The following is a 137,109-nucleotide window of genomic DNA, read 5'->3' as shown; positions in this document are numbered from 1 at the left end:
CAATTTTAGCATAACTAATAGTGGCAGCTGAGGGTGAAATAAATATTTTTTTTTCTCAGGGTCAAACACAAATTATTTTTTTCTCCAAAAACTGGAAACAAACTTTTTTTTCCAAAAAAATCTATAGCCTCCCCCCCCCCCCCCCCCCCCCCCCGAACCCCGAAAATCAAGTGGTTGCTGCCTAATGTATCGTTAGCCTGTCAACACGGAGGTTGTTAGTTCAACTAGTACGTGGAATGTGCCTACGACTCCAATATTAGTTAACCAGGATTGTCACAGGTCAGTGGTTCTCTCCAGGCAAACATTATGTATTTCCGTTAGTGGCAACTGATATACAAGATGTGGTATGATTGTCAATGAGACAACTCTCACACAGAGATTCTTAGATTTAAATAATATTTTCTAATTAAGACTTTTGAAGTCTTCCCGAAAACGAATCTCAAGATGAATTGAGGTGATATATATGTAAATGATAATTTTGATAATCATATACTAACACTAATATGCTTCACACTAGTCTATGAAGGACTATGGTTCTATCTACTACTTGTCAGTTGAAGGTCACGACCTTAATGAGCTTATATACATGTAGCTTGGATTTTATTTCGAAATTGAAGCATCATGTCTACAGATTCAACGTTTTGTTCAAAACCAAAAATACTTTTGTTTCATATATAATAAGTAATGTATTACAAAGTCGGAGAAAAATCTGGGCCGTGATCAATCAGTAGAATTCTTAGAAATAATTGAAAAGATTGACGATTGTAAGAAGGTAATTACAACGATAAGTAAGTTTGTGTCTCCAAGTGATGGAGGATTGCGACAGACATGCATCAAAACAGCAAATAACATATTGAATGTAATGTCTACTGTCCTGTCGAATGTCACTTCAGATAAATTACTAGTCTGGTCTGTTTTAGGAATTATGCTATAAACAATGCTAAGTCAAGATTACAATGTTGAATGCCAGACCAGTTAATCCTAACGCTTTCAGATCAAAAACTAATTCCACTTCACTAATGTTCAGTGTACAAAAGAGACCACGAGGCTGAAAACCAGATATACACTTACTATTAAAGGCGGATACTTTTCTAAAGTCGTGCATGGAAACGTTTTAAAACACATCAAATCTTAGCAAGGTTTCGATTAATACAAGAGCAACATATGTCTTTTAACACATTTAACTTCGAACATATCTTCCGGTTCTTACATGAACATTTTTAAAAGATAATGCGTTAACGTCGATAAGACAGCAACCAATCAATACAAGTTTACCAAAGCATTCATGTTAAATATAAATGTTTCGAAACAAGTTTTACATTGCATAGTTTGTAAATTTATGAATATTTTGTAAAACTGTACAAAAGAACATGATATGAGCTGAGATGAATAAAAGAGAATGTCAAAGAGACAACAACCCAACGACCCCCTAACAAAACAAAACAAATGACTTCGTTCAATAAACAGTCTTCAACTGTTTAGGCATATGCTTTTACGATGTGCAAAGCTCTAAATCGTTCCCAGATCTTCTTTCAGAACAAAACGCCGCAAATGACGAGTGAATTAAACAAAACATGATTAATTTCAATATAAGACAAAATATGACCACTGACGAATCGGGACAAACACAAGAACTAGTGGCTGTGTTAGGTTTTTTTTTCTAGTTGTCAATATAAAAATTTGAAGATGTTGTATAATTGTCAATTATACAACTCTTCACATCAGACCAGAGGACGTAGAAACAAGTGAATACAGGCCACCGTAGTGGTTCATCATACCTCTACAGTAGAATAAAATAAGGTACACATATAATATTTACATTTATAACCCAAGAACAAAACAAACATGAACAATACCGAATCAAAGAATGCTTTGAATTGTTAAAGTTTGTTAAGACATGGTATTGTGCAATGACCAGAACGAACCTCCAACGTGTATACGTCAGTGTGTCGGACATACATGAATTAACTACATCTATACGGCAATCATCCACAACTGACAAGTGGTCATATAATACTTTAAGCTATAAATTATTCCAGGTCTTTTAGCAACTGCGATCTATAAATAGGCCAGAAACATATTAAAAAATAATAAAATATAAGCAATAAAATCTAAAAAAAAATCCAACCGCTAAAATATATATGGTTATGGTACAAATATCTCTCCACTTTCTACATATACATGCAAATACCTGAAAACATATCAATAAATTGAGAATCTAGCTTATGATAACATTGCGTTTAATATGGTAATAAATGCAATTTCATGGCATACCTAACATTTTTTAAAGAACACTTACTATCTGGCGATCCAAGGCAAGTATCTTCCAACTTCAGCAATTTAAAATACATGTATAATCTCCTATAACAAAGTGATAAACCGTCCTTGTAAATAGAAATGAAGGCAGGTTATCGTATACAGATTTAAAGATTTGGTGAAGAAAAAAACTCATTTGTCAACTAGAGGGAGCGTGCAGTATCTGTGTCTTCCGGTTATTTTGTCGTTTTACATATAAATATCCTACCCTTTGATGAAACAGTGACCAACTTTACCTACAGCTAAAACTGTGCATGCGATATGTTAGTCTTACGTTGTATCGGACGAATAAATTATTTTCTTGTTTGCAAGCATGCATTTTTATTAGGACTATGACATTTTGCTCGCTATATTATCATACATTGTATAAGGGCTGGGATATTTTACTACTATGCTTTCGGTGATCTTTGATATGCTTAACTGATACATATTTTAAATAATAAGAAGTTACTCCAGCTATTAAATTAAAATGTCATGGTAGATGATGTTGTTTGTTATATGTACTTTAAATTTTAATACAACTGCATGACTGTTAGTTAGTATTCCTAAGTTCATAATGAATTATTTTCTTTGATTATATAATAATTCATAGTGGTTTATTTTAACAGTTATATAGTATTAAACATAATTTTATTCAGGTTTGAAACATAAAAATAAAATCTTTGTCTATTATATTTCGGCTGACATTACTGATAAAACCGCTCTTAAAAAATAAAAGATGGAAATAACACTTTTAAAAAAAAATTCGTGCGTCTGAAGCTCTTTTCTGAATTGACATTAATCAACCAAGAACGCTTATATCCACACATTTGAGGTGAGGAATGTAAAGATACATTAACACGTTAGGAGCTGTATGACCAACAGCCTGAAAAGGGACAGTTAACAGTATAGTCAAATTCATCTATGGTCAACTTCTCATAAAGTCATTTTCAAACTGGAAATCTTTAGAACAAGTACATGTATGTTATAAATCATGTCAGTATCGAAGCACTTACTACTGAGCTGACCATACCCTCGGGAAGTGCATTGCAACAGTATATCAGCAGTGGTAGTGTAATCTAATGATAGCAAATGAAAGTAGCTATTTATGATTTTATTGTTTTAAAGATAGTCATACAGCATTTCAAGTTAATTTCTGTCTCACTTTTTTCAAGATTGATGGGTCATCTTGCAGGACAACATCTGCTGATAATCCATAATTCTCAGATTCGATTTAATTATTGCACAGTCGGAATGATGTATCAGGGAACCAGAACTTGTCATTTTTGACTATAATTCTTCTTATAGACTTATTTCAAGTCCTCCAATTAACTGCTTTAATTATATCGCTACAACTCTTTCAATAAGTGTGGGTGCTGTCTAGATGTATCATGGCGGATTCAGGTCTATGTTTGTCTGCTTTATAAAATGTGTACTAGTATTGAATTGTTTTACGTTGTCATTTCGGAGCCTTTTATAGCCGACTATGCGATATGAGCTTTGCCGTATGGTGACCGACAGTTGTTAATTTCTGGGTCATTTTGGTCTCTTGTGGAGAGTTGTCTCATTGGCAATTATACCACATCTTCTTTTTTTTATATTAATAGTAGCATACCTAGGATTTTGCCTACAGATTATAAATACATGTTATTAGTACGTGTGTTTTATATGAAACATATTGCAAACAAAAATATAGGTGACGTATACTTATTGCATAAAGCTGAATGATACATGTATTAAATGTGTAAGCAGTTTAACAGTTTAAGCCTTAATAATGTATGTATAATTGATTGTTTCGCAGATTTTACCTTAAGCAACTAAAACCGATGCTCGGCAAAAGTAAAGAGAGTTAAATCTAGAAAATAGAATGATACAGTCATCAGTTGCTGTATTATGTAATAAAAATCCAATGAACTGCTTGACACATCTGTTAACAATATTGATTGTAGATTCTTTGGTGCAACAAAGAATATTCATTTCAGTATTTATGAACCTGTATTTTATTCTGATGGTTGTATTAAATTTACGATATGTTGAAAGATCCAAGGACATACGCGTACAGTGTGTAGCTCATCTAAACCACCAATGTCCGGCGCAAATAATGAATTTAACTTATAATTGAAAAATTTATTATTATAAATGTTTTGAGGTCGAAATCTTATGCTATTTGTAAATAGAACTTTTAAAAATGTACGAATAAAGATTAAGTGGTTTCTTGAAATAACGAAAACCTTGTAATATAACATATTTATAATTTAGATACTTAATATCATAAAGATTCTTTGCATTCAATATTTAACATGTTCTACTTCTATTAATATATGCAAGATTCAAAAATCGAATTGAACTTGCATAGAAAATATTACAATAGTTCCAATGCATGTTTGATACCATTTTAATTATCATATTCAGAACGACAAAATGATAATAACATAAGTCACATAAGTATGTACCAGACCAAATTTCTATGCCACATTTTCTTACAAGTATTTATAGATCACAGGTTTACAGAAACACATGCTAACTCTTACAGGCAAATTATACAAATCTTATTAATGTTCAGATATACCGGCTATGCGATAGCAGTCTTCTAAACCATGTATGGGGGGAGTCGGTTGTTGGTAATTGGTGTGTGAAAAACTACTATATGCGGAAGTCTGGTATTTATCATACCTTTGGTTGATCTTAAACCACTCCTGAGTATGTGCAAGAAAAGTTGCTCCATTAGAAACTTTTAGAACACTCTACTAGTGCATTCATGAAAATTGAAACGTATTATCAAGCTTCTTTTTATCCCAATCAGATATAAGAAAGGTTGTCAATGGAATCGTACTGTAAGGCCACTCGTTTACTATTTCACAAGGGAACGATCGCAAATGAAAATTTGTCTATGAATATTTCCTGTCATGTTAGATTTCAATTTAGAGAATCAAAATGAAAAATTCAAAAACATAACAATATACAATCTGACGATATAATGTTAAAATACGTTCGGACTACGTGATACACAAATGTATACCTTACCTCACCAGACGACATCAGTGCAGTTTATTTATCATATACTTGCATTGTGTAATCTATATGTGCATATGAAAAGAAACAACAATAAGAAATAATATTAAATTTATTACATTTTTATCTCGTCAAAAACAAGCTGGGCGTAACAAAATATTAGTTCTTTAGGTGCGTAAAGAGTAACAACAAAGCCATTGCTTTTGTACTTAAACATGTATACAATATTAACCTTAGAAAATAAGGTAAAATACTTGGGGCATATTTATGTAAAACGTTCGTCGAAGTCTCACTTCAAAGTACAAGTTTACAGGTCGTAGGATTTTTTTAAATATTTTTTAATTGTTTAATCTATTTTTGATGGATCTGAATACGTGTGTGGCAACTCAATTATCAAATTGCAAAAGAAAAGTAGGACATACTACTACTAGTCAATAATGCACTGCATTAATATTTAAGGTAATAAAAAGTAAAAAAGAAAAGCTTTTATATTTTTCTTGTTCAATGGTTGAATGAATGAATACGTATAAAAAGAAAAATCACAAATAATGTAACCTTACTTTTGTTTCTTCCCAGATTATATTACAAATCATATACATGAATCAATGATTTTGAAAGGGGAGAAGTGCAACTTAGGCAACGTCAGGAGTTGGACAAGTAAACAGTATAGGGATTGATAAAGTATGCAGCTCTGTTCCAGACCATATGCGTATTTGGACCATACGCGTATGGTCATGACCATATGGGTATATACTCATATGGTCCGACCGTACGCCTATGGTCGGGGTAATTGACACTCTGTAACAGTTTACTTTAAATACGTCTCAACTCTTCATATGGTATGACTGTTCATTAAAAAGACGCTATCATAGAGGTAATTTTATATTGTAACATAAATTAGATTTTTTCCTTTGATGTTTTTATGAAATAATTTGCTTAAAACGTGTGGTGAGGCAAAACCATGGTATATTATATGCAAATTAATGTTGTACCATACTTTGCTAATTAAATATGCAACTCAACTAGAGTATATATAGTACTTAATTTATATAATCGTAACAAAAAGATTAGCTAAAAAAAAATAGAAGTTTTAAATAGTTAATTTCATTTACTTGTCAAAACTATAATAAACACATTTTATACCAATGGTCATTGCCGATGGTCATTAACGATGGTTATTACCGATTTGTTATAACGAGTGAATGGCAATATGTCGACTTAAAAAAATATTTCAAAACATTCCTTAATGAACTGTTACACAAGAAGTCAATTGAAAGTAACACATTTTATTTTAGTTGTCTTGTAAATATGGTGTATTGCAGTCGTGTTACGATATTTGAGATCTAGAGCTTCTTAAAACATCGTAGATATATCGGAATGGCCCAAGACCTCGGTATCACTGTACGCAGCTGCAAAAAGGCTAACTTTTCTTTCGCAAACAAAAGATGTAAATGAAAAGGATCGTGCACAAGAAGGACTAGTAAATGCAAAAAAGGTATGATACCGTGCGGAAGTAACTGTCACCTCAAGCCTACATGCAAGAATGTAATAAGCGATGAAAACTAACTAGGGCATCAATATTTAATTTTTACGTAGTCTTTGAATTATAAGAATTAATACATTTCATGTAACCATCATTGCTTATTTAGATAGTTTTTGTATTGATACGTTTATAATGTAATTTGAAAAATATACCTATATGGTCGAAATACTCATATGGTCCGGCCCGTTAATAACCAAACGAGTATTATACTCATATGGTCCGACCATACGCGTACGGTCGGACCATACGCATATGGTCGGACCATATGAGTATACGCATATGGTCATGACCATACGCGTATGGTCCAAATACTCATATGGTCCGGAACAGCTCCATAAGGGAGTCCGCACTTGTCCCCCATTATTTTAATGCTTGGATATTCGAAATTAGGTCTGCTAGGTAAGTTCCTTTTATTAAATACTTATAAAAGAAATCTTGGGTTTATATGATTGAGAAAACAACTAAATAAATTTTTTTTTAGAAAACATTATTAAAATACATAAACACTATCCAAATATTATAGATACAAGGAGATGCAGTATGAGTGCTATCTATCCAATTCAAAACTTGTAAAACGTAAACATTGTAAAGTGGGGCCAAATATCAATCAATATCTAATATAAAGCTTTGAAGCATATCCTTGTCTAAGCATAATTTATGAATTAGTCGAACAAAATTTTGTTCAACACCCAATGGACAAAACTTTAAGTTATTTAACTATACCCGTTTTGTTTTGAAACTATCGCATACATTGTATGTACAGACTATTCATAAACTCTAAAAAGGTATAAAATATTTATAAAAAAAGTAAAAATACGCTTCAGCATGTGCTTTCATGTGTGTATATAAAAATAAGGAGTTTTCGTATGATTGATACTGACACAACTATCCATCAAAGTTCAAGTGAAGTGGATGTAATCAATTACAGGCAGCAAATACGGCCTTCAACAATGAGATGTGTGATTGTTGACTTATAAAGTCATTTCAGGATACTGCCATTCGACTGTTACTAATCTGTATCGAACTTTATAAGAGACAATGCTCTTAAAACAAATCAACGACATGCTGCGCAGATCCATTCATTATCTTTGGAGCGATTTAAATTGTCATTATGGTAGTAATCTCTTTTTCCATCGATTTAACGCTTGACATGTTAACAACTTTATCCGCTTTTTTTCATTCCTGTTCATAATCTCAGCAGTTGTAGGTCAAAATAAACATCAAGAATTGATTATTTTATTGTTTGTTTCAATTGTCATTACATGAATGAAATGATCGATAGTTATATTCATTATTTTTTCTTGTAATGTAAAGAATGTATTATTATATTTTTGTAGGATTTTTTTTATTGTTTAAACAATAAGAATACTGTGGTTTGATTTACGAAGGCATCTACCTACAACAACAAAGTCAGAAAAAATGAGCAACTACATGTCATTGTGATGTTTTACATAATGAACAAAACCCTAACTTTGTAGTAAGCTTTGAAAGGTCCCGGGACAGACAGTACCACTGTACAAAAAGCAATCAATATGCAGTCAATCATATTCAAGCAGCTAATATAACAAGTGAGTCTTAGGATTATCTGTTGTCTTGGATTCTATTGAACGTTAGTAACAGATTTGAGAGAAAGACCAAGAACCAAATAAATGCTATTAATATTGTGTTACAGAAGTGTTCCAATGAAACCACTCATAAATTTGCTATCCAAGAAGAAATAGATGATGTTTTTGTCTCTTTTGAAACTCATTTAATTTTTGTGTTTTAAATTTGCATTTTCCGTATCGTTGAACTTATTATGATATGTTCTCTATCTGTATTTGTTTAGTTGTCTTTGTTGGTTTTCTTTGTGAATAATCTTTTCTCTTTTGTTATGTTTGAGTATACTAACATTGTATATTTACAAAATATAACAGAAGGATTAGTTACAAGTAAGTCCAACTTTGATTGTTTTCTCCTAAAATATAATTAATCAATAAAATTTCAGCCATGCAAAAAACCAAATTTATGATTATTTAATTCTAATCAGATTTGTATTACATGTATAAGAGAAATATTAAGAAGCAATTAAGAATTAAAATGAAATCGTAGGAAGTACATTAAGAGAATTATAAAAATCGCTTGCAATGATTTGCCGTCTTAAAATCTATATATAGGATTATTGGTAATTTCATTGTTCGAACACCAAAATGAAAATAACGTTACTGGTGGATTTCTATTGTTTATTGCGTTGAAAACACACCACAGAAGTTTTGGTGTATGCTTTTGAAAATATTACACAGAATGCATTATATTCTGAAGCATGGAATTGGCTAAATTCACACGGTATGTACCCCGGAAGTAAAACAATAATTTACAATAGATACAATGCATCGGATATACAAGTAATCGCAGTTGTGGAAAGTTCGTCCATCGCCAATTGTATTATTGAATAAATCATATTCTCCCGAGCCTAAATATGTTTCGGTAGTTCTTTCTAAAATGTAAAAGAAAGGAATAGTTAAATTTGCATATAACCTTTCTATACATATACGATATATGTAATAAAATGGATAAGTATTCACCCTAAAGCTCTAAACATCCGGTGTTTTATGCAATAAACTGGTAATTAAAGCAAATCGTTCTGTTTTATGCCTTCTAAAGAGTCTGCGTTATGTAGAACATAATTATATTGGCAATGATACCTCCTTATTTTAAACATACTTTTATTAGGTCTGAGTGGAAAATGAGTCATTTCTTTTACTCTCTATTGATTCTCAGTTTATTATATCATTTATCAGCAAATACCTTTCAACATATTGATATGTTAAATTGGTTAAAACTTTTACTAAATTTGATCAGAATATTTTAAAGATTTATTATGGAAGTACATTTTGTATGATGATATTGGAGGGTTTTGATAAATGTAGTATTTGGCATCCAGCTTAATATATCAGTAATATAACTTGTAACGCTTACAAGTTTGTCCTTCAAATCTTTCTTTTTGTTCTTTTAGGCTTGTGATAAATGTTTTTGTTCTAATGTTTTTTGTTTTAATTCAACTAATGCGTTTGGTTAATTCAGAGACATATAAATACAAATTTAGTATACATGTCTCTGGTTAATTTTATGTTAGAAAACTGTCGATTCGCTGATTTGTATCGGCAGATTGATGTTTCATTTACATATACCCTTATTATCCTTTTATTTACAAGAAATTCATTAATCTTTTTGTATTAGACAATACGACATGTGTTCTTGTTTATAAAATTCAATGCAGTTTCAAGTGTTTTTTTTTTTAATTTTCAGCTTGTATTTTGTTACATATTTACTGTGTTCATGCCTTTTATGTGTGTGTATGTGATGTGTTGCTATTGCCAACGAGATCTGTATCGTATCTTACTGAAACCACAGAACGAGAACATAGACAACTTAAGGTTTCCACACAAACTTTCAAAAATGAACAAGGACCAACCGTATCAAAGCTTCAAAAGGTCCCGAAAGGACAAATTTTAAATATAATATAAAGAAAACTTAAAATTCAGCAGATTTGTGGGATTAACATATTTAAGAGTGTTCAACCCCTTTTAAGACGCATTTTATATGGTGCAGCACAACTGTTGAACATAATACCAAACGATAGAAAGTAGATGCAAAGAATTTAACAATCAGATAGACAGGAAGACAGGAAGCACGAGAAAAAACGAGGAAAACCCCCACAAAGTACCGATCTTAGTACTGTAGTTACAGATAGCTAGTTCACATACTATTTTTATAGCAAACCCAATAATGCGATATAATGTCAAGTTCATTTTTTACATTACATGTTTGACGTCTGTGGAGTATTCCCTTGAGTGTGTCTTATTGTAGTGTATTTGAGCATTCAGCTGTTAAAACATTTCTACCATTAACTGTTTTATTAAGTTTCACTGGTGTAAGATAATTGTTGTCCCTTTGGTATGTGCTGCCTCTTTTATCTACAAATTTCCCAAATGGATAAAACAAATAGATCTAGGTCGTATACGCTGTCAAATTATTTCTGCTTAACATTGTTCTATTTCATTCAATAGTTTTAAAACCTACATATAGATAAATGTGTTTTGAATATATTGATGATCATTAAGATTGTTTTATCGTCTAAAGGTGTTTGCTTTTCTTTTATGGTCAGTTAGTTCTTGTCGTATATTTCTTTGATAGAATTCCTTTATTTTTGGCACGATGTAATTTCTTAGTTTTGGATGTAGAACATTCATTCCAAAACTTCCAACATAACACAATTCAATTCTTATGTCAAGTTTTTAAGCATGCGCATTGATCGTTAATCATTCTATATTTAAACTCTTTTCTGTTTAACGCCACTTTCAACGACATTCAATATATATATATAGGCGGTCAGTTTGTATCTTGGTGGAGAAAGTATTTACAATATTGTGTTAATTGGTTCATTGTTTACAGATACTACCTCTTTAAGCTGGGGTCACACATTCACGATTTTTACTGCCGTCCTTGACAGGACCCTTCCCGATAAAAAATTGTCAAAAGTCTGATCAAGATCCTGTGAATCGTGAATGGAAATTCAAACTTTAAGTAAAATTTGTAAAACAAATAATTTAATCACGACAACAATCAGATATTGTTCAGGAAGCGTCGATATTTAACCGTTTCTAAGCGAATTTATCCCGATAATCCCGTTCTAAATCCGCTTCCAATCCAATGTGTATCTTTCGCAGGTAAATTTCGACCGAGTCTGTTACGACTGCGTCCCGATTCTACCGAATGTAATCCGACAGAGATCAGACAGTGACGAGACTGTGAACCGTCGCTGACGGAAGTTATCTGTTCGAAAACTGTCGGCATAATCGGGATCAGCAGATACTGTCGGGACGTAATCCTATCACGGTCCGCTCTATCACATAGCAAACGGCTTTGTCTGGTCTCAGTCGTATTGTATTCTGTAATTGTCGGGACTCTGACGTGGGTATTATTGACGAATTTCGTATTAATAACGGGACTGTTCTGGAACGGTTTCGGCAAAAAACGGTTTGCTATCTGGACTCAAACGGCAGAAAAACAGCAATGAAAAATTTCTCCAGATCATTCCCGTTCCACAGGACACCGTCCAGAATACACAGAACATTGTTAGGATTGATATCCGGTACAGGAGAATCTGTAACTACATAGGCACGATTGTAATCCGAATAAACTAAATCGTATCCCCGAATGTTACGGGACGCACCTAACTGTCGGGGTGCTTCGCCGAATTTTGCGGACCCTTCCCGACCCGTAGGAATCTGTTACGAACTTAAACGACTGCGATCAGACAATGATAGGACATTCCAGATAATTGAGGATAGTAATCCGACTTTTTCACCTTTTGTTCCGTATCGCTGTCTGATCTCGAACGGGAGCAATACTCGGCAATATGTGAACCCCGCATTACATGAATTGCGAAGATATGAGGATTCTTTAAGGAACAGCGGAGCAAGAACGACACACACAACGGATCAACTTAGTTCACGTATGGATTCTTGTCAACTTATCATGTTTTGAGTTTGTTTTTGTTGTTGTGAGAAGTACTCTATTGCAACCGTTTCGTTACTTTTTGAATGTGAATGTATACAGTGTGGTTGACACTTGAAAAAATGTCTTTTTAAAAAAAAATAATGTTTTTCCAAAAATATATTTTACATGAAATAATAATATAAAGATATATATTCTACTTTTATAATCCAGAATAATGTATTGTAAATCACAGATACTTACTTACTACCTACTAATATGAAATTCACGACAACTTTTCTATGGTGTATGGTCACATATGAGAGGAAATCATTACACTGATTTGAATGTTTATCAAAACAAGAAAATGTGGTACGATTGCAAAATTCCATCAGAGTTCAAATAACGTGGCTATTCTTTACAGACCAACTAACAATCAGATAGTTATTGAAATGGTTCTGTCTGTATCTGTATTGGTACGTGTAGATACCTATTAAGGATTTTATATACTGTGGAGAAGAGCGCCTTTGTTATGGGCGTTGTTCTTGTAGGGCGGTCTAAAATGCATCTACAGAACCTGCACGCACAACTTTATCTGGTAGTTGGTTTCAGACAATAGTTGTTTCCACGAAATTCAAGATCGAATGTTTATAATGTGGCTTGTTGCTGTTTGGTAATTTAAGCCCTTTGGTGTTACTGATTATTTGACATTCAATAATATTTTCAGTTTCACAGTTTGAATATATTTTGGCTATGACAGTTCTTTTAGGTTTTGCTTGAGTTACAAAATTGTCGGTGGGTAGAACAGGCACAAGACCCTCAACCACCTTGTAAATCATGATTAGACGGAGGCTGTGTACATTTCAAACTGGCGTCTCATGTTGGTTATGGACCCTGATTCTGGACTCCTATAGTTTTTCTTGATAAATTGTATACCTCTGTTTTCGATACGTTTCAACCTGTCTATATCCCCTTTCATTTATGGGTTCCAGATTGTTGCGCCATATTCCCTGGTCGATCTTACTAGGGATATGTATGCTTCTTTCCTACATGCCTCTGGTACGTTTCTCAAGTTCCTCATACGAAAGCACAAGGTGGCGTTGGCTTTCTTGTTGATGTTGTCTATGGATACTCCAATTCAAATCATTTGATATTTAGAGTCCTAAGTATGGGTTCATTTATACCTTTTGTATGATGTGCTTATCAATCGTATAGAATTTGTCTCTTTTTTTGTTTATGGAAAAGACATAGCACTTTTTGGCATTGAATGGCACCTCCAATTTGTTGGCCCAGATTTCTAGTTGTTCCAAATATGTTTGTAGATTTTGTTGGTCTTGGTCCTTTTTATTGTTCTGTACAATAGGCAATCGTCGACAAAAAGGGTTTCTGATGATTTTACGCTGACTGGCATGTCGTTTATTTTGCACAGGAACAGAATTGGTTCTTAAACATATACGGACACTCACCTTTACGAGGCATGAGATTAAACTTCCACATTCCGATCCAACTGTGTATTCATCACAGCCAAAAGGACACTTGTATTTAGCATGATTTTTTTTTTGCACGAGATGATTCCATGTAACAAAATACTCTAACCAAATTCAACCCCTGGAATTATGTTTGACATATTAAGTGTCCGAGGGCCAGACAATACTAGTAGTTTAAGTTCGGAAAACAGGTGTCTGCATTTTATTTTCATCACTGTCAGTTATTTTTCTTTAGATTGCAGTGAAATATTCAGTGCTGCATTTCATTTTATTAGGTATAAGTTGGAGAAATATTCTGTTTCCAATGGGGGAAATGTTAATGAATGAGCTCTATACAAAAGAAAAATGGTTCGAATGTTTTGTAGCTCATTAGAAGACAATTGTTGTCTAGATCATAACTGCTTTTATAGGTTCATGTATACCATATGAGCCTCTCACGAATTAATAACAGTATGGTACATTTTGTACCACCCTTATATATAAACTGTTGTATTTTTCTATGTGCGTTTTCCCCGTTTACAATTAAATTAACCTCATGTTACTAGCAATAAATGTTATTTGTATTCACACATTATTCATTCAAGGTTAAGTCGTCATAGTTTAAACCGCGACAAATTATAAATACCTAAAGAATTTATATATGTTCTGATATTTAGACATATTATCAATATCATTAGAATTTATATATCATCATCATATGTTTTAATATTTATCAGAAATTAGTTGCGATCCTTCTCCGTTAAATAAGGGCAACAGTAGTACACCGCTGTTCAAAACTCGTAAATCTATGGACAAAAAGACAAAATTGGGGTAACAAACTAAATCCGAGGGAAACGTATTAAATATAAGAGGAGAATAATGACATAACATTAAAATTTAACACACACAGAAACGGACTAAGCATTAGACAAAATCCGATGAGAATAACAAATATAACATCAAAACGATATACATGAATTTGGGATAGAAGAGTACCGTGACACGTCTTATAGTAATGTAAATTCACATAAGAGAAAATAGGGGAAAAGAAACAACTTCATTCGATGCCACTTGTTTTATTCATCTCTATACCAGGTGTTTTATAACATTGTTTTCCCATAGTATCGATAATCAGTAATAACGGATAAATAAAATAAATGTTATCCTCTTAGAATGGGTTTGCTACATTTGAAAGCACACGCAGTTCGTAAATAACGGACAAGAGTGTATACAAATATATGCAGTTCCCCATTATCAAACACACTAAAATGTCAACACAATTGCTTCGGTACCTTATCTTACGATCGAATGCTTCATTGGTTTGGAACGCCGATCGCATTATTGTTTATATCCGGACGGTAGCGGAAGAAGCCAGAGTGGCTGGAGAAAACCACATACCGTCGACAGGAAATTGATAAGCATAGGAAATTTAGAAAGGAGTCGAACGCACCTGTCCCGCTCCGGGTTCAAACTTTGAACTCACAACCTAATGGATGACAGGATTGTGATACAGTAGATGAACTGCTAAGACCAGTCGGCCACCGAGACTTATCTTGGTATATTGTAACAAAGTATGTTGTGGTGATTTGAAGAAAAACTTTCTTATGTATCTGTTAATTTCTATAGAATTAAAGCTATACCAGATACAACATGCCATGAAATACTAGATTGTATCTAAATCCAATTAATTAATAGTCACGCTAAAAAAGGGAGGAAAACAAGTGTCACGGTAATGGTAATTTGTATAAGATAAGAACTTAGGTACACATTATATAGATCATTATACTGCAGCACCCGTCGTCTTATCAATAATTAATAAGTCCAGAATCTTTATAAACTTTACTGAAACATTAAATATATAAATAGTAGATTACCATATGTGTTGATCAATATCGCCGCGGCTTATACATATCTAGTGAATCAATAGTTAAAATATGAAATACCTGAAAACTGGTAGCAGAAAAAACGTGTCGTACTGAACATGACATTTTTATCAATATCGAGAAATTGTCTGATATCATTTCGAAAATATGCAAGTGTATAGAACGGTTTAATTGTATTTTAACAGGTGTTTCTATTAGCTCAATACATTTGTAATTTAGCTGTGTCACACCTGAGAAATAATTTCTGGAATTATTGGAAAGCGTACTAAGACGACAATCCACTGTGAAAACGACATCGAATTACGAAAAGTAACATAAGACGTCTTGAGATTAATGACAACGTGTAATTTCCACTATCGCTTTTCATCGACCCACAATATCATTGTTAGTTGACAATAAAAATATTGGGAAAAGTTTGTGGTGTTGCCGCGCCGGAAGTTACTTATGTTGCAATTTTTAATGACACCTGTTACTCAAATAGCAATCTTCAAACGCATGCGTCAAATATTCTGAGGAATCAACCAGTGACTTTTACAAAAGTGTGACAGAACATCAAAACATGGCTGATGCAAACAAAAAGTCAACAAACTTTCTTAGGCAATTTAGAGATTTGAAAACTAGGGAATTTAATCAAATTACAGCCGCACAGTTTATGGATGTTTGGAACCATTATGATGATGATGGTAGGTCTTTTTTTTTTATATTAATTTAAAAATTAATCATTTTCAGCCAGTTTTAATTATTAGCTAAAGTCAATAAAGATGTCTCTGTTCACCTTGTAAATAAATATTGACATATTATATAGGTAACAGTTGGCGAGGACTAATACATATAATGATATGTTCTATGTCAGGGAAAAATCGCTTTTATAAAAAATAAATACAAATCATTACACATATTACACAAAATGAAATTTTGTTGCATGATTATTTTCTAAATAAGGAAATATAATCTGTTTAAAGGGTTATCGCTTCATCGCAACAAGATAAAATCCCCATTGTGAAGTAAAGCGTTATTTCTGTAACTTCTCATCGACCTGCATCATATCCCACTGTTAAGTATTTATGCCTGCAACTTTTCATCAATCTGCATGATGTAACGGTGTAAAATATAGCGTTTAAACTGCAAATATTCACATATAGCTATCTGCATCATATCCCAGATGTGGCATTAAAGTCATCCTCTAAACTATTCACCAACTGCAGAATACCCCGGTGTGAAATACATTTATCCCTGCAACTTTTTAACAAACTGCAGAAGTTTAGCTAGCTATTAAACCAGGTTCAATTCACCATTTTCTACCGTGAAGAACATGGCTGTTCCAAGTCAGGAATATGACTGTTGTTATCTATTCAGTTAAAGTTTTCACTTTATCCAGCTGTATAATTTTTATGTGTGAAATATAGAGTTAACCTTGCAACTAATCATCCAACTGTATAATGCCCTCAGGGCTGGTCTGAAATATAAAGTCATTCCTGCGAAGATTCAACCAAATGCAAACCACTCCCAATTTGAAGTTACATGTATTCCTACAAATATATAGAGTTATTTTTCAACTATTTATCAAATTGTGCAACGATGATTCACTTTCGTTATCAAACAATGGTAGATTTATTTGTAAAAGTCTTTATGTGGGATGATTGCCAATGAGGCAACTCTCCATAAGAGACCAAAATGACACAGAAATAAACAAATATATGTTACCGTACGGCCTTCAACAATGAGCAAAGCCCATACCGCATAGTCAACTACAAAAGGCCCCTAAATGACAATGTAAAACAATTCAAAACTATAAGCAGATTATAATGCATTGGTTTAATCTTTAAATATTTTTTTATAGTTGAACTTGATATTTATCAGAAATAACGATGACTTTTATTCTTTTTTTCATAAAGCCCTTACAACAGGGGTTAAGCTGTTTGATGTTAATGCAATGATTTATTAAAGCTTATGGAATATTATGATGTTTCTAAAGCTAAAGAAAATACATAGATAACGCAGTATGTAAAACAACAGATATTAGATCATATTGCAAATTATGTTATGAAACTTTTTCTGCATTTGTTATAAATTAATATGCGCTACATGCGTATATATAGGTAATAAAATTAAAACTCCCCTATAAATACGTTGCTGTTTTACGGAAAATTTATATTTGTGATGGGGACGTGAAGATATTTGATTCTTGTGTAAACAAGCATCAAAATGAAGACACGGAGATTACACATATTCAGTAAGGTATCATCATTCTGCTTATCCAGGAATATTTAACAATCATGATATTTTCCCTGTAATATAACTACTTGAACACCACATAATATAAAGAAAACCTACCACGTAATATAATTACATCTTGAACACCAAACAAAGGAAACCTAACCTGTAATATTACACCATGAGCACTATACAAAAAAAACTGCTATATAACATTACATCTTGAGCACCATACAAAGGAAACTTCTTTGTAATATTACATCTTGAGCACCATACAAAGGAAACTTCTTTGTAATATTACATCTTGAACACCATACAAATGAAACTTCTTTGTAATATTACATCTTGAACACCATACAAAGGAAACTTCTTTGTAATATTACATCTTGAACACCATACAAAGGAAACTTCTTTGTAATATTACATCCTGAACACCATACAAAGGAAACTTAACGTGCAATATAACATCTTGAACACCATACAAAGAAACTTACTGTGCAATATTACATCTTGAACACCATACAAAGGAAACTTAACATGTAACATTACATCTTGAACACCATACAAAGAAAACTTACCGTGCAATATTACATCTTGGAAACCATACAAAGAAACTTACCGTGCAATATTACATCTTGAACACCATACAAAGAAACTTACCGTGCAATATTACATCTTGAACACCATACAAAGGAAACTTAACATGCAATATTACACCTTGAACACCATACAGAGGAAACTAAACATGCAATATTACATCTTGAACACCATACAAAGAAAACTTACCGTGCAATATTACATCTTGGAAACCATACAAAGGAAACTTAACATTCAATATTACATCTTGAACACCATACAAAGGAAAATTACAGTGCAATATTACATCTTGAACACCATACAAAGGAAATCTACTATGTAATATTACATCTTGAACACCATACAAAGGAAACCTATACTCTGAATCTTGTATAATTGACATGCATTTGTATTACTGTATAGATTTTGTTTTTAAACTGTCATGGCTATTTTCTGACTCATTTGATAACTGTTTTACCGCAATGCATTCAAAATCTACCCAGCAGCTTGCAGGATTTTCCTGAATTTTATGTTACCTTTGTGTGAATTATCAATAGGACATGACATCACGTTTCATATAAAATTTCTTTTATTTTCCTTGACTATTCTTTTGAAATATTTGAAATGATATAATATTGTTTTTTGAAAGCTATATTTTCATACACTTTTATCAATGACTTAGTCGTACAGCTACTTTGTAAATTGATCTACAAAGTTGATTGTTCTACTTGAGTTGACTTGAAAACAAATAAATATTATAAACGTGTATTTTCTGATATATAACTATGATAACATATTGATTTTAAAGTTTACAAACTCCGTTATGAATTGTAAAATATTAATCAATTTGTTGTAACTATTTAATCCCATCAAAAAGTTATTAATTTTAAAACAGGTAAATGCTTTAATAAAATTTCTAAATATTTAACAAGCAATTCCATTAACATTTATTTAGTTTAGCTTACGATGAAATGAACATGGGTTCTGTGAAAGCATATCGATAAAGAGCGTAAAGGGTGAAAATCCTACATATATAGTTTTAGTATTCTAATACTTTTGATCTACTAGTATGTTTAACCCAAATGTTAAATATGCCCATGAATAGAAAAAATGGGATTTCTGAATAAGACAGAGATTTTTTGTCTGACAAGAACAAGGGAGAGATGATTTGCTGATGTTACATATTTGTCACAAATCTAACCAGTTTGGACGTTTTGTGCTTTTATTACCAGCTGGTTGGCTTGCATTTCCCGTGAATTAAAAAAATGATTGGTTTGATAAAAAGTAAGGTTTTTTATTTAAAGTCAATTGCTTTAATTGCATCATTATTTCTGGTAGGTTTGTGAATTTGACTCTAATATGTGTTAAGCTGCTGTCAAATATAAAGCAGCATTTATTAAAAAAATATTTTTTGGATCGCTGCTTGATTGTGTTAAAGAGGCACAAACATTTGAGACAATTGTAGTTTACTGATGTTTAATTATAATAAATCTAAATCAGAGTAACACACACAATTTAAGGGAATCATGTTAAATCTAAAAGGGGTCAATCGTCATGCGAAGCAAGTCAAAATGTCACAATGGGGAATTAGAGTAAAATTTTCGACAAAGACGTTTTAAGATATGTAAGACGGCGAAAACTCGCTATTGATGAAAGACACTTACACATAGTATCAATGAACCAACTCGTGTTGATTCCATCATCATCAACTCGTAAAGAAACAGTACACGTTAAAAAAGACTTCTAAATAAATACTGGTTCAACTAATTTAATAGGAGATTTGCCTATGACAGTTTCTATTGAGCTTTTGATGCGTAAACCACTCTTATGCATAAGTCCAGGTTTATGAAAGAAAAATAGATAGGACGGAGATACTCCTTTTACAAACTTCTTACACATTTTTCATTTGAAGAACTCAAATATCACACAACAGAATCAAATCAAAGACAACAGCACTTCTGAAAGGGTTGCTTGTTTGATGTAAGAGAAACGTAAATATTGTTAATACCTGAAAAGAAAAGTCGATTTTGTAGCAAAAAGTTAATCAATTTTGATATTAAGGAAAATTCTAAGATCAAAAGAGATAATGGAATACCAGATTAAAACTCATTAATGATTAAGATAGTTATCTGGTTTATTTATATCCGGTTAATTTCTTCTACCATTGACCTTCGCCAGTAAGACGTTATGGAGAAACTTTGTTTTAACCAAGCATAAAACAATGCGTGCAGTAAACTACAAATGTAGAACCGGTAACGTATTTCAATGGTTGTATAGTATTTCATGACCAAACCCCTTTCCAGTCACGTTTATTGGTTACGTTATCTCATCGTCAACTGAAGCCTTCAACACGAAGCAAAAGTTCACATTTGAGTGCGACAGTGAATGACACCAATTGTAATGGTTATATTCAATAAATAGAAATCAGGAACATCCGACCAAGATCAATTTAAAAACAACAGGTAAGGAAAACGAACAATAGGAAAACGGTAATATCGTTTTCTTCATTTTTTTTTTATCACCGTTCCATCAACTGTCCTTCGAATAACTAAAAAAGAATGTATCGTACTACCAATCATTCGACGATATTTTGTATCTCCAAAACAAAGATATACATTAATATAAAACACAAACTATTCGAGATAAAACATCGTATATCGAATGCAAAGTCAGTGTTTTCACTTAACATATCGCACGATTCTCCATGTTTTCACAAATGTACAAATCGACTATCATGTTGCATAATAATCTTGCATTTAAAAAAGACATAATGTTTTGCTCATTCGACGGAATCAAATTACAATTTACTGTATTTCATAAAGGGTAAACGTGATTCACCTGATGCTTTGAATCATTTTAATCAATATATTAATAGCTGTTCAGTGTAGAAATACAGCGATATGTTCTATGAATTATGATTTTAGTATCAGAATACAAGATTTTAATGAAATATTTATGACTTGAGAGACAATTCATCTAAATGAGAAAGACAAAGCGTGTATAGACTGATTTTGAAAATTTTTTTAATGCTTTTAGGCACACAAATTCAATAAAGGCAACAGTAGTTTACCTGTGTTTAATAACAATATCTTTGTTCTGTACATTTTTTTATAAGCAATATATAAAAGATCACGCGAGAAATAGTGAGTACACTGTTACATTTTCAATCATTTCAGTACATTTCTTTCTAAAAAAACAATATTTTTAATAGATTTTACGAAAATCTTTTAGAATGTATTTGAAATAAGAGTAAACTGCAATGAAATATGTACTTAATAGGGCCCGTCATATTCTTATCAGTAAATTCTGCTGAAAAGTAGATTTACAAGTCTAGTTTTCAAAAAGTAAAACATTTAGAAATCAAATAAATATTTCATAAATACCCAATGAATAAAGGCAACAGTAGTATACCACTGTTCGAAATTCATAAATCGATTGAGAAAAAATAAATCCGGGTTACAAACTAAAACTGCTGGAAACACATCAAATATATGAGAACTACGACATAACAGAAACACAACATTAAAATGTAACACACACAGAAACGAACTATAATATAACAATGGCCTTTTACTGACTTGGTACAGGACAATTTAATAAGAAAAAAACACAACAAATGATGGGTTGAACCTGGTTTTGTGGCAAGCCAAACCTCCAGCTTTTATGGCAATGTTAAATATAACATTAAAATGTAGAATTACATGACAGGACTACAATTTAAATAAATGGGAGAATATGAAGGACAAAAAAAACAGACAAATGATAGCTAACAAAAGGTTATAAAATTTAATACGCCAGCCGCTCGTTTTGTCCACTCAAGACTAACAAGTGTCGCTCTGATGAGAAAAATTCAAAAGCAAACAAAAAAGTACAAAGTTGAAGAGCATTGAGTATCAAAAGTTCCAAAAACTTTCTGTCTGGGATAAGAACACCTGTCTAGGATAAGATCAATACAGTTCGGAAAATTTCGTCGTCTTTTCAAATTGACAACATAAATAAAAAATTAAACCCAAAGTTGTTTAGCCGACAAGAAGGAAGACGAACGAAGTTACTATCCGGTTTTATAGAAAATGTCCAGTATAAACAAATTTAGCTGCTATGATTATTAGGTTATTTTAAATCTTATGTTTTTCTAAATATTTCATGTTTTGGACTTCCTCCCCGGTTTGGCATCGATAACATCCCGTAAAGGTTATTCAAAAATACCAGTCGGTCTCACCATAGGCTTATGATTTTTTTTTTAAAGTCTGTCTTTATTAAAGAATAACCTGTGTTTAATTCTATAGACATACTTAATAAAAACATGAATTAGGAATATACATATGACGAAAACAACGCTAATGTACAATACCTGTTTTTGAAACTGTAAAACCAGGTTCAATCTACTATTTTCTATTTTAGAAAATGCCTGTGCCAAATCAAGAATATGACAGTTATTGTCCATTCGTTTGATGTATTTTATCTTTTTATCTTTGATTTTGCCATTTTATTAGGGACTTTCCGTTTTGAAATTTTCCTCGGAGTTCAGTATTGTTAATGAAAGCTAGTAAATGTAGGTAGTAAACATCAGCTATCTATCAAGAAGAAGCGATTTGAGAGTGGTTCTGAAATTTCGTTCTTAACATCATCTGAAAAATCTGAACCAGATAATGTTAAGAGTATGTGTTGTTCTCGTACATATTTTCCTGTTGTAAATTTAGTACTATTAGACATTTATCATTAAGGTTACATGTGCAATAGTACTGTTCGGAAGTTTTTCAGACGATTCAGAATTTCAAGTACAAGTCAGTAGCAACTACTGAACATGTCTTAATTGACTGTTATCGAACTGTTTGAACAGTGCTAAATTTATCGCAGAGGATAAGTCTGACAATTGATTGACAGATTTACCTGGACGAAATGATTTATTTTCCAGTCATTTAAATGCAAGTCAGATCAAAATATGACATCCCTTTTTAGCGATTATTGATGATTATTTAACCTCATAAAACCTAACTTGATTATAATATAGAAAAGTAGTTGCATGGAATGCGCTTGAGCTAGATACTGACGAATTATATATGCGCTATATATACATAGCAATGACAAAGGAGTAGGTCAAGTATGACCCCTTTTTGGCCCCAAAATATAGCAGTTTTACAAAATTGTTAAATTGTAATCTTTCAGTTATTTACTGGAAAGAAGGATGATTTTTCTACATAAATGTGGGCTGCTTTTGACAATACAAAGCACATGTATTGAGTACTAGCACCATTAAGTCATGCTTAATTACTGAAATCTTCATAATTCTAGCATTTTAGTTAAATTTTAGACGGTTTTCGTGTAAAACGAAAGTGGCCGCATTCGTGTTCATCCTTAATATTGAAATGTAAGTTGTATTTTATGATAATACTTAACATATATAAAGGTTGAGGATGAACACGGATGCGACCACTTTCATTCTTGGCAAAAAACATCTGAAAAGTTACATTTTTCGGCATATTTGATAGATTTTTCATATTTGAGCTTGAATCGGGTCGTTTTTAATGACTTTATAAGTTAAAATCTTTCATATAAACTAATTGATTCAAATGAAATAGAAACTTAAGTATTTAAAAAGTGGTCAAAATCCTTCGTCAGATGAACCTGAAATTTGAGGCCGAAATCGGTCCTTACCGGACCTACTCCTTTAGATCCGAACGATCTTTCTACAAAAAAGTTAAAAAACAAAAATAAATATTATCGAGGTAAATTCAAAAGGGAAAGTCCCTGATCATAAGGTTATATCAAATGCTCAGACACATTAAACATTAAACAAATGAATACCAACTGTCATATTACTGACTTGGTACAGATATTTGTAGAAAATGTTGGATTGAATCTACATCAACTGGGAAGCACATTTATATAAAAAAACAATGGCTCATCGATATATTCATTGAGTGCAGAGTATCTTTCCTTCAAATCTAAATACTTTATATATATATATATATAAATGATATAGACTAGTTTTGAACACAAATACAACAAAGGCTACTATACAATTTGTATATTTCAGGAAATGGTTACATAGAAGGAAAAGAACTTGATGGGTTCCTCGTAGAACTTGTTACAAGTATTAACAATGAAGATGTCGGTCCTGAGGTAGGAAATCATCATCAACATCTTCATCATCATCATTATTAATATTGTCGTCATCTCCATTTTCGTCGTCGTCATCATCATAATTATATCATCATCATTATCATCATTGCTGTAAATCTTAATTATGGCACCCTCAACGGAGCTTGGGTGACATATTATTCTGAATTTGTTTTTTCCTTTTTATTAATCTTTCACAATTTTTTCGCTCGTTCTCGAAATATATTAAGCGAACGTGTATAAAACTCTACTATCATGAGGACCCCCATGTAAAGTTGTGTAACTTGCTATAGAATGGTTCATGATTCTTTTGTAAGAGTCAACTGGATGAACTTTATGAAAATGTAACCTGGTATGGCTAGATAATAATTAAGTATTTATAAATTCCAAAAAGGGCGCCATTGCCATGGAAACTGGGCGACAGTTTAACATTGGCCCTAAGGGAAAACACACTAAAGCTGCGTTTTCTTAAAGAATGTAATACTAAACACATAGAAACTTTATGGGTACAGAGCATGTAATAATTCAAAGCGGCATCTGTCTTTGGAGTTTAAAAAATGAAAAACTACAAACATTTAAAAATGCACCAAACTTTATGAAACTTCACAGAAATTTTTACTGGCATGCGCAGAGTTGTTGTATGATTTTGGAATTTTTAATATGGCCGCCGTTACCATGGAAAACAGCTAAAGTGTCAAAAATTTTGAAATTTTTAATGTCAATATATATCTGTAGATGCACTCTTTGACTTTGGAATTTTCAAAAAAGCTGCTGCTTTCCTGGTAATGGGGGAGGGTGCCATCTGTTATTGCTAGTAATTAAAAATCTATTTATTTTTTGTGTTTGTTGTTTTTCTGTTGGTATTGTGATTGGTAAGCAAGCTACATGTTTACATATTGGTTAATGCATACTTTTTTTTATATAGATCAGACCGTTGGGTTTCCCGTTTGAATGGTTTTACACTAGTTATTTTGGGGTCCTTTATAGCTTGTTGTTCGGTGTGAGCCAAGGCTCTGTGTTGAAGGCCGTACATTGACCTATAATGGTTTACTTTTATAAATTGTTATTTGGATAGAGAGTGTTGTCATTGGCACTCACACCACATTTTCTTATATCTATAAAAAAAATAATCAGACAAACGTATTGTTTGATATTTGGTATTCAAGACCTTGCAGGTTTAAAATGTCTCTAGTATCGGAGCAGAAAGTTGATGAAAAGGGATATGTCAAAGAACGTCTCGAGTATTCATCGGATGATACCAATACCTTGTTGATAAATATTCCGTATCATCTTCACAGATATACAATTTGGTCTTGAAGAATAGATGCATGGTTCTTATGTTATTTATCTTCTTATGAACGTGTTATACTTTTCTTTTATTTGTCTTTTCAAATTATACCTTTACTGTTAGTCTATTTTTGGCGATGTCCATTTGACGTAGCTCGGTACTTGTACATCCTGTAATTGTATTATCATGCAAGGACATTTTTGTATTCACGTCTTTCAGTATTGCTAATTTGATTTGTCTATATGCCCTTTTGTTTATCTTTGCTGACAGACTTGCTGTTTTTAAATGTTGATTAAGCTTATAACACAATTTTGACTGTTGTACCTTATTTTGTTTCCTATTAAGTCCTTGTTTTGCTAACACACCATTGTCAATCTTATCGAATTTATGCGAATGTCATACAAGTGAGACATTTAGTTTATTTTAAAATCCGGTTTAATCCTTCCTTTTTTACATAAGAAAACGCATGTACCAAGTCAGGAATATGACAGTTGTTATCCATTCGTTTGATAGGTTTGGACTTTTAATATTTACATTTGCTTAGGGACTTTCCGTATAGAATTTTCCTTGGAGTGCGGTTTATTTGTTATTTAAATTTATTAGCACCTTACAATGCCAAATCAATCCAAAAATGTATGCACATTTGCAACTAGATATGATCATGTCATCTTTTTAATGGGCTTTAGTGTCCTTTCATGTACTCTGTGCAAGCCAAAGCGATCATATACAATCAAAATCCAATTGTCATATCGTGATGGTGATGACAAGAAATGTATAATGAAAACAACACAATCAAAATAGTTTGCGAGAATCTGCACTAATTAGTGATAATATCTGAACTTTTACCACAAAACAATATTATAGTATAGTAGATCTTTTATAGAGTTGTGTGAAGTGTTATCAAAATAGCTGCGATGCTTCTACATACAATAGATACAAACTAGTTCTTGAATCCATATTTTATAGTATTAGTGACATGTGATTTAATATCATGATTTATTTATTGACTAAACAACACAAACACAAACAATCGTAATTTGGAGCCACATACATCAATAAAAAATAAATGTGGAGTATACGTAAATGCGTTAGAGACAAAATAACACAAAGACCCGGAAATTCATCTGGAAGTAACTGGTTATTGAACAATGTTTTATAGGCGCAAACAATATTTTAAAACCGTTCCACAAAAAAACTAAATCTTTCTGTAAAGTACGTCCGAGATTGTGGTATTGCTATAGACCTAAACCCGTTCTATCAATCTTGACACTTTAAGGAATCCAAGTACTACTTTTTTCGTAGAGAGCTAATTGCCTAGTTGTGAAATAGCGGTTTAAGCAATACTGATAAGTCAATCGATACTGTCAAAGAACTTTTCTCAAAAGTCATTCTAATTATGGACACCAATAAGTGTGCTTGTTGCTATATTGTACAATAATTACTAAGGCTGTTTATTAAAGGTTAACGACACAGCTCAAATTTCAACTTCAATATGGTTCTTCTGGGGATAGTTAGTTAGTTATTAGCTCCAGGAAAATTGGAATGGGATTTATGTTTTATTTTAAAAAAGGATGAACAATAAAAAAATATAAAATTCCTATTGAAATAAAATGTATTTATGTTATGTTGGTTCTGCAATCTGAGTAATTATTCTGGTTCTTCAGTAAAATGATTGACGTTTATATGACATGTGCAATAATAGTTTTGTGTGCTTGCTTTTAATGGTTTTCGATAGACTCTTAAAAAAAAAGAACGGCTTCTGTGGTTAGATTGATAGTATGGCGGAAACTAGCTTGTTGGTATTTAAATATTAGAAGATGTGGTTGTATTAAGCATGACAAAAATCTCTACAATAGACCAAATGACGCCGTTAGGCATCAGCAACGAACAAAATAATACCACATAGCAAGCTACAAAAGTCCCCGAAGTGACAAATAAAATCCAATTAAAAGGGCCTGGTTAATGAATCTTACAAACTAAATTCCCTGAGTGTAAAATATGAAATTGTGGGTATATTCTGCTTCATCCATATAGAACGATCAAATATGACAGATCGAAAATTCAATTGTTCATTATCGTCCTTTGAATCCATTCGACTTTCATTGTTCAGGAACTATGTTATAATAGTTAGTAGTCATATTTATAGTCATTACTCCACTAACAGGTTCTTGTAAGCATATAACATATTTTTTGTAACATTGCCCTTGATTATATAGTAATTATTGCCAATAAGGAAAAAAGGGTTAGTTCAGAACGTTTTAACGCTTGTTTATACAATGATAGCAGATATGTCTACTTCATGGTACCTCTGTTAAATTATTCTCTACTTTTCTAGACCCACACCAACTGAGAGCTTGAGAAATGATATACTGCCTATTCACGCAGACCGTAATTATATTAGTATTGACTTGTAAGAGCTACTCAGTGTTGTTTGGTTGATGTTGCATTGCTTTAAAATAAACAACATATTCTTTTACTGGTATCTAAATTTAAACAACAATAACATTTCAAAACACTGGCGAATTGATATTTTAGTTTTGTGGAAATATGATCGTTTACTAATGTAGAAACATTATATTTATAAATGTAGAAATATGATCCGAACATAACATACTATTTCAATATGTTGGACAAAATGCTCCGTAAATGTTAAAATTGCTTTTGTTTTAATTCGCATATTTTGAAATTGGAAATACAATTATGAAAACGAATAATTTATAATGTGTTCTGCAATTGAAGCCTTCCTTTTTAGAAACCAATTATCATGACTTTTTTTTCAAATTATGATTTTAGAATCAGTCAAAGAACCTTTTTATGGATCATACCGTCGTCATACGAGTGTCAAACGTTACTTAGAGATCTACTGCGGGATTAATATATAACCAAAAGGAAATACATATGTCTCCTTTGGTGACATTTAATTGTCGTACGTGAAATCCTCGTGACAACGTTCAGGATTAAAGTACATTTCCTTTTAACATTTTTTTTAACAAGCCTAGAAATCAACAGCTGAAAAGAGAACCAAAATTGTTAGTTAAAACTGTAACTTGCAAATGTGTTCCACTATATAAGAATTAATAAGCATTTTTTTTTAGGTATATTGAATTTAATCGATTTTATATTGAAACAAAGGTGAAATTGGCTATTTTGTAAGCGAAACGTGTGATGGATACTGAATAATTGATGTATGAGAATTAATCTTCCTCGTGCATGAACAGTCTTATTGCAAGATTTTTTAATAATTATCAATAATTTATAATTCTTAAGTACTAGTTGGTAAATTTATATGCATTTCTTTTGAGGGAATTAGCTACGGGATGCATATATAAGGCAAAAGTAGTTTATCGCTGTGCAAAAGTCATCAATTGATTGAGAGAAAACGAATCCGGGTAACAAACTTAAACCGAGGGAAACAACTATAAGAGTAAAATAATGAAAAAACAGACACACTGAAGTGCAACATAAAACATACGAAGAAAAACCATTCATAAATAGAACTGTTAGATAACAACTACCTTATTCCTGACTTGGTACAGAATATTTCAAGAAAACAGTGGTAGATGGCTTCTTGACTTAGATACACCCGATTTGCTGATGCACAGTATCGTGTCCATATATTGTTAATTGCTTATTTTATACTTTAAGTACTGTTTAGTATGTATTTGATAAAATATGAGAATTGGAGTCAAATCGGTGAAGTGGATTTGAAAGCAAATACCAATTTCTGAATTAAAAGAAAAAAATTATACAGAAATACGACGAAAGGTCCTGCTAACCTCATCCTGACTTGGCCTAGTCATTTTATATGTAAAAAATGAAGGACTTAACCTTGTTTTATAGCTAGCGTTACTTCTCACTTGTACGACTGCCGCATTAAATTCCATTATACTGACAACGATGTGTGAACAAAACAATCGGAAATAATAGGTAAATGACAAAATAGGGAAACAAAAGTCAACATTGTGTTATAATTTCAATATAATACAAAAAAATATGCCAATAAAGAAACAGGAAAAGGTATACAGACAAAACACATAAGCAAACACGAAGGACAGGAATACAAATATTTACCATAGCACAATAACACATTAACGGGATGTTATAGTACTTCACCACGTCAAATAAATATGACCACAAATAGACAGTAGAGGTAATATTCACATAGACATGGATACTTTTTCAAGATGATAAACAGTGTTTACGGCCTTTTTTGTCAACTAAAAAATGCAATAATGCTCAAAACTTCAATCGCGACGAGCCTATCAAAGAGATAATTTAATGCATTAAAAAATTTGATAAAGGTATAAACAGCCAAGCTACCCGGTAAATAAAGGCTAAAAAATGATATGTCCAACACATACTTAATTAATCAGAGTTTGAAAGACACTACTGTATTACTATTTGAATATAATATGAGGTATACCATCTAGAGGGGTCCTAAAAAGGGGTACAATTCACTAAAAGTCAACTTTGTTTGATGAAAATGGAATCAAAGATTCTTAAATCTTTCACCTTTAAATATTGAACTAAAATGTTATCAAAGGTACTAATATGTTATAAATCATATTACTACCGTAGCATTTAAAGATGATCAAGGAGATACCAGAGGGACATTCAAATACATATATCGAAAATAATCTGACAACGTCACGGAAAAAAAAAAGAAAATGAACCACAGACAAATAATGGTAAGCCAGACACAACATACAAATGTTAAAAACTAAAAACTAAACAACTCAAATTTCCCAAAAAACTGGGGGGATCTTATGTGCTCCCACATGTCGCACTAGTCAACTTGACTGTGGAGTATCTGTCCACCAACAACGGAATATATCCAGGGCTATTCATTACGTTTATGAATTTTGTTTGCCCAGATAGTTTTTTTCTGGATTCAACTCTATCAGGAACTTCCAGCCAAGTTTCGAAAAACAAAGGATTTGGTCTGAGTGTGAAGATTCTTTATGAATTTATCCAGTGAGAATTTAAGAAAAGATGTACAAAAATAAATCATCAATTTGAAACGAAATGTTATTATTTTTTTGATAATAAAAATATATAGAAGAACGAATTCTACATAATTCAATTAAGTAAGTAGCATTTTCTCTATTTGTCATTTTTGTGTCGCCTGACCTGTTACTAATTCATCATTTTAACACTTATTTGCTTTGGCGTAATATATAAAAAAAAACTAATTCCCAAGTGATTTTTCAATTCCCCTTATTCGGATAATATAATTGAATAATCAGAGTTATCTTTAGAATTAAAATGTTTATTCTATTGTAAACACCGAGAAATGAAATTTTTATTGCATGCTGATTTGTAATTTCACAGATTACAGATTTACCATTTTTTTTTCAGGTGAAATCCAATATTTTCGATTGATTTTTACCTAGCATTTGTTAATGAAATCTGTTGCATTGCTTCATTGTCATACATGAAATGATGCTTTGAACTGAATGACATGATTTAAACAATCAAATTCCTTAGAATATTTGACAAGGAAGACAGGCAACTGTTTTTTTTGTGAGACATTTCGTGGTAAAATATGAAGATTTTAACAAAAAAAAGTATTTTTTTTATAACAAAAAAGCTAAATTTTATCAAGATAAAAACAAATAAAAAACAAATCAAGAAATTTCAGTCAAGACCGATCAATAATGGAAAAAAAATAAGATATGTTTGATGAATATATATCATTGGAATGAATTTTATATGATTTTTATATAAAAAAAACCCAATTTGTATTATTTATTGATAATAGCTACAGCCTACTTCTTACCTGTTAGATATGATTGTTTGTAAGTTCAAGAAGCTTTTGCTTTACCGTAGCTGTTATAGCAAAACCTTTCGAAATTTTGGTCCCCAACGCTATTCAACTTCGTACTTTATTTGAGTCTTTTGTAGACGAAACGCGTGTCTGGCGTAAATACAAAATTAATCCTAGTATCTATGATGAGATTATTTGAACATTTCAAATACTATATAAGTAGTTGCTTAGAAAATGTTTTTCATTTGCTCATTAGCACCGACACAAAAAAACTGAATCAATAAGACATGGCTATTAACTTAAGGTAGTCGTGAAAATGAATGAATAGTTTCAGACAACTTTGACACAATGTTTTCCTTACAAATGAAAATACTGAATAGGTGTAAGCAAAATGTATACGAATGACAACAGCCTGTCTTCCTGTTAATTATACATGACTTTCAGAGGCTACGTTAACGTATAGCCGTTCAATTAACTCATCTAGAATTTATAAGATAAAATAGGCTTATGTAGAAAAGAAGGAACAGACAGAAGTTAATCAGCACATTAATGTGAATTTATCAGCCAATACTATATACTAAGCTGTAACGCTGATTAATAGTTTTTCTAATGGAATACAAATAAGGCATATATTGGTCCAAGTTAAATTTGCTGGATATGCATTATATGGTAAATAAATCAACTCAGCACACTATTCCTTTAAAGAACTTTAACCGTAAAATACCCCAAAGTTGTTTTTCTTAAACTCCAACAATAGATGATACCGATACGGATAAAATTCAGCTTTAATGGAAACTTGTACATCTACAATATTTTCTTTTGTAGTCGTAGTAAATAATAGAATCCTAGTTTTCAATATTTCAGCATACTATCATTGTCATCAAATAATGTCATGTTTGGCTTCTTTATTTGCCTCTACAAACTCAAAACATATTCCGATAGAATTTAGTTTTTATTTATTAAAATCTCCATAAGGGAGTTCTCTGAAAAGTTTGTAATTACCTTCTATTAATATGAAAGCACTGTTAATCACGTTACTACAATTCCTTTCGAATGTTCAATACGATTTTCAACAACTCGCACCAATATTTGCAGTAATAATGTTGTTGCCAAAGAAAAAACATTCTTACAAATCAATTTGAGAATGATATGTCGGGCCTCTGTTAAAATGAAGCCGTTCGGTCTTATGTCTTATGACAATATTAACGCATTACTCATATTTTGAGCTTCAAATTTTCATTTACAAAATTCAATGTCGTATGTTTTCATTTTACTTTTTTTATAAGATTTTATTCTATGTCAGCTAAAACGTCAATTCAATAGAGAAACAAACTAACGTGCTGATGTGAACATTAGATACATCAAACATTTTTTTTTCAAATGGCAACCGCCTTTCAAAATGTTTTTGAAACAGTTATTTAACGTTGTCCTTTCTCAGATCTATATATGTTGTTTCTCATGTCTATGTCGTTTTATGAACTTGTTGATACAGTCTACACTTGTTTATGGTTTACTGTTGTCAATTTGACGTGGTTTGTTCTTCTTGATTAGTACCCCCATAAATTTACAAAAAAACACAATGACAAGTTTGGTAGAACAATAACGTATGCCATATTTAACGGGTAGTAATTGACGTGTGTAACTTCCTCAATCTCCGAATGCCATAAAGACATTATGATGGCAATTATAAAGAAAAGGAAGTAAAGCAAACCGCCTTTCATAGCTACCGTTCGACAATATCCTTGAAACTGAAGTTTTTCATGAAGTGTTTCTTATTGATTTACAATAGAAGATCGATTAATCTTTTCATATTCAAGTAGCTATGTAAAAGGTTTAATCCGACTTTCTTTGATGGTTTTATGTTAGACTATATTAGCCGAATGGCAACGACGACTTTAACATCGTTTACATTAAAACACCTTTCATTTGATATAGCTCGTCGCCTGTCTGATTAACCCATTTAAATTCAAAGAGAGAAATTGATTTTAACTGTAAAGCACAATGACTTTTCTATTTCAGAAATGGCGTACTTTTGTTTCTACAAAATGATTGAAGGTCTAAAAAAGATAAATATGATCAGTAGGACAAGCAATAAAAAAGGTCAATAACTTATAAACCTGTGGTCACTACTAATACATGTTAACCGCAATTCTGATATTAAGAACACAATAATTATATGAAATACGGAATTGGATTTTGATGACAGATCTTTAGAAGACTGTTGAATTCTTTTCACTAAATATCTTGATTCGGGTTGATATTGAACTTGATATATTTCACGAACACTTATTTGGCACAACGTTTTGGAATTTTGGATCCTCAGTGCTCTTCAACTTCGTACTTGTTTGGCTTTATAAATATTTTGATATGAGCGTCAATGATAAGTCTTATGTAGACGAAACACGCGTCTGGCGTACTAAATTATAATCCTGGTACCTTTGATAACTATATTCATACATAAAACTCATATGAATACTAGCTACTTAATAAGACATAGAAAAGTTGATATAATACATATAAAAGAGATAAATAAGTACACACTTGGGAACACATAGGATACATTTTTGAATAGAAATGAGGAGCAGTATGTAATTTCAATAAATATTTATAACGGGGCATAGGCCATATTGTAGAGATCTACAAATATACATGAAATAATATATCATTGTCTTTAAAAAAAAACCACATTGCCATTATCTTACTTCTTGATCTTATAGCATTCAATATCTATTACAATCTACAATCAACACGTTTAACGCTGGGGCCTGTTTATCGAAACTGTCCTAAGATCGGTCCTAAGAATTTCTTAGGACAGAAGTTAGGATAAACTTAGGACCGACTTACGACACGTCTCAGCATGCACATCGAAGCTATCTTAGGAATATCTTAGCTAGGATGTTTTAACTGATGTCCTAAGTATATAGCGGAAAAGAAAATACAAACCGAATATGAAAAAAAATAAAAATTATGATATCATATTTTATCAATAATTTTATTTCAAATAAGTTTAATTTGAACTAATAACTAATATGTAGTTTTAAATTAAAGGTAATAAATATTTTTTGTAAAATAATTGTACATTTAAACTGAAACAAAACGACACAAAAATAAAATAAAAAATTCGCGATGTGGTTCTATAAAAAGTTGATTCTAACAAGGTAGCCATTATGCGGAGTGTTCGTAATTGTAGTATTTTAAAATTCGTCTCTTCTTTTGTTTTACGGATACCATTATGTTATGGAATATCCCTTAGATAACCCAGAATATCTTTCAACTCCCTTTGTCACAATCTGTTTTAATCGTCGATGCGACACAACAGAAATAAAACTGTTTTGTTTTTATTTGTTTGATTTTACTATCTGTTAGTATACTATCGTAATGCAATGTTTTTAGGTATGATTTTGATTATCCGGTAGTGTTCATATTTTGAGTATCGACGACGTTATGTTTAATAGTTCATGTATTTTATGATACATTTGATTAACAGAAAACCTTTTGTATTATTCAGTCTTGTTTCAATTCGCCTTTTAAATCATATTAAAATAGAAGTATCTTTCTTGCATGTTTGGCAATCAGCTTAAGTTTTTACGCAACAGTAAATTTATTAATAATCAAAGGTTGGTAGCAATTTGTTCTTTCAAAATACATGCTTTCGGGGTCATATTCTAAAATTAAACAAGAATTGAATATAACTTATTAAGGAGTATTAATCAATTGTTTATGACAAAGTCTGAAACATTTGGTTTATTAGAATATTTTATCATGATATATTTTTTTATATTATCAAGTAAATTTTAGTTTTAGTTATTGCAGTAGGATTTTCATTGTAATTATGACATTATATAAGTGTGAAACATATATCAATTTAACAAAAATTTAAATACATATTAGTTTTTCATATAATTATTCAAATTTCTACTGACTTTTAAATAAATGTTTATATTTTAATGATGGAAAAAGTATTTCAAATTCTCATTCTAAGATTTGTGGAATAGTCAATTATTTAACAAGTATGTAATTTGGATGTTGAACGATTTTAAATGAGTTTATCTATATTAATAAATAAATGCATACTAATTTTGAATATATTTTCAGGACTTTATTGACTGTCAAATATTGCTTTTATCTATTTATAAAATTAAAACAACTCTTTATAAAGTAAATGCGTCCGTAGCGCTTATCTGTATCAACAAAATCGTGAACGCTCGAAGCCGAATGTGCCAAGGCAAAGGATACAAAAGCACCGAAACAGCTGATGAGTTGTATAACAAAGAATACATAGAAATAATAGTCCATTTAAGGTCAATATTGCCTGATGAAGGTAAAGGTAGCAATACACAGTTAGAAATTTAGTTTCGCATTAAATATGGAAGTTTTTGTACAATAATATTGATTTTTAGATAATTGAAGTACAATATAGCCTTCTTAGTGGGTTTATATGAACATTTAGATTGATTTTAACATGTTTTATAGGCCATTTCTATGATTGACAGTCCGTATTTTCCTATCCGTACCGTTCATAGGTCCATAAATTATTGTAGTGTTTATCAACAAAGATTTTGCTCTCAATCTTTTCAATTCAATTTTATGGAATAACGAGCAGGAAAGCATATGATTTTTTTTGGACCACTTGATAGATATAAACCTATGGATTCAGGAAAGGTATCACTGTAATTCATTGAAATTTTCCTTTAGATCAAATTTTGGAGACTTTTGTGACATGTCCACCCCCTGTTTTGCTATATTTTGTATCTAAGAAATGCAGATTGTTGCCATGGTTACACCCAAAAGGGATTATATTTCACCCTTATGACCATTAGAAATCAAATCTATGGAAGATTTTCTTTCTACAAGTATATACATGCATAACCGACATATAAAGCCTTCTTTGTTAGACAGGAGGGGAAAGAGGGTGTTTAAAAATTATGAGTGTCAATTTTAAGTTTTTTTCCTAACTGTGTATTGCTACCAAAACCCTAGATTCCTAATATTTTACAACTATATGAACAGACATTTCAGACATTTCAGACATTTTGGACGAGTTTATATAAAAATATGATCAAATGCATTTTTTGCATTAATACTTTATGAATTGTATGCATCTGACGCGTTCTCAATTTAGATGTATTTATGTCGTTCAAACGTTAATATTAAAAGCTAAGATGTTTAACTTCTTGATTGATTCAGGATCATTATGACCTAAAATTGGTCATAGAATATGCCAATCTTTATATCGCATCATGTCGAGAACAGATTTCTTCAAGTGCAAGTCAGCGAAGAATTACAATTGAAATGTCTTCATTAATTTAATCACCGCTTGTTTTCGCGTTGTTCCTAATTGATTACTCCTGAGCATGTTACGGTAGATCATCTTATAATGTTATCAACCTCTAGTGGTGTGATGATAATTTCAAATAAATTTATTGCATGTAATTGCTAACTGAGGTAGGAATAATTTGTCTTTGATGTGCTCTATGAAATGGAAAGAATTTGATATTTGATATTTTTTTCATAATCTAATCAAGCAACATGTGGACATATTTTTCGCACTAGACACACTTTGCTTATTTAAAAAAAGAGCACAACACTAAGAAAACCATTTGGTTTGCCTTTTGAACAATGAAGATACCTGTACATTAGAGTTAAATGTAAGAATACGTTGTTAGCAGTTGTTGAAATGATCACATTTTATGAAAAGAGAAATCATAGATAGAAATGAAAAATCTAACAAATAATAACCTCCCTTACGGCGAAGTTCATGGTTTACTATGATAAGCTTGCGAATCATTTTGATCAAACTGAATTATTTGGTACACAAATTCTCCCAGACATACATGATCTTCTTCTTCCTATGAATACAAATGTCATAGAACAATTCCCCGACCCCAAATTTAAGCAGCTATGTTCAAAACCAAAACAACACAAACAAAATTTAACGAAATCATAGGTAAAAAATTTCGGTTAAAAATTTAAATATTTTAGAAATAGGATTTGAACCTAGTAGATATAATTTTTTTAAGGACATTGCACACTCTTTCTTATTATTATACCTTAAAAGTTGGAACTTACAATTCAAGATGTTTACATACACTTAACGTATCTTAGTCAGTATTACTCATGAGTAAGAATAATCAAATTGTATCGACAACAAAATAATAATAGACAATGACAGGTGTTACCCCTAATAGAATATCCATCATTTCCGACCGAGAATGTGAAATTTATTTTTGTATACGCGATTCTATGTGGTCTTTTATAACAACTAATTCATTTTAATAAGTGCTGGTTACGAGTTTTCTTTCGTCGTGTCAAATTGCCATTTCAACTGAAATAAAGAAGTTTGATATCGTGTTTAGTAACATATATAGGTTAATCTAGATCCATAGCTTGAAATAAAAGAATCAATCATTGATGTTTCCATTACCATCGACAGTTGTAGTTTATTCAATCTGATATATGAACACAGAAGACAGAATGAAATACATACGTTATAAATAATAAATAAAGGAAATGATGAAATCTTCCCTTTGTTTGAAATGGTGTCATTTTTTTAGCTGTCTACTTTCAATAAAGTCAAAGATAAAACACAATTTCTTTTTTCGAAACCACGTCCGTTATAATAAAAAATAATAGGTACAGAGACTTCAAGAAGGCCTCATCGCTCAACCGATGTTCAATGTTTCCTGTTAACAGTTGTACATGCCTATTACAGTTTTCAAGATAACAGCCCCATCGTAAAACTTACTAATGTCTTTATTCTTACATCCTGCTATCGATTTTTGGTGCAATACATTAACTTATAATTTTACTGCAGTAAAATCACAAGCTTTGAAAAGGAGTGCAATTCCGTACCTTACAAATATTGATGTGTAATTATGTATGCAAAGTGTTGTCAAGATACTCCTGTCTGTATGTATGGTTTGGCTTAACCTTGATATATAAATATGTAAGAACAAAAAAGAAGATGTTGTATGATTGCTAATGAGACTCATCTCCACAAGAGACCAAATTACACAGAAATTAACATATAGAGGTGGTCACCGTACGGCCTTTAATATTGAGCCAAAGCCCATCCTGTATAGTCAGCTACAAAAGACCACGAAACGACTAATGAAATATCAGAATAATTTCGAATCAAAGAGTCTCAGCTTTGAACAAAGCTTGTCCGGCCCCGTAATCTTTTTCATTTTTTTTTCAGTTTTAGAATTGCTTTAAATATTTTTTTATAAGAAATGAGTTGACCTAGAAAGCAGATTAATTGCTAACGCAGACGAGAAAGTCTTCTACTTGCAGAATTATTAAGTAATCCTATATATCTATTGAAACTTGATAGATATTGTTAATAAATCTTATATAGTTTTTTTGAGTTTGTTCAATACTACATTATCAAATACGGATTTTTTGTGCTATTTAAATTTGCTGTTACTAAATATTAGAATTTATTATAAATTAAGGAATGTATCTCCCTCATGCTAAGCTCTGATTCCTTTTACGGATTTGGCTATACTTTTTGGACCTTTTGGATTATAGCTCGTCATCATTTATATAAGCTTTGGATTTCAAATATTTTGGCCAAGAGCATCACTGAAGAGACATGTATTGTCGAAATGCTTATCTGGTGCAAAAAAAATTTGGTACCGTTAATTTTATTATCGAATTTAGATTGGCATGTTTACACATTTATAGATCTCGTAATGATAAAATATACGTTAACATATTTCTTTTAAGGTGAAAACAAATTTCTCGATCAAGCTTCAATTTAAGTAAAAGTCCGCTTACAGTTGTGAACTATTCAATCCTTTCAGCGTGCGATCCGAAATATCACTTTATACAGTTGAAATATCAAAACCGTTAAAGAAAAAAGAAAAACTCCGAGGAAAATTGTAAACGAAAAAGTCCCTAATTATATATAAACAAATGGCAAAACCAAAAGTCCAAAAGTCCAAACACATCGGTACAAATGGATAACAACCGTCATTATACTGACTTGGTACGTGAATTTTCTTATGTAGGAAATGGTGGATTAAACATAGTTTCATTGCTCACTAAACCTCACACTTCCAATTTAATTCTCTTATATTGACAACGATCTGTGAACAATACAAACATACATATGACGGTATCATTTCAAAAATAGGGGTACCGGATTCAATATTGTATTATTAATCAATATTAATCAAATGTATATGTATAAAAAGACAAAAACGTTATACTGTATAACCAAAGCATATTGCAAAATCAAAAGACACTTACAATCATAAATATTAAACAATCATTTACCTAGACGAATTCTAAGAAAAACGTTATTAAGATAATAAAAAAACGTCAGTACCTAGAATCTAACTTCAAGACCATAGTTTTTTGTGTAGGAATTCAGGTGTGGCAAACGAAAGAAATCAATATCAACGCTGTTAAATAGAACAAAATAACTGCCGCTGTATATTATTTCAGGTGTCAGTGTCGCACAGTTCGTTGATAAAATGTAATTAGCTCTGTTCCTTAGACATACGTTACCAGTACTGTTCTATAGATATAAAGTGCCCAGCACTGTTCCGAAGTTATCATGTAGCCAGCGCTAATCCTTAGATATACTAAAACCAACGTTTTTTCTTATATAATACAAAACACGCTAATCATAGATATACCGTAGTATTTTATCAACATTTTGAATCAGGAATGTTTTCTTTTCCAAACAGAAATCGTGTAAATATGCGCTCTTGAAATCAATATAGAGGTATTTTCTTATAAATAGTTATCAATCACCTTTAAGTCTAAGCTTTTTTATTGACATTTTCTTATAAAGCAATAAAAACTTAGTATACTTCTGTCAATGTAAAGGTTTCCCCACAAATATAGTAACTTTGAATGATATCTCCACCGCTCGCAGGTTGCTAATTATACCTCGAACGCAATAATTGACCGCTTTGTCTTAGACATTGTGAGTGTTATGTACTAAAAATCAGATTAGAGCTGTCACTTGGGTTTTCTAAATCCTCTCTTATTGTTTAAACTAATTACTCAATCCTCTTTGGTGTGTAAGAAAGCATTACCACAACGACCATGTTTACTCATTGTCACCATTATAAAACTTTCACACATCGTGGAAGGGTATATAGAAACGAAAATTTCTCTACCTTAGTCAACAAATCTGTTATAACTTCTCTTCTGTACTGAATTTTTTAAGCTTAAGGTTTTTTTTACAAATTTTATTGAAGACTTAACACAATAACAACAAAAAATAGATAAATGTGATTTTTCGAAGAATTCTATATCTATTTATTTGCACGTTTGAGTTACAAATTATTTTAATAAAATAAAAGCGTTAAACAATTTATATACTTTGAAAAAAAGACTAGTTTGTTAAAAACTGATAGTAAAATATTTCTAGAGAAGAACTGTGTGTAAACTGGACAGTTGACTATTAAAATCTAAAATGTATGTAAGATTTTTAATTCATCAAACCAATTTACACATCAATAAACTCAGATTAACAATGTGTTTAATCGTAATAATCTATCAATTTTAACTTTCTAAGAACCACAGGATGGAAATCATATCTATCGCAGTTGTGCATCTCATAGTTGAATCGACATATACATAAAGTGAATAAATTAATCTAATCCTTGGATAGAAACTTCTTATTCTTTCCAAAGACTTCGAAGTTCGTTAACAGTCAATTCATTGTTATACCCTGGGGAACTTAACCTACACTAGCATTGGCATCGACTCATTGGTTGTAAATAAACTGAACATACATGCTAGGACCAAAATTGTGTAGGCATGAAGCGCGTGTCGTCTACAACAGACACTTCCAAATATTTTGTACTGTATCATAAAAGTGTCATCGGACTTCTGCGTTTTCTGCAAAGGTTAGCATTATTATACATTTCGTGAAATAACCTGATCATGTCTTGCAACGACATGCCTATTATAGGTTTGATGATTAATCAAGCGTATCACTAGATGGAGAATGCAAAAACATATTATTACGTCGATAAAGCATCATTTACAATATATCCTTATGAATTAAATATTCTACACCAAATCATATATGTTTTCTTTTTCTCACACTAACCCTTATCATTGTCAAGCCATTATAACCTTACATAAGACTAATCATCTATTTTATTGTTGCATGCTAAAATATATTGACTAATTCGAATATTACCACACGTTCGTTGTAATGAAACCAAAATACGATTACGAAGTCAATTAATATTTTATGAATTTGATTAAATGCTTTAGATCATTACTCAATAAGAAAATAAAGTGTTTTTATTTTAGAACACATTGAAAAAGCGAGTTAATTGTAGATCGTATTGCATTTGATCACGCGATACTTCCGTCCATTGAAACGGAATGAAACGATAATTTCGTAACTTTTACGTATTCGAAATGTTACACCCTTTACTTGGTACAAGTATTGTTGAAGTATGATTTGGAAAGATCGGTTACTGGTACTGCGTACGAATTATCAAACAACTCAGCTGTACTGATATTTCGCAGTGACATATTTCTTAACCTTGAAACTAAAATTGAAAATTGACATAATTTAGATGAACTTGCACGAAACAGCTTTCTTTCAATTTAAGCAAGGTTTGAATCAACGTAGAAATTAAACTTGTTGGTTTTGTTAATTTAAATCCAATTATGGTGACGACATTAGATAAAGAAAATTAATCATTTAGGAAGTTAATTTGATTTCTTAATTACTGACAGCAGTGTTATATAAAGTGATGGATTCGTTTTCAGATCTTAACGATTAAATAATTATAAAAAAATCCAGAAATTCAAGTAGGAAAATACATTGTATACTACGGAGCATGAGCATGTATGTTATATACTGAAATCAAATCTTGCATTTCTGTTTACAATCCCTTGACAAATCATAGATATATGAGTACATTACAATAATAAGCTTTATTTCACATCGCTAATGGACCCAGTGCACAGAATTCATCTATCAAATATGACATATATGGTTATTATTTTTCAAATAATAGGACATATTCATTGATTTTTTCTAACAGCTTTTTAATTTAAATTTACGTCAAGAACATATGCATTTGTACATTTTCAATTGACCATAAACTTATTTATAAGGAGGAAATATGATATTTTTAGGGGAGGCGTGATTCCTGCTTCAAACTGTTTAAATGTATAAGCTTTGTCTCACAAATGTTGAAATGAAAGTGCCATTATAATATTCAACAATATAAAATGTGTTAGACAACTACAGTAAAGTAATTTAAAAAGGAGACTGATTTACTACCATGAAAATAATAAACAAAACAATTTGTACTTTCAACATTCCATGTTCAGACATGTTGGATAATGACAATACAAGTTGACAGTTTCAGCTTTATAAGGAGATAGAAATCTTCCAGAAATTAAGATGGAATAAAACTTAACAATTATTTAAGAAATATCTAAGTCACGAATCATTGTTTCATTTGATCTCCCAGCCCAGTAAAAACAGGAAACGAATTCTGTCAACATTATTTATGACGGCTGCAATATGAAGCAATCAAATTTTATGTTGTTTTTTTTTTAGTTGTTTTTCAGTAGTCAGGCTTTTACAATCCCTTTACATCACCACCTGACTATGGTGTTAAGAGGTTTGATATATATATATACAACAAAAAATTGACTACATTTTTTTCTTCTAATGTGAATATATATTATTTAAATATTAACATTATAATAAAAAGTGGAAAAGAAACAATCACACACACATACACACACTCTCGCACTTGCATTAACATAACATAAATCAACTTGTGTATTGCAAAGAAAAATGTTATCTTTGTAAAGATCTGCTCTTTATGAACTGTAAGTTTCATTTTTTATTTTATATGATTTGAATCAAAAGTAATGGTGACTAATCAGTAAAAATGTAATCTAATGGGGCCCAGAATTTTTGAAAATAAGGTGTGGTACCATTTTTCTTTGCTATATAATGTTCATTTTCCTGATATTTTCTTATTTTTTGCTAATAACCCTATAATACTTGGTTTCTTTTCATACAATTTACATTTGTATATATAGTTCTTTGCAATAATAATAATCAAATTCAACAGTAAACTCTCATTTTGAAGACCAAATCAAATTTTATGTTGAGTGATTCAGAAATACGATGATGATGTGTTTGTTCAAAACAGTTTGTAGTAATGGTTAAACTTTAATAATTGTACCAATTTTATTCAATTAAGTGAAATTTCAACGATAAAATGAAACAAAGCAACTACACGACTTTCTGTATTTGAATTACATATACTCTTTAGTGACACAAGTCGTTCAACTAGAAGTTGACACAAGTAAGTGTAATACCAACATCTGTATTAAGTTAGTGTATAATTTCTATACCATTAATGGGTATAACAGCTTAATTAGTTTTATAGATTTTCATTTATGATAAACCGCTGTAACTAGATAGGTAATTACACTTATATAGAAATACAATATTGTTTATTCTTTACTGATTAGATGACAATATCACTAGGGTTAGCGTTGAAAATCGGTTTATTTGACAGCTGTTGCGCTACTACTGAAATTGCATGGTGAATAATACATAAAATGAATAAGAGATATCAGACAACAATAAAATCAGACTGTATAACATACCATATCATCCCAAAACATCAGACTCGTTTGGCAAGATCCAGCATGTGAACAAAGGTCAGAAAATCTTAGAAAAAATATCCTGATAGATAGAGATTTTGGTGGGGAGTGGGGGTCGGGGTAGGGTGTGTGTGTGTGTACGTTTCATTGTTATGTTTTTCAAATGATGCTTATCCCTACAATGGGGAGAGAAAACGTTTACTCAAAACATTATAATACATTTATAGACTTTGACATGTCTTAAGCATTTTTTTCTCCCAAAATATCTAATGCTTCACAAAATCTCTACAATGTTCTTAAGTTGTCAAAAAACTGACGATAGAATAGATCCATTGGAAATTTTTAAAAAAAGTTGTCATTTATCCTATTTTTCATGTCTTATTATGTATCTTATAACTCATTTTCGGACATTTTTTTTGAGTTCTAAAGAGTATTCCGTTGTATCTGTATTCATAGTTAATACTTTAAAAAAAATATTTCTGTAAAAATATTAATATTACTTCACCATATATCAATCCGTATGTTAAAAAAATTGTTGATTTTGAAAAATCCTTTAAATTAAATGTTTTTACATAACTCAGTGTTTGCCAATTTTGAACTGTCATAGTTAAATGTTTGCCTGTGGGTTTCCAATAGTTATTATGGAAATGTTTTTGTGTGTGTGTGACTTTTGGCTTATTCCCATAGTTTTGCATTAGTAGTTACAATATCTGATCTTCAATCATTGTTTCTTGTTCCAATTAATTATAATGATATATGTTTAAATAAGTTATGTCTTCTAACTTATTGATATTCCTTGCATTGTTGTCACGTGGATATTAATCAAGTTTCTTAACGGAAAGCAATTGTTACTGTCACTATGGTTTTGTATTTGTATTCTGAAGAACAATGAAGATTATGTGGGAAGAAGCAAGAATAGAGTCAAGTACAAAGCTCGAAACAGTTACAAATATTGCAATAAATCATTTGATATGTAATGATCATATTGCAGAGAAAAATCTATAAACCTAATCATGCTGTTATACTTTTAAGGAGATTGGTAACAACATATATTGCATTGTATTCCATTTATCTATAGGCCATTACATATGCATATTCTAATCATTGCATTTTTGTGCCAGTCATGGAAGATAGAGAGGTACTGCAACGATAAGTTCTTGGTAGTAGGATAGTTTCCAGTGTCAACATACATGTAACACTAAAATCAATGTACATGTGTTGCAATTACTCAAAATAGACTATGAGATCAAGACCTATGACTATTGACAAAAGTATAAAAGACACTTTGCCTTGACTAACACTTCAAAATTCCGTGATAAAAGTTTTTTTCCAATTTTTGTTTCAACAATTAATATAATACAAATGGACTACCTGTCCTGAGTCAGGAATCTGATGTACAGTAGTTGTCGTTTATTTATGTAATGTATACGTGTTTCTAGTTTTTTTTATATAGATTAGAACATGAATTTTCCCATTTGAATGGTTTAACACTAGTAATTTTGGGGCCCCTTATAGCTTGTTATTCGACGTGAGCCAAGGCTTCGTGTCGAAGGCCGTACCTTGACCTATAATTTTTTTTACAAATTGTTACTTGAATGGAGAGTTGTCTCATTGGCACTCATACTACATCTTCCTAAATCTACCAGAATTTTTGTATATGATATACGTGAAATTGAATGGTTTCACTGATGAATATAATGCTGATATACGTTGCAGAACAATTAAAATTTAAGGGTAACAAAAAATAACGACATCGTCATTGCATAATGAAAGGTAAATGTAAATAGTAGAACAAGATCAGAATACTTCTGAAACGAAATATATCATTAAACTCCAATGATGAACTTAAGGTTTTGATCCGATTTAATTATAAAACAATTAATGAATGGTATTCGTTGTAATGCCCCACTTAAAAAGAAATAGGCGTTGTTTTTTCTGGTCGATCTGTCCATTCGTCTCTTAGTCAATCCGTTCGTACGTTTCGATTCATGTCCGAGTTATGGTGTAATGTAGTTTACAATTAAACTGGGTCAACTCGACTTTGAAGTCAATAAAACTGCTCGTTATCAAGTTATTTTTTTCAATAATCCAAATGATTATCCTGACCAAGATTACACCGTGCAACGTGATATAGTGGTCGGAACATATTGCTTAACTGACGCTTATACCAGGTCTTCAGTCACCTTTAAATTTACTGAACATTTTTTTGACAGTGGGAAACATTTGACAAAGGTTATAATAACTAAAATGGCAAAATTATGAACCCCAGAGATGTATCCCAAAAGTCCCTTATCAAATGGTAAAATAAAAGATCAATCACATCAGATGAATATAAAAGCAATGTGGCATATTTGACTGAGAACATGCATTTCCTTATGTAGAAAATGATGGATTAAACATGGTTCTTAACCTTCACTTCATATTGCATAAATGTTAGAGCTAGATAAACCTCTCATTTGTATGTTGTATATGTTTTATAGTTAGTTAACCTCTAAATGTAGTCGTTGAAAGTTTTATTTCTCTGATTTGTTTGTTGAATTTCTTCAGTCTAATTTAAAATCACATGATTTACACAACGCATTATGAATTTTCAGGTCTTATCACCCACTGCCTTAGAAGATGCAAAACAATTAGTACTCAATGCCTTTGATGAAAATTCGGATGGAAGAATAGATATTGCTGAGGTTAGTAACGTACTGAATGAATAAGGAGGTTTCATTTCTAATTGCCGTGATAAAATTAAATGCTGAATGTCGAATTCCTGAAAAAAGAATAAACCGTTCATTTGTGGATTTAGAAAAATCCAGGGTCCCGATAAGGGTAAATCCGAAATTCCCACAAAAAAAAAACATGTTTCGAAATAGTAGATGATATCATCAACGAGAAACAAACATGAAAACAACAATGATTATTATAAACCACACCGGCAGAATTTGTTCGGACTCGATGGTATCTAACATCCGGCACAATGACGGAACATTAATAGACAGAAGAAAGCTAGGTTTTTCCTTATTTTCTTATTTTTTTTTATGATATCGAAGAATATATATACATAAACACCTGGTTTCTATTGTGATATGCAATATTTTCTACAACCGTTCTATATTAACGGAGAAATAAGTTAAAATGCATGTCAAAATGAAGAATTGAGTGGACTTTGCCTCGAAATTGTTTGATTTCTCGTTTAATTCTTCAAATTGTACGGAAAGAAAGGTACGGGATGACAGATACTGACACGGAGATGTCAAAACTTGTTTTAATGAGCATCTCAATACTTGTATTTCCGAGTATGTAACAAAAGAAATGGGTCATGTCAAAATGGAACTGGCCGGTTTCGTGAATGTTCACCACCCGGTTTGGTCATAGATTTCACAATGCATAACCCAGTTTGGTCAAATAAAAAAAAATCATAATAGCATTGCATTATAATTGTTAATTTAACTTCAGTGTTAAAAAGGAGTTTTGTGACCGGGTCGTTGGAAAACAAATTCTTTCACAGGACAACGGCTTATTATTCATATGATTAGTCTCAGATTCAAATAAATAATAAGCAAACACTAGAATTCTTACTCTTATAGAACACAAATAATTTTAATTTTACTTTGCATTTAAAAAAAATTAACAGCAGAATAGATAGAAATGAAGGTTATAACGAAAATTGAGGTTAAAGCTCTTGTTTTCTATATGAATTATAGAAAATATGTTTAAACTTGAAATTAGAGTTAAACTGTACGGTCTTAAAAAATCGAAACACACAATTGATGTGTGATTTTCTCGTACAATAGGATGGACACCTTTATAAGTAATATAATCATTCTATGTTTCTAATTTCTATGATCGTTAAAAAAAAATCTTCTTAAAGATAAACGTTGACAAATGTATATATACATGCATAATCGACATGGAAATTACCGAATTAAAATATTGTAAGAAATCAGAAAACAGGCACATCCGCTAAATCGGATTATGTGAGTTATGATTATGTTATGAACACTCTCATTGATATTTTTAAACAAGCGACACTAAGTGATTCGAATGCATAGCGTTTTGAACTAGTTGTATAAAACTGCATATGTCAAAAGTTAGAATGTTTGACTGTAACACAGATATAACGATTTTTTTCCCTATTTGCCATATGTCCATTGCCCTTGCCCTTAACCTCATTTCTATATTATTTTTCCTTCGGCCGCAGACTTTCGTCATCAATTGAATTGCGATCATTTAAGCATTTGTGACATGTCAGTGCGTACACAAAAATAATATGTCTTTTTTTTATTGAAAAAAAAACAGCCAGTGAAGTTGTTTTCTATGTCCGATGCGGTTCGTGAAATTTGAAATTTTCAGTTGTTACACTGTTTTTTTTTTAAATTCAAGAACGGTGTAATTTTGTTTGGAATTCTTGATTGTTTTTAGCTTACTTGACCCAACAGGAAATGCTTTTTTTCATTACTTGGCACCGGTCGACCGTCGTTCATTATCTTTCAAAACAATTTTTTACATAAATGTTCACATCTAAAATTACCAGGCTGCATTTAACAAATTTTATTTAAAATCATATGTATTTTTTAATTGTAATAAGGGTATCTAGTTAAATAAAGTTTACTGTGACCCCGTTTGTCAAGAAATTAACAAATGGGGGCATGCAAGTGCATGATGTCAATTATTTATCTTCAAAATGTTGAGATCTACCATTTGTCCATTTACTATAAAATTCTCACATTAGTTCTTAAAGAATTGCCCTTAAATGACGAATTTGAAGGTTTTTTTTTTTTATCAATTTCTATCTTATATTTTCAAACTTATATATATAAAAGTCATATAGCAAAAATGGAAGATATACAGATAAATCGACTTCGCCGATATCCTAATAAAACTTATTGACCTTTAATTCAGAGTTTTTTTTCCATTTCATTGCGTTTTTACACGCCCGTCACAATTTTGACTGGACGTATTATTGTATACATCCGTCCGTCCGTCTGTCCGTCTGTCTTTCCTTCCATTCGTCCGTTCCTCCATCTATCAGTCAGTCCGTCCGTCCGTCCTTCCGTCTATCTATTCGTCTATCACATGTCGTACCGTACCTTGAGAACAGCTTATCTACTTTTCATGAAACTTAACAAAGTTATTTCTTGAAATGGTCAAACGATCTGTAAACCTTTTAGTGAAAATCAAATTAAATCTTTTTTGAGTTACAGAACTTTGTAAGTAAAACAGGAGTGTGGTTTTTTTAACATGTCGCGCCATATCTCAAAACGATTTATCATTATTGCATCAAACTTTACACTCTTCTTAGTAATATAAATCTTCTGCATACTTTTTGATGATGTTTAAAATTTTGTTTATTAATCGTTATTTTGGGTTTTTTTTGGTAAAAAAAGCGGGGTCACATATTGCAATGTATCTCAAAACCAATATAAAAAATATCATAATGTTAATGTTTAAAAAGTAATTAGAGATCAGTGTTTTGCTATTGAGTATTAATATTCCATTTAAAATTAGTTTGGAGATCAGTGAAATAACGGATACGCCTTTCATTAGGAAAATGTGTAGTACTATAATTACCTATGTAAATAAATGTAAACACGCCAAGTTTATTTTATAATAAATATATATTTAAATTCTTTCGAAAGACAATGTTCAGATCCGTGTTAACGTTGCTTTTCATAAACTTTTGGTTTTAAAAATAATAAAAAACCGGGTGATATATAGAGACGAAACCGGGTGATCGGTAGTAAACAACAATGACGAAACCGGTGTATTTTAATTTTACATGACCCATTTCTTTCGCTCCATACACAGAAATACAAGTATTGAGATGCTCCGTGTCAGTATCTATTCCGTATAATGTGATCAATTTAACGAGAAATTAAACAATTTCGAGGCAAGGTTCACGCAATTCGTCATTTTGACATGCATTTTTACTCATTTCTTCGTTAATGTAGAAACGGTTGTAGAAAATATTGCATATCACAAAAGAAAATAGTTGTACATTATTAATGATATACAACTTGTAAACTGTATATTTATGCATATTATACTGATAAACTGTATTGTTTAAAGTAAATAAAGAATTAGAATATGTATATATATTCGTCGATATCATAAAAAAAATAAGAAAATAAGAAGAAACCTAGATTTCTTCTGTCATTGTGCCGGATGTTAGATACCATCGAGTCCGAACAAATTTTGCCGATGTGGTTTAGACACAGTGATATTATGTTAATTTTGGTATCTGTTTCCCGATTTTATCGATCCTTTCATTTCCGAAAAAAAAACTCTTTAAATAGACAACCGTGTAAGATTTTACGAAATTTGACACAAATCTAGACACACAAATCATATAAGGTCAGTTTGATTATTTTGGAATGGATCATGAAAATAACAATAAGCTGAATTTCGGCAAATAAGAGACTTAAGATATCAATGGGAAACTCAAAGTCTTTAGTCGAAAACAAAATGTTATTATCATTGCAAAAAAAAAAAATGCAAGAGAAACTATTACACAAAATATAAAACTAAAAATAACTGATCAACACAAACCCCATCAACAACCAGAACTGAAGTACCCCAGAAGGGTAAGTAGGTTTTGCTCTACATGTTATATCCATCGTCTTTATTATTTAAGTACAAACTCTGTGATAAATCGTATTCGGTATTTCACATTCATTCAAGAAAAAGAGGGACTGCTTTATCGAAACAAAACCCAGTCATTATCAGTGAAAAATCAAGAAAACAAGTCAGTGAGAAGACAATAAATCAATGAATCACATTTCTATCATTATGTCATGGCGATTGATATTCGTGGTATATTTGGAAGTTGAAAAAAGGAAGACATTCTCGCCGATGTTGCACAGAAAGAGGATTAGGGGTCATAACACAACATTATTGGTACAGATTTGCAACTCGGCTATCCCAAATCATATATTGACTGGAAATACCGACCCATATGCAAATATATATTTCATGGCAAAATCATTGTCCAAGTCATGTATTATTCAGTTATCACATATACAATCTGTGACATCTAACTTAGATCTAAACAGGATTATTTCACTATTGTCAATAAAAAAAATAGTAGCTAAAGATGTTAACCAGATTGGATGATTCATATTAATTAGATATAAGGAGTGGTGCACAGTTTTTTTGCAGACATATAATCGAAAGCTGAAAACTAATGTCCATCCCACGCACCAATACTACATAAAAATATGTAAATATATGTATAATTGCACCTAAGGGAAAAGTTTGACAAGAAAAAGTTCAATCAATCCAGCGGTATGTCTGGACAAACCACCATTTAGAAAAAGTACCCCTTCGCATCTAGCTATTATGATTATGACGTATTTATCATGTTAAGCAGTTATTCAATCATTTAATTTTTTTCTTTGATATTGCACCAGTGCCATCTTGTGAATGAATGATAAGTTTTATAAAATGTCGCAGACTCTCAATGGAAACTCTGAGAATGTATAAATGTCTGCAGAACAAACTAATCCGTGATTCCCATTACTGTACTACAACTGAGAATACCTATCGTTGCATATAATTGGATTATCTGATCTTACAGGAAACAATAAAGTCACAAATCTAAAATAAAGGAAATGTGGTAGATTGTCAATAAGATAACTATCAACCAAAGCCCAGATGACATGATTTTTAGCTACTTTAGGTCACAGTAAGCTTTTATTCGGAGCATATGGCTTATCATTGATATGGTCATATTTATAAATTAACTGTTAACAAAAAGTTGGACTTTTGAAATACTAAGGCTTTTTTACCTCAGGAAAAGATAACCTTTACTGTTTTTGGTATAACTTTCAGGAATTTTGATCCTCAATGCTCTTCAACGACGTACTTTATTTGGCTTTTTATTTTTTTTTGGATTCGAACGTCACTGATGAGGCTTTTGTCGACGAAATGCGCGTCACTACACACGAGTAAAAGTGTGGAATGGCCTATATCTGTACTCGACCGTACTAATTTTTACTCGACAAGTCTGAATTGGTCTGAATTTTACTCGATATTACTTGACCCCAGTCTAAATCATACTCAACTGTACTAATCTGTTCTCGATACCCTTATCTTTGCACTTAAAAATAATCTTAACTATTACTCGACAAGTCTGAAACAGTCTTAACGCCATATAGCAACAAAGCTCTGAACAATACTCGACTAGTTTGAACCATACTTGACCAAATAACCTCTACCTTTTTTTTTATTTTAACTCTTAAAATAATTTTCTTTCTAACTGACATGACAGCAGCCACAATAACATAGTAATATATATGAAAACAGATTTAAACAGCCTCACATGATTCTCAGATTTGTCAAATAGAGATAATTAAATCAAATTATCTTGTAAAATATTTAATTATATAGATTTTAAAGTTTAAGAGTTTTGTTACAAACAGAGATCTTTTACCAACCACAACTATTATACTGATGGTATAAACTTGTTAAGATGCTTTTTGTTTGGCATGTTTTTCTTTCTTTTTCTTATAAATTCATTTTTCCTAAAGTAGAAATTCATACTGTTAAATATCAGACCCGTACTTTGACAACATTTGAGAAATCTACACTACGATTAATACTTGATATTTTAACTCTTAAATTTATCTGTAAACTGCTTTGTGTTTATCTTTGTGACAATGGTTTTGCTTTGCTTAAACATTTCATTTACTCTTTTATTTTTTATTACAGTTGGCTCAGATTTTACCTACAGAAGAAACTTTTTTGCTGCTATTTAGAAGAGACAATCCACTCGACTCAAGTGTTGAGTTTATGAAGGTAAACATTTACAATATCATTAACATTTAAAACTTGCTGTTTATTTTCAATTGCGAAATATATGATATAGAATATATTAAAAATACAACAAGAAATGGAAACTATTTTATTCATTTTAACTCTTTCCGTTATCATATATATTTTTAATTTGATAATAGCTCTTTTAAAATTGTAATCAACATTGTTGAATAGGTATTACAAATTTGATGACTTTTAGGTATTACATAATGTCCCATAGTGACAAATTTAAACATTCGTATTTGACTGGTACTTTTTTCTCTCCATATGTTCCAGATTCATACCGAAATAAAATATGTAACGATATATATAGCTCACACAACCTGGAGAATGTAACTGATATAGCATTCTGAAAACCAGTCACTCCATGCATTTGTGCAATCAAAAACAAGGGCGTATTTTATGTTTTTATCTCGGGTTTTAGAAGAAAAAAAAACGAGGTGTATAAAGATATAGGCCTTTTAATATTTTTTTATTACCATCCTTTACTATTACGAAACAGTAAAGACTAATTTTTTTCTCTTTTTTTCTGTTTAATTCCAATACAAGTTACAAAGAATTTGTGATTTGAGTCCAGATAAACACAAAGCAAGTAGAACACATGTATTTGGAATGACATAAACAGAGGTAGACAAGCCCTTAAAGTCACACATATTACGAGTAGAATTTTTGAATCAGAAATTAACCTAAGAAAATACTAGATTCTGTGTAGCGAGCACACATTTTGTGCTTAAAGTATTTACTTAACGCCCTTATGTATATATTGGTAGAGTATTACCTGCAATCAATATATCAACATCTTCTAAAAGGCTATTTATCAAAATATCGAATGAAGGAAAGGGAATATATAGGCCCATGGGTCATATGGACGATAGAAAATAGAAATAAACTAATGTCTTATTTACGTTTTTGTGATTGAGGTAAGCCTTCCAATTGCTATTAAAAGTAAAAAAAAATATTGCGACAACATTGGGAAAAAGTCAACTACGCAGTGATCAAGAAGATCAGAAGCACCTGGTATTCCCAAGAAACTCTTGTACTTGAAAGGAACAGAATAATAGATTCTTTTTGTGTTATATTTTTCGATATAGTTATTATAAGATCTTAAATTCTGATTTCCAGAACTGGCACATTACAAGACAGTACGGAACAATAGATCGACGTTTGATTCTAGATTATATAATTTTTCGACAAATAATCTTTTCGGTGGCAGAACAACCTGGTACCCGTTCGAAATAATTTAAATCATAAAATCGGCGTAATTTGAGTGGAATATTAATTGCTTTTCAATGATTTTATTGTATACAAAAGTATATAGCAGTTTATTTCCCTAAAATTTGATACTGATTGAAAGCTTGAATTTACTTCTTTACGTTGCTCTTACTTGACTTGGTATTAGAATGTCCTACCACTGTTACGTAGGTGTCGACAAAATATAAACTTCGGAGTTAACAGTCGGTAATGTCAAAATAGTCTATTGTTAAAAGTAAATGACGTGTCTAGACACAAGACCAAAAATGCCACATTTAGTTTTTTTTATCTAAAGCACTTATTCGAATATATAATCAAAAGCAGTTGAACAGTATGTCAGTCATAGTCATTAATCGAATTATAAATGGTTTTAAGATCTACTAATGCATTTTCTGAGAGAACACAGCACTTAAGTAGGACGTTTTTGTCCTAGACTACATCGACTGTGTATACGAGTTTTGTTGCATGCAGCAAAAAATGTCCTTTTAAAAACTAATTGACCATACATAAACAACTGTCAGACTCAATTAACAATCCCTGACTATTTTAAATGTTTCTTGTTTGACTTTTCCTGAAACAATTTTGTTCTAAATTTATTTTGTATATTCCAATTCATTGTCTAATAGGATTTGCTCGTGCGATGAAAATTAAGCTTTACAATTTATAAGAATATATTTTTCAACGTACACAGAATGCCAGACATCATTAGTATTATAAAAGTTATAGTGGCGAAGTGTGAATCTTTCCGAAATATCTAATTCAATTAAATTTAACGTTGCATGATAGCATAGACTGCACTGAAAGATATGAATCTTAATGACAGATTCTGGCGAAGTAAATTTACCGAAAGGTTTTAACTGATAATCAAGGAGCTTTTTATTTGATTACTTTGATTTTAGCTCTGTCTTTCAGTTCAAATTATAGAACACATGGCTGCAGAGTGATATAATTTACACGCATATTTTGTTTGTTTGGATCAACCATATTCGTTCGTGTTAACATTTTATTAAAATTCTCTTAATTTGTATAATGTTATTTCTTAGCGTCAATGACATAGGTGGTGTTGGGTTTGTGAAAAGAATCATTTCATGGCATTTTATTGAAAAATTATATTTTTAACTCTCATGCTTAACTTGTTTCACTATGACATGAACAGATCAAATTACATTCATCCATGATATACATTAAACTCACAGCATTCTAAAGTCAGGAGAATTATCAGACTTTCACATACATATTGAAGGTTCGGTATATCACGTTTGTTTATCTTAACTTTAAATTTTAACATTTTGTTTGTTTCCATCGCACGATTGAATTCAAGGAACCTTAGACTTTGTATCCCATGTATATTAAGTTCTTACAATTTGTCGACTAATAACCCCAGGTATACCCAATAAACAAATAATCACTTAAATGCCGATACATATGCTTAAATTGAAATATTGTTACAAACATATACTGCATTCGAAGCATATGGTCAATTTTTAATTTGTACGTGTACCAAGACTTGTGAATTGGTTTTTGTCTGAAAGATTACAGGCAAATGTACTGTTTATATGTCTTCAATTATACGAACGATATTATAACAAACAATATAAATTCGTTGATTTCGGAACGGGTAGAATTGACAGGGTGGTATACAAAGAACAGTTTGTTTCAAAACAAGTTGTTTGGAACAATAAAATCACAATATTTATTTTTGATACATTTATTAAATACATTCTCTTGGGATGAGAGCATTAAACTTATCCTTTTCAAGTCATTTCTGAAGGTGACCCTGTCGGATTTCATTTATTTAATCTAACACTTATACTTATTCCCTCCTTAGTGAAAACTGAAATTAAAGTTACATCTAGTTCTGTTTTATTCTGTAAGAAATGCATAACTGATATAATAGATATAAGAAGATCCAAGTCGCAATTTGAAAAAAAGTGAACAATAATAGGTCAAAGAACGGCCTTTAACACAGAGCATCGGCTCACATCGAATCGAACAGCAAGCTATAAAAGACCCTAAAATAATTAGTGTTAAACCATGCACTTAGGAAGAGCAACGGTATAATCTAAATTCAAAGCGAGAGACGAGAAACACTTATGAAGCACATCAACAAACGACAAACACTGAACATCAGTTTCCTGACCTAAGACAGGTACCAACAAATGCAGCGTGTTTAAACGTTTAATAGGCGCCAATATTTACCAAAACATGAAACAATAGTGTAACATCACAACATAGCCACACTATAACATATCAATAAGAATGTTCGATCTTTCGTTTCATTAAAAAATATCCAGTATAATCATAAAGTCTACAATTGAAAATAGTCTGTAGAGAATCTCTGATAGATGAATTTAGTTAAGTCGTTACTCATTTGCTTTTTCTCGAGAACATCAATTTATCTAAATGTCTAAAACATTTAAACCGGGTATACAATAACGATCGGTACATCTGCAACTGACAAATTTCCCAGAAGAACCACAAGTATTCACACCCTGTTTAAACTTATACATTGAGAACACATAAACAACTGATCACATTTTGTAGAAGATCCGTTATATAGATACATATGGAAGCGTTGATTTCTGACAAAAGAAACCATGGAGTTGGACATACAGAATTATTGAATGATTTAATTTGGGAAACACAATCTTGATATGTATACTAAATAGCTTCGAATTGAGTTGTTTATAGTAAAAGTTAAAATCATAATAATCTGTAGGTCAACAGTTGACGATTTTGTTATTTGATTAGAATAAGGAAAGCCTTATAATAGGCTTTGAAGCGTATTTGCTACTCTCTTAAAAGATGAAACAAGAATGAATGACGTTTATCATGAAATTTTAAAAATGCGATAGTAAGAACATCCGTCTGCGCATGTGAACAATATGAACAAGAAATTAAATATGAATGAAGTTTGTATTGACATATTGATTATGAAATAAAGATGATAAATATGCATGTTGCTGTATTGATATTAGCCGTAATGGGCTGTGAAATAATATGATTGTCCCAGTTAGTGTCTAGACAATGTTCAATGACCCAACAGGTATTTAAATGCTCAGTTCGGTGTCCGCTAGTACCAATCAACATGTTCTAATTGTAGTATACCCATAACAATTGGTTGTCAATATACTCAGCTAAAACGTTTTCCACAGAGTTTAACTTTTTGGTAAAACTAACGAGAATTTTACGATAAGATCTTCAACAAATCATACGTTATAATTAATTTTCTCATTAGTCAATATTCTCAACTGGAAATAGAAAGAAATCTATTTTTAGGTTATTGTCAATCATAACGTATTTCTGTCTGCCACAAAAATAAAGTAAAAAAAAGATCATTTCGTTATTCTCTCGTACCAATCAAAACGTTCTTATGTTGATGTTCCTGTCAAACTGGTTGTTAAAAGACTCAGCTTAAAACGTTTTTCGTAGAATTTAATTTTTTGGTAAAAGCAATGAGAATTTTAACATCAGAACTTAAACAAATCATACGATTTAATTAGTCGTTTCATTAGTCAATAATCTCATTTAGAAATTGAAAGATATCTATTTTTAGTTTATTTCCAATCATAAAGTATTTCTGTCTGCCACACAAATGAAGTAAAAATGATGATAATTAGTTTCAGTATCTTACATACATGACAATAAACATTTAATTACTGAAAGTTGGACTGATAGAAAATATTACTTCAATGCGAAACCTCGTTTTTAAAGTGTAACACAGAGAATGTCACTTCTAGAGTAGAAACTGCCTCTCGAGTGCACAAATATGTAGGAGAAGAGGTTATGCTTTCTACTGTATTTCTAAATCTGAAATTTGAAATTTGAAGTCTTTATATTTGTCATGCTTTTAAATCCGTTTGTTTATATTTGTATTTCCAGAAACGACAGAAAACATAGGACTTTTAATCAGAAATCGCCAACTAGTATTTTGATATCAATATTTTCCAATAAAACATGTAAAGGGAAAAAGATACATGAACAAATTGAAATATAACACTTACCGGCCATTTTTTTTATCTAAGTAACCATTTGCATACAAAATATTCACTCAGGATGATATCTCCTCGTTTTGCGTTTAAACACCTCAGTCAATATAATATGTGACGCGCGTGATTGTTAAACGACGGACATCATCAACAGGAGTTTGTGTTAACACCCAAAAGTACTGCACCAGGGCGACAAAAACGAAGAAATATATATACACGACAACATCGTTAATTGGTTAAATGTTACGATGAATTTACGTCTAAACGCACACGACCATGAATTTGCAAGGGGTATAAAACATTATTAACGTTAGAAGCTCACTATGTCAACGTGCCTAGTCTGTTTGCTTAAAGTCTATGTGCTTTTTAATTTTAATTTTCATTTCTATTTCATTTGTATTCTATTGTATTCTCAATGAATCTACGTGATAAGAACACCGGTTTTCTTTTTTGTATGTTTCCAATTGTCATCGATCATAGAAGTCTTGTGTATAAGAAATATAATTTCAATAGATATGATGCATAATTTGGTCATGTCTTATATGCCAGTTGTTATAATTCGTGTCTCTTAGTGTTGGCGTTTGTTTTTGTTACACTTTGGTGTTCCTGTTATTCCTGTATTTTCTTTTTATAGTTTGAATTTTGATTTATTACCCCGATTGTTTTCTCTCAATCTTTTCTTGTCTTTTGAACACCGGTTTACTATTGTTACCTTTATTTTTAACTATTTATTACTGATATCATTAACTTTTGAATTCTATATTATCTTTTGTATCATTGTAGGTATGGAAAGAGTATGATAAAGACAGGAGTGGATATATAGAAGCTGACGAGTTGAAGGTAATGAATGGTATACGTCAATTAAACCGAACAGAATCAAAAGTGAATTCTAGGAAAACAATAAAATCACAAAAAGTACTAAATTGGGATAAAGATCATTGATTAGAAATAAGTGCAATATGATATTTTTTTCAGAATTTATCCAAAATTGGCCAGTATATGTTAGTGATTATTAATGGAAAGTTACAAATTTATCTAAAAACAATAAGTTTTATATGTATAGAATACATGTTTACTGAGGTACGTAATTTGCCATAGATAATTGTTTTAAAAGCCTGGTGTTTATGTTAATGTAATTGCAATCTTTTCTTTCAGACATTTCTGTATGATCTTTTGAAAAGATGTAAACGACAAGCTGACGTCAGCGAAGAACAAATGATAACATATACAGATACTGTGGTAAGATAAGACGTCTTCTCTGAATTGAATACAAATTTCTCCCATGATGTAAGATATAGTGATAATAAATGACCAAAGGGATATAACAAGGTTTTATAAGAAAATATAACCATAAATTGATTTTGAATTGTTATAGCTCAGTTTTGTTTTAAGTTTTGGGTTTGTTATTATCATGAACGACTGCATTTATATTGACATGTATTTCATTCGTTCATTCCAGGTTTTTTCTAGTAACATTCGTGTTGACAAGACCACTTTCTTAATACTAAATTTGTTATTGAAACTGTAAACGAAAAACAATAGATGACACATTAATCTTTTCATTTAACATTCTGATATTAAAGAAAATTACTTTTTATCAATGTAATGTGAGTTTGACTACTGTTTTAATTACATATTTCAAAGCGACATTGAAATGGATTAAAATCAATAGTAAGAGCTTGTGCTGATCAACACTGTACAACATAAGTGTGACTTTTTCTGAATAACATACATTACATAAACGTATCGACATAACTTTGTTTTGTTTTCATTTGTGAATATGTCATAAAATTACAGGAATGTTTGGAAAGCCAGAGGCAAATATGCACCTTATTAAACAGACGTTTTTATTTGTAAAACAAAAAAATACTGACAAGATCAATAAAATCATTTAGATTTCATCAAAAGGACCGTAACAAACCAATTGCGAATGATCAAAAGTGAATACTTGAGACGCAATACCAGAATATAGATTGCACGTGTCTACAACATATAAAAAAAAGTATTTTTCTGTGTCTTCATATATCCTTCAGATATCTGTATGCTTTAACATACATGCAGCTATCAGTGACTCTTTTCTAACGATCTCTTTATACACTTTAACGTGATAATGACACATAAGATTTCAGGATAATACATGAAATACGATCATGAAGTAAGTAATAAATTCAAAAAAAACAAATGAATGAACATGTTTGCGGGTGCGAAATTTTCTCGCTGTATTGGTGGCCTTCGGCTGTTATCTGCTCTTTGGTAGGTTTGTTGTCTCTTTTTCACATTCCCCATTCCCATTCTCAGTTTTATTATATGCAATTTACCCAAAATCAGAAAAATAAGAAACAATAGCAATCGCAAAAGGTGAAAGTTGTATAAAATAAGGTACGTTGATTAAGTAAATGGGTCCACAAAAAGGAGATTATAGGAAAGATCTTGAATTGAAATATTGTCAATAAATATTAGGACATGAATCATATAAATGTACATACAAATAGTACTAATGATAATTTTTACCTCTTCTAGTTCAATTATCTTTTTGATTGATGGTTTTGCATGCAGGGATATTTAGTTATTATTTTTATTTCGGTAAACTCGTACAAAATCAATAAAGGATGAATACCTCTTTGTTGTATGAAAATTAAAATAATACTTTGGTACCATTAATTACACAAGTAAAAAATATTGAATCGCTCTTATGACGGTTGAGATTTCAATCAGGCTATAAAAAGTAAAATCACAAAAATACTGAACTCAGAGGAAAATCAATTTGGAAAGTCCATAATCACATGGCAAAATCAAAAAACAAAACGCATCAAAAACGAATGGACAAGAACTGTCATATTCCTGACTTGGTACAGGCATTTTCAAATGTAGAAAATGGTGGATTAAACCTGGTTCTATAGCGCTAACCCTCTCACTTAAATAACAGTCTCATCAAATTCCGTTACATTTACATGATGCGTTAAATAAACAGTCACAATCAATAAAATAGTCAAAATATGGGAACATCAGTCATCATCGTATAACAATTTAACAGGACACAACAACATCTACTATCTACGAACACATGGATTGATTTGAGTGTCTGACGTCAGAAAAATTATATACGTCACATAAATTTGTCGTTCAATGTGCATACAATAGTTATCAAAAGTACCTGGATTATAAACAATTTTAAATTTTACATAGGCAATGAGCGTTTGAACATTGTATTTCTATTTTCATTTCAGTTGAAACTTTTTGATAGAAACGGCGATGGTAAACTACAGTTTAGTGAATTAGCCAAGTAAGCAATTACTACTGTTAGACATAAACATCACAATTTCTTTTATTTTTTTCAGCTTCAACTTTTTGACAGAAATAAAGACGGCAAATTGCAGCTTAGCGAAATGGCGAAGTAAGCCAAAAGTTGTCGTTTTTGTCGCGTTTGTAGCATTTCTTTGTGCCTATTGTCATTTCTTGTTGCACGCATTAGTAAAAAAATTTCAATCTGAAACGACCAATTCGATCTCATCATCATCCGAATCATCTGATGTTAATTCTTTCTCAAATAGATTTATATACATACGGCTCAAGGTTATTTTAGTGCAGTAAACACTTTAGTTGCAATCGGCCCAGGTTTGACCCCGCAATTTGAAAATAACATCGACCTTAAAGTTTTTTGAAAAGGTTATTAAAAAGATGCGTCGCATTTTGAAATAAATAGATCTCGATTGACAGTTATCACAATCCCGAACAGTACCTAATTAGTTGAACAAGTTGATAATTGACAGAAAGGCCGAACACGATACTTACATATTTACTGTTCCGGTGTTCTACTTGTATATTTGATAAAAAAAAAAAAAAAGTAAAATAACAAAATAACTGAAATCGGAGGTAAACCAAAAGCGGAAAGTCCCAAACCAAATAGCAAAATCAACATCTCAAACTAACCAAACGAATGGACAACAACTTTCATATTTCTGACTTGATTAAATATGGTGTGATAGCTAGTTAAACCTTTCACTTGTAAGACAGTCGCATCAAATTGCATTATTTTGACAACGATGTGTGAAATAAATGAACAGATATAAAAGGCAAACATGTCAAAATAAGGAAAGAAAATGGTCGTTTCAGTATAAAATATATTTACTGATGACGCGTGTGTTGATAGTGCTGCTCATATTCTCGTACTGCTACGCGATATATTATTCTATGCATCTTGTTCTTGCTAGCATGATAGATGTAAATCTTTATACGTGTGTCCTCTTTGTATATGTTCTTTACTATTCTGATGTTCTTATACAATTTATACTCATATAAACATTCAAATAACCGATAGTTTATATAACTGTACAATAATATATGTTATACATACAAATATCGCCAATAACTAGTATTATATAGGAACGCTTGGTTTATGATATATAACCAATATAGAAGTTATTTTATACGATTATTTATGTATACATTTTCCCTATTTTTGAACTGTTCATATGTTTCGAGAGAAAAAATCTAGTAATTTTTCTATAAGAAAATAAATATAATTGAGAATCTTCGCCAAAATGTGCTCCATCTATTTGAAAAAATATGTGTCTGCTCTGTCTTTGGTAACTATGCCATTGCATAAATGTAATCACATGGGAGGTAACTCGAACAGTGCAGATTCTATCAACAGAAACATGGTATGCCAACGTAAATTAACAGTAAAAATATATCACAATCATTAATATTATGAAAATTATGGAATTAATAAACACTATTAAACATCTCATTCCTTGTTTTATAGATTTATATCGTAGGCTGATGTAAAAATGATGTCATGATGTCGCAAGTCGTGGTTTTAAATATAAAATTATGAAAAAAAAGTAAATTAAAAAAAATACTGAACTAAGAGGAAAATCTAATCAGAAAGTTCGTAATCAAATGGCAAAATAAAAAAACGAACAAAAAATGGTTTTTGATTCAACATTGGTGTGGGATTATTGTGTAGATTTGATAAAAAAACAAAAAATAAAAAAACATCACATAATTTTTTATAAAAATAAGTAAGATACAATTTAATTTGAATCGTGAGTATTACTCAAATGTACTCTAGATAAATCTCTCTTTTGTCCATCTTATAGATGAACATTGTTGTTAGTTATTTGTCTGTCTAGAATTTAATTTTAGTTTCCTTTTCTGTATAGTAAAGACATATGTTTTAAATGCAATAATACTATAACAGTGTAAACATACATCACATGCATACAAGCAGAACTGAAAGAGTACATTCTTTTACAGTTGTGGCCAATTATGTGTTGCCGGAACAAACATATACTTAAAAAAGAATTACATCAGTTGCGTTTATTTGGCAATGCTATTCGAAAATGTTAAACATAAATTGGACAAGTGAAAGTGTTTAACAAGAATTTGTTCATGGTACACAGGTGCCCATCTACACTATCATTTTCAATGAACCGTGAAATGGGGTGAAATCTCTACTTTGGCATTACAATTAGAATGATCATATTATAAGGCACATTTGTACTAAGTTTTAAGTTGATTGGACCTCAACTTGAACAGAAACTACCTCAACCAAAACATTTAACCTGAATCCGGACGAACAAACCCACAGACCAGAAAACATAATGCCCATAAATGGGGCATATAAACTAAAATTATGACATTAACTGAACGTTTTAGTTATTTTGAATTGGAGTGGAAATACAGTTATTTCTGTGTTGAATTCAAAGCTTTATTTCTTAAAAAGAGCCCGTGTTCAACCATAACATGTATCAAATGAGTTATAATAAACAAGACATGAAATCTTCCATAAAAAAAACGATAAATAAGATATTTATTTGTATAAGAGAAACGGGTAAAAAGACTGATGAGCATTGCATATTGCTTGGTATGAATACCCGTTATTTTATGTCAGTAAACATGTGAAACTCGCAAAGGCCTCAATTCTGTATCATGATTGGAGTTGATATTCAGTATAACGTTATTCTTTCTCATTATGAAATCTCCCATTATGTGCAAAACAAAAAATAGTTGACATGAAGAATGAAACAAACGTGAAAATGTTATATGTAAAGGTGTATTTTGACATTTATCCAAATTCTTGTTGAAGCCATAATTTGAAAATTCCTTGTTATTCTACTAAAAAATTGAGGCTCTATAATTTACAGTTAAAATCTAAACTAGCAGTAATACAAAAATATGGCATTATAACTATTTGTAAATCAAAATATTATTACCATAATTGTTTCATTTCGTTTTAGGTTACTGCCTGTAAAAGAAAATTTCCTTTGTCGTCCAGTTTTCAAGGTAATTTGATGCGACTACTTTCATTTAAGCTGTTCTTCATTCTGTGTTTATACTTAATCATTTATTACGAACGATATGTTTTTCTGTGTGAAATTTGTTCAGTTCGGGGAATATAAGCCCCCAAAAAATTTGACCTATATATACTGACATATAATCTTAAGCATAAAGTTAGGCAGTAGGTTTGAAGCAACAAAAACCAGTATTGAATGCAAAGAGACTAATAGATGTGATGTAATAAATGTTGGGAATCGTTAATTTTTTTCGTTCTCTGTTCGGCTATTTATAGACCAAACTTTGAAATTTATATTAAAGTATTTCGTATGGTAGACTTGTTTCTATAAAAAGACGATTACCAAAAATGAAATATATATATATACATGTCCTACAACTATTTTGACATTAGTACATGCTGTACGAAATTCTGTTTTTTTTAGAAAATTCTGTGTAAACTTGTGAACAAAAAGCCATTACGTCCCCATACACCTGTAAGTTTGTGTGTCGCTTACATGCTCAGATAATTCTGCGTTTTGGAATAGGTTTAAAATATAAAAGCTTATAACTATATATATATAGTTCACACCAATATTATTGCTTGCTTTCCGAGGGTTTATGATATTTAACAAACGTTTGGTTTTGGACGTAAGGGGTAACCTATGACGATAGTCTTTCAAATAGGATAACTTTTATTAGTACTTTCTTTTTAGGGGTTCAAAATTTAAACATTGATTGGTTTTCAAGATTAATGCTAACCCATGACGAGTGTCTTTGAATAGCATAACCTTTTTTGTTACCAAAATACTTTCGTCCGTATATTGTCCAGTTTTTTGTCATTAGGGTTACCTCTTGAAACATTTCAGTGATTACTATTGGTCAATAGAATAGAATGGATATTTGCAACACAAGATATGTTTTTTTAAACATGGGAATGGTCCAAAAACTTATTATTAGAGACAAAAGCTTGTGCTATCCTTATTATTAGACAATACATTATGTACTCTTGTGTTTTTTTACAAAATATTTTTTTCTCCGCTTTACAAAACGGTTTTATAGAACAGTTTTGATTATTTTGGATAATTTCTGTTAACTTTAGATAGTTTACGCGAGTTTCATGAGTCAATATGACACTGGGGTCTCCTTTTATACAAATATTTAGGATTTAAAAAAGTCTTTGTTGTTTACGTTATTTGAATATTTTGATGATTTACAAGTCTTTTTCTGATTAAACAAGGTTAGGACACAACAACTTCATTAAACTTAGTATAAATATCTACAATGCCAATTGAGATCTGCTATAATCTAAAATAAAATGAAAATTCCTTTACAAAAAACAAACTTTTTGTGACGTAGCAAAGACTATGTGTAACAACTATAATAATTGTTTAAGGTAACACGATACCGAATGACGTTACGCCACGAGTTATCGTTCCTGACGTTATCGAATAACGTTCACACATTCAAGCCAATGCATCAGGTTTTGCAATCACAAAGTGATAAAATTATAAAAAAAAATATTGGGTATTTATGTGACATTTTTAATGGTAACTTTTTCTGGATACTTGATGGAGTAAAGGAAAATAGATCCGAAACGGAAACGATTACTGTACGGAGTTTGACTAATGTCCTGACAACCTGACAATGTCCTGACAGAAATGAAAATGTTAAATACCTATTTTATTATTGAAGGATTAACTTGAAATTTGGAACCAAGTAAGATGAGAACTAATATTTAATATATAAAAGGAAAATAAATGAAAAAAATATTTATAAGAGTTAGAAAACTTGCCCTAACCAAATTGACTTTGAAACTTCTTATGTCCTGACAGCTATGAACCAGCGATTTTTCTTTTATTATTGACTGGATAGACTTCAAATTCAATACCATGGCAGATTAAAACAAAACTTTTAATACAATAATACAAGAAAAAAAGAAAAAATATTTATAAGAGTTAGAAAACTTGCCCTGACCAAATTGACTTTGAAACTTCTTATATCCTGACAGCTATGAACCAGCGATTTTTTTTTTATTATTAACAGGATAGACAAACACAATATAATGGCAGATTAAAAAAATTAATACAATAATACAAGAAAAAAACCGAAAACTTGACCTGACCATATCTACATCTTTCCCGTGACTAATGTTCCGACCGATGTAAATTGTTTATTACTTTTTTTCTTTGAAGGATCGACTTCAAATTTGATGTCAAGGAGGATTCTGACATAAAATATAGAAATATAAGAAAGGATCGTTTAAAAAATAATAATTAAAGAGTTAGAAAACTTGACCTTACCAATATCGACACTGCCCAGACTTATGGCCTGACCGATGAAGAAAATGTTAATAACTTTTTTATTATTGCTCATTGTTAATCTTTAAAAATGAATTACTTTACTTTTAAATATTCTGTTTCTTTTAAAATTAAGCATCTGAAAGATTTATCTACATATAATAGACTGAGTTTTATCATAAGTCTTTATTCTTGGTGTATGTTTGCATAAATACTTTTTCATAATGAACGCCGTATTCCCATGAACATTTGTTTTGAAAGTAGGAATCTAATCTATAGAAACTTAGGATAATGGGTAAAAAACACGAGGAATTGTTGGTACATCTATTTATTTGTGTTAAAATGGTCGTCAAAAACACCGCTCGGGCAAAATGGAAAAAGGAAATTTATCTGGATGAGAATACGGATAGAATTAGGCGATAATGCACAATACAAGCAGACTTTGCAACTCATACAAAAATAGTTTGTTTGTATGGAATGTTAAGAAAGTGGTTTACTTGGTTATTTTGCCGAATATCTTTCTCTATGTTCCTGTTTAAAAAGTCACTGAAATTCATTGTTCTGTTCAGAGTAAATCCGATATAGTTTCGGAAATATTTTGAAAATCCTATTGACCAAGTCTACACGGGATAGACAGCAACATCGGAATGAAGCCTGAAAAAGTTAACGTAGGCTGAGAAATACATGGGAACTTGATTCGGCAAAAGTAAGATTTTTTTTTTCTGGACAATCTGTGTTTTTGGCGACAAGTTGAAAACAGTTGTTTTTCTTTCAATTTTAGCATAGCATTACCTATAGTTGCAGCTGAGGGTGAAACAAACAATTTTTTTCTCAGGGTCAAAAACAAATTATTTTTTCTCTCCAAAAACTGGAAACAAACTTTTTCCCAAAAAAAATCCAAAGCCCCCCCCCCCCCCCCCCGAAAATCAAATGGTTGCTCCCTTATCGTCGAGAAAAGCCCGAGGAGTTTCACAGTATTAAAATGAGTTTTTAGAACAAGCATGCAACTTCCATGTAGATCTATATACATGTATAAAAGAACTGTATGCATTTCTTTTTGTGGATAAATGTACTATTTAAAATAAGATCATATATGTATATTGTAGTGCTAGTATAGAATGTATTAGCATGAGCTTTAGAAACACGATGGAAAGCGAGACTCGCCGAGCTTTCCACTTGTTTCGTAGCGAGTGCAGAAACCTTTTATAATTCTGACAATGTATATAGCACATAATTTTATATTTTGTTTATATCCTACAATTTACACCCCAAGGCCTAGGGTGAACAGGGATAACAATATGGTCACTTGGTCTTCTTCCGACTGGCAGTAAAATGCTTCCAAAGTAAGGCGTCCATTTGGCTGTGCGGGATGTATTATTTATTGTTAACTGCGTCTTGAACATGCATAAAATATTTGCCACTGGACGAAAAGTTACCAGCAATCAATCCTAAAATTCAAAATTGCCACTTGAAACTAACAGAGCACGCAACATCATATCGTTTCACCCGTGTAAATTCGACCGTCAATCCCACACTTCCACACTTGATAGTCTTTTTGCTTCAGGTTTAAATTGTGTACCTGTTTTTTAAAGGTGCGCATATCGTCTGGATTTTCTTTTTGTTTGTTTGTTCATGACAGGTTGCTTGATTAGGCATTTTGATAAATTATAAAGGCCCGTAGAGTACAGACTCCGGGTAACATCTCCTTCATGTGGAATTTCAAGCTTGAGCTTTTATGTTTCGCAGTTTGTTTTACTTATAAAGAATGCATATATGATCTCAAGATTTGTTTTATAAAATACTTTTCCACAAATGACAGACTGTTGAACTAATAGTGAAATTTTGCATACAGTTTGCAATGTTTGTCCGACTTGCTAAGCAAGCAACTCACACATTTACACCACGCATGTTAGTGGAATTTCTATGTGCATGACGAAATTAATCATATCAGTAGAATCTCATATCACTAGGAAATTTACGGAAACCTTACAGGGGAAACGAAAATAAAATAAACACCCTTCAGATCCCGACACATTTTGTGTTTTCCATTTCTCATATCTTTGAGGAGAATAACGTTACATTCTGTATTCAATAACGTCACACGTTTTCGGTCAAATTCTAAGGGGATCAATCAATTTTGAAGAAATTTATCTCAAAAACAAGGATGGTGACATATGATTTTCTATACATGTATGAATTCAGTTTGTAATTCTGAATATTATGTTAGTTTTTTGTTGTTGTCCGTATATTACAACATAGCCATCCATTGGAAAATCTAAAAAGATAAGCCGAAAAACAGGCATTTCCCTTATATACCTCAGTAAATTTGTCGCCAAAATCGACGTTTTCCAATGAAAATACCAAGAAAACAAAAATGGTGACCCCCATTTTTTATTACATATTTCGATGTAACTCGGTGCAAAGAACGCGTATCCAAAAAAGTTTAAAAATCGGGAGATATGCCATTCGGTATCGTGTTACCTTAATGTGTGAATTAAACCAATGGTATTTAGTAGTAAATTTTACTGAATATTATCCCTGGGTATTCAGTGGTAATTTAACAGGGAAACTTGATGAAATGCTGAACACCAAGTTTAATTGTTAAACAGCAATATGTGCAATAAAGAATCAATCAGAGTGTTAAACAAAAAAACAAAAATTCCTTTACATATATCAATAAATCTGAAAGCAATATTGCATTGTACATAACATAACTTAATATGTCTAGATAGATGCTTAACACTTATGTTAAAATCATTTTAGATGAATATTGTACAAATCTTTTTCTTCTTTTCATCTGATGAAAAGAGATTGCAGTTCTTTCTTAACGTATTGATTGTCTTTGTGCTAATGCTCTCTTTCCAATTTAAAATTATTTTTGCTACCAGCACCCTATCTGTTTTGTATATTAATAGAACAAAATGCAACGTTTGGATACAAATTGCTTTCTTGATATTTACGAAAGTAAAACAAATTAGAAACATTTGGGCAACGAACTGATTAGCTAGCCACTTTCAAAGTTAGATATGGACCGTTGTTTCAATAGCGCAACATATACGTGTAATATAGATGTCCGAGAAAAACATACAGATTTTAGTTTTTGATTTTATCTGTGTAAAAAATTTGAATAATTACAACTTTCAAATTTAGCTGACTTTGGGGAAGAAAATGGTGAGCTGCATGAACATGTGCTTAACCAACATTGTGTTGTTTACATTTTAACTACATTATATGTACATTTCTTTTATTTTTCACTGTTATGCACAGTAGTTAATCAACAATTGAGAAGGTTTCCTTTAAATTTCTAAACAAAATATCCTGTTTTGTCACATTGATTTAATAAATAAAAAAATGTCTTCATTTTCATTTTCATTTTAACATCTAATATCTCACTCACCATTGCGTCACATTTAAAGTATCAGAGGTGTGCCGATGATCAAGAATCGGAATTCCGTTTTAGATATACAAATTGTCATGAGGGAAGAAATGAATTGTTCGGTTTTGTATATGATGAATGTTCTTCGTATTTAAATATAAATGATTACAAAAAACAGGTCTATAGCAAGTTTAGACACAGACACATCGTATTTGAAAATCGATTCGTAAAAGTTTGCTAAACATTTGTGTAGTTAAGTGAACATGCAGGTCGAAAATAATAAAACTATGTATGTTTCCCTGTAAGTTAAAAGTGAGGGAGCAGTTTTACTGTTAATTTTTTTCTGACGAGGCATTAACATTAACTCACAAACTAAGGATTCATTTTAATCGCACGTTAAAATTGTCACAGAAATTTCAATCTAGATTGGCTCTGTAAATATTATTATCAAAATTTCAGTCCGTACTGTTGTGAACTCAAAATCCATAGGCGTATTGTTACTTAATTTGAACGATTCATACAAAATTTGGAAAAATCAAAACAAAGGTACAACATTTTTTTCCTTAAAAACAAAAACTTGTTAAAATGATGATCTATGGGTATTTTAACGGTAATTTTAGTATCGTTTGTACATACATTTGAACACATATTAACCAAATCAAACTTGTTCCCGCTATGAGACCGTCATTCGCCTACCGAACCTTTACCTTTGAGGAAGTGACTTCTAATCTTTATCCAAATATTCACCAACATGCTCATCTAACAAACGATGCTGTGATCTTTTCCCTCGATCTAGTTTTAAACAATCTTTAGCCGCCATCATTTCTTTAGCTAGTATCAAATCTAGTTTGGTACGGGAAATCACAGGCATATATATAGTCTTGTGACACAAAAACCTAAACTTTTTGCGACTTGGCTTAAAGACGATGTTATTTGATAAAATAAAAAAAAATAATAATTAGTACTCCTCTGTACGTAAAATAAGACGAAGCATCGCAGAAGTGTAGCATGTTCTCTGCTGTCTCACTGAGAAATTCTGCATAAGTTAGTATGTGTAGTCTCGGGCACTTTTTTTCAGTATTGACTGATCAGTCTTGATAGTGTTACCATTTGGTATAATACCAATTTATTTCGGATCTGTTAAAGATTAATGATTGACCTTTGTTTTTATTTTATCTGGCAGTTTGTGCATTGAGTATTTTTTGTTTAACTATCAGTCATATTTTTATATGTATGTATTTACCTGGAAAAAGCCTTTATAATCACACTTTTATATATTTTCCCGAGTTGCAATAATTGACCGCACGTTTTTTATTGTTGCACATCTATTAACTTTTCTATGCATGCATATTATCCCGCTAGTTCTCTTATTCAATAGAAGTTATTATGCTTCATGAGATAAATAAGGCGATACATATCAAAAGTACATTCAACAACATAAAAATCAAAAACGTTTAAATCGACGAAAAGGCAAACAACAATTCGTTCAATGGGATGATTTCTTGTTGTTTTATGCTATCTTAAGTGTTGTATATACTACAAAACGTTTTGTTTATTACATAATACGATATATGACTCGAATGAAATTTAAAACAGTATTGAAAAAAATACCAATCGCACTGAGGAAACTTCTGACTCGAAAAATATTGTGAATTCAATCGATGAAATTCTATCATTTTTTGACACTGTGGTTTTACATTTCTTGTTTGTTCGTTTTCAAAAATTTTGATAGTAGACCGATGCTTTGAAGCCTAGATTCTTAAAAATGTTTGATTTTGCGTGGTTTCTTCATATAAAGTCCTTTTGAGGCGTAAGACTAATTAGTTTCAAGTCAGAGGTAGTCAAATGACAACAAAATTACGAAATCCATGATATTAAGTTTGAAGAATGAAGTTACTTAATATCTATATTGTTTCATCTTTTTACCATACATGCAACCTCTAGTACCTAGACTAATTTTTTTTGTAAAACTGAAGTTTAGTAGCACACTAAATGTAATTTAATTGCAAGTAAGAACTGTTTTAAAATTGGCCTGCTGCGCAGAAGTACTGTCCTGTTATGTAAATATGTTTCATTCCTTTATTTGTCCTTTTTCATTGATACATATATCATACGTCAATATGTGCTTCATTTGTTTAGCACTGCGTAGCGGTGCGTTTACTCAAGCACACTGATACATGTTCGAAAGCACTTCTAAAATAATCTCTTTTTATATATATTGTGCACTATTATAACATGGATATCTTTTTTTCATGTGCAGATCTAAGTTTTGCTTTATGAAAGATCAACACAAATTTTCATTGTCTGTTCGAGCGGAAAGGAATTCACATTTTTTTAAAACATTCACACAACCATTTATATACCTTATAATCCATGACAAACGAGACGTTGTTATACAAATTGTATTAACCATGACAGACTACTATTAAAATATTGTTTCTTATTTTCAACAGAACGCCAATAGGTTAACGACCGATGACATAGATCGTGTGTTTTCTTTATATGATCGTGTAAGTATTGGTAATTGTCAGACCTCTTACTGTACATACTGTCATAATAGTAACATTGCTATAATATATTCTAATGCAATTTGGATGTAATAAATTTTTTCATTGGCTAAAAGTTGCCGTCAAATCCACAGTTGACCAGGCGTAAATTTTTATTTGACGGTCGCAAATCTCTGTTTTACTGTCTCCGCTACGCATCGTCAGTAAAACTGCATTTGCGACCGACAAATCTACAATTGACGGTGGCAACTCTTCAACTACTGTACTGTTATTCCGTAAATAAATGTATTTATTCTATATATTTCTCATATCCGTGGCTAAAAAAGGAAACGTCAAAATAGACAGTACACAAAACACAACATAGAAAACTAAAGACTGAGGAACACGAACCCGTTAAAAACTAGGGCTGATCTCCAGTAACCCGGAAGGACAAGCAGATCCCTCACCACATATGGCATCCGTAATTTACAATAGGTTTTATTACAGTGAGTTTTATACGTCGAAACATAAGTTGTTTTTAAATGTCCTTAATCAATAAGATGCTGTAAACATGTTTTGTAAATAAGACAGAAAAGTTGAGAGTTTGCTAAAAGAAAATGCCTGTTAGCTAAGTAAGTATGTCTGTTTTGATTTTGTTTTTGTCTTAGGCCTCTGCTCCATGGCATTTGTAAATTGACATCTCATAGTATTCCAACTGATATATTTGTGATATTAGCAGAACGTTTTGTATTATTGTTATATGTATCTACAATGTATCAAGTTTTATTGAAACAAAGATACAATTATCAAGCTGAAGATCTAAGCAATTACTGACTCTAATTGTATATTCGTTGTATATTAGAAAACAAAAACATTTTTGTTTTCTTATTTGACAGGAATATGACAGTTGTTATCCATTTGTTTGATAAGTCTGACCTTTTGATTTTCCAATTTACCTAGAGGATTTTTCCATTTAGAATTGTCCTCGAAGTCCGGTATTTTTATTATTTTATTTTGTGCATTGATATTACATCTTTGATCTAAACTTTATATCAAATGATGTTCTGCAGGATAATAATGGTAACATTGAAGACGAAGAACTGTGTGGGTTCCTGAAAGATCTTATGGAATTAGTAGAAGAAGTAGGTATTGTTTTGTACAAAACATTATATCTGTTGTAAACTAAAACAATATGTAAAGAACAAAACTGTAAGAGAGAACATGTGAAATAAACACTTAAAATATGTTCATGTCAAAAACCACAAATTATGCTAGGTGAGGTCGATAAGCTGGACTCAAAATAAAACTAAATTTAAAAAAATTAAAGTTTTTTCTTAGCAACAATATCTTCAACTTCATACACGTGACATGGTTAACAATTTGACCTTGCTTGATTTGCTGTTCTTTTAATGTCTTTTTTGGTTATTGTCCTCCCACATTTTATATACGATTATTTGTCTTTTGAAAGGAACTTGAACACCACATATTTTGTATCAATGTGAATGTTTTTGCTTATATATCAAGCTTTGTTTTTACACATAAGTACGCTTTTCATACTTTAAAAATAATATTTGGTGATAAGATATTGCCGTACCATGAAATTTGAAATGCTTACACATGATACGTGAATTCAGCTGGCATAAAGTTGAAAGGACCGTTATCAATAAATATACATATGAAAAAGGTCGTATTATGGTAGAAATTGTACATGCCATTAAAGCTGATAAAGTATATATTAGATCCTCTTTAAAAAAAGCTATTGCACCAGGGTTTCATTTTGAAAGCTAAGATTATCTCTTCGAAAATTTTCGGACGCTATCATACTATGATTGACCAAGAATATGTTTCAGTTTCGTAGCCACAATTTCAAACGTTAATTTGGCAAACTGAAACGGACTACATTCAACTAGTTGTATAAATCTGCTCACCTCCTCGAAGCACATGTGTCACCGTTCTTCATATGCTTGCGTTCCTATAGATTATCTGAAGTTATCTGAAATGTGTTGACTGGTTATTATTCTTTGTTTTTCTTTTTGGGCATTTGCTTTGACTTCTGGATATTATTTGTTCCCTTGGTTTTTTTTGTTGCTTATATTAAATTCTGAAATAACGGTGGTGTACATACCGCAAAGAGATTCAACATATATAAGTTGCTAATTAAAACTTTTTATAACCCATCTTTCATTAAAATAAAATATTTACAATTTCCGAAAGAGTTAACGATAACTATCAATAAAACAGTAGTATCACAACACCGATTATCAATTATGAAATCTATAGTCAGACCATAAATGTCTAATGAGCATATCCATATTGTCGGAGAATTTATCAGACAGTACATCTTAAGACCGAATATTATTTCATAGTGATAAAATGCGAAAATTTGTAATATAACTCATAATTATTGAGAGTAATCTACAGATGAATTTAGATTTGTTATACTAGTATATATAACGGGTACACAAGTGTTCATATTTTCATAATTGCAAATGATTATTTTATACAGAATCCAAAGGTATGGTATTAATTTATTTGTAATTAGATTCATGGTGACAGCTTTTTCTTCCTTAAAGCTACGACCTACCTAATTTAGTTGACTTGATGCAACCTGTTCATACACCAACTTGGTTTTTATGACTAAAGAAAGAAGGATTGGGAACTATGGATTTCTAAATTTTTGATTCAGTTTTTACTTCACTAGTTTTAGCTTAAAATGCAATCTGATACTTTTGTATGCAAAAAAAGGCAAATAGATAAAATGACTATGTTCCATTGCAAACGATGTAGCGTCGATAGAAGCACATGAACATAATTTCATTCAACAATAGTGTTGTCCTTTAATTATTTATAAACCTGTAGTAGATGTATAAAAGTGGAATTAATCTTATTTATAATGAGCTATGATAAATTGACATGTATATTAACGCTGATATATTTGAAATCTTCATAAGGTAAGCTTGAAACATAATGAATGCCAATAAAATGAAACGTAGAGCAAGACAAGCGAATTTTAACTGTGCGAATCAAAAGCTATATAACTCAGTTTATCAATGTTTTGATGAAAATAATTGTTCGAAATTGATGCAAACAGAATTTTATTATAGAACTCAGTCCCGAGTATATTCTCAAAATCATTTCTAAATGTGTGTACTATGTACATAATAAAATATATGAAATTAAACTATCTTTGCTTTCTTCATTTGTTAGGATTATGACGAAGAGGATCTACTTGAATGCAAAGAGATACTGCTGGAAAAATGTGATTTAAATCACGATGGTAAGATCAACAAAAAAGAATTGGCAATGGTTTTGATGTCATATAACCGGAACCCAACCTCTGACGAACCGGATCTCAATGAAGAGTCAGGATAAAGATATTATTTTTGTTTAATATGTTTGCTTATTGTTCTTTCTTTTATGTTTAAAAATATTTTTATTATTGTCAAATTGTTCAGGCTGGCAAGATGAATGTTACGATTTGAAACTCATGTTGATCAAAAGAAGAAATGAAAAGAAATACTATACTTAAAATACAATATAGTTATAGAATGAAGTATAATTTTTTTATGGTTATATATCAATCTGACCAGATTAAAAACAATGCTTTAATTAAACTTTTATTAGATTCTTTATATTGATAATATATTTTTTCAATAAACATTGGCGTGTTAAATCCAACTAAAAAGAAAAAGCCAGGTATTGAGGCATGCATATCAGAATTGCTTTAAAGATTGATTGGGACGATAAATTTTTAATCATCTGCATAATGCATACTATATTCGTGTATCTTTTTATGTTTATAACAATAATCATAATGACATTAAGAGAACAAAGAGGCTGGTCCTTGCTTATTGAATCATTGGATTCATTAAATCATCACACGTTTTGAATGATGGGAACTTGACACTGTGTATAAGTAAACAACATTACCTTGATTTTTTTTTTTTAGATTTTTTTATAATCAAAATTGGTATCTGTAGATTTATTAGTTTGGTTTTGACATATTACTAATTGGTGTTTTTTATGGCTACATATTTTTCGAGAAATTTCAATCATCCATCTGATTTGTAGGACGTACATTAATTGAAAAGCTAATTTTTACTTTTGTTGTTCTTATATGTAACTGCATTTTTTAATTGAAAATTTTATTCTCATGGTAAATTGATATATGTTCTATTCTTAATTGATATTTTTACTTAAAATGCAAAGAAAGACAAAATTATGTTGCTGTTTATGTATCAACAGCGACCCAAGAGAGATAACTCTACATTTACAAATTGATATTTAAAAGTACATTTATTTATAATATCATTACAGAACGTGTTGTACTATGTTGTTAGACTTTAAATTGGATTTTGAATTGTGCTTGCTTGTAATGTATGTATACCTTTAAAAATAATGCACTTTAATTCAACGAATGAAAAACGGTGCAGATTTGGAAGTTTTTTTTCGAAATGTGTTGTCAAATTTTAAATGATGCTCATGAAAATAAATCTTTTTGCAAGCTACCAAAATAGTGTTTAATTAGTGAAATAGTAATGCGAGATATACTAGTAAACAGATTGAACATTGCTTTACATACAAAATATCCCCAATAATGGTCACATACTACGTGTCAAAAGAAAGAAAAAAGACATATATATTAACTAGGTGTAATTATAAATGCCACATACACACACATTAAATACACTGTTGATAATCTAGGATTCTTTCAGGAGGGATAGGTCCACTATACTGTTTGGAAGATATTATCGTATTCCAATCATTAGCCTGGTACCTTTAATAACGAATCAACTTGGTTTACAGTGAGAAATATCCACAAGAAACCTTGAAAACAAAACTAAAAAACAGACTGAAACAAATAAATAAACAACTCTTTCAAATCTTGATCAACATTCGCTCTACAAATGTCGTCAGCTACAAAAATAGACCCCGTAGCAAAACATTGAGAGTTCTAATTCAAATCAGTTCAACTGAAGATAACTCACAAAAACTCAATAACAAACAATCTAAGACATCGATTTAACATTTTAAAAGAAAGAAGATTCCGTATGCTTGCCTCTGGGACAACTATCTGCCACAGATCAAAACATGTAGATATAAGCAATTAAAGGTCAACGTGTGGAATTCAACAATAAGAAAAAACATACAGCTTAAAAAGTTTTAAAGGATTTCGACATAAATACAGAAAAAAGAAATAGAATGCAGCTTAAGAGTCTTGGAAATCGAAAATACATAAACAATGTGCCAAATACTACTCAGGTACGTTTTGCCTTGGGTAGAAAAAAAGTGTTTCAATAATTCAACATTTAAAAGATAGTTGATAAACATCAATAAAACAAAACATCAATAAATAATCCGGAAAGTTCTTGCTCATAAGATAATTAAAGCGTCAGGATCAAATCACGAGCAGTTGGACCTTTTACTAAACCAGAAGTTTTAAGTTAGATCGATGACAAAATACATAATATAAACTACCTTTGTAATGCGACGATAAGTACATTCTGGCAAAATATTTTTGCAAAGTTTATACACACTTTCAAATAATATTTATCTATGATTGATTAAAATCTTTTTCAGCAACCAAATTTAAATGGTATTTCACGAATGAGCAACACGTCGAGTGTCGCATTAGAAGCAGTATCGTTTTCTTTTTTTGGTGCATCTGAGATTACCCCAGGTTTTTTGTGAGGTTATTATTGCTCAGTCTTTAGCTTTTTAATGATTGGTGGTGTACTGTTGTGTGCACCGTAGGCTCTTATATTTTAGCATTTTCTTTGTGAGTTTATTATTGACTTAAGATTTTGAATGTCCCTATGGTATCTTATGCTTCTTTTGAAATAGTTATCAAAGTTACCAGGATTATTATTTAGTACGCCAGACGCGTGTTTCGTCTACATTAGACTCATAAGTGACGCTCATATCAAAAAAGTAATATAGTCAAACAAATGAAAAGTTGAAGCGCATTGAAGATACAAAATTCCAAAAAGTTGAGCCAAATAAAGGCAACAGTAGTATACCGCTGTTCAAAACTCATAAATCCATGGACAAAAAACAAAATCGGGGTAACAAACTAAAACCGAGGGAAACGCATTAAATATAAGAGGATAACTACGACACAACACCGAAACCCAACACACACAGAAACGGATTAAGCAACAGACAAAACACCACGAGAATAACAAATATAACATTAAAACCAAATACATGAATTTGGGATAGACAAGTACCGTGCCACGTCTTATCTCAATATCTCAAAAAAAAGAGAAAACACAAACGACTCAACGTTAAAATGCAACACACACTGAAACGAACAATATTATAACAATGGCCATCTTGGTACAGGACACTTTTAAAGGGGAATAAAAGTGGTGGGTTGAACCTGGTTTTATGGCATGCCAAACCTCGCACTTAAATGGCAAAGTTAAATATAACATTGAAATGACAACATAATATTACAGGACTACAATACAAATAAAAAGGAGAACATATTAGACAAAGAAAAGCATGATTAATAGATAACAAAAGGCATCAAGTTTAAAATTCAATACGCCAAAAACGCGTCTTGTCCACACAAGACTTACCAGTGATTCCCAGATATAAAAGATCGAAAGTGAAAAAAGTACAAAGTTGTACAGCACTGAAGATCAAAAGTTGAAAAGGTTTTGCCAAATACGGCATTGTTTGTATGCCCGGGATAAGAACATTCTGATTATATAGAACAATTCATGCTATTGCAAACAGTAAATTTTATCAAATGAATATGAAAGAGATATACATAATGAAACTGAAGTATTAACTAATTACAGAAAACTAAACCCGAATACATAACGCCCAGATATAAAAGATCGAAAGTGAAAAAAGTACAAAGTTGTACAGCACTGAAGATCAAAAGTTGAAAAGGTTTTGCCAAATACGGCATTGTTTTTATGCCCGGGATAAGAACAAAATCGACTAAGGTAAAATGTCTGTTTGTATTAATTAGCTTTATTGTTTTGTCCTATTTTTTAAGACTTTATGTGACGTGATTCACTTTGATCCATCTTATGTACTCTTGTGGATAGCTGTAGACTTACATGTCTCATTGGCAATCATACTACATCTATGCATTTGTAATTGTAAGAAACGAAGAACTTAAAATATTGGCTATATCTTTGTTCTTAAACAAATAACAAAAACTATTATACAGGCGCAATGAAACAAATAACTTTTAGCAATAAACAAAACATATGAGTATAACAAATCAAATACAAATATTGACAGAGTAGGAAGAATATAAAAATTACAAGTCAGGAAGACAAACACATATTTTTGGAAAATTATAAACATGTGACCCTTCCAAATATGTCAATATTTTACTAAGTACATTAAATCTCCCAAATATGTCCATTTTGACAAAACGTGTCCACAAAATAAAATCTTGCCCTAATGTTACCTACCCCCTCCCCCTTTTCCAAAAAAAGGAAGGTATGCATCGTTTACGATTCTGCAAATATGTAAAGGCTTTGGTGTTCATTACCAACGGAACTTGTTTTTTAGTTCAGTGACGTCATATGAACACATTTTAAAAGGGGGAATAAAAACACGTGTAATGAGTAATGTGTGTACATCGACATGGTAAACGCTTTTGAATTAAATACTTTCTAACCATATGATATATGAAAAGAAATGATTGAAATTAAAATAGAAGAATGGAATAATAGTGATTTAAAACTATATTAATTTACTAACGATTTACTGCTGAAATATATTGTGATTCTTATTTCATACGATGATGAAATAGACATTTTGATCAAAATTTATATTTAACCTAAAATTTAACACATAAGTTTGAAGCATCATACAAAACAATGTTTCATCTTACATTTACAATTTTTAACATCTTATAGAGTTTGTTTCCGTTTATGTGAAATGACATGAGTATTTTATATATATTTGACAATCAAATGACGAAATTGATTACCGATTTGATATCACGCTCATTCAATTTCATTAGAATGTAAAATAGCACATTATGTTGACTTTGTTTACAATTCTGAACTCCCACAAAACCTAATGATTCTTCTACAAGTATTTCTATGTATTACATCACATTGACAATTTCAAGATAAATTCAAGATAAATTCGAAATAAAAACATTTTCGAGTTTTGATTTTCTGCATTAATAAGTATATAGATATATACAGAGAAACTCAAAGAAAATCTTTTTATGATTTTCTGAGAAATAATAATAACATATCATTACCAATGAAGAATATATGTTTGAATGTATGGTATTTGTTCAATGAACTTAAATCTTTGAACTCATTATTGGTAACACTAACAATTGGATTATAAACTTGGAATTTATAGTGTAATATGTAGAATGTCATTTCATGCTAATTAATTATTTAACCATTCATGCGTGTCATTTCGTTTGAGGAGTAGATAACTTTATGCCGTTTTGACTGCTTACTTTTCCTAAACATTCTGTCTGTACTGTGTATCCAGTCACATAGTCCTATTACACCGTAGTTTCCGATAAATCTGAAAAAACACATACATCTAATCTAATACTTTATTGTTTTTATACCAATCGTTTAAACTGGAGGTTTTGAAATAACACGAGCAACATGACGGGTGCCACATTGAGAGCAGCATCTAATCTAATACTTTAGTATTGTTTTTATACCAATCGTTTAAACTGGAGGTTTTGAAATAACACGAGCAACATGACGGGTGCCACATTGAGAGCAGGATCTACGTACCATTTCGCAACACCTGAAATCACTTTCCACTTTTGGTGTGATTCGTGTTTTGTGTATTATGACACATATTTGTCTATTGGGCTTTTTTAGCCTTAGTGTTGTCTGTTTGACGACATATGAGTTTGAATGTCCCGTGGTATCATTCGCCTCTCATTTATAAAAAAAAACCAGTTGGTACAAAAATGTAGTAAGTGCACAATATTTTTTTAAGTATACAAGTCCATATGTTAATACTTTATCAGACGGGTATGATTATAACTTACTTAAGATGATGGAAGTCATGAAATTCAGGAGAGGGTAAACACGGTAGATGATAACCACTATGATGTATTATAGTGACAGCAGTGGCTAAAATGTACCATGTCCATGTAGTTACCAGGTTACTACCACATAGGAAAGGCCCGGCCGCCACTGGTAATAGGTTGGAGAATATATACTCAAACGTGTGTGCGTACACTGCCTCTATTCCGATTGGTGATGTCCACTCATGATGAAGTTTGTGTATGTTTTTGTACAGCAAAGGCGTGTGAAGTAACCTAAAATGGTAAAAAATAAATTGACTGATTGCATAAATGTTAAGTGGTTCACGCCAAAACATAATTGACAAGAATAGAAGCGTCAATGATTGTAGACATAACGCGCGTCATAAGCCTGTCAACTGTCATGAGTTCGTTTACGCAAGTTTTTAACCCCAAAAAAATATAAATCGTTTTGTTATATTTGTGTTTGTTTGGTTTTTCGTGTATGTATGCGTGGTTCTTTTCATTAATATATATGTATATACGTCTTTTTTGTTATATTTTAAGGCATCAACATGTTTGAACTGCTTTATTAATGCTCATATTATGCATCTCGTATAATCATTTGTTCAAATCAATGTGTTTTGTTTTATCTTTGTGGAAATAAATGTTAAATTCTTCAGCAACTAACATTGTATTCGGTAATAATACGTAGTCGTTAAAGTTTTTTTGCCAATATAAAAGTTAATCAAACCTGTGTGTATAGTAGAACCCTACTTCTTCAATCAGTACACATAAGGCAATATGTGTAATGAGCGTTGATAAAAATGGCAATGTCAACGTTACGTCACATCCTCTCCAACGTTGCAAATAGTAATGCACTATGCTGAATGGTAAACCGATGACTATGTAATTAGTGTTCAACACGTTAATAAGTTTCTTCAACTTTTCCTTGCTGACCTGGAATTCAAAATAAATAAACAAACAATAATCAACACGAGACAAAAACAGGTGCACGTCATATTGAGTTAAGGAATAAACCAATTAAAAGTAACTTTAATGTTGTAACATGTGAACGTTATTTGAAGTCGGGGATTAATCATATTCAAAGGCCTTTTTGTAATAAAGCTACTCACGGGATTATTAATTTATATCTTAACGTTATTTGTAAGCTACCCATACTCCTTCTATACTATGGCGAACATAGTTGTAATATAAACAGTCAACCATGATGGCGTCGATGATGATTCTGTATAATAGTTATTTATTACCATCAATTGATGATGAACATATTGCTACCCCGATGTGATATGCGAAGGGATGTAGAGTCATGCAGGCAATAACGATATATCACTTGAACTGTAGAAATTATTATATTTCATATCTCTATAAAAAAAAATACTTTATTCCGCGTATATAAGAGCTACAGCTTGAAATTAGAAAAAGGTTTTGAATGTAATTCATATTACTTCGGATAATATGTATTTGCGTTTGGATTATGTGATTTTTTATAGTATGGTTTTACATACCGGTGTATTTGTGCCTGCCTGTACTTTGTATTTCATCATCCATTTTGGCTTTTGATATAGATCAGCGTATAGGAAAAATCCTCCAACTAATAGGAAAGACGTCCCAAAAACAATGTTCATACCTGAAATCAATATAAATAAAATAACGATAGATGTAAGAAGATTTGGTGTGAGTACCAATGATATAACTCTTCATCCAAGTCAAAATTTATATTATTGGTCAAACTTCGGACTTCAAAATGTAGCCTTGGCTTACACCGAACAGGAATCTAGAAAGGGCCCAAAACATTACTAGTGTAAAACCGTTACAACGGGAAACCAAGTTTGTTTTAGCTAACTATTTTAATATTTCCGCAGCGTTTTTCTGAATTTACCTTAAGCAGGATCTTTTTAAGTCAAATTTTGGAACCGAAACAGATAGTGTGCTTCATATTCCTAAAGATCTAATAAAAAACAAATCAATCTCAGAATATAAATAAAAAAGATGTGGTATGATCATCGTACGGCCTTCAACTACGAGCAAACACAATAACGGCTATGCCCGAAATAAAAAAATGTAAAACAATAAAAACTAGAAAACTGACAACATAATGTATGTACAAAATAATAGATTAAAACCAAATATGATAAGCAGCAACAACCGACAGCATATTATGAGCAATGATCAATAAATGAACAATCTTTGTCATTTCAAATTTAGCATTCAGTAATTTCTTTTTCCACCATTCACAAGTAATTCACTCTATCTGTTGACATAACATTACATACAGCCCAGGTTTAAAACCACATCTTCAATGCTTAACATGTTGGTTGCTAACCCATATCCCCAGTTAAGGTATATATTAACCACGTTTTACAAAAACTATTTTAAGTACTCTGTGGCCTTACGAATTAACGAGTCTATTGTTTGAATACTACTTAACAATTTAAAAGCACACACTTACAATGTCACATGTTTTGTTATTAAAACCATGCAGTCAAAAGTGTGTTTGGGTTTTGAACACTTACTTATATTATGTTAAGTCTTTATGTTCATATGTTGTGTATTGTGTACTGTGTCTTTTCCTTACTAATCATGGCGTTGTCGATTTATTTTTAACTGATGAATTTAAACGTCCCTTTTGGTATCTTTCGCCTCTATTTTATGCAGTTTTTGTAATTGTACAAGTGGTCAAACAAATGTTATAATAACAATAATGATTCTATTTTTGAAATGCAATTTTGTTATAAACAATTAGTGTGGCCCAAATTTGTCAAAATAAGTTTAAACAGTTGGCTTATGCATTATTCACTTGCAGGTGAAAAATTCGACCTCATGTGAATCCGTATTCATGTGGACTTCTATCTAACCCCCGAGACGATTCAGATATACGTTTTTGTATAAAATGTTAAACGTCAATTATGAGAGTTTTAGTCAAACTGGTGAATTAGAATGTGACAGTTAATGCCCCAATTTTTTTTTTTATTAATCTTCAAATAATGATAGATGAACAGTATTGGTATACAATTCTCGAAAAGCAACTAACAAAAAAACTAGTTGTCGCCCGTTTGCCAACAATACTAGTCTTTAATAACGTGGTAACAAATTTTGAAAACAAATAGCTGACTGTAAATTCTGTTACACATATATATAGGATTAGATGCTCTATCAAAAATATACATTTAACGTAATTAATATGTTGCCAATTCTTTTATGATATTAATGATATAAATAACATATTATCAATGATTATATATTAATATAGATATGTTTATAGATGCTAACTCACTTACTTTTATTATAAGCTGCTTTGTTTTCTCTTCAAAATGTATCCTATAAAATGTAAATTATATCTGTTTGAAAAAAAATAAACAATAACTAACCTACAATATTGATAAATGCTTCCGACTCCATTTTACGATAGTTGATATATTTAACTTACTGAACTGAAAATGCGACATGATAACCTTTATCAGTTAACGAAAGAAAACAATCACTGTGTACGAGGTAGAAGTCGAGAAAACAATTCACATGGATTTACACCAAACGAATAACTGGAAAATTATATGTTTAATCTGGTGTTACATCACAACCCGCAATATACACTTACATTTTGACAAACTACAAGTTATAAAAGTCTTAAAGAAAAGACATAAACCTTGTCTTTTGTTGCATAACAATCAAGAATGCAAATCCATATCACATAAGACTAACATGCAGCAATCTACTCTTCATTACACTTGGCGTAATAGTATCTTATATGAGCGACAATAATCTCAAATATCCATTCTATAATAAGAATGTACCATGCATATGTTCCGGACCATATGAGTATTTGGACCATACGCGTATGATCATGACCATATGCGTATACTCATATGGTCCGACCATACGCGTATGGTCCGACCGTACGCGTTTGGTCGGACCATATGAGTATAATACTCGTTTGGCTATTAACGGGCCGGACCATATGAGTATTTGGACCATATAGGTATTTTTTTCAAATTACATTATAAACGTATCAATACAAAAACTATCTCAAAAAGCAATGATGGTTACATGACAATGTATTAATTTTATAATTCAAAGACTACGTAAAAATTAAATATCGATGCCCTAGTCAGTTTTCATCGCTAATTTCATTCTTGCTTGATTTCCACACGGTATCATAGCTTTTTTGCATTTACTAGAGCTTGTTGTGCACGATCCTTTTCATTTACATCTTTTGTTTGCGGATGAAAAGTTAGCAGCTGCATACAGTTTTACCGAGGTCTTGGGCCATTCCGATATATCTACGATGTTTTAAGAAGCTCTAGATCTCAAATATTGTAACACGACTGCAATACACCATATTCACAAGACAACTTAAATAAAATGTGTTACTTTCAATTGACTTCTTGTTTAAGAGTTCATTAAGAATTTTTTTTTTAAATATTTTAAGTCGACATATTGCCATTCACTCGTTATAACAAATCGGTATTAACCATCGATACTGACCATCGACAATGACCATTGGTATAAAATGTGTTTATTATAGTTTTGGCAAGTTAATAAAATTACTTATTTGAAACTTCTATTCAAGTTTTTTTAGCTTATCTTTTTATTATGATTATACAGATAAATATAAAATTACCTATATGATAGCGTCTTTTTAATGAAAATTCATACCATATGAAGAGTTGAGACGTATTTAAACTAAACAATAACAGAGTGTTAATTACCCCGACCATACGCGTATAGTCCGACCGTACGCGTATGGTTGGACCATATGAGTATATACCCATATGGTCATGACCATACGCGTATGGTCCAAATACTCATATGGTCCGGAACACATACATCATGACCATCACCTTCGAGGACTTCAGACGAATGAAAAGGAGGACGGAATCCCTCCAGCTTACAAACAACAATGGAAGCTGAAATCTTCATGAAGAAGGGGTGTTCTTCAAAAGTGCCAAATTACTCGTATTAGAGTTTCCTTGGGGAGACCCTTAAAGATTTATCGGACTCAATATTTACCCGTCAAATATTCTATTTTTTTCTATGTTTCTTACAGTTTATATTAATGTATGAAATAAGCATTTATAAGACTTCTTTCGAACTGTAATTAAGTTAAACTATTGAACCTATGATACAAAATCATCACACATTTAGGTAAATAAGAATACGATGTATTTTTAAATTTGATGTCTCGTATTTACACTTTATTGGACATATTCTATATTTACAACGTTATCTATAACCTATGGAAGACTCGACTTTCAAACAATTCGAATTGTCTTCCTTTGAACAGAAAACAACAATAAAATGTGACATCGTTAGTGAGTTAAACAGTCAAGTCAATTTTCATTTTCAGATACAAAAGAACTATAAACAAAACAAAGATTATGCAGTATCAAAGAATGATTGAAGTCGTCTCCACTTTTAAGCTACAACACAGCTTCATTTTTTCAGACGATAAAGGTTTTAATGTTTGGATTTGCATTTCATACGATATGAAAAACAAACGCGTTGGTTTTCAATTTCATACCGTAAGTTTTGTACTTTTGTCAACCAATTAAAATGTTTGTTATAAAGTTTTTTTCTAAAAAATATCTAGTTTTGTTATAATAAAACATCCATGCAACTACGCATCCCACATTGCATGATAGGACCCGACACTCTTATAGTGTTTCGGCTGTTAGGCTTGGGATGGTCATTTTAAGATGCATTATTTGAAAACAATCAAATATGAAAATTATTCATTTTATTTTAATATATTGATATATCTATATTTTAATTCTTCTTCAATAGATTTAGTTAATATGACAGATCTGCCATTATCAGTGTCCAACTGTCAATTTTATGTTAAAGTCTTTAACTTTGATCTACTAAGCCTTTCTCTAATACATTTATGTTTGCTATACGCAACTATTGGTGCTGTATAGAATATTTATACACAATCTTCGTCGAAAGGTACCAGGATTATAATTTAGTACACCAGACCAAACTCCGTACAGTGACCGTTTACGTTCCAGATCAATTTTCCTTTACTCCGGTGTAGAGTAGTATGCGGACCCGTATGCAGATCGGAACTGGAACTGCCGGGGAGTTGACACTATACGCGAGTTTCGTCTGCATACGACTCATCAGTGACGCTCATATCTAAATATTTGTAAAGCCAAACAAGTAAACATTTGAAGAATATTGAGTAACCAAAATTCAAAAAAGTTGTAGCAAGTCAGTACGTTTCTTCAACAACGGAGAATATATTTTCCCTCCAAACTTAACAACAATCTGGAGTCTGTCCGAAAGGTTGAAAGATCGTACTTTGTTACAAAGATGTTGATTGGTAGACAAAAGTGGAAAACTTACGATATGAAATTGAAACCAAAGCGTTGGTTTTTCATACCGTATGAATTACGAAACAACGCGTTTAAAGTGTAAAACAACGCGTTGAAAGCAAAAACCAACGCGTTGAAAGTAAAAACCAACACGTTGATAAAAAAACCCAGCGCTTTAAAAGTAAAAACCAACGCATTTATAATAAAAAACCCACATTATAATAAAAACCAACGCGTTGAAAATTGCATACGGTATGTTCATACCACTAATGCCAAGAACGGCTATTCATAGATGTGTTACATAATATTTAGTTTTGTCAAAGATATGTGCTACACCCCCAGTTTCTGGTGGGGTTGGTATTGCTTAGTCTTTAGTTCACTTTGCTGTGTCTTATATACTATTATTTGTCTTTTTCCTTTTAAATCTTTGAGTTCGACTGTTCCTTTTGTATCGTTCGCACTTTTTTCTAGAATAGAAAAGTATGCATTTGAAGGCAGTTTTTAAAAATATAAGTTAGAAAATACCGCTTAATTCATCATTATTTACATATGGAATTGCCTGTATCAACAAAATGAAGAAGAAAAATAAAACGTTATATAATTTCATACCTTCGTAGCACTTTTATGAAATAACCTGCATCAGGAACGCAGGAAGCCGAATATTTGAAAAGCAAGTATGTATAAATACCGAAACAGTTGAACAGCTTTATGACAAAAAATACCATAAAGAAATAGGCAAATCCATCTAAGTTGGCTTTGGTTTGAGAGTGTTGAACCCTGAGTTTCTTAATTTATATACGTTTAATTTTCGGAAACTATGTTATAAATCATGGGATTACCATTGGTACTGATTTTTGAGCCGATGATACAATACTGGGGCTGATAGTCCACTAGCAGAGGTGCGAAGTCAGATATATGACAACTTTTTTTATTCTTTAACATGTTTAAGCTGTTGATCTTGTCATTTGTTCGTTTTGAATTTCCCTGGAGTTCGCTAATTTTGTTATTTACTTTTAATGCCTAAAATTGAAATGTGAACCTATTTACATACGATATTATCAAAATGTATTCTATGTTTTGGTTATTAAAACATAAACAATAAATAGAACACACTTTGGAAATATTGGTTAAAAATAACCAATAAAAGAATTAAATGCAAATGAAACAAATTGAATACTAGTACAAAGGTAAAATTGAAATTACTTCGTATATGTAAATATGTTCTTTGAAAAGGTCTATAGATCACCGCTTTTAACGTTAACAGTAACTTGATTCACTTTCTTGCATAATTAATCATGCTTAAAAATCATGAAAATGAAAGTAAACTTGACTTAATTGAAATCTATAAATTACATTTTGTTTTAGTTTTCACAACATAAATTTCATAAGTCCTGCCATTTTAACGAATTATGCTCATTGTAAAAAAACAGTAAAATGATTAATGATAACCGATTTATTTTGGTGGTCTTAAACTGTTTCAAAACAAGAAAAGAAAACAGAATAATAACAAAAATCAAGTCATAACTAATTATTCAATTTTCAAACAGAAAAATGTACAAAGTCTGAGAGATTGAAATTTCAATCGAAAATTATTAAACTGATTATTTCTGCTAATTACCTCAAATAAATATTCATAATATCAAAGCCATATAACTGTTTTGTTTTTTTATTTCTTCGGGTTTCACTGGTATCAATTTTTAGTAATTAGGATTGTTATTAGTGTTTTTATCCGTAGATTCCGTAATATCATTCCGCTATCGATCGGTTCGATGCCAGTCATTTCTTAAAAGGTGCCTACCTATTGTTAATATTATCCATCGGAGCGTATATTATTTAATTTTAAGAAGATATCATTATCAGGCCACACAAAAATACAAGTATATTAGCCATTGTATCTCTGTCCAATGTAGTTATCTTGTAATATGTATTGTGATAATTAGTTTTTAAAAGAATATAGATTTAATTATTATAATAATCCCGAGATATTAGACAATCTAAACATTTCCGCATATAGAAGAAAGTGAAACAAAACGTCTGATATGAAATGGAGTATGTTGGATATTTGTGGATTCCTATTTTGTACACTGCTTATATTTTTCTTATTGAAGGTGAGTTGAATTTATATTTTAGTGAAATGATCAAAGTTATATATCACTACCTGTTTGTGTTAATCAAGTTTAAGAAGAATACTTAAAAAACATTTCTGTAACAATTTTATGAAGCGAACATTTGAACGTTCATATACAGATGAGGGATTCTGTTTGCATTTTTACGACTGAAGCAAAACTCACCTATATTTGTTTCGGTGTTCGGTGGGTATTAAAATCGAACAATTGGTATCAAGAGATTTAAATCATTAAAAGAACATCAGTTTTATATTGCAAAGCTTTCATGTTTACACTATAGAACTAATCTAATTTACATGTTTCTGTTTGAAATTCAGTAATGAATTAGAATCTTTAAGTACAGAAAAATGTAAATACTTAGATACTATTTTGACAGATATAGAATAGTTTGAAATCATTTGCTTAACAAAATATGTTATAGTGATTACGAAGTAATACATTTCATTTAAATAACAATACGATTATCAAATACATTTTTATGATGCCCCAAAAAATGGCGAACTTTTCCCAGCCTTAATTGGTAGAAGAGGATAAACAAACTTCTCTTTACTTACATAAAACACCATTTTTGTTTAGATAAAGGCATTTAGGAAAATGCTTTTTAAAAATCACACAGTGATATTATCATTTTTATATAGAATTGTGATTTGTGAATCCTCGAAATTGGAAAATATCGAAATTTATATGATCGTTATATAAGAAATCTTTTTTAGTTTTGTTTCATGCAAACGGCTAATGATGACAATACTTAACCTTATTTCAAATGGAAATAAGATTATTGTACCGGTTCGATCGCGAGTATACTTTCCTTTTTTTTAATTTCAAAATAAATTCTGTTTTTTTTTATTCAATATTCGCTTTTTATGAAAAGAGTAGCCTTTTTGCTATATTGCGATGAATACATACTATCATTTTCTACAGCATTCGATTCTTACATTTGATAGATTTTTGAAAGAAAAAAAACTAGTTATTATTTTGAGTTTCAAACTACTTGTATTTGTAAAATCGTTATCTTATATATGTGACAGCAAAAGTAGATATTAATAAACAGGTACAAAACCCAGGTTCAATAAATTTCCCATAAGACTTGAAAAATAAGAAAAATGCATCGCATAGACACCAACTGAATGTAGTCCAAATCAGACAAACAAACATTAGAGTAAATGTGTGATGCAGAATTATGGCAAATTATCTTCATGAAATCATAAAATTTATTTTCTTTATGTTTCTTGTTCATGCCGTCTGAGGGTTCCGTGATAGTTAACTCAAATGGTGTTCGGATCTATCGCGACCGGGTAAAACTATTATTGAAACTGATATTAACTGTTTCCTCACTATGCAAAAAATAAACGAAAACTAAAAACAAATACCGAACTCTAAGGAAAATTCAAAACCGTGTATCAAAGGTTAAAATAAAAAACCTAAGTACAACAAACGGATGGATACAACCTGGCAGCTTTTATGAATACGACCATAGGCCAGATTGAAATAAAAGACTGCTGCGGGTTTTGTTTATAACTCAAGCACGGGAACATCGTATCAATTCGGAGATATATACCCCGTTTGCAGGTGCTACTGGAATGTTGCTACTTAAAAATGGAAAGTTTACAATTGGAAAGCTGAAATCATCTCTTTTGTCGTAAAGTTTTGTTTCAACCGACCCTCATTGTCAATTTCTAGATGAAAGTCTAGAATGAGATCGACTTAACTGTATCTGTTGTATCTTTTATCTCTAGTTCGATAGGATAGATGCGAACATAGTCACCAAATTTTAAATTATTTAGTGAAAGAACGTCATCTAATAGTAATTAGCGGAAAGTAGAGTTAAAGGATATTGCTGACTTCTTAATGTTCTTCCTAAGAAGTGCCAGCTGTATGAAGTTAGCCTCATAATAATAAATTAACAAGTCGGCAAGAGGGACACAATTGGTTTCGATTGTAATGCCGAGTCTGTTGAAAAACACGTCCTCCGAACGTAACAAATATGTAAAAAATTCAAGCATCTTCAGAGAAGATACATGTATCTGCGTTGGCCTTTTTTTTTGAAACAAAGCAATACCAACTCTTTCAATTTGTTTTTTAGAATGTGGAATACTTGGGTAAAGTTTAGAAAGTAAAAAGTTATAATACTATTGGAAGATGAAAGAGACTTGTTATATCAATCTGTTTCTCTAACTCTATGGAAATTGTACCCTTTCCGAACCCATTGTATAATTTTTTTTAACCAATTTGTGATTGGGGATGATCTCAGAAGATTTTTTGGATGAATTGAAGGGTCATAACCCCTATCAACCCACTGGATGAATCATAATATGAAACAGGTGTTGTGGAATGCGGAAGGCACCTGAAAAGGTTTTTGTAAAACAAAAAAAACGAAAATATATATAATCTTATCATTCTTACATATTTACGCGTAACTTATGAAAAATCAAATAACGATAGTCAAATTATAAATTTTAAAATCCTCGCAGAGGCTTAGAATTTACCATTGATTATTTAAGTATCTCGATTTGAAAAAAACAACCGAAAATCTACTTGTGACCAGGTGGAAAATGGCTCAGATAAATTGAATGCAGAACGTTCATATATTTTAATATTATAATATAGAATAGAACTTGTCCACATACTGGAATAAATGTAATATATTTATAAGGAAAATGTAATCTAAGGATTACAGAAGTTAGTCAGTTACAAATGCACTTGCCTAAATAGTATAAGTATTGGTAAAAGTGTTGAATCAGATAATAAAAGATTGTGGTTTAACACATTGATCGGTGTCCTTTTATGTCCAGTTCATACTTTAATCATATGATGTACAAAATTGAACGGAAAAAATAAAGAGAAATAATTAAATACTGTTCTAAACTGTGAAAATGCAAATAGGCAAATATGTGTATGAAAATGAATCTTACATTTAAACAATTACTTTACCTGTTCACGGCCGACACTCGGCTAACCGAGAGGTAGGTCTGTTAATCTATATTGAGTATGCGGCTATATCGGCGGTGGGTCTGTTAATCGGGTTGGCTAAAGTCTGTTAATCAGGTGTTATCGTGAAAATCAGTGCAATGTCAGCATGTTTCTTTGTATAACTTTTTAATTATATTTAAATCATAAAAACTATTCATGTCTGACAAAATGATTTGGAGTACTGAATCCAGTGGTGTAAGTAATTTTTTTCTAGCTTCAATAAACGATCTATAAAATGAAAAGGCGAGTTACTCATCAGTAAATTTATACACATTTTACACACACAAAATGTACACAAAAATGACAAGTTGGTTGAGTTTACTTGCAAGCAATCTTTTGAACATCGAAAAAAGACTGGCATTATGTTTGTTTACCATATTAACATCAATATGTGAAAAATATACACGAAAAACTGTATTTTGGTGACATAAATCAATTTTTGATAAAAATATGGTCTGTTAATGGGTCGGATGTATAAAACTCGGTCTGTTAATTGGTCTGTTAATGTATGACATTACAAGTATAATATAATTGCTATATGGGGTGTTATCTGAATAAAGAGATAGGCCCGCATATATCATGTGGATTCTGTTTCATTGATATGAATTGCACCAATTTGTCATTTATAGAGTTAACAAGTACATAAATCAGAGATTAACTTCGTAATGTTTTGATTTTTTTATCAAATGAACTGAAATATGTTTATAATGCAAACAAATATAGACAAACCTTTCAACATCAACCTTTCTCTACACCACCTTGAAGGTGACTCGATAGAAAAACAAGCACTTTTGCGAACTGCGAGTCGGCTAAATGACTTGCGATATCATAGGAATACATCATTACCCGAAAAATAAAATTAATATTATGCATTTCTTGTGATTTACCGGAATAAATATTTTTCTTATAGTTACGCATTAAATCAGCATCCAACACTAATATAAAAAAACCTTACTAATGTCTATTTCTTGTTTAGAACCACGGTTTAGAACTTGGTACAGACATTTCCTTAGGCGGCAGAAAATGATAATGATGGCTCGGTATAAAGGAAAATACATACCGGAAATAAACTCCTCATAGATAACAGGATTGAAATTTGATATTTGCCTTATATTTACGCCAGACACGCGTTTCGTCTACGAAAAACTCATCAGTGACGCTCGAAAAAAATGTTTAAAAGGCCAAAAACAAAGTTGAAAAGCATTGAGGAAATACAACTAATACCGGCGTCACACATCAGCGTATAGCTCCGGCGTGTTAAAAATCAGTTACGCTGCCAATATGCTTGGGCGTACTAGAAGCGTACCTAAGGCTAAACGTTTATCCGGCGTTCAAGAAACGTATGTTGGTGTATGTTGTATGTTTTTAATGCTGCATAAAAAATTCTTCGGGTTGTAGCGTTCATCAATCGTATTGACTTTCCTTTAGTGGCTAGAGGTATAGGGGGAGGGTTGATATCTCATAAACATGTTTATCCCCTCCGCAATTTTGCGCCTGTCCCAAGTCAGGAGCCTCTGGCCTTTGTTAGTCTTATATGATTTTTAATTTTAGTTTCTTGTGTATAATTCGGAGTTTATTATGAAGTCCATTATCACTGTACTAGTATGCCTATTTTTAAGGGGCTAGCTGAAGGACGCCTACGGGTGCGGGAGTTTCTCTCTACATTGAAGACTCATTGGTAGCCTTTGTCTGTTGCCTGTTCTATGGTCGGGTTGTTGTCGCTTTGACACATTCCCCATTTCCTTTCTCAATTTTACCTTTGTATTTCGATCGACGTACTCCAAACTTAGGTAACAACCATTTGATTTTCAGTGTGTGTGTGTGTGTGTGTGGGGGGGGGGGGGGGTAGTTTGTTTCCAGTTTTTGGAGAAAATTTTTTTTTTTTTTGATTCTGAGAAAAAAAAATGTTTGTTTCAACTGCCACTATATGTAATGCTAAAATTGAAAGAAATAAATTGTTTTCGACTTGTCGCGAAAAAAATTAGATTGTTTTTTAAAAAAATTGTCCAGTAAAAAAACCCATACCCCCCCCCCCCCCCCCCCGAAAATCAAATGGTTGCTGCCTTATGCAACGCGCTTTGAACAATTGCTTATCGTTCCTATGGTGTGCAACTAACATATACCAACAGGCACTTGTCTCAAAAAAAAAATTTCATATATACCGTATTTAAGACAAATGCCTGTGCATATACCGACTTTGTCAGTTTTCTCTGTACGTTTGGTGCACGCTGGTTTATCCGCAAATGTGTGACGCCGGCATAAGGTAATCTATTCCCGAGGAAGAAAAGCCTGTGTATTCCAAAGAAAACGCATGGAATTTAACCAGCTGAATTGCAACATATGACAGATTCATAGATGTTACAGACTTTGAACAGACAAAAAAATAAGGCTGATTGATAACTTGGCGTAAATAATAAATTCATGCGAATTCAAGCGGCCAATCAGTCCATATAACGCTAATTTGAAGTGACACACCCTTTTAATGAAATGCAGAGAAAAAAAATAAAATATAAGTGCTCTTTAAGGGTACTGTTGCACCGTATTGCAATTTTTTCGTCATAAGTACTTCTCATTTTTTTTCAATGAGAAAATATAAACTCAAGGTAGTAAGACTATTGTCGTGGCTAAATAACTCTTAACTGACACGATTTAAATTGTCCAACCCATTAACAGACTGTATTCCCCTAATATTCATTAAAATGTGGTATTACTCAACTTATATAACAATTATGAAATATTTATCATAGACAATTATTTTTTTAGAACCGAAGTACTACGTTGTGTCCTTTAAATCATATATAAAAATGGTTTTTGGCCTTTTATCTAAAATATTGCTATGCGTACAAGCATAAAAAACACATACTTGTGCGACGCCTTTTCGTTTCACTTAAAATGGCGCAGGCTTTGCATTTTTTTTAATGGTGGAAAATGTTCTATGATAGATATCATTTTGTCAGACACTTTTCTTTTTTTGATGTGATTCTCATAATGTGCCAAAAAATCTGTATATTTAACAGAGTTTAACATTAAATTGTGAGTTTTACTCTTAACAGACGTATAACCAACCCGATTAACAGACCCACTGCCGATATAGCCGCATACTCAATACAGATTAACCGACCCATCTCTCGGTTAGCCGAGTGTCGGCCGTGCTGTTCAGATAATTTATTATTTTTTTCATTTTCATGATTTTTTTACCGGTCGATACATCAGGTCATTTTGTATATTATGCTATGGTAAATAAACTCACCATAGATATCAAGATTAAAAATTCATATTTACGCCGGACGCGCGTTTCGTCTACAAAATACTCATCAGTAACGCTCCAATCCATAAATGTTTAAGAGGCCAAAAAAAATACGAAGTTGAATTTTTTGTCTTTCATATTTGCAATGTGCCTTGCCTATATGCCTTTATTTCTTTTTTTTTCTTTTTTTCTTTTAGAGTGATTACGATTATAACACAACTTTACTATAAAACAAACACATATGTAACAAAGTAACACAAAAAGGCATAACAAAGGGAAAAAAAACACTCTTCAAACAAATAAAGTCTATAGCAAAGAATACATCGGTTGAATGTAAAATACCGAGCAACACATGAAGGATATTACCTTGAATGGACTAAACAGTTAAGATGTAGATTTACAAAGAAACAGAGTAGGAACACTCTAACGCGTTATCAAGATGATAAACAACGTCAGTGATTGTAACCTTTACTTGAAGACCATCATGTATTATTTGTAACTGTGTCACCAAAACCTCTGAGATAATTTATAAGATATTAACCTTTGATGCAATGTTTTTCCTTCTTAACGTTAAGTTTCAGATTACTGTTATAGATTTGTCGTCAATGTTGACTGATTTCCTCTCCTATTATAAGATATAAAGAAGTATTTATTCCAAGAATAATTAGAAAATACACCGTTTATTCCCCTGACACCTTCATATAGAGCGTTTATATGGAAAGAAAAAAACGAATAACTCCTTCATTTGTACGAGAATACTATCAAATCCTTTTTTGTGATTTTTATTCAATTTGAATTTTTACTATTAATTAGCAATCTTTTGATAATTTGGTATTCCTAGTAGAATAATTTATTGTATAATGTTTACTTATCTCAATTGATACGGTTTCCTCGTGCATATTCTCACTATGCAGTGTGGTGCACATGAATTTGCTCCTTTCGCAGAAACTGCTCCAAGAGAGTTATTAAAAGCAAAGATTTGAATGACACTCCGTTGTAATGACTTACAAATGTAGTCGAGACATTTTTAACACATTTTAAATTTGAGGATTGATTAACATCTTTGTCGTCTGTCTACCGAATGTGGCCTACATCTGAATATGACCTTTTCGTTTTTGGACATTTGCATTACTATACGACGTGTCTTGGTATTTGGTCATCAAACATTCCTGTTTCATTTTTGATCTTTCTTTTGTTGGTTCGGATGGATTTTGTGTGGTGTCGTCTTATTTGTGATTTAAATACTGTATTTTCAGTGCATTTCAAATACGTCTTATTTGTCAGTGAAGTTGAGTTAAATGGATGGAGTATTGTGTTAGTCCAGTTAATTATGAATTCGTCACAACATTAATAATTTAGAATAGCCTTTCAAGACTGTCAAGATCGTCATACTCACAATAATGCTTCAATGTTTGTGATGTCCTGTACTGTTATAAAAGGAATAATATTCTTTGATATTCAACGATTAACATGGTTGAATGAATTATTACATTACTTATGCGTTTCCCTTAGCTGCGTGTTTTTGTGGTATTTTTTTACCGGATTCCTGGTATGTAGTTTGCCATTTTAAAGCTATTTTTATTTAAAAATGCCATATAAGCGGAAGGTTTGGTTAGGATATTCTTTATACCATGTCCTGTACCAAGTCATGAATATGGCAGTTGTTATCAAATTGTCCGATTCTATATATGTATGATGGCGCTCGTTTTTGATGTTCTACTGTTTCCCCTTATAGTTGATGTGTTGCCCTCGGATTTTGTTTGTTACCTGGATTTGTTTTCCCTTAAAAATGAACAAAACATTTCTATAAAAATGATATCAAAAGCAGTAAAATACACTTTGTTATATTCTTAATATTTTTTTCTTTTACATGAAAATTTACATTGAATATCTGCATTCATGCTAACTTAATAGAAAATCTGGACCTTAGGTTCTCTGGTTTTTTTTACAATCTCAGATGGCGGTAAACACCCATACCACCTTAAGACATACAAATAGCAAACTGGAAATATGAATTTCAAAAGAAACTAATTAAATATAATTTTTGGGGAAGGGAGGGGATATAACTTTGGTTCGTTTGTCCCATACAACTTTCCTAGAAGTCAACAGTGAATTTGATTGATTATAATGTTTGCAGTATTTTAATTTATGATATGCCATACGTTTCCCTGGTAGATAGTAATTGTTATGTCGCTCACAATTTATAAGCAGTTATAATCCTTATTTACGTATAACATTATTCTATCAATAAAAAATTGACGACAGACAAGACCTTTTTATCCTTTAAGTAATTGGGAGATGCCAAATATCGTATAACATACAGGAAAAACAATACAAACTATATACGATTATTATAATCAGAATATGCATACTTGGAAATTCAATTTTGTTAACAAATTGATAGTTTAGATGACCATGCATAGAGGATGATAAGAGTAAGGGAGGATACCTTGGGAACAATACTGTAAATATAAATCGTAGAACGAACAACATTATAACGATCTTCAGAAAAATAACTGTTCAAATTCTATCATTTGCATGAAAATTCAGCAATCTGTGATGTTGTGGGCTAGTAAGTATGGCGCTTTGCTTCATATCAAATTATTTATTGTAAGCAGCACATTTTTGTGATGATATATTATAATGTTCAGCGTTGAAGGTTTGCATCTCTAAGTTGAACAAATAGTAAAATACTTGCGTATATATTGTGATTTATTTGATAGAAAGTTTGTACTTACATAAATGATTATAGTATTAAATAGTAGAGCTGTGTCCTTTAAATAGTGTGATGGATACCAAAATGATTCGTTTGTTTGAAATGAGATATCAATGGACCAGATGACCACGGATATCTCCCACTTTTCGAAGCCAAGGTTTCAATTTTTTCATTTATTATTTTTTTACTCTGCCAAAATTCCAAGAGAAGATAAAACATAATGCCTGTATGATTATCTTAATACAAATAATTATGTAGGTTGTGTATGTACTCTAAATAGTTTTGCATGATTTTCAAATAAAAGATTCGTTGACTTTTGTCATAATCTAATCATGGTACGGACATAACTTATAAAAAAAAGTAAATTCACAAAAATATCGAATTCCGAGGAAAATTCACAACAGAAAGTCCTTAATCAAATGACAAAATCAAAGGACAAAACACATCAAACGAATGGATAATAACTGTCATATTCCATACTTGGTACAGGCATTCTTATGTAAAAATGGGTGGATTGAACCTGGTTAAATCGCTAGCTAAACCTTTCACCTGTATGACATTCGTATCAAATTTCATTATATTGACAACGATGCGAGAACAAAACAAACGAAAATGATAAATAAAAATGTCAAAAATAGGGGAATAATCAACATTTTGTACATCAAAATTTAGCACAAAATGGCATATAGATCAAGAAAATAAGCAGAACTTAAAAACTAGAATAAAGAATTGCACAAAAACACAATGAAAGGATGTATAAGAACAAAGCCACGTCATATATGAATCAAAGAACCTTTTAAATATTTTACGCAAAACAAATTTAGATATTATTAAGAAGTTATGTTTTAGACTACATAAGGCAACGTTCACTGTATCTAGATCTGGCTATTATTTTTCATGTCCTTATTGGTCATATTGCTCTTCAACTGTGTAAGATCCTATACATCTTTTCCTTTCGAATATGTTTTCTTTAAACACTTCTAATGAAGATTAATCAAGAAAAGACCTTCTAATGCATCTCATTTATGACAGTTCTTGTCCATTCGTTTTTTATGCGTTTTTTTCTCGTTATTTGAGATTGCCATGTGATTATGGACTTTCCAATGGATTTTTCTTTGAGTTCAGTATTTTTGTGATTTTACTTTTTACCATCGTACCATTACGAGCTTTAAAACAATGTTAAAAGGACTGTCCGGAAAAAAATGCCATTACCGTTAAAATTGGTTCATTTTTTTCTGGATCTGAAAATATTTTTTTTTAATAAAAATTGATTTTAAGAAAAAATCTAATACATAATGTTTTTGACTGAAGATATTAAGACTCTATCTATACATTTCTTCATTTATCTTTCTTCGATATCAAATACTTATAATGACTTTGCCTTTTTACACCCAGTGAAATTATTCGTTGATTGAAGATAATGAGATATAGCGGCTTGTTTGCAAATCTCAATTCAAATAATGATATTTTGTGATTTTAACATGAGAGCTTGGGGAGTTTTCCTTATGACAGAGCGGACTTTGCCAATTATAAAGATCGTAATAGGGCATCCCCATATGAATTTCCATGGCCATCATGATAATAGTATAATTTATGGAACAGTTATGTTAAGTATGATTTTTGAGAATCCTTGAAAAATGACTTGGCCCTACCATAAACTTTTTATAACTAGAAATTGCCAAGTTGACGCTAGTTAAACCATTGTTTATCTCATTTGCAGATATGCTGTGTTGTCACCTTTTGTCTAACTATATTAAAAGGTATATTATGTGTGTGATATTTATAAAACAAAGGCAACCGTAGAATACCGCTGTTCGACACTACGACACAACAGAAACACAACATAAAAATGTAACACACATAGAAACTAACTAAGGTATAACAATTGCCTTTTTTCTGACTTGATACAGGACATTTTAAGAAAACAAATGGTGGGTTGAACCTGGTTTTATTGCATGCCAAACCTCCCGCTTTTATGGTAATGTTAAATATAACATAATGTATAGGACTACAACACATTTCATGGGAGAACATAAAGGACAGAGAAACACACGAACACAAGCAAACAAAAAGGTACCAGGTTTAAAATTTAATACGCCATACGTGCGTTCCGTCCACACAAGGCCAACCAGCGACGCCTAGATGAAAACATTCCGAAACCAAAATAGGAACAAAGATGAAGAGCACTGAGGTCCAAAAGTTCCAAACTGTTGTGACCAATACGGCTTGGTTCTTCTGCCTGGGAAGATAACTTCCTCCAAAAAAATATTGAGGTTTTTTAAATAGTTGCCTAATCATAAACTGTGTTCATGTGGAGGATAATGACATGTAAACCTTTATTTTCTCTTTATTTCTTTAACATAAAACCAATATGATCTTGATACATATAAAAAAAGTATAAATCATAGTCAAAGAGAGTTATTTCGGACGTTTATCGAGTATTTACTATGTGTATTATATAAATGTTTTCAATGTTATAAAACAAAAAATACGTACAGTTATGCAGTTTATTTTGTTTTAGTTACTTTCTGCTTTGCAATAATATGGTTACTGGATAGGTATTCGTCGACCAAACTGCCTCCATTTAGGGAAAAAATCATGCTTTCTCCCTCCTTTTCTTTAAAGCGTTTCATAAATGATATCATTTTTTGGTTTATTCTTTGGTTCACAATTGCTTTTCAAATACTTATAAAATAAAACTTGTTGTTTTGCTCTTTGATTCACATTTTTTTGACAGATATACTAATAAAATAAAATGGGTTGTTTTGCTCTTTCGTTACTATTTTAGCATCCCTTCGCAAACTGTATGGTTGAGATGGGTTTAAATTTTGCAGAAAAATCAAAAGACCTCTATCTGATGATATTTGTTTTGGTTGATAGAAAATAACAGTTAGAAGATACTGAATAACAATATTAAACAAGTCAGATACATGTAAATGATTTTAACTCTAAATAACAGTAGTGATTATATCATTTGAATATGACATTCGTTGAAAATGTTTGAGCTTTTGTTTGGTCATTTGTTTAGGGACTTGCCGTTTAAAATTTGTTACCTCGGAGTGCGTTATTTTTGTTATTTTGATGTTTAAAAGATCAAAGAATCATATGAATTGGTAAATCGTTTTCGACTTTGATTAACTTTAAGATATATTCACTACGGTTTAAGCAGTACTCTCCTGGAACTTACATTTATCAGGACATCTATCATTCCTAACAGAATGTTAATAAGCTGTTATTTACTTATTCACTACAAGGAGACAATATCCATCTTCCTTTCAAACATGATTAGCCTTTTGCGGTCAGTATTTTTTACTTTAGAAGTAATAAACTTTCAGAAAGGTTGATTTAGAAAAAAGACATTTGTTTTTGGTCTTTTCTAATCATTCCCAATGTTTCAAAAACACACAAGTGAAATTTTAATTGTAACTGAATGTTTATCTTTTGTGAAATCGAATTGATACTTGGTTTGATATTTTTGGCATTTTATTAAGTTTTTCTAATTTTCCGGGTTTTTTTTATTTGAAAGAAGCTTCCTGGACCATTTAGCTGGTAAGGCTTAGTAAAGGCAAATTCATTGCAAGGTTCAATAGGGGTGCAACAATGAAATGAAAACAATGGTTGATACATGTTTAAATGGTTTACATTTGTAAATAAACATAACATTATCTATATAAGTAATTCTCTCTGTACAGGTTGTTCTTGTATTTATTTGTACTGCATTCCTGTCATTTCAGAAGGAATTTTGACATTCAGTGCTTCCGTTAATTTTTTTCTCACGGTTGATGTGTTTCACTCAGTTTCGATTTATGGCTATTGAACAGTGATTGCCTTATTTATTAATGGTCCGGCGATATGATAGCAACGCTTGCAAAAGTCAGTGAATTGGACTTTGCATAGGATGTTGTCTGCATTCCTGGTTTCAAGCAAGTGGGGTACACATATTCATGTTGACCTATAATAAAGCATGGGATGTCGTAGCGTTTTTTTTTTGTCTTTCAGACTTCGCATACGTGACTAAATTATGAAAATTACCTTTTCATTTTTTTGCGATCGACGCGTGTTTTCGAACTTACCTTCTGCAGGGACCAGAATATTTGAAAGTAAGGATGTATGATTACGCAAAGCTATTCAAGATACATAAAATCATAAGCCAAATCCACATGAGCGAAATTTTGCCTGATTGAGTTGGAACTTTATTTTCTTGATAATTTAAAAGTTTATAGATAGATAAAAGGACAATTCAGAAATGTGTTTTTTTTATAAATCCTTAAATTCTTGTGATCTATTGATAACGCTGCTACCATTTAACTACATTATACACACTACGCATGCGTTACAAAACACTTGTGTCGTTTATTGTTGACGTTGTTTGTCATACGTATTAAGAAATATTTTATACAACACAAAACCAATAAAAAGGAATGGAATGTAATAGTATAAAGAATTTGAAAATTTCTAAGGTGCATTGTGTTTATATTTGTGAGCAAATGTCATGAGGTCTAGCTGTCAGTGCTTCATTGCGATCAAATGTTTTAATACGCTGGTTACTAAGCATATTTGATAAAATGTTCATCTATGAAATAGAATGATATTATAGTTGACAAAATCAACTATAGCTGATTACCATCAAGCACTGATGTAATGAAAAATAACGAATGTTATGCATTTATGGAAGACATAAAAATGGACAACTTTTTTATTATCTCATACTCATACACAATGAAAATTGATACAAGTCGGAAAATAATTTAAACAATAGCATTTTCCGATTTATTAACAAAATTTTGATTAAAATTTGACAAATCTTAAAGACAGACGTCCGAAAATTTCTGAATTTTTTTAAAGTGAAAGCAGAAAACCACATTTGGCTCTTTTAATAAGTCCGCTAATCGATTGCTAAGGAAGGGTTAAGTTACAAAAACATTTGTGTATTACAATTACATATTGCTCTGGCTAAATCCAATGCAGTGACATGGTTAGAAGCTGTTTTTAGTCAGATATAAAAGTTAAAAGAAACATGAAGTTGTTGGCATATATCAAGTCCCAGTGACAAAAAACATCGTTTCCTTTCGCGAATTATAAACCTAACAATAAAGTAATTGCACCAAGTGCCCCATTATGAATTTATTTATTGTTACAGACTATTTTTATGTGTACCAGATGACCATGGTGGACACTTTCCATTTGTCGTAGCCACAACCCAATGGCCATGTTATCGATTGTTACATCACCGAGTTTGTTTTGCCTGAACAATACGATAACATGTTATATTTTAAAAGCAAAATATAGCATATTTTTTTATTGAATTATTTCTTCAAATTTAAACCCATATTATGTTTTATATGATTTTTTCATTACAAAAAAAGTTGAATATAATTATGTCCGTCAAAATTGTTTTGCAGAATGATTCTGTTCCTTGGATAAATCAATGACATTGATTGCATGCCGATGAAATTTTCTATTTTTACCGACCACTGAATTATTTGATTACGTCAAAGTTCTATATCCTCAGTTTTGCCTATCTGATCGAGGAAAATTTAACATAGGTAAACTACTGTTGCCTTATTTAGTGTTTGGTTAATAATTGTATAATTGGAAATTATACTGCCCCTTATTTTGTTTGTTTATGAAAATAACGTTACCTGTGAACAGTCAATTTAGTATACAACTGTACAGGTAATACAACTTCTCACGTCCACGTTTTAGATACTTTAAATGGAGGTAAAAATCGGATGCTTATAAACTATAAATGGAGGAAGTCTAGGTACAGAGACAGAGTACGTTTATCCTGTTAGCCGTACAATCAAATTTACAGATTATTTAAAATCTAAATCCAGAGAAATTATTTACGATACAAATATTATCAAAAGCAGTCATACATGAAATCTAATAAGAAGATGGGAGGAAGGCATTTAATGAAAGTGTTTTGATAGAACGCCTCACAACACTTAGACTGACGCTTGAAATGCGTCGCACTAGTTCATCTATGTGTTCTTAAGGTGCATTAATGCATCAAAGATAATTGTTATTTTTTTATTTTTGGAAATGGATAGTGCAAAATATTCTTACTTAACTACTCCGTATGGTAAATTCGTTTTATTAATATCGTTATTTTCCTGATATATAGGTATAAAATAAAATTATATAAGATGAAAACTAATATTATTATATTATATGAAGGAGGGGAAATTCTAGACTCATTCTTATGCCTCACTTCATGATTACCAATATCGCCAAATTAATTGATGGTATATTCTGCTTGATTTAGATATTGTTTACTGTCTGTTTAATATGACAGCTTATAGAAATGTTTCTTGCAGCAAACAGGTTGAAATATTTTTATCCTTTAAGTATAGCAGTTTATTTATATTCACGAGTTTTCATTTCGATCATTGTTTAAGTTTCGTTGAAAACCGAGATTAAAAACAAAACGATGTAGTTTTTTTATACGAATGTAAAGTAAATATGAATGGAGAGACACATTTCTTAGAATTTTCCTGATAAATAAGGTTACTACTGTGTTCACATGGCCATGAACATAAGTCTGATGAATTGCGTTAGTCACAAAAGATGCTTGACGAATCTGTTTACTCTAAATTTGTTTGTTTTTGTTTATAATGATAAATGTATTTGTTAATAAACGTTCTGTTAAAATCTGGTGAATACATTTACTTTACTTGACTCTTGATGACCAGTAATCTTAGGAAAGCATATACGCACGAATTGTTGAGGCACCTCCCTTGCCTACAGTACTTCATTGATAACAACTATACTAGATACATATCCATCTTGACTAGAGCTTTGTTAAAACGACGCAGTTAACGAAATGACAATGACATTCACATACAATAATTGTCAGAGTTTACATGATTACATTTATAAGGAAAAACATGATTGGTATTGTTATTTCGTAGCAATCAACGGCCTATCAGAACTTGTATTATCATCTTTGCTTGTTATCCTGTTTTGAAGGACAATGAATAATGTATTCTATAGGAAACTTTGTATATATTACACACTATATATTTACAGATGGTTGACAGTCAAATCTTATTGTATAAACGCGAGCACAAAGGTTACAATGTATTAACCGAATGTGCAATTGATATATATGCACTAAATTTGCTTCTACGGTACCTACATTTACAACTGTCTGTAGATATTCAAAGTAAATACGCGTTTTAATTTCAATTATCTCTGTCTCGCAAGAAAAACTATATTTTAGAATATAGCACACGTATATGGACTGAGTTTGTAATGGTATCCGTGATACGCTTACTGAACAATCATCTTATCGATCATAGTACAAGTAAAATTATTTGATTTTACTTTATAATATAGGTTTTCTTCTGTTACTTAATAAGAAGTCGTAAGCTCTTGGTTTAATAGGTTTGTTGTGAGCAGCAAGTCTCTATCAATAAAATTATGATAGGAAATAAAATCCCTGTCATATCGTATCAACAGAGAGATATTTATTCCGTATGTTAGGTAGTTTTAAGATTTTACTTTTGAGTGTTGACGTCTCTTGCAAATCTTGGTGACTCTTCCTATAGTCGGTGTAATTCAGTCGCTTTGGAAATACAAAGTACGTTTATACAATGAAGGGGGGTTGATGCAATAACAAAAAGTTCAGATCATTAAGAATTTGAACATTCATAAAAAGCCTAAAAGAAACCGATTTCACTGCACAGTATGGCATGTAAAACATTGCATGTTAACATTTATAAAGACAGAAATTTCCCCTATAAGTCCATTTTATATTTAGGAAACATTATGTTTACATGTTCAGAAAAAAAAGAGAAATCATTTAAGTATTTATATAATTAAACTGTGAAGTTTTGATGATCTTGGTTGAAAAACAGTCAAATATTCAATAAACATGCAACCAATTTGCCTTCCCTGGCATGAAGCATACTTTTAATTACATTTGCAGTTTTTGCTAAATATTTGCTGCTGCAGATATACATTCGATACTAGAATCTATTTACTATGTTGTAACGGATATACCACGAATCCTATTAGAGTAATTAAGTAAGCTCTTATGGGTGCTAATGAAAGAAGATGTCGCGTAATTACTTCATTAAGAACTTATTTGAGTTCACTATATACGTTAAACCAAATTAGTTTCATTGGTTGATCAGCCTGTTAGCTATTGACGAGGAAAGTGCAGTTGATCTGTCGAAACATGTGCGTTGTCCTTTGTCATTTCTGCCAATAATGAAAATTGAATGCATTTAATAATGTAGTTTTTGTAAAATTTAGACATATGCAATAGAAAAGAGTATGTTAAATTTGATATCATTCTTGTAGATTTATTACAATTTAGTTGAATTAGCTCGAAAAAGCTTTTAAATATATTTGTCTCATTTTTGTTTAACTTTTTAAACTAAATGTATCACAAAGAGGTTAACATTCCCGTAAACAAGCGTAAAAAAATAATCTACATTCTAAAAATCACAATCTTTAAAAAAAAATTACTTCAAACTTCATTCTCTATCTCAAAAAATACATGTTCACAACATCAACATAACATAAACTCTTCTCTACCACATCGAAAATCAAATTAAAAAATAATAATATTAAGAAGAAATGGCACGTTCTAATTTTATCCTACATGTGTTATTGTGTAGCTTCTCAGCAATGATTATTTGTTTAGATTTTGATTTTCAAACATTTCGGACTGACTCTGGTGGATTTGTTTTGTCCTCTCTGATATTCGACTTGTACATGATAACCCATTTTGATTTTCTTACTTTAAAAAAAAAGAAAACAAGAGCTTAAATTTTCGATAGCACTTACACATTTAAAGCTCAGCTTTGTATTGATATAAAGACGAACACGCCAGCATCTTTTTAAATCAGGACATACATACACATATTATAGGCAATGTCATTCATCAACTACACAAGTGCATGATATTGTACGTATTTTGTATGGACCTAATACTTTTCCAAAATATATTGTGCTTTATTTGGCCTTTTTAACTTCTTTGCGTAAACGTGTGTATGGCGTTAATACAAAATTTAATCCTGGTATCTATGATAAGTTTATTCATTATTTACTTGATACCAACTGGTTACCAATAAAAGCAAATTTGACACAGATTTGTTTGCTTAGTTGGTTAAATGTTTGGTGTGAAGCGAATTCTTTTCCAGATATAAACTTAACTTTTATTTTGTACACTCTCCACATGTCTGAAACTGTAATAGAGGATAAATAACATTAACCATACCAATTTTCCTGCACCAATTGCTTATTTTGACAATACGTCTCTTCAGTGATTCTCGTGGCCAAAATATTTGAAATCCAAAGCTTATATAAAAGATGAAGAGATACAATCCAAAAAGTCCAAAATGTATAGCCAAAACCTTTGAAAGGCCCTGGAAAGGCCCGTTAAACTATGAGAAGGGTACCAAGCTTTTGGATTGGAGTCAGTCTGATAATTTCTTTGAAGCTTAGATATAATACTTGCATACGTGTTAGGACTCGTGATATACCATACGTTGTGATTGCTCTGTTGTGTACCATAGTGTCCCTTCTAGGTAAGGGAGATAACTCGTGTGACTAACGACGAAAGTTTTTATCCGAAATTTCTTTAGAGTCGTTGAATTATGTATATTAGTTGTCCTGTATTCCTTTTTCAAGCATTGATCCATTATATATGGAAAAAAATGATTCCATATGGAATGTGAGTCTTTTTTTTTTTTTTTTAAATGAAAAAAAGTTATCGAGAGATAAAAATGCTATTTCATAGCATAGAAGAAACTGCAAAATATCAATTAAAAAGAAACGCTTCTATGACAATACTTTAAAACTTATTCGAATGGAAAAATATTTTATAATGGTCTTTGCTCATGGGTGATTTGATATTCGACATGTTTGTTAGTTAATTTTCAACTTGCTCGTTATAACAGCATTTGTAGTCTTTCGTTGTCAATTTTTGTGCTGATAAGGTTTGTTCTGCAGGCATTTTTTTTTATTTTCAGCAATATGTGTAATAGTTATATGAACTAGAAATTCTTCAGAGTCAATGTCCGCATTTGTGTACGGTCGCAGCAATCTATAATTTTGATTTTCTTACTTTAAAAAAAATGGAAACAAGAGCTTAAACTTTCGATAGCACTTACATTCGAGCGTCACTGATGAGTCTTTTGTAGACGAAACGCGCGTCTGGCGTATATAATATTTGGTCCTGGTATTTATGATGAGTTTATTTATTATCAACATTTATCACACAGTGAAACCGATCACATTGCATTATATTGAGGTTCCCTGAATGTTGTTTACATAAAGGCAACAGTAGTATACCGGTGTTCAAATCACATACGTGTTTAACAAATCTTTTTCCTGACTCTTGTGATGTGTTTTGTTTGTTATCGCTTCTATACATAGTTCCTCGAAACAAATTGAATAAAAATACGGAAATAGTTTAATGTATTTAACATAGTCAAAGATTTTCCAAAATTACTTTTTTTTTTACAAATGTTAAAAAAGTAAATCACAAAAATACTGGATTCAAGAGAAATCATATAGAAAATGTTGGATCAAAGCTTGTTGTACAGCTAGTTGGACCGCTCACTTGTATATAATTATCTTATCCATTTTTCACATTAATTTGTTGAGTCTTCATCAGCGTTTAACCGCAAAAAAAATAACGTAGGATATACTTTCATCAGAATATCAAGAGAATAATGCCACGCGACTTTTGCTCTATGTAATAGAACTGAACTGAATTTAAAATCCTAACAAAAAATTGTTTACCGTTATTGCATTTTATATTTTTTAATATGGATGTCATAGTTCAGTAAGTAGTTTACTCTGTCTACGACATGTATAAATTGGTTGAAATATGTTTCACACATTGAATATCGACTTTAAATCAAAATTCACATTTGAATATTGACCTTTATATCCATAGAAAGAAAAAAAACAAAAACAAATAAACGATGTGTTTTTCAAAATGAATTAGTCATTGCAGTTTGTTTCTAGTGGCAGTAAACTTTGCATTTTGAACTGCATATTCATAGTCAGAACTTTCATTGAAATTTTTTGTTTGTTTTGAGTGTTATAAAAAATATTAAAGGTCGAGAATGACACAACAGGAAACTCAACGAACGCAACCAACAATATATCATGTAGTCTAACCATTCATGTGGTAATTTTATGAGAACAGTTAAAACATTATCTATAATACTGATATCATTATAGTTGTTAGATACATTTCATACACTTGAAATTTGTATATAGTTATACATTATACGGTGTGTACACAATAGCTTACTCGAGTAGAATGTATTAGGAATTTATTCGCCGATATAACTTATGACCAACTGAAGAAGAAAAAGAAGTCTGGAATTGTGCTTATTAATACATACTGAATTTGCTTACTATCCTTACTAAACTAGCGAAATGCAAAGTTTCTGAAATGTACTGTATTCGCTTGATAAACTAAAATTTCAAGATGTTTCACGTTTCCGGAACGCATTTAGAGTTTAAGAACTAAAGGTCTCTATTTTCCGGCATGGAAAAACTATCACCGACTGTAGGAATGGGGTTAACCGATTTACACCTTACACAGAATCCGTGAATGGTTTTTAAGTTTCGAAATTTGGAATTAAGATTAACAAAATTAAAAAAAAAATCCATACAACTATTCAATTTTGTTTGACAAAATTCATTAACATGTATAAATAAATTGATTTTGTCGAAACTTTCAAAATTCCAGTAACAATGTAAAACGACAGAATACCAAAAAGGCACGTTGCCTTAATGACGTTTATATTTGACAAATGATTTATAATACCAACTTATTATTAATTACAGAAAACCAGGACAGAAAAACTGATTTATGAATATAGGTTGCAAACAATATTAAGTCATAAATATGGCTGTTTTGGTACTCAATCACAAATTAACCAATTTGTATCTGTGAAGTCGTATTTTCTATGAAACTTTCCTTTCTTCTAAACGGTTGTAACAATAGTATTAGGAATAATACGTCTGCAGAACTTTGAATAGTTTATGTCAACATTGCAGCGCTTATTAGTCAGATGTATCAAAATATTCTTCATATTATTTAATGATATGCAACGAAGTATTTATGATGCAGTCATTTCACGAATATGCAAGTAGTTATCAAAATTCCAATCAGCGTTTATTTGAAAGTTGGTTGCAGGTTCAAGTTTGATGATTGTATATTTTGAAAGGCCTCTTCCTGAACTTGTATCTTGCATCTTCCGGCATTCAATTTTGACGCAAATACCTAGCACACGTAATGCCTTATCATTTAAGAAATTAGATAATAGAGGGTTTAAACTTTTATCTGTTTTAAATCATCTTAGATATATCCATCCACAAAGTTTACGTCAACCACAGAAGTGCCTCTAATAAATGTAATCTAACCGTTTTACTTTACATTTCTATATATTAGTAAACATACTTCTTTGCAAACAAAAACGACACCTTTGTAGAACTAACTCTAACCCTGTTTGTAACGGCAGGTATGATGAGTGTTTTGCACTATTCGGGATTTGGCCATAATGTTTACTTTGAATGTGCATGCAAAAAAGAAAGGTTAATTACCGAATGAAAAATCATACCATGTTGCAAACATCAATTTAATCAAAGATATGCAAACGATACCAAATAAATAAAGACAACAACAGTACAATGTATACCGCTGTTCAAAGGTCATAAATCGATTGAGAAAAAAATAAAAATCCAAAAGGAAATTCTAACTTATATGTCAACATATATACATTCCTTAAATTTGTTTTTTTAAATGTTCGTTTCTTTATATCTCTCTTATACCAAGGAATATATACCCAGGTGAATTTAGTAAAACCTTTTGGTGTTTATGATCTCAATTTTCTTCAACAATGTTCTTATTTGACCTTTTTTATTTGTGTTATTCAAACGTTACTGGTAAGTCTAATTATTAAAGGAAAAACGCGTCTCGCGTATACAGTGATAATCCTGGTATCAATGATGAGTTTATTTATAACATATATCATATAATTATTTCACTATCTACACTCTCACAAATGCAATAACATCGATGTAAAAGAGAGACTGGATAAAAACAAAGCAATGTTTTACCATGTATAATTGTAATTGATGTATTTTCAGTGCCAACTTTTTGCCAAACAGCTTCTGCAGATGATGTCGCCAGACTTCAGGATAACCTCTTTAAAGACTACAGGAAAAGTATACGTCCTGTCAATAATCAACATGATGCTGTTCAAGTCAACATATCATTCTTTATTATAATGATACATGATTTGGTAAAAATATATTATATTTCTGATTAGGCGAAATATATGTATAGTAGTCAAAACGACAACCCGCCCTTATGACCAATTCAAAATAAGTCGAAGGGATTTAATCTTTTAAAATTCAATAAAGTGCATTCGAAAACAAACTCGAAGTTGCATGGATAGTTGGCAAAAACTTCAGTACCAAGTCAGGAATAATACAGTTGTTATCCATTTGTTTGATGTGTTTGAGCTTTTGATTTAGCCATTAGATAAGGGACTTTGTTTTTAAATTTTCCACGGAGTTTTTGTGAATTTACTTTTTAAAAGAACAAGTTCAAAATAAGAGTAGCAATGTAATGGTATATATCTCACATATAATGTTGTTGTTTCATATGTTTACTTATTATTTGGCACAGTTAACTTAGTCTTATCGTTATCAATACGTTGGAGATCAGGTTAGGACGGTCACAAATTTCATTGAATTAGGCAATTTGAATTAAGGACTCTGTATTGTTGATATGCTGTTGTTTTTAAAAATCTCATAATAACTGAATGATAATTTCAATGCATTACGTTTTTGTTGATATTTGTTTAAAGCAGATAAATAATGGAATAAAAACCTAGACACAACAAATAGATTAATATTTTGTTCATATCATAATAAAAACAAAATGAAAAATGAAAAAAAAATATCTTTAAAAATAATCGTCCACTTAAACATATATCAAGTTTATTAATTTATTGAACAGCAGTTTAAAAACTTCTAATAGTTAACCCAGATAAGACTGGAACTATCTTCTAACCAATTAATACAACCTTTTTTATTTGAAGAAAATAAAACATCAATCAATCAATCAATCGGCCATGCGATATAACAATAACATTCGGTACATAAAGTGGTTCTTTGGGCATGATGTTTGTAATACCGGGAAGAAAACAAATTTATATAGTTTTATGGACGAAACTCGCGTCTGGCGTATTAAATTATAATCCTGGTACCTTTGATAACTATTACTTGTTGAAAAAAACACTGATTCACTGATTTGAGGTGTTGACACATAGTTCTTCTGTCATGTTTGGCATCGCGACAAATAACAAATTAGAATACTCATCACCCTATCTTAAAAAATTACACACAAAAAACATATTTTACATCAAATAACGACAAAGATCAATTACTTATCTTTAGATCTAACGTCATGATTTTTTTGCCTTTATAAACTATAAAGAAGAGAAAAAATCTAAAGGTAGATTTGTATACATCTTATATGTTAATTTCTCATAGGCTATGCTGTAAATCTTAATATGACAAATAACTTATTAGACATCACCCATCAGTATTTCGTATCCTGAAACTTAAATCATTGGAAGACTTTCAACTTCCACATGTGTTTTCCGTCTCTCGACTTGTTATGTTTACGCGGACTATCTAATTGATAAAAACTTTCCAGTGAGTTAGAAACTACTTCGTTATATCGTATTTCTTTCATCTCTTCAAATTCCAGTGGATATATTATCCTTCGCCATGTCACATACTAATTTCATTTGTATTGATAGAAATTGTTACCAAACTTCAGTGACTGACGTTTCATTAGTACGTTAAGATTGAAGCCTTAAGACTGTAATACAGTTTGTCAGAAATTTATTATTACTTTTACATATTATTCTATTTCAGGATCTAAAAAATCAAGTCTTGTCATCCAATACGTGGCTGAGAATCGTAAGTCATGAATATATTTTACTATAATGGGTACTAGTGCAAGTCTATGGAATTAAACGAGGTTTCTGAACTGTTCAAGTACATCTTTGATTTAAAAATTAAATAACAAAAATACCGAACTCAGAGGAAAATTCAAAATGGAAAGTCTGTTATCAAGAGGCAAAATCACAAGCTCAAATACATCCAAACAAATGCATAACAACTTTCATCTTCTTGATTCGGGAGTCTGTCGTAGAAAACGGTAGATAAAACCGGTTTTATAACTATCCAAACCTCTAATTTAAAAGACAGTCGCATAAATTTCAAATATTATTGACAACCAAACAAACAGACACATCTAAGTATATCAATGTAAGTGCTTATTCTTGTTTTTTTGCGACGGTAACATTTGTTTCTTATGTTTGAATAATGTTATTACACTATCATAAGTTATTATAAATATCTTTCAAAACAATAGTTGATTAGGAAAATATACCATCAATATGGACTAGTTTGTGCGATCTATATTTTTTGCTACTTTGAATCAAGTATTATAAGGCTTAAGTAGCTTTTGTTAATCCGACGAATGCATTTTTAAAATATCTGTTAATCTTTCACGAGATTACCATTTAAAACAGAAGTGTAACATTAATATCATTTGATTTAAATAATATAATTCCAGCGTCAAGTGTTGCTAAGAACAAAGCGAAAGCATTTATTCTAATAAGACATCGACTTGAAACAGTAGAAAGTGTAATCTAATAAGTTAAGACGTAAAAGACAATAAAAGTAGCATAAAAATGTCTAAAAGAGAATTCCAAGATGGAGTATGATTGAATAAGCGTTTAACATGTAGACATATAAACTTCTTGCAGTAAATTATAACACTAATACATTTGTTCCCCTCAAGTGTAACGTTTCTTTCTAGATTTATAGCGCAATGACGATGAATAATAATCAGGTTTGCAACATTCCGTTTCAAAGCTATCATTAAATTTTCAATGATTTGTAAAATTTGACACAAGATTTATAATCGTGTAATTTGACCATATAATCAGATAAAAATATTTCTGCCGTTGTAAATCTTAGTTCTTCCTGAACATATCTCTTGTTTTAGATGTAATTAGACTCAAAAACATATTTTACTTCAAACAACGTCAAAGATCAATTACTTATCCATAGATCCTACGTCAGGATTTTTGATGCACAGTATGTTATTATCAGTCAACCAATACAGTGCTACAAACCAGTTTTTCTATTACAAATTTGAATTAAGTATCATTGATTTATGTATTGCAATCTGAGACAAATGTGATATAGTAAAAATGTTAAGATAGAAGTACGGTGTACCTGAAATCACCCTATAATTTGATGGGTTCGTCTTGCTTAGACTTTAGTTTTCTATGTTACGTCTTGTGTACTATTATTTAGTTGTTTGTCTTTTTCTTTTTATCCATTGCGTTGTCAGTTTATTTCAATCTCTGAGTTTGAATGCTCCTCTGGTAACTTTCATTAATTAGTATCTGCAGTATGCGCATGGCTGTATATATCCTATTTTTTTTCTCAAATGATAAGTCCGAAAACATAAAGACTTCTTCTGCGACTACTAAAACAATTAATAAAATTAATCAGTAATAGGTATAAGAATTATAAATTAGTACGCGCAATAAGTCTACACAAGACTCATCAGTTACGTTCATATCAAAATATTTATAAAGCCAAACAAGTACAAAGTTGAAGAGCATTGAGAATGCAAAATTCCAAAAGGTTATGCCAAATACGGCTAAGATAATCTATGCCTGGGATAAGAAAATCCTTAGTTTTTCGAAAAGTTAAAGTAAACAGGAAATTTATAAAAATAACCCCATTATTGATAGTCATGTCAACACCGAACCACTGAACCGGTGATACACTCGTGGACGAAACGTCCACCAGCAGTGGCATCGACCCAGTGGTGTAAATAGTTATCAAAGGTACCAAGATTATAATTAAGTACGCCAGACGTGCGTTTCGTCTACACAAGACTCACCAATAATTGTGATAAGAATGATAATGAAATTATAAAAATGATAAGTTATTTGAGATTTACTACTTATTTATTGTGTAGCGCGTTATCAAGATTAAATCTTTAATTTGGCTTATGATTTGAACAAAAGGATAAACTAACGGACGAACACACAGACAGATTGACTAATTTCCAATTAATCCCGTATGAAAGGAACAAAAACAATGAATTTAATTCATTTACTCGGTTCTATCTTTAGAGGGCCTCTTGACTTTATTAATTCGAATGTTCCTGGTTTGTCGTTGTTTACAAAATATGCGTCAGTCATACAAATCATAAGCTTGGGATTTTTCGTGGTTCCAACCCCCCCCCCCCCTCCTTTTCCCCCAATATAACCAATGCAACTACTGTTTCAAGTATTGTAATACATTTTATATATTTATGCAATTAGTTTTATAGTCAGAGATTAAGATAAATCGAAGGGTCTGCTATCTACTGTTGTCATTAAAATTATCTTATGTTATAAAATAAGGAAATGAGTTACAAAATTAATTTGGTTATACGTGCTGTTATATATGGTAGTTTACGGTCAGGTGATAATATTCTAATCGGGTTATCATTGTGTCACCTTATTACAGATGTGTTCTTCGTCTGTTATAACTTAACCGCTAATGGAATAAAAGATTCAACATTAAAGCATAATCTAATGTTAAAAAAATAATTTTCTAAGCAAACTGTCAAATGAATCAATTCAGAAACAAAGGTACAACTAGTTGATAGAAGGTAAATACAAGAAGATACTTGATTATTTCTCGTTTTTATTGTCTAAACCTGAACCTATGACGTTAAATGAGCATCGTTATCATACTTTAAGTTTTATTTGTATGTTTCTTTTTAACAGTTTTAATTAAACTAATGCACAATGTCTAGACTTAAAATGATATGTCATAAACAAACTGTTTGTTGTTGAAGAAAAATATTTAAGCCTCTTTATATGTGCGTTTTGTTTCTCAAACAAGAACACGACAATACCCATTTGAACTTACTACCTCTTTGATTTTGCTTATTTCCAACAATAGAGGGGTCTACAATGATATTCTTAATACTATGAATCATACGATATATGTTATCTCTAGACATAAGACATTTCATCCAATCTTAGAATTATCGAAAGGAAATGTATAGTGGGTTAAAAACCACCTCAGAGTGCATCAATAACGCTTCTTTGTACTTCAGTCGTGAAGTTGACAATAGGGATGAGATAACAGTCTTTGTGATAAACTAATAGCTTGAGTGTATGACAATTAAGCGTTTAAAACTACTCATCCAAAAATCTAATATTGCATCAAATGGATTACGGTTTTATAGTAATTGTATACTGTCCGTTACATATATATTGTTGTTGATGATAAGGTTCGGTTTTGATTACATTGATTTAGACTCTTAAATAAATCATGTATGCAAAACTTTCATTATGTTGCATGTCTATGATAGGATTATTTCTACAAAAGATTCATCACATCAACATTATATGGTTAGAGACAATTTTAATCTTTGTTCTCCTCTTATATTTAATGCGTTTCGCTCGGTTTTGGTTTGTTACCCCGATTTTGTTTTTTGTCCATGGATTTATGAGTTTTGAACAGCGGTATACTACTGTTGCCTTTATTTAGAGACAATTTTAAGATCATTATATCAAAAAATGCTCCCAATCAAAATTTTTATTTATAAACACGATAAATTTTATTTATATAAATTCTGAATAAGTGCAGATATGAGATGGATTTAACTATTAGTCATTTGCTATACACAACGCCTAGATAAAATTCCGTTTGCAATATTATAATTTCATCATATTTAGCCATACAGAGTCAAGTTTTGAAACACTTGCATCATAAACATAAGTTGCAGTAACATCGTCGTTTAAAAGAGACAAAGTTACAATTGGAAATATTTAATCGTTTAGTGAAGAGAATGACGATTACTTTCTGTCTAGTATGACATTTGATTCAGATTGAAGCCAACAGTGGTATTTTGGCTTTTATGTCACTACAGTATGATATAATTACCATTCAAATTTTTTCCTTCAAAAAGGTATTTCGCGCAAGTTTTTGATATGTTGTAATATAGAAGCAACTGTTATGATCAAATGCAAAACTAAAGAACTATTTCTGACCACAAAACAAGGGTTTTAAAAGGGACTTAATCCTATTTTTGTAAAATAATTGTGTGGTTTATTTATACTGTCCAATGTATAAAATTGAGTCAAAGCACATTAAGGCTGTACAGTCTGTAATTTTTGCATTTTATCGTATACTTATATTTAACACTCTGTTGACAACATCTTACTACATGTACCTGTTGAATTTGTATGTCTAATCGACGAATAATTAATTCTTTTTTAATTACTTTGTATTCATTATTATTCATGATTCACCAGTTTTAATGATTTCCTAGGTATAAGTAAACCAAGAAATCAAATATTCAACACATTTTAAATTTGCAAAATGGATGTTAAAAAATTGGTTAAAACACGAAATCAAATATCAACGAAAATACAATTATTTCTCATCGACAAAATAAATAACTTGATAGAAATCCGTACATTTAAAATGAAAGCCTTTAAAATGTTTAACTTCCAATTGCCGGTTGAGATTAACGAAAAGAGATTCAATACATCACATCTATTTTGAATGAAAAAAACCAGTTAATTTTTCAACCAGTTTGACTACCTTCATCGACCAAAAGTTACACAATGGTACGATTTGGATTCCATAAGCCATGCCATAAACCAAAAGACATCAAAGACCTGCCAAATTTGTCTTTCCTACGAGTATATATTTCAGCCTAATTGGGCTCAGGTGGTGTCTGTCCCGACAATTTTACTGCTTTAATTGATAGTCCTATGCCATGTGAATCAAACTGTCGGAAATATCATGTTTATTATACCCAGTAATAAATATATAATACTTATTTCAGGCATGGAAAGACCAATTCTTGCACTGGAATAAAAGTCAATACAATAACCTGACGGAAATACTTGTCTCACGTAATGACGTCTGGACACCTGATTTACTCGTAGAAAATACGTAAGTCTAAGGATAAAGAACGGCAATAGTTATTTTTGTGAACCTTTACGTACTTTGTTTCATACCAGGTGTATACATTTTTGTAAACATACCACATCTGCGTTTTTTTAAACCCTCCTGTTGCATCACGTGTAAACACCAAGGATGATGTTGAAAGATATCTCAAGCATGTTTTTCAATTAAATATAAAAAAGAAAATGTGGTATGATTGATATTGAATCAATTCTACTCAAAAGACCAAAAGACGCAGAAATTAACAGCCAGAGGGTCATCATAAGGCCATCAACAATAAGCAAAACCCATACAGCATATATAGTCAGCTATAAAAGGTCCTGAAATCACAAACTTTAAGCATAAACAATATTTGTTTTGGTGAATTTATGTAACATACTTTATTGACTTTTATAAATTTTAATCTTAAATACAATAAGTCTATGAGTATCGTTATATAAATCCTTTACGGATGCATGCAAACAGTATGTGCTATACAACACTCAAAGACTTAACCCTTTTAAAATGTTTCCTTTTTTGAATATTGTGCTCACATGTCAGAGAAAGTGAACCAATTACAGTTCGATCATTTGATTTTTGTTCGTACGTTTAGCAATGTAACAGCTTCAATACTTTTCTCATCTGATGATTTGGAATATTGAAAGGTAACAATAGGAAACTATGGCGTTGTATGAAACGTATCAATTGTTTCAGACAATACGTTTCAACATTAACAACTACTTAAAATATTTTTTCAAAAGATACAAAAAATTCTAGAGGCTGGTTGTTGACATTTGAAAGAAATCACATTCAATTGAATAACAAGCCGAGAATGCCTTAAACCTACCTGAAGCATTTATGAAGTCTAATTTCGTGGGTTTCCATTGTCCGGCAAGCATTATTCTTACATTGTTTTAAAAATAGTTACATATTAAATGCTGATCAGTATGAAAACAGTGGTAATGTTATTTATTCTTTAAACTCTAATAAACAAGTTTTATGAAAATCTGTTCTTCCTTCTTTTTTTTAACTTTTCTTTTGTTTTAAATCACCGTTGTTCTAATTTAAATTTATCTGATACGGGTGTTTTTACTACGAAATGCTCTAATTTCATTTTAGTGTATGCCTAGTTCTAATTTTTGCTTCAGTTTGAATGTCTGTCTCCTTTTTCAGGGCTTATGGATACAGGGAATTGGGTATTGATGGAATGTATATCAACCTTGATTATACAGGTCTCATGATCTGGGAGCCAGGAGTTGTGATGCAAACGATATGCGAGGTTGATATAGCAAAATATCCCTTTGATCACCAGTTCTGTGGAATACGTGTCATGTCATGGATGCACACGAACAGATCATTGAACGTTGTTGTTGAAAGAAATACTGTTGATGTAACGAATTATTACCCCAATGGAGAGTGGGACTTAGCCTCTACTTCTGTTTCAGCATTTTCACCTGATGACGGCTCGTACAATCATGGGGAAATTCTTCCTGGAGCTGAAGCTGTATTGCGATTGCGTAGAAGGCCGGTTTACTATATCATATCCACTATACTTCCAATATCAATGTTGTCCTTGTTAAATGTGTTAGTGTTTCTACTACCGACAAGCACGGGTGAGAAAATGACATTAGCTGTAACAGTATTACTGTCCTTCACTGTTTTTATGAGTGTTGTTAATGAGGTGATGCCAAAGACATCTAATAGTGTTTCCATACTCGGTAAGTATTACATTACATAGATAGATAAATAAAATTACTTAGTATAATCATATAGAATCAATTACCAGTCAGGACAGCGTATCAAATGACTACCCAACCAGACATACAAAAGACATTATTTCAAATTTACACTCCAATAAACTCATTTACACTTGATCTTAATACGGACAAAGGCCAAATAGGGATCAATAGTGCAAAACAGAAATGCTAATACAAGGGCTATTTATCACAAAGGTGACTGACCATCATACATCTTCCTTAACACAGATATGTCCAAGAATAAGAGCACTTGATCAATCATAAGCTGTAGTATGAACACTCAAAAAGAAACAAAATGAGGAAAAGCAAATTCATCATTACCATTTTAAACATGATTTGAATACAAAGGGTTTGAATACCAAGTAATTTCCGACGCCATGTTAACAGTTTCAATATCTATTAAATAAGAAGAGATAGTTAAAGGCTATCAATATGTCTTCAACTTGAGACAAATCATATGTATTGATTCACCTTACATGTATAGGAAAATTTCAGTGTTCATTTCTCCATATGCGACAATAATAACTTATTCTAAATGGTCAATATATTGTCAAAAACTTGATATTAGTATTTCAATACTATTCTGTTTTAGAATTTTAGAAGTAGCGACATGACCTTCTTCCTACTCAAATGAGTTTGATTATACCATGTGTATAGCAATCGTCATTTTACATCAAATGAGAATAACGAATAATTTTAAGCGTATTTCAAAGTTTATATTGTATACAAACACACTGTATCTATAATTCATCAATACACCTAAAAATACATCATACATCTAATAACAACACTCTACGTTTCTTTTCAGCTGTCTACCTTACCATGTTATTGTCACTAAGCGGACTTTCTGTTGCATCAACTGTACTTGTCTTGTATTTTCATCATCGGAATAGAAGTCGAGGAAATCGATATCCAGATCGCACGAATGAAATTCATACTTCTAGGCTTTATCGTATCAATCGACCAGAAAATAATAACCGCAATAAAAGTTTAAGCAAGAATGGAATAAAACCTTCCACTGAAAGACTTCTTGATGACTATATGGATATAGCTGACTCCTCTGAAAACTTCAGTGTAGAGGAAAAAGATTCATGTTGTAAATCTCTAAGGAAGAAATTTAAAAGACGTACTCATTCCTGTCAATGTCACACGTCTAGTAGTACCTTTGCCGACCGATTAGATCGAACCATGTTCATAGTTGTAACTATTCTAACTGTTTTATCTACAGCAATAGCGATGATACTACTAGTTTACTGGTAGACTATATCGTTGATGTGTGTTTCTTTAAGGCCGACAATCATTGGGAATTAAGATATTGCTGATATGTGAATATTTAAAAAACATAGTCTCAATATTTTACCAATCATTATTATATAATGATGTTATTAATCTGAAGCCTTTTACTTTTTTGTATCGTTGCGAGTGTTTTGATGTGAACCTGGATCGTATGGGAAAATAGGTCATAATTTATAAAAAGTTTAGAGTAACGATTGGATACGTTTTCGTCAGGTTTTTCATCAAGCCAATTTGACTGAAAGTATTCCAAAGTATATCAATTGGATACCTAAAAAAATCAAAATATCTTGAAAGAAATGTAATTGCTCGCTAGTTTATTAAAATTTCATGATTAAAAAAAAAAAACCAACAACATTGAAACACGTTTGTTGTGATTAACGGATTATTTGAATAATACTCGTTCATTTGTGAAGTAAACATCGAACTATCTGTCTTTGTACTGACTTCCCATTAGCTTTATTACCTACCTGAATCTGTAGTTCTGTAGTATAAATGTGCCGGAAAACATAATAAATCAGTGTTTTCTATGTTGTGTTTTGCATACTGTTGTTTGTGTTTTTGGTCGTTTTTGTTTTGTCTATGTTATTACGTTGTTGTTAGTTTTGACTTATTATTGTGATTGTCCCTGTGGAATATTTTCGTTTTCTTTTATTGCAAACTACAATTTTGATTTAATCTTGTTTAATTTTTCGAAGTAATACCTCAATTTGTGTGTTTATTTCTTATTAGAATTAGTGTGTGCATTAAACGTTGATCTTTTGTTAAGTACTTGTATGTTCAAATTATATCCTTTTATCTTATTGTTAATTCTAATGACTATGGTTCTTTTTTTGTATGCTTCAGCTTTACGACCATCTGATGGTATCAACTGCATTTGTTTTTCAAGTCATAAACTACTTTCGTCGACATCGGATTTTATTTTATTTTAATTGTTTTGGGTGGTGTTTTTTTTTTTTGGGGGGGGGGGGGGGGGTGAAGGGGCATATTTAAACTGTGGTGTCATTTTTATAGCTAAATCTTTTCTTTCATTGGTTGGCACATTTCTCACGTGTCCTGGAAAAAAAAATCGTATTCCTTTCTTTAACAGTAGGGCTACTTGTGCGACTGAATGGTAAGTTTTCTTGTGTAAAACAAAATTTGTTTATCTTTTCCCTATGGTATGGAGAAATAAAGTATAATATGAATTGTATTTATCATCGATTATAAATCACTGTGAATATCCAATAATATAGGGTACTGACAATGTATAGACGTTACGCGCGATGTTCGTACCTCATTGGAAAATCGGTGTAGTTGACATAATGCAAGTCCAAAATATCTTGTTTTGTGATATCATATTCATTGCTATTGTACGCATTTTGAACAAAAGTGGTTTGTTTTAAATAAAAAAGAAAAATATTTGTTGAAACTATGTTTTATGCTGCATGCGACAAGCTTCAGTTTCGAAAAACGGCTATTTTTAGGCTGTCCCGCGTAACATCTTTCATTTATTGTAACCACTATACTATTTAATATTTTGAAAAACGTTTTTTTCCATTATTTAACAAAGAGGTTCCTTCATTTTTTATGCATTTTTTATGACGTTTTGATGACGTCATAGAAAAAATAAAGTGTTCCATACTACAAGGGCAAATCTGTCCCACGGGAGAACATAAAATGGTATTCCAGATTTGAGAATCAAAAACATTTATCTAAAAGGAAAAAGGTTAGTATTTGTATTTACTACATCAATGTTATTTTGCTTAATTTTATGAATTTAAAAACAAATACCTGAAAAATGATATATGGTAATTTATGAGCGATTTTTCAAAGGCTTACAAGGTTGTCGCACCGCCATTTTTTTACGTAAAAACGAACTCAACTCAAATTTACGTCAATTGTTTGCTTATCAGAGCTGTTATAATGGTAGAATTTTATTATTTTTCAAAATGTTGGTTTTCTTAATTTTTCAAAAATCTAAAGTACATCAATTTTCGATAAGTAGTTAAAACGCGTCGTCGATTTTGCGGAGTCTTACAAGAATGTCGCACATGCTTAAAACCAACGTTTCAGTCGAAGTTTTGGTTTGAACGTTACGAAATATTCGCGACGTTATGTTACGCTTACATGTACGAACATCGCGCGTAACTTCATAACACGATGCTGTAACGTTAAAGCTGATATAACTATCAACGTAAATACAATCGTTTTTTTCTAATTGTTGAAGACACGCTTTCATGGGGTCTTATTCCGTAAATGTTAATATTTTTTTTTAATTATTTTTTTTTTTTTATACATTTCTACTTTTTTCCAGATATGACATCTTGTATTGCACTCACTATTTCCGTTACCTTTGAAAGGAAAATTGACAAATAATTGAGGAGAAATGTTTTAGCATACGAAGCGTGCCAACCTCTGCTTTTAATTGAGATGTATTTTAAATGAATTGATCTATAACTCAAGTGAAGTATAAGGTTATATAGTACCAATTGTGGGAAAGATCAGTTTTAAACTTTTTTTTACCTCGATCGTTTAGTGTTTTTGACCAAAATCCAAATTAAATAAAGTTCCGAAAATTCAAATAATGATTTTCAAATCATGACGTCATACAAATGAAAACGTTCAAGCTGAGGGTTTTATTGTTACGTGAAAGCTCCAAATTTGAATAGAATTTTATTAAAATGCAATGTTTAAGTAAGTCAAGTTTTATTCGGTTGCATTATTCACATATTTTCTGATTTCGGCAGTTTTAATAATTTTCCTGAAAGCTATTCCTAAAATAACATTGATGCGAACATTTGTATTTCATTTTTCATGTGTTTATATTTAATCTGTACTATATGTTGGTGTATTGTTGTCTTGTGTAAATAAATGAATATGTTACTTGTGCAGATAATAAATCATATTTTACTTTTGAATAATCTTTTTTAAATAAAGTTATTTTACCATCTATTGTTTTGACATTTTTTTTTTATAGCTAATATGTTTATAAATTCGCAAATATAATACATGTACAATATATGAGGCCTCTTATGTCACCGCCGGTTTAATTTCTGTAAATGTTTTTTGTTTATTAAAAAAAAAGAATAACCACAGGGAAGAAACAATGAACATCAACAAACAACAAAAAGGCGAAATAGAAAGGAAAAGTAAGAAAAATTACAGCGACAGCAAATGACTGCTGTAAAAATATTGTAAATGTGTTGGTTTTTTTTTTTTTAAAATCAGAGTAAAATATTTGAAAGAACGAAATAAAATGAGTTATCTGTATGCTTTTTTTATTATAAGTGTACTATTGGCACAATCAATATTTGCCATATTGAATTTTGATTTATGTGGTCATTCACATTTTTTTAAAGCTTTGTTTTATACATTTATTATCTGTAACAACATGTTAGAAAAAAATGTATCCGGAAAATAAAATTGAGTCTGGAAATATTAACAATTTGATTCGTTCAAAACGATCAGCGTGATCTACCATATTTTAAAGGAATAGATAACCGTTGCTATATTGTGCGAAATATTCCGGAATTTGGGGTTCTCAACGATCTTTAACTTCGTAATTTAATTGTCTGTTAACATTTTTGCACTCAAGCGTCAGTTATCAGTCTTTTAAGTTAAAATGCGCTTATAACATGGGAAATTATAAGACTGTGCTACAATTGAAATTAAATTCTTATTCGAGGAGGATAACTTATTGAATTAAAGAAGTATATCGACCTAGGACTTCATCCTCATGTCATTTTTTCTTAGTATTGACTTCATACGAAGATTATAAATCCTAATATATAAAAGTAAGGAGTTGTTGATTGCTTAAAGACAATTATTCAAACGACATACACACGATCTCCCTTATATACAAATACAATGAAAGAAAAACAAATATGGCAACCAGCACTCTAATAGTTATCTGAAAGCACTATACAGCTGTTGATGCCTGTAAGTTAAAGAACTGCTCTTTCTGAAATCTTGGTAGGCATCGTTTGAAACTGATATATGGAAACTACTTAAAACTTGAACAAAAAGAATGAACAAATATATAACGTCAATATGTCAAAACGCTCGTTCATTTACCATATAGAGTGCTTATGGCCAATAAAAGTTTGATATCACCATTATGTGCCAAAAAAATAATCTAATCGAAAGTAACATTTAATTTAGATATCTGAATATTTACAAAACTAAAATTTAAAAAAAATAAGATCCAAAATCCAAAATACGAATAAATTTATAAATTTCAATCATTCAAAAATAAGTTTGTATGCAAACAGAAAATCACCCACAGGTTTGTAATGAAATGACTATGTGCCAAGAAACTGACAATTTTAAAAAGAATGTATCAGAGTATTTGTCATTGATAGGTTTCATTTTAGTGCTTTTCATTTATTCCAAGTCTTATTCTTTGGTTGTTATTATAGAATCTACAGAGAACCATGTTTACAAATTAAGTTCAAATTGTGTAGGTTTTTCTTTTTCTTTCAATGCATACAGTAATTCCCAGAAGTGCAATTCATCAACAAATTCCAATGTATAACATGTCGAAACCGCTGATAAACAATATGATTGATTTTGATTGTTGTCTGGACATAGTACACTGACAACTATTCATTTATAACGGTGGCATGCACGACCGTTAGATCCAATGTTTAGGGATAGAACTCATTACGTTTATGGAAATAGTGATTATGTAAGATTGTATAAGCCTTTACAAATTGAAAATACCTATTAGTTTGGGAATCAGTAATGACGGTATAGGTCGAAAACACTATCTGGTAAACTTTTATTGATATATTGATCGTAAAAAGCGCACTTGCAGATATTGAGTGAATTTGATTTAGTTTGTTTTATCCGTAAATGTAATGTTCTGTAATTATATTATATATCATTTTTAACCACATGTAATATAATTATTTTCTTAAAATAACAACAAACCAAAAATAGCTTATTGATACTAAAGAGGAGACATTATAAAAGCAAGATCAAGTACTTTGATAAAGTAATTACAAAATGATATTGTACATTTTAAGCAAGTTTAAAATGGAATTTAGAATTAAATTATAAGAAATGACTGCAATATTTTTCTGTCTATTCGAAATAGCATAAAAAATGTGGTGCACACTGTTAAATGACCCGCTACGCGCGTTATTCAGTGTGCACCAAATCTTTTATGTTATTTCTTCATAGACAGAAAAATGTTACAGTCATTCCTTAAATAAAAAAAATATTCAAATGCTTCTTTTCTTCAATTAACCAGAGGTTACAATATTACAATTGTGTATCAGCATGGTCAATCTTAAAGTGACTTAATGTCATTTGTTTGTTAAGTCCTCTTATAAGAAATAAAAAACAATATTTTAAATCTGTAAAACAATTGAGATAACTAAAATAATCTCATCGTCTGAATTCAGTGTTTCTGTTGTTTTGTTGTTTTAATCTTATTCTTGGTGTGTTCTCTCGGTTTTGTTTTGTGACCTTGATTTGTTTGAGTTATATCGATTAAGACTATTGAACAGCGATTTACTATTATTCATAAATACCGAACTATTTATCATGAATGGCCCAAACTAGTTGAATTAGATTTTTTATTTCCTTCATTGATTTGTTTTGAGTCGTCCCTTAAACAAGAATGTATAATGTGTTACATGAAATATTTTTATATCATGCATCAGCAGTTAATAATGAAAAAAGTCGTCCATGGAAACCAAATTGACAGGAACATATAAATTAAACAACAATTTGTTTCAGAAACCCAATTTCAATTTAAAGATTAACTTCATTATGTGTTACATTCCTACTGAAAATCAATTATAATGTGTTTGAACCACAGGGAAATGAAAAAATCCTGTTCGAAGATAAACTATTAGAAACAAAAAACAATTTAGAAAGTAATAGACATTGTCTTTATATAAACAAAATAAAAAAACATATAAAATTAGAATGTCGTTAAGATAGGAAGGCACCGAGGGAACAATCAAAATGCTTTAATCGAAGCAGTGATAAATGTTGCGTTGCTTAGCTGATAGGGATATCTCTTTATTGTCTTTTTAAAGAGCTATTGTTATTTATGATTTTATCAAAACGGTTAAAGCAGATTTTGTTTCAGCAATAGGGAACAATTCAGACATAAAACATATAACCTTGTTATCTCAAACTAGAAAAATGAATTAAAATGAATAGAACTGTTCATTAAAACAATAAGTTTTTTTAATCCATATATAAAAAAGAAGATGTGGTATGAATTGCCAATGAGACAACTATCCACAAAAGACTAAAATGACACAAACATTAACAATTATAGGTCACCGTACGGTCTTCAACAATGAGCAAAGCCCATACCGGATATAGTTAGCTATAAAAGGCCCCGATAAGACAATGTAAAACAATTCAAGCGAGAAATCTAACGGCCTTATTTATGTAAAAAAAATGAACGAAAAACAAATATGTAACACATAAACAAACGAAAACCACTGAATTACAGGCTCCTGACATGGGACAGGCACATACATAAATAATGTGGCGGGGTTAAACATGTTAGCGGGATCCCCCCTAACCTGGGACAGTGGTATAACAGTACAACATAAAAACGAACTATAAAAATCAGTTGAAAAAGGCTTAACTCATCAGATAGACAAAAAATAAAAGTGGATTTATATATTGCCTTAGCTGTATTTAACACAATGTTTCGGACCGTTTGGTTTTTAAATGCTGCTAAGTTTCGTATTTGATTTGAACATCTAATTGTTACAACTCAATCGTCAATGATATTCTATATGTAAATAAAATGTGCTTTTAGGCGTACCAAAAAATCCGCCTGATATCTGCACAGTTGTTTAAAAAAGAATCGGGTAAACAAAAAAAACAAAGTTTCAAAATTTCTATACATGAAAATATGTCAATACATATACAAGAAAGAGACATAAAAAAGTTACATTGCGACAGGTATGCGCGAACAAAACGTGTAAGGCGTATACATCTACTGTAATAGAATTGTTATGAAGTACTCTGAAAAGGTATGCATTTAGGTTTTTATAGCAACATACTTCGTATTGTCCGCTGTTCAAAAAACAGTAATTATTAAACGTTGGTAAGGCTTGTAATTGATGGAGACGAAGAACTTTACAGTTGTAGTAGTTAATGCTACATCATTTCAGTATGACTCTCACAGATACATGAGATATGTATATAATGATTGTCCGCAACACTTTAGAATTGCATTCGAAGTAAAACAAATAAACTCATCAAAGATACAAGGATTGAAATTTTATATTTACGCCAGACGAGCGTTTCGTCTACAAAAGACTCATAGTGACGCTCGAATCCAACCAAAAATGTCAAAAAAGCCAAATAAAGTACATAGTTGAAGAGCGTTGAGGACCAAACATTCCTTAAAGATTTGCAAAATACAGTTTAGGTAATTTATTCCTGAGGTAGAACATATATGTCTTTTTAAAAGTTAATTCAAGACTTACTTTCTAATTCTCGAGGAATGTTAAGTTTGACTTGCATGTAGGGGAAAGGTACATGTAGTTTTTGGAGAATGTATTCTGACTTCTCTTTCTGCTTTGAGTTTTTGTGTCGTTGCCTTCATATTTCAGGGACGTATATCTAACATCAGCTTTTATTTATTGTTTTGCTTGTTCATAGGTTGGATATTGAATGATATTAAAATTCTATTTTTTTTGTGTCTACAAATTTTACCAACTGACTGTGGAACACAAAATAGAGTTGATATTGAACTGCAAGATCTTTCTCGAGAATAAGATAGTTATTTTCAAAAGTTTTCGTAATATAGAAATTAATAAATTTAATCTGCAGTTAAGCGATTAACATGACAATATTTATGTTCGTCCGTGGATAATAAATTTATGTACACAGTAATAGCTTTGGTACACGCAATAACTCCGTTTGGTATTAATATAATAAAGTTGTTTATGTCAGTTTGAAGCACTTATTTATTGACCATATTTACAATATATTAAGAATAGCTGACACTTTGTACACTTTAATTTATCTTTTTGTTTTCACTTTAATTTGATTTCAGTTTTAGGTCCAAAATAATATTCACATAGCATCATAACCAATAATGCCTATGATTGCTTATTGTCTTTTGTATTATACGCATTTTGGTTTAAAATCAAACCAGTTTCACTGAACAATCAATGTGTTCTCAATGAACTGGTGGCCAAAATATTTGAACAATCTTTTACAAACAATGAAGAGCCGACAGAGCCAAAATCAAGAATAAATCAGGGAAATAAAAGATGTATATTTTCATTGCCAACTTCCTTTGTACAAACATATGATCAGGCGATGTTTACATTGCATATATTTATTGCTATCATTTAATTTTTATAAAACAAAAATATTGGTTCGAATACAAACAAAATCAATGCAAACTAAAACATGTATTAATAGTCGATTCGGCCGATGGCTAGTAACAATTAAAATACTCATTAGATATAGTTCTAGTATTAAACATTTTAGTTTAACACATACGGAATTAGGTGTTTCTCTATTTCAACATATAGACTAATGACTTAGGACGCGGTTACTTCGGAAATAAGTGAAGACCTCAAATGAATCAAATATTGAAACCTGTTTCTATACACGCATTCGTAAAATGCTGTCCCACAAATCACAATGACACCCATCCGTTTTCCCAAGTAAATCAAATCTACTAAAAAAAACTATATATTGATAATATATTTTCAAACCCCATTATCCAATTTTTAGATTGTTATCCCTGAATATGATTTGTAACAACCAACGAAGCATTTTTGTTTAAAATCTTAATTGAATTCATACGATTATACCAAACCCATTCAGGTGATTATCCTTTTAGTTTTGAGAAAAGTTTTGATTGAAATTAAAATTGGTTGGAATCCTTTTTACAACTTAACAATATAATGCATGTTGACATTTAACTAAACTGTATGCGCTTATATGAGGATAACCATATATATACAATGGGAAGAGAGAATCCATTGTTCAAACCCTTTTATATATCAGTGATGTTCGTTCCTTCAATAACATTTCAGTTAGTGCTTATTCCCTAGTAAATGTCAAGAAGATATAACTTAAATAACTGACACTTGTAAACAACTTTTATCATAGTCTTTGACAAACTTAATAGTGATTTTAGTTAATCAACTGTCTAATTGGTGTCCACTTTCCATTCTCGCGTTTAGCCTGATGCATCTAACATAATACGATAGGCTAGACCTTGTAGTACGATTATTATTCAGTGATGTAATATCTTTTACAAAAAATTCCAAACGCATCTATGAGAGTTAACGATTGAAATTTAGATTGTTTTGAAAAACTAAGGCTTTTCTAACTCAGGCATAGATTACCTTAGCTGTATTTGGCAAAACTGTTAGGAATTTTGGTCCTCAACGCTCTTCAACTTCGTACTTTATTTGGACTTTTTAACTTTTGGATTCTAGCGTCATTGATGAGTCTTTTGTAGACGAAACGCGCGTCTTGCGTATTTACTTAATTTAGTCCTGGTATATATGATGAAATTATTGCCAATGGTTTCTCAACTTTGATTGATAGCGTTTGAATTTTATCAGTTTTTATGGACTTACCTATTTAGAACTCATTTTAGAGTTTGGTATTTTTGTTATTCTTTTTCTTCTTCGCTACACAAGGTCTACGTCCGTAATATTTGTCGTCAACCTATAACTTGTACAAGTAAGGGGATATGTCAAATCAAACTAATACAGGGACGAAAGATATGGCTAAAAATGAAAAAGACAAACAGAAAAACAATTGTACACATAACTAACACAACATAAAAAACTAAAGAATAAACAATACGAACCCCACCAAAAACTAAGGGTGATATCAGGTGCGCCGGAAGGGTAAGCAGATCCTGCTACACATGTGGCATCCGTCGTGTTGCTTAGGTAGCAATACACAGTTAGGAAAAAAACTTCAAATTGACACTCATAATTTTTACACACCCTCTTTCCCCTCCTGTCTAACAAAGAAGGCTTTATATGTGTGTTATGCATGTATATACTTGTAGAAAGAAAATCTTCTATAGATTTGATTTCTTATGGTCATAAGGGTGAAATATGATTCCTTTTGGGTGTAACCATGGCAACAATCTGCATTTCTTAGATTCAAAATATAGAAAAAAAGGGGGGGTAAACATGTCACAAAAGTCTCCAAAATTTGGTCTAAAGGAAAATTTCAATGAATTACAGTGACACTTTTCCTGAATCCATAGGTTTATATCTATCAAGTGGTCCAAAAAAAATTATATGCTTTCCTGCTCCTTTTTCCATAAAATGGAATTGAAAAGATCGAGCGCAAAATCTTTGTTGATAAACACTACAATAATTTAAGGACCTATGAACGGTACGGATAGGAAAATACGGACTGTAAATCATAGAAATGGCCTATAAAACATGTTAAAATCAATCTAAATGTTCATATAAACCCACTAAGAAGGCTATATTATTCTTCAATTATCTAAAAAATCAATTTTATTGTACAAAAACTTTCATATTTAAAAAATTCACAGGGGCCATAATGCGAAACTAAACTTCTAACTGTGTATTGCTACCTTAAGGATTAACATTTGTTTTCTCAATCCCACTTTAGAAATTTCCGTTTTCTACTAGTTAAAACGAGCATTTTCGCCTGCTAGTTTTGAAAATCGGTTCAGAAATAAATTTTTTATGAAGGTTAGCAGTTGACACTGAAATGCAACAAAAAAGTGATTTTATGAAACATGCCATATCAAAGTGCATTTCCTCCTTTTTTAGTCAATTTTCTAAAACTATACCTTCTAACCCTGTCTTATTTGTTTAAAAACTTAATTTAACCCTAACAGTAGACAACTTTTACAAGTTAAATCTATTTTAAAGCTCTAGAATGTCAATTTTGATGTGTATTACCATACCAAAGCCTTGGTTAAAATTTAGTAAATACTGAATTTATTTATAACAGCGGGAAAAAATAGGCTTAATTCATGCTAAAATGTGACTTTATACTTGCTAAAATAGTAAATTTGATTTAGTCGCATGAAAAAATATAAAGCGTTCCCTTCTAGGGATTTTACATAAGGCGCAATCTTCTTTTCCAAGGGGTAGCCAATAAAGTATCAATTTATAACGGAACCAAGTCTTTGTGTCAAAATGTCTATATTGGTTGCTAAGGACAATAAACAACAAAACTAACATATATTGTCATAATAAAGGTTGTTTCTCCCTTAGAATTGTATCTATAACATAAATATCAATAGTTTTGTGGTATGTATGTCTAAAAAAAGCAATTACTATTTGCTTTTTTAAATGCCATAAGGTAGCAATACACAGTTAGGAAAAAAACTTAAAATTGACACTCATAATTTTTATGATACCAGCAACAAACAAAACCAAAATATCATCTAGATATAAAGATGCAAACCTTAACAAGCAATCCTATTTTATAACATTTCCACAATGTGTAAGATTTCATTCCCGAATATCTATCGTTATTAAGATAGTATATGTATAAAAAAGTGTTCCTTTTTCAGAAAATTTACAGAAAATCAAGCAAGACTTGAGCTGCGAGAAAATTTTCATAACATTAATATATTTACAATAGATACCTAATTTTACAAATTTTCTTATGTATTATGCTTACTAAGTGGGGAATTATACAAGATGATACAGTTTTACATTATGGGCAGAAGGACAAATAACACAGTGGTCAGAATGAACAGAGATTCAATTAGGCAAGAATACACTCTGCTTATTGATTATAGTTGTGCGATGTGTACGCAGGAAAGTCAAGGCTCCTGGTACTTGAGTTTACCAGTTTTTTTTTGTGAGCTTCATTCTGGTTCTGCTTTAATTTTTCTGAGCTGTACTTTTATGATTTGTTTTATGCTCGTTTTGGATTTTGAAATTATGTGAAAAGCTGAAGAAAAAAATCACTGGACAGTGAGTGATATCTGGATTTGTCCTCACGTAACATTCTTTTTTAAACGAATAATATTTTTTTTTTATTGTAAAGCAATTATTTCTGAGGAGAGAAATACAAATAAATGTCGGATATATTATTAATATAGATATAGAAATATGATGTATCAATCAAAGGCCTGTCCCACATCAGGCGCTTGAAATTCTGCTTCCGAAATATGGTTGTCATATAAGTCCTATTCTTTTGCTGTGTCATAAATTATTCCGTTTGTTTTTTTCATGGAAATTGTTTCACATTTTCTTTTATGATCATATTAAAGCTAACTTTATGGCAAACGTCTTTCTCATTGTTGAAGCTATGCATTAGCCTAAAGTTGTTTAAATCTGTTTAACTTGAAATCTTATCAAATAGTTGTCTCATTGGTAATCCGACCATTATTTTATATACACGTTTTATCTAATTGCGACTGTGCATGTCTTATTTGTACTTAAATAACAACTTTGTCAACTGATTTTATTTTGTAGTTTTTCGACGCATTTACTTTGACAGGAATGCTAAAGTAATTTCATGACTTAGACAATCATTTAGTCCGAGGTTAACAATTCTTGTTAGTATTCATTACTATAAATGTAATCATAGCACAATCAATTAACTCAGAAATCGTTAGAACTAAACAAACATTAGAAGTCTATCAAAAATGTTGATGAAAATTCACGTATGGCTTTAGTCGTTATGTAAATGTTTGGTATAGTTATGTAAAGAATTAGATGTTCTCTGCAGAATTAAAAATCAATACACTTTTATTGTATATGTCACTTACATTATTTTGGACAGTAGAGAATTCCAATAAAAAAATTCTACACCTCTAACAAAGAAAAAAAAGACAAGTGTTCAAACAGTTTATAAAGTTTATAAGATTAAATTAAATTAGACCTTCCCCAGTAGAAGTATACTGGTCTCCTAGCCTGAATTAAATAATTCAGCACTCGGTGGCATATAGTTATCTTTCTTCGTCAGCAGAATCTAGAGTTGAAACATATATATATGTCGTGTACACGTTATTATTTTGTACATGTTATTACTTGTACAAACACTTTATACAAGTAATTACTTATTTGATGCCATCATGCAAGTTATTACTTGTTCAAAGACAATTGTACAGGTAATTACTAGTACATTGTTTATTGAGAAAAGGATAATAACTTGTACAAATCATTATTTTGCCCTGGCCAATTTGAAGTTCACAACAAATCGTTTCTCTTTTAAAACCTAATTTATTTCTTAATCTAAAGGTATAAACTTTCAATATGTGAGTACATTTCATATAACAAATATATGAGTCAAACAATAAATCTTCTAACAAAATCAATATTTAAATACAGAGAGACTATTAGTAGTGTAAAGTAAGCAAAATTAAATCAAATTTAAAAGAAAGACTGCAAACCGAAATTAATTTGGGAAAAAACACTTAAAGTCATAAGAAACGAGTGACCGGTGAAAAATTATGTTCTTCCAATTCTTGAACCAATGCATACACACATCATAAACTTAGTCTTCTGTGCATGAATTTGTCATTTTTTTCTTGTAAATTTCGTATAATCGTCAATTTTTTTTCCAATCGGTCAGTGTTGTTGTGAAAAATGGCAGGTAATTAAAGTTCGTCTTTTGAAACCGAAGTTTAACAATGGTCACCTGTTTGTCAACAATCGACAAAAAATAAACAAAAAAGCACGGAAAGAGAGCACGTGTTTAACATGTGTATTCAGATAATAGTTTATTTTAAGGACATTCATGCGTATTGTGATCACCGGAGTTTTACGAGATGGGTTACACTGAGGTCACTTTGCATACGGAAAATAGGTCGGGGGAATTGGTTGCTGGAAGCAAGCAATTAAAATAAAGTAAACTTCTTCTAAATATGAATAAATTAAAGAATTTTCTTCAGAAAAAAGTATATGTACATAAGTTTTATAATGAAAACTATCCATTGAGTTATAAAAAACATATGCATTATTTTTTTTGATTTGAAGTTTCTTATGACTTTAAAGCAATGTTGCAACTTGTACGAGCACTGAAACTGGTGTTGACACAGACACAAATTTCAAAATAACATGTAAAAAAAAATAGGTCAACAAATGCAGGCCGATGTGATGTTGTCTTCTTCCAAAAAAGGATTAAAATTTTGGAAATTGGAGACAATGTTATAATACTACTGCATAGAAAACCGAGGTCCAATGGACTGTAGAAATATCAAAGGTGTTGTACTGAATATTGAAGATAATGGACACAAAGTAGCAACACAAGTTGGACTAATGATTGGTTTAAATGAGTCGAAATTATATCAAAAAGATTCAGATTCAGAGAAAGGATTTGACAATTTTGGACATACAAGGAAGCACTGAGGTTATTATCAGGAAAGCAGTACAATTGCTATGATTAAAAATTCTCTAAGTGGTAGCCAAAGTCATACGCACTGCATCTGTTGGGGTTGCTGTAAAACAGGCAAATGTAAATGCAAAACATTGAACTTATTGTGTAATTTCAGAGGTTAGACTTTCTTGTCTTGTGCAAACAAATCGGTTATTTTATCTATTAGGCTTGACTTTTGTTTCCTAAATATGATATTATATATGCAACTTTTTGTCATGACTTATGTTTAAAGTAAATGGAAGAAGGGTTACAGTTTCTTGCTCATGGTGTCACATTAGCTTATATTATTACTTTGCGCCCGTCGTTCGTCTGTAAACTTTTTAACATTTCAAATAAATACCAATAAACACTTGTAAAAGAAGGGGGGAAAAACAAACACAATCTAAATTTCAAAAATACACACACTAAGTTTTATTCGCTTAATATTATTAAACAAACAAATAAACATATAAAAGAGGGTAAACGACAAAGTGCTACATTTGTTTCTAACTTGAACCTGATTAAACGAAGTATGTGTTTCCACATTTGTATAAATTCTGTTCACCAACAGCATGTGCATGCA

At 31.0% G+C, this 137,109-nt stretch overlaps 4 protein-coding genes across 9 annotated transcripts in view; 2 read left to right on the top strand and 2 right to left on the bottom strand.

The window, feature by feature from the left end:
* Positions 1 to 2,471, bottom strand: part of LOC134723005 (protein-glutamine gamma-glutamyltransferase K-like) — a 20,413-nt gene extending 17,942 nt beyond the window's left edge. Inside the window, exon 1 of the mRNA XM_063586635.1 lies at positions 2,300 to 2,471. The gene's annotated coding sequence lies outside the window, so the exon portion shown is untranslated. The remainder of the gene's footprint in view (positions 1 to 2,299) is intronic.
* A 13,275-nt stretch (positions 2,472 to 15,746) lies between these two features.
* On the top strand, positions 15,747 to 77,254 carry LOC134721830 (calbindin-32-like). 6 transcript variants are annotated; one of them, XM_063585072.1, is made up of 12 exons: positions 15,747 to 16,360; positions 24,505 to 24,590; positions 46,858 to 46,947; positions 52,964 to 53,050; positions 59,092 to 59,148; positions 59,464 to 59,547; positions 61,647 to 61,702; positions 64,551 to 64,596; positions 65,031 to 65,081; positions 72,714 to 72,770; positions 73,817 to 73,888; positions 75,954 to 77,254. In XM_063585072.1, the coding sequence occupies exons 1-12, from the start codon at positions 16,237 to 16,239 to the stop codon at positions 76,116 to 76,118; spliced, it is 975 nt and encodes a 324-aa protein (XP_063441142.1). In that variant the 5' UTR covers positions 15,747 to 16,236; the 3' UTR covers positions 76,119 to 77,254. The 6 variants fall into 6 exon arrangements, with proteins under 6 accessions (XP_063441142.1, XP_063441143.1, XP_063441145.1 ...); XM_063585073.1 differs by lacking the exon at positions 61,647 to 61,702 and adding an exon at positions 61,536 to 61,591; XM_063585075.1 differs by lacking the exons at positions 61,647 to 61,702; positions 65,031 to 65,081 and adding exons at positions 61,536 to 61,591; positions 70,035 to 70,055 and having other exon boundaries at positions 15,748 to 16,360.
* Positions 77,255 to 81,034: 3,780 nt separating this feature from the next.
* On the bottom strand, positions 81,035 to 85,207 carry LOC134723004 (fatty acid hydroxylase domain-containing protein 2-like). Its single transcript, XM_063586634.1, has 5 exons — positions 85,125 to 85,207; positions 83,262 to 83,383; positions 82,487 to 82,692; positions 81,757 to 82,029; positions 81,035 to 81,272 (listed from the first exon to the last, which is right to left on the bottom strand). The coding sequence occupies exons 1-5, from the start codon at positions 85,153 to 85,155 to the stop codon at positions 81,137 to 81,139; spliced, it is 768 nt and encodes a 255-aa protein (XP_063442704.1). The 5' UTR covers positions 85,156 to 85,207; the 3' UTR covers positions 81,035 to 81,136.
* A 23,600-nt stretch (positions 85,208 to 108,807) lies between these two features.
* On the top strand, positions 108,808 to 122,183 carry LOC134723003 (neuronal acetylcholine receptor subunit alpha-2-like). Its single transcript, XM_063586633.1, has 6 exons — positions 108,808 to 108,814; positions 112,255 to 112,409; positions 114,058 to 114,102; positions 119,066 to 119,175; positions 120,340 to 120,884; positions 121,732 to 122,183. Exons 1-6 carry the CDS (start codon positions 108,808 to 108,810, stop codon positions 122,181 to 122,183), a joined length of 1,314 nt encoding a protein of 437 aa, XP_063442703.1.
* The last annotated feature ends 14,926 nt before the right edge of the window (positions 122,184 to 137,109 follow it).

This window comes from Mytilus trossulus, chromosome 6 (assembly GCF_036588685.1).
Source record: "Mytilus trossulus isolate FHL-02 chromosome 6, PNRI_Mtr1.1.1.hap1, whole genome shotgun sequence".
Taxonomy (NCBI): Eukaryota; Metazoa; Mollusca; class Bivalvia; order Mytilida; family Mytilidae; genus Mytilus; species Mytilus trossulus.
The sequence above is the reverse complement of the archived record's forward strand: the minus strand, read 5'-3'. Positions and strand labels throughout refer to the sequence as shown.

Excerpts from the sequence above, each read along its gene's own strand:
- LOC134723003 (XM_063586633.1), top strand. Across the intron at positions 112,410-114,057 it reads TTATAATGATACATGATTTG|GATCTAAAAAATCAAGTCTT; the intron begins GTAAAAATATAT and ends ATTCTATTTCAG. Across the intron at positions 120,885-121,731 it reads TAATAGTGTTTCCATACTCG|CTGTCTACCTTACCATGTTA; the intron begins GTAAGTATTACA and ends GTTTCTTTTCAG.
- LOC134721830 (XM_063585072.1), top strand. The coding sequence starts at position 16,237 with ATGGCTGATGCAAACAAAAAGTCAACAAACTTTCTTAGGCAATTTAGA. Across the intron at positions 65,082-72,713 it reads CATTACGTCCCCATACACCT|AACGCCAATAGGTTAACGAC; the intron begins GTAAGTTTGTGT and ends TATTTTCAACAG. Across the intron at positions 72,771-73,816 it reads TGTTTTCTTTATATGATCGT|GATAATAATGGTAACATTGA; the intron begins GTAAGTATTGGT and ends GATGTTCTGCAG.
- LOC134723004 (XM_063586634.1), bottom strand. The coding sequence starts at position 85,155 with ATGGAGTCGGAAGCATTTATCAATATTGTAG. Across the intron at positions 83,384-85,124 it reads AGCATTTATCAATATTGTAG|GTATGAACATTGTTTTTGGG; the intron begins GTTAGTTATTGT and ends TATTGATTTCAG. Across the intron at positions 82,030-82,486 it reads GGGTTCTACTATACACACAG|GTTACTTCACACGCCTTTGC; the intron begins GTTTGATTAACT and ends TTACCATTTTAG.